General features: G+C 41.9%; 2 protein-coding genes and 1 long non-coding RNA gene across 4 annotated transcripts; 1 reads left to right on the plus strand and 2 right to left on the minus strand.

Moving 5' to 3' along the window:
- Nucleotides 1–29,869: 29,869 nt before the first annotated feature.
- Nucleotides 29,870–72,187, minus strand: LOC122769991. Of its 2 annotated transcripts, none has more exons than XR_006360486.1 (5): nucleotides 72,109–72,187; nucleotides 61,458–61,519; nucleotides 58,270–58,357; nucleotides 41,610–41,814; nucleotides 29,870–30,002 (listed from the first exon to the last, which is right to left on the minus strand). It is a non-coding gene; the product is annotated as an uncharacterized LOC122769991 (long non-coding RNA). The 2 variants fall into 2 exon arrangements; XR_006360485.1 differs by lacking the exon at nucleotides 41,610–41,814 and adding an exon at nucleotides 47,499–47,543 and having other exon boundaries at nucleotides 29,871–30,002.
- A 5,745-nt stretch (nucleotides 72,188–77,932) lies between these two features.
- On the plus strand, nucleotides 77,933–84,700 carry LOC122770082 (hyaluronan and proteoglycan link protein 1-like). The gene is made up of 4 exons (XM_044027050.1): nucleotides 77,933–78,225; nucleotides 82,181–82,525; nucleotides 82,875–83,174; nucleotides 83,550–84,700. The coding sequence occupies exons 1-4, from the start codon at nucleotides 78,132–78,134 to the stop codon at nucleotides 83,837–83,839; spliced, it is 1,029 nt and encodes a 342-aa protein (XP_043882985.1). The 5' UTR covers nucleotides 77,933–78,131; the 3' UTR covers nucleotides 83,840–84,700.
- Nucleotides 84,701–87,058: 2,358 nt separating this feature from the next.
- LOC122768959 (versican core protein-like) lies at nucleotides 87,059–99,279 on the minus strand. The gene is made up of 8 exons (XM_044025187.1): nucleotides 93,601–99,279; nucleotides 93,398–93,505; nucleotides 93,176–93,289; nucleotides 92,094–92,252; nucleotides 91,893–91,975; nucleotides 90,113–90,257; nucleotides 89,833–90,015; nucleotides 87,059–88,566 (listed from the first exon to the last, which is right to left on the minus strand). The coding sequence occupies exons 1-8, from the start codon at nucleotides 99,020–99,022 to the stop codon at nucleotides 88,412–88,414; spliced, it is 6,369 nt and encodes a 2,122-aa protein (XP_043881122.1). The 5' UTR covers nucleotides 99,023–99,279; the 3' UTR covers nucleotides 87,059–88,411.
- Between the last annotated feature and the right edge of the window lie 12,673 nt (nucleotides 99,280–111,952).

Genomic DNA, 111,952 nt, shown 5'->3' on the forward strand with positions numbered 1-111,952 from the left:
AGCTGATGTGTATCGATGCACATTTTTAAGTGGCATGAAAAAACAAAAACAAAGTATATTTTCAAAGATGCTAAAACTTACAAATCCAATAACAAATTTCACGGACACTGTTCCGCTATAAACAAAACAGACACATTTTCTTTCTTCAATCTTATATAATCTTATTTTATATATATACAGCACCACTTCCTTTCAACCTGGCTTTCAAAATAAGAGCCACTGACATTGTCTTTTGTCATAGCGTTCACTGTTTTAGTTCAAAATAAAATAACTGTGGTTTTTGTACATATGCTCAAACTTTTGTACATTTGTTGCGTAAAAGTTTCACATTTTGTAATAAGGCTTTGCACTTCCAGGCCACCGTACTTTTACAGTGGTTATAAGCTGTATACCTGCGTATCACAGTGCGTCTGCACTACCGCGTTGTTGCCTCTCCGTCGCCTCTCATCGTGTGACAATTCTGCGCTGCTGCTCGGAGCAGACGCACTTTTAAAGATGAGCGATAGCGTCGCACTTGAAATGATGCAGGAATTCATATTGCTGGCAAAAATGTAAGACAAAGAAGAAATGAGCGTGTTCCCCTTGGGCCTTGTGATCCCATCACTGACAGAAAGGTTTTGTGCGTTGCAGTCATTTGATCTGAGAGTGAATGCAGATTAAACACATTCTCAGTGGCCAGTGGTGATGAGATATCAGACGGCTGGATTTCTGCTTTCTGTCCTTTGAGTCATACTCCGGCTCGTGTTTTACTGATGCCGAGGAGGCGGCCGCTCAAACCTGATGACACCTGCATTTTTCACATTCTTCAGCAGGTGTGTGTGTGTGTGTGTAGTCTCAAACTGTGTCCACTTTAAAATCATGTAGCAAGCACAGAGCACAACTGTTACTACACCCTGTAAGTAATAATGTGTGTTATTACAGCAAATGTCAGGGCTATATTTAAAAAAATGCTGCTACTGCTGCATGAGAACACACACACACACAGACACACAAACACACACAGAGTGTGTATCAAACTGCGTGTTAATGCATAACAGGTGTATATTCTCGGGCTTGTCGTTGACAATTTCCAGAACCGCAGAGAATCAAGTTTCCGAGCTCGCGGAGCTTTTTTTAACCCTCGCTGTGATCGCGGTACAAAGGGAAATTTCCAGTGCTGCATCGTGTTGAATGAATGGCATTGTCGAGTGTGTGTGTGAGTGTGTGTGTGTAAACTCTGGTCCTGTAGCAGGTACAGCACAGACTGCACGATCACAGAATGACCAGGCACAACTCCTGTTTGACTGTTCATGGAGGGAGGAGGTGGACGTGGTGTTTTCTTTATCTGCTCGTGTATCACTGTTCCTCGTTACCGTGGTAACAGAGTAGATTATTAGTGATATACTCCTGCTTTCCAACACTGAGCGACTTCAAAGTACAAAGTAATATGTGAGAAAATATTCGTCTTCCTCACATATACTTCACACACTGGTAGAGAGATATTAGATTAAGATGAAGCACAAAAGGTGACTAGTTATTATTATTTAATTTTTTTGTTGTTTGTTTCATTTTCGTCACACTGATCAAAAGCTCACTTGGTATATGCAGGAGAACAGTATTTATTTTTCCTCCAAGTACCAGCCAAGAAGCTTGCATACCACTGGTGGTACACAGACCACAGTTTGAGAACCATCAATTCACAGTAATTGGATGACTTCTTGATATTTGCTTTACTTTAAAGTTACTCAGTTGTTTAGTTTCATATTCAAAAAGTAATTCACTTTTTAAAAAAAAAGTTTATTGTGTATACAATTGTGCCACTTTTATTCTGAAAGTAAGTTCTTTAAACTTCAAAAATATACATAATGGGCCAGGATTAGCCATGTAATGATGGGAAAGTAATTATAGTTAAAGGTGCAGTCTTAGTGACACACGTGTCAGAGAACTACGGTGGCCTTCAAGTACCAGAAAAGATGTCATTTTACTAAAAGTTAAAGTTCTGCCTTAAAACACACCCTCTGGCTCTCCCTTTTGTCCATTCTGGCTACTGTACATGAAACATGGCAGAAGATGGCAGCTTCAGTCAAGCAAGACCCTTGCCTTAAGTATGTTTAAAAGGCTTATTCTAAGGCTGGAAACATTTTATTTTTATTTTCAAGTGGTGCCATTCCGTGTCTTTCTACCATCGATTAACTTTAATGTGTAACTAAACCCCTGCACAACTTCTTTTCAGGTGTAAACTATAGTGTATATGTGTTATTTTATTTAATGATCCAGGTGCAAATCTTTACAGTTTTGTGTCAAGCCATGGTTTTCAAATATGTGGTTTATGTACCACCAGTGGTACGCAAGCTTCCTTTTGGTGGTACCTGGAGGAGAATCAGAAATACTGTTCTACTGTATATACCAGGTTATGTGATCGTATGTGAGTGCGTAGGATATGAAATAATAATAACGAATACATTATAATTCTTATTCTTATTATTAATAATTATCTTATTGTGAATAAATCTGCCTCCTGTGAAAAGTCTGTAGCTGACGTTGCTTGGTCTATTTACACCACTGCATTTTAACGTTGTGGTTAAAATAATGGTGTTATTTCAAGAGCTCAGTATTTTCTCAGGTGGTACTTGGTATAAAAAGTTTGAGAACCACTGTGTTAACACATATTTTACCCCATTTGACCTCTTGAGAAACGTTTTGTGGACTTAAAAACACGGGTGTGGCGAAAGTTCTGTCGTACAACTTTTGACTTCTCCTTTGAGAAACATCAGTAAAGTTCAATCAAACATCATATGACTGTATATATTACATATACATGACTTCTCAGATGACGTCAGCGTCAACTGTGGCTGCGGTAAAAGGAGACGCTCCGTGTCTTTGATGAGGCGACGACACGCCCCCGCAAACAAAACAGCTGTAGTTGTCCGTGTGTGGTCCGAAAACCAGCTCCCCGTTTTCCAAATACCGCATTGTGTTTGCCCGCTCTCCTGGGCTCCGGGGAGGGACGGGTGTCTGAGGGATGGAGTGCCTCTTCAGTGCGGCCCCTGTTTGTAAATCCAGACACATTACATCAGAACCGTCAGAGTCGACCACGCTTTTCATTCCACGGATCAGATTAACCTGAGTTTCACTTTTCAACTTGTGACCCAAAACCGCCGTTTGTTTCCACTCCAGGGATGAGTCAGCACAGTCGAAACGCTGAAGCCGATTGGCCGGCGTGGCATACCGCGGCTGCCGCTTGTTTATCAGTTTATAAATTATGCAACCTCAGAAATATGATGTTTGTGATAAAGCAGCTGTTGTTCCAGCACGGGGAGCAGTCAGAACACAGCTGGCTGTTCAGGGGGAACGGATCTGTTTTTAAGACCCAAGTATTCAGCTTCACTCTGATAGTGGCGGCAACGTACGGACGCTTTTCTGGTGAATTTAGCCCATAATGGCTGAACAAACAGTGTTGCATTCGCAGGACTGGCACTATCAGCAATCCAGGAGATAACGCAGGCTGTTTTTACTGGAGGAGACAATGGGAAATGAGGACTTGGGGTGGGGACGGTGGGGGTCGAAGGGTGGGGGGTGCATGGGACCATTGTGAACTTGGAAAAGTCTGGATTTCCTTATGCAAGCATGATTAATCTCACACACACAGGCCTCTGTTTGCATTGTGGAAATTTTTCCCTCCAAACCAATGGGAATCCTCTGTATGATTATATTCTTCTTATAAGTCTCATACCCTCAAGACCCAAGGTGTAAGGTGAAAATAAGAAACCCAGAGATAGTGGCATGAATGCACTTATTTGTTTTCAATGCCTGCAAAGTTTATTTTAGCCCCGACAGTTGCAGTTTCCTTTGACATTCCGGTCTTGTTCTCAGGCTCCCATGCTGGTTTTCCACCCCGGGTGAATCAGCTTAATGTTTCATGTTCCTACAAAAGGCTCTGAGGAGTGACAGCGAGTCAGTAAATAGAAAAGTCTGACGTTACAACAATATTAACTGAAGTGATCTCAACAGATGTGAAGTAAACCGAGCTGAGCAGAATGAATTCACTCATGTGTCACACAGCAAAACCCCCAAAGGCTGCTAAAGCATTCTATTTGTACATCTCCAGTGCAGTGACCCGTTCAGTGTCTTTTATTTGGCCATTTCTTTTGCATTTCTTATCCAAACAACGTCAAAGTTGGCACTGCACACACTGGTGCTCTTAGTAAGACATGTGCCAAGTTTGAAGCCGGTCATGCGAACTGCTGGACACTAAAGCCTGTGCCACACTAGAGAAAAAACATGGGAGACCAGAGACATGACCACCAACTAGCACAGACTAGATAATCCAGTCAACTCGCAGGACCAACCAAACGATTTCAGGGAGGAGATTACAGCTATTTGGGATCTCACAGAAACTCACAGGATTTGACGTAACTTCAGAATATAAACAGACTGTTAGCGGCGTCAGTTAATAGCTGTTGTGTGTGCAAGCAAAAACCGTGGAAGAAGTCGTGGCTGAGAAGACGGAATCAACTTGGCTTGTACAAGTTATGGTTCTAAATAAAAAAAGTATGCAACATCCATTCCCGGTCAACTCACTCACGCCCCCGGTGGCTGTTCAGTTGTAAATATCAAGCATGTTTCATACGTACCATTTGAAATTGAGAAGAGCCGATATGTTAAAATTGCGTCTGTTAATCACACCACAGGATAATTTGACCCTATAATCTGTTCAAATCTGTCTAAAATCCGAAGACACCCACGATTGTCAGAAGGTCCAGATCAGGACAGAAATCTGGCCAATTATCCTCTAGGGTGGGGTGGAATTTATGGGATACATTTTTATCATTACCAAGATTGAGATGGAGACCAGCACATATCAACACTAAATTTATGCTTAACTCCCCACCAGAGGGCAGTTTGTTAAACCCCCCCCCCAATCCGGTGCCCCGTGTTACTCGGAAGAGTGACAGAAAATGTGCCTTGTCTTGGGGGGCGGCACTGGCCTCCACAATTTTTGACATCCATTTTTTTTTCACCAAGAATACATCAGTAATTGGATTGGAAATATGTTTCTGTTATTCCAGTCAACTGTCGCTGTCATTATTTCACACCACATTACATCTCTTCGTCTTCTTTTCTGCTCCAAATGGAGGAAAGTGAACGGCAGCATTACATGTGTTATTATAAGGCGTGAGGCAGTTCATTGCATCCGGCCGTGTGCCGCAGTTCTTTCCCAGGCTCTTCTCTCATGGTAATTGGCGTGATTATACACATTAGACGGGAGAGGGGGGGGGAATTGGGGCACTGTGATGGCACTGAACGGCCGTGTAGCCTGCAGATGCTGTTGTCAGGACAGAGAAGTGACTCTGTCATGCTGTCAGCGCCCAGAGGCAATCAATTTAGGGTTTATTCCCATTAAGTGAAATGAATCTGTTGTTGAATCTGAATTTGTTGTGGTGAACCCTCAGGTCAAAGGTCAGCAGATTTAACGGTAATTAGTGTAAGTAAGTCATCTACAAGTAGTTTTCTGTACCTTTTTGTGATGCTGTATTTATTGGCAACATTTTTACATTGTATTCATTCATCATAATAAACCTGGGCCTCTTCAACATGATAATAATTACATTAATGATAAGAAAAAAGGAGCATGGAAATCAAAGGTAACACTTGTTCAAATTCATAATCATCATTTCCATGTCACATACTTTTCAAAATGTATGAGATGAAAGTCAGAATTCTGAGGAAAAAAGTCAGAATTTAAGATTAAAGTCAGAATTCTAAGATATAATCTTGACTTTTTTCTCAGAATTTATGCTATTTTATTTACTGTTTAATTTCTTGGGACCATATACGTCCATGCAGTAAAAGTGTTTTTTAATATTGATGTGCACGGCAGCCATCTTAGAATTCTATGTCGGCATTCCAGTTGAAACTTTTGACTAGGAACTCGGAAATTCCTACTTCCGACGACAAATGGAACTGAAAAGCTCATTAAGTAGGTCCATACTTTATTCATAAGCTTTGGTGAATGGTGAGACCACAGTAGTTTATATCCATAAAATTCACTGGAGCTGTGGATTTATGAAGAGAAAAATATGGACAGGTGTGTGCACATGGTTTTATAAATCGGAATATTTTCTTCTGGAGTTTGTGTGAACAGCAGGTTTTTAAGAAAGATTCCACTCTGAGTTTTATAGATGAGGCTCGGTTTAAGTTCAGTGTTGATACGGAACAGAACGGTGTATAAATAATGTCATAATAAACCATATTCATTATTTAAAGCACATACGTCACATCAGAAGTTCACAAAGTCCTTGGGTTGCTCATTAGTTTTCAAGCCTATTTATAATAATATGTGACATGCAAATCATTTCTAGCCACATCTGCTGTCATTCATCATTATAAACTTTTTCTTTTTTCCTCTTCCGTGTTCCTTCGTGTATGAAGTGAACTTCATTTAGTGAGCGAGCACAATACTGTTTTCACAGTCGTGGTCATTAGTCGTGCTCGTTATATAAACACAGTTTCTCTCCAACTCAAACTAATTGCTTATTTCTGGGAGCGCAGAACTAAAAAAGCACAAGAAACAACAAGTTGGGGCAGAATATTTATATAAAAGTGATATAGTGTATGTGACACAGTGTTAACGTACAAACTGATAAGAGGAAGATAAAGGATTACCAAATAAATTGGACTATAACAAAACTAATTACGTAGAACACTCAAACTCTAAAATACACACAATAATATAGATATATACAGTACATAGATTATACGGTAAAAACATAATTAAGTATTGATGACAAAGTATTACTAATGACTATATAGTAAAATCATTATACTATTGATGATGAAAATTTAGACAAAAATATTTTAACTTTTTAATTATTTATATTACTATTATACTATTTTCTGGTTACCTTTAAGTCTTTTTTATCAATATTTTTGTATTCAATCCTATTTTTATTCAACTAATTTATTTACTCACTTATTTTTGACACGCTCACCTTTTTTTTTATAAGATTTTAATCTTTTTATTTTAAAATTTACGCGAATGAAACATTTGATGAACTGCTTTCTGTTGAACTGTTCTGCCTGTGTGTTACTCTTTCCTTCTCATTGTTGTTGTACAGCATGTTGAAAAAAAGCGCTGTGTATGTTCAACAGTTTTTTGTTTACCAACATCGACGCTAACATGGACATAAGTGTCATGTCACTGAAGTTGTAGGAAATTGTTTGCTTAATTCTGATGATAATTGCTGTGTGTGTGTGTGTGTGCGTGTGCATGTGTGATAGATCAAACCGCTAAAATGTTCAGTTTAAAAGTTGGAGATGTGGGGGGAAAAAAAAGCTAGAAAGCTGAATCTGTCATTTTATTCACTTTACACTAATGTACTATGAAAAGATGAAGTGGCGTTTAAAGGGTATTTATGTGAAACGCCGGCTCTGAGCAGGAGAAAGCATTATCCTCCTCCTCCTCCTCCTCCTGCTCCGTTTGTTATTTCAGTCTGGAGGAGTTCGCCTGCCAATAACCTGTGTGTGTTATTTTGGAGCGCAGAGATGAGAGAAGTTGGGCTGAGGAAACATTGCTGATGTGTATGACATCCCCATTAATGTCTGCGTCAATTCACACCATCCGTCTCATTTTACAGTGACTAGTCATTTGTCTCGTGTTTGCCCACCTTTTCCCTCGGCCAAGCATGAAGTGGGCATTGACTGAACCTCATCTCTGGTGTGTGTGTGTGGGGGGGGGTCCGATCTGCACGTAGGCAATAAAAGGTCAGTGATGCATTTATCTCATGACCCTCGGCTGACATGAACATACTCATTGTTAACAGGCAGTAAATAACAGAGAAAAGAAAAGACTTAACTGTAGGAAGGTTTATTGGCAGAGCTTGAATAAACTGTCCATAACTATGTTTGTATATGTGTATAATCAGTTATTATAGCCTAAAAAAGCCTTTTATATATACTATGGCTACCCAGTTTGCACCAGAAACACTTTTTGTTCCAGGCCTGTGCAAAAGTGTGGCTACTTCCTGTTATGGAGGCCATTTTGGCAGGAAGTAGCCACACATGGCACATGTGTAGAATAAAACGTCTTTCGAGAACTATATTGTATCTCGCTTTGCTGAGGCTGCAATTTTGGACACCCATGTTTCCCAAAGAGGCTACAGCTTCTTCTTTTAGTTCGGGTTAAAGTTAGAAGTTAGGTTTTTCACCAGGTAATAGCCTCGCTTCGCAAATGAAGGGCTCAGGTAGCGACATGTACGTTAGGCAAGGATCTAATTTTGCTGAGGCTGCCATTTTGTGCCACAACTTAAATATACTACCCATGATTATGTTTGCATGAGTGTATAAGTGCATTAAAATAAAATGAGTTTGGTTATCCTTATATATGTACTGTTGATTTACGCAGAAGTGCGGCTAGCCTACTTCCTGTTACGATGCTGTTTTGGGGATTACGGATCCTCACTTACTGATCAGTTCATGTGAGTTTTAAGCAGGGATCTCGCTTTACGAAAGGCCACCATTTTTGCACAACCATGTTTCTACGGTAGCCCACATGGACAAACAAAGCCAGAGTGTGCATTGTGTAAGTGGAAGTTTTAAACGCAAACAAAGAAGCACAAGTGACTTTCTGTTATCCAAAAACCACTGTAGTTTCCTAACAAGCAGTTTGTTACAATGTTTTTGGGAGCGACAAATATGAAGCATAATAAATACAATATAAAAACTAATAAATGCATAAAAAGACATAAAACATATGCAGAACAACAACTCACACATTTGCAAATGCAGAAAAACAGAAACGTGAAGTGTCTCACCCTGTCGTCCGTCTGTGTTTATTCCGGTTACTGATGTGCTGCAGGTGACACAGGTCAGTGAATAACAATAGTTTAATTGATTTTCTTTTTAAGGGCTCTGCTTCACAATGTGATGGCTGTAGAGGCTAAACCTAAAGCTTAAAGCCACTGAGGGCTGCTAGAACGGGTTAACTTGAGATTGACGCGCTTGCCGGCCACTGAAGGAGACAGACGACTTCCTGGTTTGGTACTTTGCATGCTTCTTTATTTTTCTCACCATAACGATCATACGCAACATCCCTTAACGGTGTGAACAAAGGTCCGTCATGTACCATTTCCCAATACTGACTCTCCTGCCGTAGCGTGGCGGAGCAGAGCGGTCGAAAACTGTTAGCTCTTCCGACTAGCAACACCTGCCCCCGGAAACACTAGTTCCCACCTTTGTAACCCCTTTTGCAGGTGCACTGAGGACACCTACTGGCCCCTCACAGACACACACCCAAACACAGAAATGGCTCATACATACCGGCCCCTATTGTAATGGCTAACAGACATACAATTCTTTCCAAATACACATTAATGAGCCATAAAAATAAATACAATAAGCACAATTTACCCAATATAGTTTCCTGTAACTCATTCAAGCCCATAAACCTATTACTCTTTAACCTCGTGCAGCAAACAAAGTTTTGTCACAGGACGCTCAATAACACTGGACTTTGTCTGCAGACGCACTGAGCGCACCAGTCCCCTCTTGTCACGAAAAGCCTCCAAGACCTTTCCTAGTGGCCATGAACCTCGTGGAGCTGTAGTATCCATTATGACAACAATATCCCCAGGCTTGAGATTCTTCTTTTCCTGGTTCCATTTTTGCCTCTCCTGCAACAAAGGTAAGTACTCCCGTACCCATCGTTTCCAGAAAAGGTCGGATATGTATTGAACCTGTCTCCATCTTCTTTTTACATAGAGATCATGTGGTTCAAACAGTCCAGGGGGTAAAGACGGTTTCCCTTTAAGGAGCAGAATATGATTGGGAGTGAGCGGCTCCAGATCGTTTGGATCGTCCGAGAGTTTGGTGATGGGCCGGTCGTTCAAAATGGCTTCAGCTTCGCACATTACAGTTTGAAGTCCATCGTCGTCCAATCTCTGCTGTTTAAGCACTGAACTCAAAATCCTCCTCATGATGCGGATAACCCGCTCCCAGACTCCACCATGATGTGAAGCTGCTGGTACGTTGAAACACCAATTAACTCCATCTTTCCGCAAAGCTCCTTGAATTTGCCCATGATTCAATGACGCCAGCGCCTCCCTTAACTCTCTCTCTGCTCCGATGAAGTTGGTCCCGTTGTCGGATCGAATGAGAGTGACTTGACCTCTCCTGCAGATGAAACGGCGAAGGGCATTAATACATGCATCTGTATCCAAAGAATTAGCCACTTCCAAGTGGACAGCTCTGCAGGCGAGACAGGTGAAAATCACACCATAACGTTTAGCTGTTCCTCTTCCTTTACTCACAACAATAGGTCCGAAATAGTCGACCCCGACGTTGGTAAATGGTGGATGGTCCGGCAGAATCCTTTCCTTTGGCAAATCTGCCATCTTTTGCTCCATAGCTCTTCCATTGTACCTCCTGCAGAAACCACATTCCGTTATGACCTTTCTCACGGCTGCGTTGGCGCTTGTGACCCAATACTTTCTTCTCATTGTGGACAGTGTATGGTTACGACCACTGTGACCAAGCTGCTTGTGAATGTACTTTATAATGAGAGTGGCAACCTGCTGATCCTTGGGGAGGATAAGTGGATGTTTTGTTTCCTCCGGCAGGGAGCCTCTCGTCAGCCGCCCTCCAACTCTCAAAACCCCCTTGTCCAGATATGGATCCAGCCTGTAGATGACACTCTGCCTGCTCACAGTAGCTCCACCAGATGACAGTGCAGCAATCTCCTCTGCAAATCCTTGTTGCTGGGAATACTGGATGATAGCAAGCTCGGCCTCCCAGAGATCCTTTGCCGACAGAACTTGTCCTGCTGGTGACTGAGGTCTTGATTTGGTGGAATTGGAGGCGTCTGCCTGTCTCCTGCTCTGCCTTCCCAAGAGAACGCCCTTCAGCTTAAGAAACCAGGCGACAGACACTTTCAGTTTCATCCAATCTGAAAAATATGCCATCAGCCGTCCAGTGGCCCCAGGCGAATCTTCCACATGGATGACATTGACCATGGCTTCCTTTTTTACCTCTATGTCGTCTAGAGCTATCGCAGTCTCTACAACGTTTGCTGGCCACTCGTCCTCCGGTCTGCACAAGAAGCTTGGACCCTTCATCCAATTGTTGCTTTGTATGAACTCTCCAACTCTTGCCCCTCTGGATGCAACATCGGCGGGGTTTTGCTTAGTGCTTACATACCGCCACTGTGTAGCTTTAGTGGCTCCTCTGATAGCCGAAATCCTATTGGCCACGAATGTATGGAAGCGCTTGTCCTCATTTCTGATATATTTCAGCACCGAGGTGCTATCCGTCCAGAACGCTGACTCTTGAAGCTGGAGCTTTAACTCTGCTTTCAGCATGAGGTCAACACGAACCGCCAGAACTGCAGCAGTCAACTCCAGCCGAGGAATAGTGATGGTCTTTAAAGGTGTAACTCTCGCCTTTCCCAGTAGGAATGCAACATGGATGTCATTTCTGTTGTTCTGAATCCTGAGGTAAGTGACGGCTCCATACCCTGCTTCGCTGGCATCCGAAAAATGATGTAGCTGGGCATGCGTAGGATGTCCAAAGCCCTTAGGTTTAACGCACCTCTCGACCTTAAACTCAGACAGCGCATCCAGGTCCTCCATCCATCTAGTCCACTGATGCAAAATGTCCTGGGGTATGGTCTCATCCCATCCAACTTTCCTCCTACAAAGCTCCTGCAACATGATTTTGGCGGGCAAAACAACTGGTGCAAGAAATCCGAGAGGATCGTACACTGAACTGGAGACAGATAACATTCCTCTTCTGGTGCAAGTCTTTTGCTGGATCTCCATCCTGAAGTTAAATGCATCTGTCTCAACACACCACTGCAGGCCGAGGGCTCTCTCCACTGGAAGTTTATCCCTATCCAGGTTAAGCTCATTCAGCTCTTTAGCTCTGTGTTCCTCTGGCAGAGTTTGCAGCATGGTGCGATTGTTGCCGGTCCACTTGGTGAGTGTGAAACCTCCCCTTTGACAGAGCGACATCAGATCCTTGACCATGGTACTGGCTTCCTCTTCAGAGCCCATGCTCTTCAGACAATCGTCAACATAAAAGTTTTCCTTGACTGTTTGAGCCACCGCAGCTGGAAAGTCGGACTGATTGTCCTCTGCTGTTTTTCTCAAAGCGAAGCTGGCACAGCTTGGAGAGGACACCGCACCGAACAGATGAACAGTCATCCGAAACTCGGCCACCTGCTTGGTTAAATCTCCGTTTGGCCACCACAAGAAACGCAAAAAATCTCTGTCCTCCTCCACAACCTTGACCTGGTGGAACATTGATTGTATGTCGCCCATAATTGCCACTGGTTCCTGTCTGAACCTTATGAGGACTCCAAGCAATGTACTTGTAAGATTGGGGCCTTGCAAGAGCTGCTTATTCAGTGATGTTCCCTTGAATGCCGCACCACAGTCGAAAACCACCCGCAGAGCCTTCTTCCTTGGATGATATACGCCATGGTGGGGGAGATACCAAATCTTGCCACTGGCCCTTTCAAGCTGCTGTGCAGGTACTTGTTCTGCATAACCTTTGCTGATCATCCCATCCAGGTAGGTTTTATACTCCTCATAAAACTCCTCATTCTTAAGGAACTTCCTCTTCAGACTCAGCAACCTTTGTTTTACCACAGAGAAGTTGTTGGGCAGAGACACGACGTCCTTCTTAAAGGGCAGCCTTAAGCTGTAGTGACCTTTGTTGAGCGATGCAGAATTTTCCGCCATCTCCATGAACTTAACGTCCTCTCTTGAGAGTCCCTTCTCCTCTGTGGCTCTCTCGTTAAAGTCATGGTTGTACTGCTCACTTAACATTTGTTCCAACCGGCTCACCGAAATCCTGTTGACACTTACTGAAGGGTGCTTGACTTCCGAGCTGCTGCTGTTTCCATGCACGGGACCATTAATGACCCAACCCAGCGCTGTTCTTATAGCGTATGGGCCTTCCCCATGGCTATTTACGACCTCCCAGGGCTCCAACATCCTGGGAGCGTTGCTACCAATCAACAAATCGACGTTAGCCATTAAACTGGGGATTTTTACCTCTGACAGGTATGGCCATTTTGCCAGATCCTCTTCCTTCACAATGTTGTCCAGACTTACAGGCATCTTCTTCTGAGTCAGGACTTCAGGCAGTTTATAGAAAAGGTTGTTTTCCAAGCCAGATACCTCCAGGCCAGACAGTGAATAAGCTGGGACGACCCTTTCCTGTCCCATGGTTTGAAGGAGAAACCTGGTTCGTCGACCAGCAATGTTGAGTCTTTGCATGAGGTGCTCCGAACAAAAGGTGGCTGTGCTGCCAGGATCCAAAAAAGCGTATGTGCTGATTACACGATCACCTTTGACAGATTTAACTTGGACTGGAAGGATGGAAAGAAAACAGCGACCATCTCCGGCCCCTGTATGCCCACATGTTTGATGAGATGCTGATGTCACAGGCTCCTTAAACCTTGAATTTGCTCCGTCTTTGTCCCTTTTGTCGACGTGGAGCACACTGGGATGATTCTGGCCACAAACCCTGCAGACCAAACGTTTGTCGCACTGTCGGCTCAAGTGCCCAGCACATAAACAGCCGAAACAAAGCCCCTGTTCCTTTAGGAAGCTTATTCTATCTCTGTGCTTGTTTCTTGTAAACTGTTGACATTTTTCCAATAAATGATTTCCAGAACAAAACACACAGGTTGACTTCATTAAAGAGCCATGTGATGATGTACCTCCCTTTGAATCCCTGGAGCTCTCAGCTGATTGCACAGGTACAATTGTGGTGGCAAAACTATTTCCTCTGATTTTGTTTAGTGGTTGCGATTTCATCCTGCTGCTGGCTTTAATGCTAGATGATCCAGATGCCACATCACGAATGTCGCCGAAAAGAGGGTCAGATATGATTTGAACCTGTTTTTCAATAAATGCAACCAGGTCTTTAAAAATTGCTCTTTGTCCAGATTTTTCCAATATGTCATGTGCGACAATCCTCCACCGCTCCCTCAGTTTGTATGGCAATTTAGACATGACAGCTCTCATGTTAGTTGGAATATCCAATTCTCGAACGTACTTTAGCTTCTCCATGACGTTACAACATGACCGCAGGAACAGAGAATAGTTTTGCAGTGTATTTACATCCTCTGCCTTTACTGTAGGCCAGGCCAAGACCTTTTCAATGTATGCGGTGGCGATCTTAAACTCATTACCGAAGTGTTGTTGAAGTAACAGTTTTGCCTGAGAATAACCATACTCTGGGGCCATATGCTGGCAACTTCGAACCAGTTCCCGTGGCTGTCCTCTTGTAAATTGTTCGAGGTAATACAGACAATCACCTCTGCTGACCTTCTGCTCCACACCTTGCTCAAATGCTCTCTGGAAGGAAATGAACGTAAGAGGGTCTCCGTCAAATACGGGAATGTCTCTTGCTGGCAATAACATTAAACGTTGCTGGTATACGAGGGCTGATGTTATTTCGTTCTGCTTTTCCATTATAGCACAAATGCTTGAAAATTGCCTTTCTTCCAGTGGCTGAGCGTTCAACAGTGTGTGTCCCAAAGGCTGTGTAGATGCATTTAATGGAGTTGTGGAATAAACATCTTGCACGTTTGGATCCATCCACCCGCTGGTGCATTGCTGGCTAGCCTCCCTTGCTAGCATAGCGGCTGGTGCTGGGTTGAATGTTGGCACTGACCAATCCTTTGACGGCTGTTTACTCTGATTTACAGGTCTGTATGCCTTGGCCATTGGGTTGAGCTTGGTAAGTGTCGTTTTGGTTTTCTTGTCCAGGTAGGAATTCATTGCATTTGATGATGACTTAGAAACACTTTGGATGTCAGAGGCCTGCAAGACTGCTAGCTTAGCAGTGGATGCGGCTAGCTTGCTTTCCAACTCGAGCTGTTCCCTTTTCCTTTTGAGCTGTTGTTCTTGTTCCTCCAGAGCATGCATTTTCTGTAATGCTGCAGCTTGAGCGAGCAACGCAGCTCTTTCGGCTTCTGCTTTAACTCTTGTTGAAGAGGCGGTGCTTGACCTTCCACTCCTTGAGCTTTTTCTGCTTGAGTGTTTGCTTGCCACATTTGAAATACTGTCCTCTGGGTTCACATCATCTTTGTCATCATCATTGTAAACCTTTAATGTACGAGCAGCACCTGGTAATGTTTGCTCAACACCTGATAACCATTTGTTCACATTAGAAATAAATTCAACATTGCATATCATTTTTGCTTTGAACCATATGTCATGTTTTTCTTTTTCATCCTCTGGTAAAATACCCATCAAAGAACCATGAATACCCTTGGCTTCATCACACAAATCAACAAGATCATGAAGAACACATTGTACCTTTGATGTATCCTTGTTTTGCATGAGCATTTGCATATCTTCTCTTAATCTACCCGCTTTGTTTAGTTTAGCTTTCCGAGTTTTTTGCAACCTTTCGAGTTTTTCGGCAAAAGCCTTTACAGTTAATGTTACAACACGTTTTTCTTTGTCTTTTAGCACACCAACGCCATCACTGTTAATGTTTATTTCAGCTGGATGCATGATGGCCTCAATGGGCTCTTCCGATGTTTGATCCATGATGCTTTCCCCAAGAAACAAAGTTTTAAGTTCGAGTTAATTACCCTCCCTCTTTGACCCCCAATGCATTGGATTTACGCCCCTGGGGCTATAGTAAACAGCTGTGCGCAAAAACATAAATGGCCATTCATAAATTTGTAGCGTTACTACTTGCGGTGGGCGCCATGGTGATCCCGTTGTGGTTGTGCTGCGCTGCCGGCGTATGGAGCTCTCGGCTCCCGGTGTCCTCGGTGTAGCTGCTCCAACGGCGACAGGTGCTGGATGCTAACAGCGTTAGCATGCGACGGCGTCCTCTGGCCGGTCCCCGGTGTCCTCGCGCTGGCTTGGCGTGACTCCAAACAAAGCAGATGCTGTGGCTAACAGCGTTAGCATGCGACGGCGTCCTCTGGTCGGTCCCCGGTGTCCTCGCCTTGGCGTGGCTCCAAACGAAGCGAGTGCTGGGTGCTAACGGCGTTAGCGGATGTCGACTTCATGCCTGTCATGCAGCGGCGCCCTCTCGCCGCTTCGGATGACAACAGGTAGGCTCACGTAGGTGCAATGTTCGTTGTTTAGATGCTTGTGCCTTCTCTTTCCAGGGCGATGAAGCACGATCATTAGCGAGTTTTCGACTTAAATGTAGAGGCTAAACCTAAAGCTTAAAGCCACTGAGGGCTGCTAGAACGGGTTAACTTGAGATTGACGCGCTTGCCGGCCACTGAAGGAGACAGACGACTTCCTGGTTTGGTACTTTGCATGCTTCTTTATTTTTCTCACCATAACGATCATACGCAACATCCCTTAACGGTGTGAACAAAGGTCCGTCATGTACCATTTCCCAATACTGACTCTCCTGCCGTAGCGTGGCGGAGCAGAGCGGTCGAAAACTGTTAGCTCTTCCGACTAGCAACACCTGCCCCCGGAAACACTAGTTCCCACCTTTGTAACCCCTTTTGCAGGTGCACTGAGGACACCTACTGGCCCCTCACAGACACACACCCAAACACAGAAATGGCTCATACAATCCTATATAAATCTATATCATTACAGCTCTTAGAAGTCCGAGCACACTGAAGCTCATAGACTGAGCAGTTACCGGACATCTCAGCAGTGGTGTTGAATGTTTAAGTTCATGTCAGTGTTGAAATTTCAAAAATGCACCTACACTGTCTCACAGACAATCAGCAGTTACATCCTCAGTTTTCATGTTAACACGACTGGCCCATGCATGTACTATAGACTATATCAGTATATTAGGGACCCATAACAGGGAGTTTGTGATCCATAACTTTGGTAAGACAGTGGTAAAGGAACTGGACCCCTCTTTGAGAGCCACTGGACTATTTTGCCGCTTTTCCACAACATGGTCCCGGCATGACTCGACTGGCCTCGGCACGGCACAGCTTTGCTAAATTTTTTTTGGTACCTGCTCTAGTGAAGTCCCAAGAGAGCTAGAGACGTCCGACACAAGAATCAAACCGAACAATGCCGAACTGCATATCAGTTAAAAAGACTGAGACACATTAGACTGAGGGGCAGACTGGAGAAAGAAGAATGAATCCCATCAAACTGTTCCAAAGGCTGGCTTTTTTCGAGCAGTAGAATTCAATTCTGAAACTTTTCCGTCCGTGTTGACATGAAACAAATCCCTCCCTGTGTGCAACATGAAAATGAGATCTACAGTAATACTGAGAAACCCAGAGAGAGGCGTGTGGAGCTAATAGGCTTAATCAGCATTGTGTGAACTCATTCGACGATGCTTTGGTTGTAACAGACGTTTGTTTGCATTTAAAAGTGACACACTACAGCTTTAATTGAGGATACAGTCATTTCACGTTCTTAGCTGATTTATTTAAAAAGGAGACTGCACTACTAGGATAACATGAGGTTGATGACATAGACTTTTCTCATAAATCTTCCAGAAAAACTTAGTTCTCTGTTCCAGTGTTCCCCGCCGTGGTTGAAATTGTGTCCTTGAAGCCTGGAGAAGATTTTATCTTGACATGGACACGTGCAGTTTTCAAAGTCACTTTCTATTTTCAGCATTTTGTTCCAGTTTCTTCTGAATCATCTTTTAAATATCATTTTTGTTCATTTACTGCGAGCGGCACAGTCACGTTGGGCATTTAGAACTACAGTGGTGAAGGAGGGTGTAATTCCAGTTGGTTACAATCCTGGTTTGACAGACTGTTTATGAAACAATAATTTAACAAAACTGAAGAGCCAGCAGGGGGTGATTCCACTCGTTTGCTGAGGAGTTAATGATGTCAGTTATTAGTTTCAGGTCTTTTTCCATGATATCATGTTTGCAAATTATGTTTGGAGGAAAAGTAGACGATATGAGTGGACACCAGTGTCAGAGCACGCCTGTGAATATCCACTTGCAAAACGTCAACATGCATCGGCATAATCAGGAATATCGAGGCTTTGGAGGGGGGGGTGAGGGTTTGGATGCTCCAGCCTCCTCCCACAGTCCATGACATGCAGACCAGGGTCAGAGTCATTGATAATATGTGTGAATGTGAGTGTAAATGGTTGTTTGTCTCTGTGTGTTGGTCTTGTGATAAGCTGCTGACCTGTCCGGTGTTTATCCCACAGCAGCTGCACTCTTATGACCCTCAAAGAATAAGAGATATAAAGTAATGGATGGATGGATTTTTACTTACTCCTCATTAGAAATCCAAAGGGCAGCTAAATTGTTATTTTTTGTGATAAACAAAATCCCACAACACAATACATCTCTCCTGCTACTGAGTTGTCAAATGGGTAAATTACTGTTCTGTGACACAGCACTGTCAGCAGGGATGCAATATTGCGATGATTCATCATTTCCATTAACTGTCACTTTAGTGCCGCAGAGTATTAACAGTTGCTTTTTTTCTCTTTTTTGGAAAATAAAATAGAATCATGGATTCAAATTGAGATTGACTGAGAAAAATCAGCATGTTTAAGTATTTAAATGTACAATCACCAGCTGTTTTGTTAATGTACGCCTCTTCAACTGCTTTTTATTGCAAAGATCTAAACAACCAACCACATATTAGCAACTCAAAGCATTCTGGGTGAGGATGACCTGCTGAAGATCAAACTGAGCATCAGAAAGGTGATTTAAAAGTGACTTTGAACATGACATGGTTGTTGTTGTTGTTGCCAGATGGGCTGGTCTGAGTATTTCAGCAACTGCTCTATCGAGTTTTTTTATGGACAACTAGCTTTATGTTTTACAGAGAAATGTTCATCCCAGTGGGAGGAGAATGACCAAAACTGTCTGAAAATGATAGAACAGTAACTTAAATCATCGCTTGTTCCAACCACATTAGACAGAGGCCCATCTACAAATGCACAAATCAGATGGAGTACAACAGCCCTCCTCCACCCTGCTGTATCTAATAAAATGGCCAGTGGGTGTAAGTTTTTATTTTACTTCATTATCACAAAGCTTCTTTTTTTCCTCAAAAGAATAAAAGACTAAAATACTGCTGAAAAAGACCTCACTTTAAAGCTTCACTACATTGAGTTCATTGCCACATAATAACCTACATCTGATGAAACCCAGCGCTGCAGCTCCATGAATCTAACACTGGCACCAATTAGTGTTTCTTTACGGGGACGTTAGTTCTGTGTTAATAATAGCAGCAGCAGCAGCAGCAGCAGCAGCAGCAGCAGCATCAGAAGTGCCCGTCACCTCGCGGAGCGCGCAGATTGTTTGGCAGCCTTCCCGCGTCCGTGCGCCGCGCAGCCCGCTGCACTGAAGCGACTCTCCGCGGCTTCATTGAGAAAACAACAGCGGGTGAACCAAAGCGACGCGGTTTTACGGTGCAGCTGCGGAACGGACAGCGTGCAGAGGAGACCGCGTCGGGTCTGAAGGTCTGGAGTCACATTTCCCATAGTGACCTATTAAAAGAAACCGGCGATGCCTTCTGTTCTTTGAACATTTTCCGACACAGTTATTGTTTAACCTACATACGCATCGATCTCCCTTCATCCTCACAGACAAACCACAGATCACAGTGAAGAGGGGGAAGAATCAGCTGCTGATGAAAAGTCTCACTTTTCTACCTGGACGTGACTCCGCGTCCACCTGAAGTTGAGGTGAAGGTTTTACGCGTGTGGAAAAAAAAAGCGCTTTAGCGTGAATTGAATTTCATAAAAAAAAGACTAATTCTTACCTTCCTTCTTTAAGGCATTGATGATGGACTTCATTTTTACTCCTTCGCTTTACAAGGGCGCAGTTTCGCGGTTCGTAAGCATCCCAGGAAATGTTTTTTCTTACCCTATCTCCGTCCCAGACTTTCCCTTTCAGCACCGCGGACAGCGACTCCGCGGAGAGGAGCTGCCGCGCGCGGTGCACATGATCCCCGCTCACACCTCTCGCCGCCTCCCGCCTCACTGGTTAAAGCCAGCGCGACCCCCACCACCGCTGACACTCACGTGAGCTCATCGGCCCCGCCCTCAACTACACCCCATCTCCCATGAGGACACACTGCGCTGTATATAATGGAGTCGCAGCACCAGTCTATAAGCACCTTTAACATGTATGTCCCAGCACAGAGGTGGAACAGTGGCAGGGGCGTTTGGAGGGACTCTGTGGGCCCCCCCTGGCAAAAGGGGACCTGACTTCCAAACATTCAACCAAACCGGCACAGATCTGCTTATAAAGAAATATCTGCAATCCAGCTGTAGATCAGTCAAAAAGACTTCGAAATCCCCAAAACTTTCCTCCTTCTTCTTCATTGGTTTATGCCTCGGTGTGATGTGGGAGGAGCTGTTCTACATTTTTAGTAAATAGGCTAAACACGTGCATTCAAGTGGCTCAGTCTAATGCAACGGAAACCAAACATTTTTTTTATTTTAAAGCAATTAGACATTTATACAAACATACTTGTGGGTAATTTCTGCCAGTGAAATATCCTAAATGTTACATACTGGACCCTAAAATCGAAGTTTTGTTTATGGAATTGTTTGTCGAGTCTGAGACATTAAGGCTTCCTCTTATATGGCTTCCAGCAGGAATTTAACAAAAAGTCATAATCCAGGCCAGTGTAAATCACTATTTCCAGAATACGTTCCTCACTCTAGATTACCTTAGATTATTTATTACATTCCTGCTGAATCCTCAACACCCAAAAAAATAATCATTCAGTTTTAAACATGTTTTTCCTCCAAAAATTATGAAATGAAGTGAGTAACAGCAAACTTTAATGCCGTTGGTTTCAGACGAACCAACGGTCAGGAGGAACTCTCACTATCAGCATCAGAGTGTCTCTCTCTCTCTGTCTCTGTCTGAAAGGTCAAACCTGCTGACCTTTATCAAATGTCAGACACTGGTCATCTCTAGTTTCGTTCATGTTCTCGTGGTTGAAGATTATTGTGCGTCTTTTATGAATTCAACATTGAGGCGGTGATTACACTGACATGACGTTTGTGTCCTCAGCCTCTTCTCGATAGAGTCAAATTTTTTTGAGAACAAAAAACAAACAAAAAATCTGTAAAACTATAAAATAAAAGATTTTAGTACCGGTAACGTAGTATTTATTATAGGGCTGATATCAAAGATCGTCCCGTTGAGTGATGAAAATAACCCGCCTCAATCAAATCTTTATGTTTCGTTGGAAATTTATTGTGACACATACTTATGTATATGTGTCTCTCCTTTAAATAAAATACAGGAAATCAAAACCGAATGCAATCATATTTGTAATTACAGTCTGTTTGACGGATGCAGAAATAGCAGCAGTTGCCTGGATATAGTGAAGGTGCTCATGACGACAGTATGATTAGGGAAAAAAAATAGAGCTTTGCTTTATTGGCTAAAGAATGAAATATATAAAATATTCCTTGTTTCTTAAAGATCAGAGTGAGAGAAGCAGGTTAATACACATAAAAAAGACAGCTCAAAAATGTCTACTTCATATTTGATGCTGTTCTGTTTTTCACATGCTGTTATAATGTTACAGCATTTTAAAATGTCAGTAGAAATTTGATTTACCAAATCTGAGGAGCTTCACTGTTTGGCAATAAAACTCACAACAGAGATTGACATTTGGCATTTAAAATCTAAATTATTCAGGATGTAGGTACTGTATGAGTGTATATATGGGACGTGCACACTGTCAATGACAATGATGTTGAATCTGACTCTGGAAACAAAATCAGTGACAGGAAGCCAATAGTAGAAAAGTAAAGCTCGGGTCAGTAATGACGCTTTTCCACTACGCAGTCCTGGCACGCCATTGCCTCGGTTCGGCACAGCTCGGCACGACTCTACACGGTTTGGTATGGTTTTCCATTCCTAAAGTACCTCCTCAACGTGGGCGGAGTCATCACAGCACAGCTGCGTGAAACTGCCGTGACTTTGTTTTACACGCAACACACACAAAGTATTCAGGATTTTTAAGTCTTTTTAACTGATCGAGAGTTCGACATTGTTCGGTTTGATTCTTGTGTTGGACGTCACGCTCATGACTCGTCCAGTGACGAAATAAACGTGCTGAGTTGTGCCATGCCAGGACTGGGTAGTGGAAAAGCGCCATTAGTGCTACCAATAACAGGCTACACTTTGACAAAATCCAACAGTACATTTACTCTGCAGCTCTTCAAACAGTCCTGGAGCAGTTTAAATTTTTTAACATTTATTCAATATCATCTGTGTCTTTATATGTAAACGTTGCAGGGTGACCTTGAAAAAAGTTTGCTCTCAAAGGCCCTTCTCCCAGTTCCTAAATAAAGAATGATTGATTGATTGCCATTATTTGCCAGAGGAGGTTTTTAAATTAAATGAGAAGGGGTAATTTTAGCCTTTTTGTATGAAACCTGATAATGAGATGGCATCATCAAGTATAAATACAGGATTATACAGTAGATCTGGGTTTAACACAGGAGTGATTTTCTTTTTTTTTGATGATCTGATAAATGAATAAACATGTTTTGTTTGTGAAAACGAATTGGAAACTAACAGATCAGTGTTTTTATTTCAAATTTTACCTTCTGCTTTCATAAACTTCCCATGCACCATGGATGACATGATATCAGTCAGCAGGGGAGCAGGGGACAAAGCTAACGTCAAACTGGTGGGCAGCTTCTAAGAGAAACAACTCCCCTTGTGTTGCTAGGCAACTCAGCTCCATACATCATATAAGCTCCATTCACACACCTGCCCGTGGTACTGTATGTTATAATATAGTGTACGCGGCAAAACTTTACGACTCTTTGTATGTACTCTCTGACGACACACGCGCTGCTGCTGCTGCTGCGCGAAGACGTCCACGTCGCACACTGTCCCGACTCGTTCGCGAGTCCGTCGTGGCACTCGCCGACGCACAGAAAACAAGATGTGACCCAACGAATGAGCAACATGACAGGAGGCAAAACACATGTGATAATAACACAGTGCTGAAAGCAAAAGGAAAACACAGCATCAAATAAACATCTGTTGGGACTGCGATGTTTTACCATTCTTTGATAATCCAATGACTTTTGACCAAAGTCCCAGAAAGTGAAGGCACCTCACTGAAGTGTCTTAAATCGCTATTCTCGTGAAAGGCCATCAGACCACGTATTCATATTCTACTATTGTATTCATCCATCCATTGATCCATCTATCTATCCATCCATTGATCCATCTATCCATCCATCCATCCATCCATCGCAGCACCGGTTTAATATGTTTGGTTATTACTGTGTCATGCTATTATCGTTCCCTCTCTCAAACACACACAGAGAGAGATTCATGATAGCAGGTCATTTTCTGCCACTGCTGAACTGTGTTTAACACATGAGGTCATACAACTGAATGTCAAATGATGTGGATTTATCTGAATGTAGAGAATTCTGTGGATCTCACACATGTTTGTAACTATAGCTGCGATCACTTTTGAAGACATCCAGCACCACTTGTTTATTTATTTGTTCATTTATTTATTTAGTTTATTTGTCAGCGCTCTCACAGGGATCAGCTCATTTGGGGCCAGTTCACAGAAAGTGTCTCCCCTCCAAACTGTACATCCTGCAGTAAACTGGAAATAGATCAGTGTGAAAGTAGAGTGAAAGTGAAGTTGAGAGTGTGTCCCGTGTGTGTGTGTGTGTGTGTGCTCGCTGACAGATTATCACACTCTGACAGCAGGTGGTCTAATACTCCCATCTGTCAATCATTCTTACACAGGATTACTGCTGTATGCAGCTGAAAAACTATAACATATCTCCCACAGACATCCTCTTCCCCCCCCACACACACATCTACAGTGCATGTGTGTGTGGTTTCCTCATTTAGTGCAAAGACACATGAACACATTGTGTTGACTTAGTGGGTTAAACATGTTTTGTTTGTAGTATTGTTGTTTTGTGGCTCAGCTCCAAAGGTTATGTATTATTTTCTCCGGGGGCAGATGTGAACATTTTTTATCTAAATTGGAAATACACATGACAAATTGTGAATTAATGGAGAAGAAAAATTGTGGATTAGCGGGACTGGTATGGTTTTTTGTTTGTTTTTTTTCCCTCGCCTTATCTCCATTTCAGAAAATGGTCTGTCAGTGTGAAAGCAGGACTTATTGATTTCCCAATCAAGCTTTTGTAATGTTTTCACTGAAAACGCCGCGTTCATACACACAGCGGCGGCTCGCTCAGAAATTGCACTCGCACACAGACTTAATGAGTTCTCAATACATTGCAGAATGTTTGTTTTTGACCAAATCCCCAACACTCATTCATGTCACTAACGAGTCCTGTATTTGGGACAACATTCTCATGAGGAGGAGGAGGAAGAGTGGACGATGTGTAACAAAGTGTGACATCTGACAGATGATTATTATTGGGGTTATGAGGAAAGACTGGTGACCATGACCGTGAAGAACCATGACCTCAACACATTCATGAGCTGAAAATAGTTACCATCAACCTCGTTTCCTCATTCACACCAAAGGTGCCACCAACATTTAAAACACACACGTCTGCAGATACATGTAAATAACCAATGACATATTGGTTCAGAAAATACTCCTCGCACTTGAGCGTCTTTTGTGTGCATGTGAAACATCTTTTTTTGTGTGTTAAAAATTACCAGCAGAAAGTTGGAGTGTTGACATCCATTATAGGTGTTAGCTCTGGCATATACTGTACATGTGTGGCTCTCTCTGCACTTTCAGAAGCACATTTCGATGGGGAAGTTGAAACACTTATAGCGTGTAATGTTCTTTAACTTGCCAATTTGTCCAAATTCTCTGCTTATAACAGAACAGCTGCTACTACCAATGCATCCCCTTATAAGCTTGCTCACCTGCAGAATAATATGTAGCCCACTTTATTGAACATGCACTGCCCCTGGTCTGTGTACGTCAACAGCTTTCAGCTACACTTATGTAGGTCACATAACCAGGATGTCACACTACATACACAAATGGCTGTCATTGAAATTTAATGTTCTCCTTCACAGTCACATTGTGTTCTACTACATATGTAAGTGCATATGTCGGCTGAGCTCTGACAAGCAATATAATCCGACCTGAAGGAGGGAGCGTTAGAGTATACAGCAGCAGCGCAGGGGCAAGCCAGAGCATGAAGCGATTATCTCGTCAAACTGGTGAAATGACAGGGAAACAAAAGCGAAAAAAAACCATCTCCTGGGATGTTTACGAACCGCGAAACTGCGCCCTTGTAAAGCGAAAGAGTAAAAATCAAGTCCATCATCAATGCCTTAAAGATGGAAGGTAAGAATTTGTCTTTTTTATAAAATTTTATTCAAGCTGAAGCGCTTTTGTTTTTGTTTCTCTTTTCTGACAAGAAAGTTTGAAAAGCGCTCACTCTCCCCCACCAAAGTCCACAGAGGACTTACTTACTTCTAGCTCTTGTTCGTACCCAAATGTTGAAATGCACTTATTGTAAGTCGCTTAGGATAAAAGCGTCTGCTAAATGACATCTAAGGTCTATTGCAGGGACACATGAGTTGCTGTTCCATTGCTGCCGTGCTTGGTAAGTTTGTATTTAAGCCTCGAAAGGCTTTAGAGTCTATACAGCAAGTGACATCCTCTGTCCTTAGACCCTCACCCACCTCGAGTGAGGAAAAAATGGGGAAAACACGCGAGTTACACGGAAAGACTTTGCTGTAGATTACCGATATGTGAACCTTGTTTTTTGGTGTAAAATCACTGTCATTCCACCGTTTAATGGACACAGAATAAGCATCAACACCGTAATCGGAGATTATTTGTTTTCAGCACTAACTCGTCTTTGAGGAGGTTTGCATGACGTTTGAGTTTTAACGTAAAGTACCGAACAGTACAAAGATGTCCACCGGCACATTATGCGCTGAAACATCATAAAAGATCTAATAGCCTTTGATTTGTTTCCTCAACATCATTGGATTAAATGCACGGAGCGTCACTTCCAACCTCCGCTTAATAGAAGCCTTAACTTCCGACGAGTCGTTGCTTAAGGGAAAACAACTCACTAAACGCTCCCGGTAACGTCTGCTTAGCGGAAATAGACCGTGCACATAGTTGTGTTTACGGATGATTTCATGTCACAGTTTAAAAAGAGGCGCAAAGTGGCGAAACTCATCCCGTCTTTGTGTCTTCTGTGTCTGTGGTCCACTTATTCATTCATTATTTCTAACCTCCGCAGTCTGCGTGTCAATCACTATCTAGAAAATGTACCTACATGTGCTGGTGAGGCCTGAGGAGGAGGAGGAGGAGCAGGAGGAGAAACAGTGTACAGTCTAAAAAAGACAAAAGCTCTTTCAGTTTGACAAATAAAAACATGTGTGAAAAATGACACAGGGGCTTTGTTTTCTGTTCCGAAAGGAAATACACATTGTATGTACTGTTTATATTATATATTGCATAAAATGTCCCTCATCCTCTCTTGTCCCGTCCCGCCCCCACCACTCTTCCATGCCTTCATCACCTCAAACATGCCGTCCCGGAGCCTCTGTGGTCGCCAGTCAGTTCGTTCACATGCACAGTTTAATCCAGCTAAGGCCTTATTCCTGCGACGACAGGTAATCGATCGGACAACTTGCCAAGTCCGAGTATACACGCAGAGGTGAAAATCACGTCTGACTCCGCCTCCTTTGGTATCTCACTGTAAGCTAGTGTGTATTCAATCAGTTTCCTGTTGACCTTTGTGTCACAGAAAAACAAACGGTGAACGACGAGACAGATCATGCTATGGTCCTGTATTTCTCATACCTGCTGTTAATCCTAAGTATGCGTGCAGGAGTAATCAGACTATGCATCACATCTCTGTCAGTCCGATTAAGACAAGCTTGATTTTAGTCAGACTAACACGACATTAAGAAAACCAAATTATTGCCTTAGTCTGACTAAAATTGGACTTTTAACACGACATTAAGAAGACCAAATTATTGCCTTAGTCTGACTAAAATTGGACTTTTAACACGACATTAAGAAAACCAAATTATTGCCTTGGTCTTTTAACACGACCGTAAAAGCACAGACAGAGGAGACTTTCAGTAGCAACAGTTGGTTGTGCACAGAACCAATGTAATATTTGTGTGCTGCATACACTATCAAACCTCACTGAGGGAGCATTTGTGTGTATACAGCGGCAGCATCTATCCTGTCAAATGTACTGTACGTACAACATTTCCTGGCTTCCTTATTTGGTCATACGTAAGGAACTGTTGTTGTGTTTGTGTAACACAGCCGTCACACTGTTTGTGCATCCTCATTTCAACACGTCTTTCAACTGGACTTCTCTCTCTATTGCTTGACCTCTGTATTCTCTCTCCAGTTTCTCTCCTTTTTATATCTTTTCTTGTGTGACGCTTTTGTGATTGCAAGAGCATTGATATTTAGGCGGAGGACCACTGTGACACGTTCTTTGACGACAGGCCTTGAAGAGAGAGACTTTCAGCAAGATAAAGAACAATAAAAGAATAAAAAGTGGCGGTTTCAAAGAAAATTGTGTGTGATTTCTTGGGGTTTTTTTTGCATGAGACACGATTATGCTTTGTTATCCCGGCGGTAAAGAAAGTACACAATTGTGTACCTGGTCTCAGCAGCATCCATTTCAAACATATTCTTATCATTTTAACTTTCAAGCGTCATGCTGCATAAGCCTGACGCATATCATCATTACCACATGTGTTATAATTATGCTCCGAAAGAGCGAGGATAAAAAAATATGTTCCCGGAGAGAGCGACATAATCCAGAATCCCCCCATGACTGGGCCCCGTTTATAGAATGCACAAAAAGCTATTAGGAGAAACATGTCGAGATTAGAGATCTTGTTCCCATCAGGAGCATATCCACCCGCTCTGCTGTAAAACGCTATCGAGTGACCCGGAATGACAGGGGCTTGGATCATATTAAATCATCCTCTGCGCTTCCAATATGTCGCTGACTGACAGGATAGAAGTGTAACCGTAGGAGGCCACTTCCTCCCACAGTGAAGGGAAAAAGCCGAGGTGTAATAATAGTTTGTAAATAGCTCCTGTTTTCAAATGATACACGTGCTGTTTATTTGCTGTTAGGAAAATGTGAGATATATGCAACATGGATGACTCTCAGTATGTGCTTTACCCTTTAACACCACCTTATTTTAACTGTAAAAGGGACAGAAAATGTCCTGTGAGTTAAGTGCTTTTGTCCCAGTTTTCCAGAATAACTTTTACTGCATGTTAAAATAGTGTATTAACAATTTATTCAAGTTTTAATTAGAAAAACACTGTAGACACCACATTTTGCGTTGTTAAATTTGAATTTTGAACAGTATAAAACAACGAGCAAAGTTACCGTAATAACCACACATTGGATTTTGACGTGCAACTTTTCAGCTTTTAGAAACCATAGCACAAACCGTCGCATAATTACAGTAACGCAACATGTCGTCTGCTAAAGGGTTAACGTTTACTTCATATTCTGACCTGATCTGATCTTATTCTGAGCAAGTTAATATAGGAATATTCATAATAATACATAATGTATTATGTATTAAGTGGAGAGATAACCTCAGTATGATAAAGATCTGTGTGGTAATATGATGATGATGATACTTTTATTCATATAGCATGGATCAAATGTAATGACATAAAAGAGAATGAATAGATAAATAAATAAAAATGTGGCAACAAAAGTGCTTCAGACTAAAAACATCAAATAAAGAGCTGATATTTTTATTTTTTAACATCATGCAAATTCCTCTTGTGTCACTGAAATTAATAATCCGAAAAAACAGGGTTTTTTTTTGGACTTCAGGCCAATATTTGTGTTTCCCATGTCGTTATATTTGAATGTGGAGATTGTTAATCCACGCTGCAGTGATTCATGTATTGTCAGGGATGGATAAGCTCAGCTGTGATCAGTGATAGGTGCTGGATAACATGTCGCTGATCCTATAATAGTTTTACTGTCAGTGATTACGGGTTCCAGCTTACTTGGTTAAAGCAGCTATTTTAATCCCAGCCTCACATCACTGACCAACACGTTAGAAAAACAGAAAAAAGGCACTTTACTAAACGAACACAGGGAGCCGCCGTCACTCTGTGTGTCTTTGTTAAACCAATAACTCGCGTGCACGCATCTGAATTCTTCTGATGAATTGATTCGGTAACAGTTCTGACAGGGAACCGCTCCACCGTCCTCCACGGATACGTGGCTCTATATAACGTCATTACAAACAATTAGCTCAGGAACCATTAGTAAATAATTAGTCAGCCATTAATAAAGCCATTAGTCACAGATTATAAATTCTTTACTGTGTGAGAAATGGCACTACAGGGAGTGGCATCACGCAGCGATCGGCCATGCGTTGCGCTGATGGCCGTCCCCCAACAGTGGGACAAGAAGGTCACCGTGATTAAAGAGACGGACATGAACAACACTGTCAAAGTCACATACTTTTGTTTTGCCAGCAGGTTACTCACACAACTGCAGGGACACCACTTCACAGAAAGATATTATCTATGTTGATTCAACATTCACATTAAAGTTTTACTCTTAACCTCATCAACTATGTCTCAAGCCCCTTTTCCACCTACAGAAATGAAGAACCCCAAAGAATAGAAAGCCCAATCAGATACAGAGAAAGAAAGTCCCATAGAAAGGTATACGTTTGAATGATTGAATAATAATTAGAACGTGTGTCTAAGAGGTTACAGTGACTGTATATATTGAGATTTTAGACATTTCCCTGGTAATTGTTGGAGATTCAGCTCGCTTGGAACCTACCTACCAGCCAGAGCAGGTACGTAAGAAAAAGAACCACGTGGAAATAGCCGAGGCGAGGAATCACGCCATCAGTCGGAGGATTCTATGTCCTCAACATTACAGCAACATCCCCCGTTTCTCACTGATCATATGGACTCAATTTGTCCGCACACTGCTGTGTTTGTCATAATGACTATGGAGGGCAAAGTGAGACTCACGTGTCCTGTGATGTCTCTCTCTTGTTATCTTGTTTGTGTGGTCCTCTGGGAGTTTTTGTGGCAGAATTGGGCCGGTCCTTTTGTGCACCGTTCACCCCTGTAATGAGAGTGATGCTTATGTTATTTTGGGTTTCACTTATGCTACCTGCAGAGCATTAAGTGGGACAGAAATTACCAGTAAAAAGCTCATAAAAGCCTCAAAGTAACTCTTGTCATTTGGTATTGAGGTCAGCGTGGATGCTTCCCCCCCCACACACACACACACACACACACACACATTCAGCAGCAGCCTGTGCGAGTCTCAATACAGTGATAAAATAACAACTCTGTATTCTGAGAACAAAAGAACAAAAAAACATGATAATGTTTGAATAAATATCACAAGGTCACTTCAGAGGCACTTTAGATTAGATGGTGAATTTACATATCATTTTATATAATGTGCATATAGTGCAAGTCAATTTAGACGACATTTTCCCCGCGCTATCTTGTGGAGTTGGTTGGTTGTGATTTGTTTTATATTTGGATTTACAGAATATGCATGTGATGCATTTAAAATGAGGTAATATTTAATCAGAAGATAAATAATCTATTATTTATCAAAAAATCGATTTTTTTGCATAAAAACCTTGAATGTCACTCGAACGTAATTGTAAACCAGTAATTTGCAAAGTCTTAATAGTATTTTTTGTTCTTTTTTTGTGAGATAAAATGTTTGACTTCTTAGCCATGACTAGCGGTAAAAAAACATGCAATCTCCGTGATCAGTGAACCCAGTGGAGCTGCACTTACAAAGAAACATCAGCCACTCCACGTATGTCATCATCATAACACCTAATTAACCTGTAAACAAACACAAAGACCTGATAATCGGGAGAAACGTAATTAGCTTGCTGTTCCATTCAGAGGTGGAAAGAATATTCTACTGAAGTAAAATGATCACTATTTTGATAAAATGTGACTTAAAGTAAAAGTTCTGATCTGGAAATGTACTCAAGTTAAAGTAAAAAAAAGTATCTTGTTTAAAATTTACTCAGAGTAAAAGTTACTCAGTTACTAAAGGCAAACCTTTACAAATTAAAGTGCTGACAAAATCAAAATATCAGTCAAAATTAAATGCTTTAACTTTCTCACTCAATCGGGACCCTAATTAACGCCAATTCACCTGTCCTCATCATTCACCTGTCTTCATCATTCATTCACCTCTCCTTATCTTTTACCTGTCTTCATCATTCATTCACCTGTCCTTATCTTTTACCTGTCTTCATCATTCATTCACCTGTCCTCGTCATTCATTCACCTGTCATCATCACCTGTCCTCGTCATTCACCTGTCCTCATCATCCATTCACCTGTCCTCTTCATTCATTCACCTGTCCTCGTCTTTCCACCTCTAGTTTCCGACCAGCTCAGCAACAATCAGCTGCCACACAAAGTTTGCCTTTACAATGTTGAAGAGAAGAACAGAATCCAGAGGTCGGGAAATCTAAGTTTTCAAAAGTTTTGAAGGAGATGACGACTGGCAGAACGAGGGAGGAGAGGGAGGTCTCCTTGCTTTCAAGATGGAATGAGACGGATGAGAACCCTGGAGACGAGGTCCCAGTCCCTCGGAGATAATGCGACTCCATGATGGAGGTGTACAGAACTTTGCTGCAGAGACTATGAAAGATACATGAGCCAAGTTCCTGTGAGGCTGCAGGCCACATCAAGAGGAGCGTGTGGGAGCCGGGGCTCGGAAATGTCACCTCTTTAATGACTCGCACGGAGCTTAAGCAGAAATATGCTCTAACCTATGCAGTGAGTAATGGCCGCAGCGCTGAGATCACAGTGACAGCTTCCAACTCGGGGGCAAAAAGTCCCTCGAGGGTCCAGCGCCACTTTTTTAACATTTCTCACGGCTCCATCAACTTGTAATCGTCAATTTATATTACTTTATTTTGGTCTTTCAGATAAAAGAAATAACCTTTTGACAGTATTAAAGATATACAGTAGAGCTGTGATGTAATGTTTGGTGTGTAAAGCAGGAAAATAAAGATTTTCGTGACCTCTGCCTCTGATTTTCTTTTTTTCTTAACTGTAAAGAGAGGACTGGCAGCTCGGTATTGAGAGATGTGTGGGAAAAAATCTGCCTCATTATTTTCCTCGCATCTTGCCGTCTTCCTGTCACTCTGACGGGGGAAGAAAAACAATACTTTCAAGGCCACACAGGTTGATCCAGTGAGTTTTGAATTGAGGTTTGGAGTTTTTTAATAAAATGTGACAAGTTTTGGTAATATTTTTGTGTGTTATTTAGTTTACATCTTTATCATATATGGCTGCTCTGTGTAGACTCTCTGTGGACCCAATTAGAATCAAGTAACACAAACAAAATCCCTCCAGGTTTTCATAGTGTGTGGTTTGGTGATTTGTATCTGTGGTGATATGGGGATAGGACTGTAGCCTTAAGCTTTTTTTTTTTATTGCATACTGCATATTCTGTAACACTGAAGTGGCCGTGCATCATTTAAACTGAAATAAAATAGGACAAATCTGCTCCTTTATTAACCCACAACTGGTTATATTTTCTTATTAAACATCAATGTTGTTTTCAAACAAAAACATGGCAGAAAATGCAGATTTCATTCAGTACAGTAAACAAATGGTCTGTATTTACAGTATATAGCTGCTTTATGCGACACTTTTGCCATTCATTCACTCACACATTCAAACAGTATAATGCATCTATTTGTAGCACGTTTGTCACACGTCACACATCTTTCATGCCCATTCACACGCTCCTTATAAACAGTATGAACACACTTCTTTATGATGTGTATACATGTGTCTTTATTTTTGTACTGTTAAGTCGACTGGATGTTTTGTTAAATCCCTGAATGTACCCAGATGTAATTTAAATTTGAATGTTGAATTATTAATGTAGTAAATATACATTTTCTCTTTTACTACTATACTGTTTTAGTCGACCTCTGGAATGAGTCCATGTCCACACGTGTGTAGGTTCACACACATTTGTGTGTTTGTGTTGACTTGGCTGCACTCCCGCACTGTGTATTATCAGAGCTTGCCTTCTAACAGCCGGGCAGAATGTGAATGATTCACCGCTGCATTGACAAGATCGATAAACATTCCACTTCTCAGAACCTTTTAGACAGACACAGATCAGATCCTCTGCGTGATGGACACAGTGACTGCCTGGCTGATGACGGAAATGATAAAACTACAGTGATTTTACACTTTGATTTTCTATTTTTTAATGATTTTTCTGTTTTTGCAAAATGAATCTACAACAAAAAAAAATAGTCTGTAACATAACAAGTATGCATGTGATTGATAGATTTGTAGTTAGCTAGCAGTTATAGATAGATAGATAGATAGATAGATAGATAGATAGATAGATAGATAGATAGATAGATAGATAGATAGATAGATAGATAGATAGATAGATGCTATATTTAGCTAGCTTTGTAGTTAGCTAGCTGCTATTAGATAGACAGAGAAATAGATGATATATTTAGCTAGCTTTGTAGTTAGCTAGCTGTTATCAGATAGATAGATAGATAGATAGATAGATAGATAGATAGATAGATAGATAGATAGATAGATAGATAGATAGATAGATAGAGAGAGCAAACTTGTCGACAAATACAAGTGTCAACACAATCTGCATATTCATGTTTTTCCAGATAAATAGATGCTATATTTAGCTACCTTTGTAGTTAGCTAGCTGTTATAGTGAGATAGATAGATAGATAGATAGATAGATAGATCATCAAATACAAAAGTGTGTCAACACAATCTGCATATTCATGTTTTTCCAACAGCTTCATATACAGAGACGCCGTCATCCTCCCATGAGAGTCATATGAGTAAATAAAAAAAAAAAGTTTAGTCTGTACAGACATATGAAGTCTTCCCTATTTGCATAAGCTTCTTGATTTACATTTTGAGTTGGCACAGATCATACTAAGTTGGCATGAAAGCCCAATGAGGCATTCGGGTGCCACGTTACACTTCAGAGAGCCTTTCAAACCAAACCGCTCTCTCATCTCTGCCAGTGAATGCTGCATGTCATTAAAAGTTAATGCCAAAACACAGGAAGTGGCTCCATAGTGTGACTTAAAATCTTCATCAAGATGGTGGGGAAAAAAGACATGATCTCATCTCTGCAGTTGTGACTGTTTTCATTTCACAGAAAATACTGATTGGTGAATCTGACTTAATTCTGATGCAGGGAGAATTTCCGTAGATTCTAAATTTGACATTAAATAGAGAATATAATATGAGAAAAGTACTCAATCGTTGCTATTTAAGCAATGTCAGAGAGCTCCAGTATAATCTGAAAGCACTATTAAGTGGAGATCTTTATTAAGTTGTTATTTTTACGAGTGAACTGAGCAAATTCAGGCTTTCTTCTCAGTTTTTTGTACATTCTAAAAGGATTGGCTGTTTTGGAATTATTTTTTGGTTAAATTTCACTTCAAGTTTTAAGGTCTATACAAAAGCAGCCACAAATAAGGAGCAATCAGATCTGACCCGAACCAAAAACCTAAACCTTAAAGCTAGATGAACTGGGAATGGCAGAGGGGAATATGGGACTAGGATGTGACTGGGAAGAGGAAATAGTTCTGATGCCTGCAATATCAATTTGGTCAATCAGCAAGCAGAGCGCACTGATACACTAATGAGGGGTTTCAACATCAGATTCAGCACCGATGCTGCTGATGCAGATGTGATATGACAGTTAAATAAGCTCTGGGAGGAACATTCGCAGGGTCTGCGCGGCGCTCCGGCAGAGCCAACTGCAGAGTCACTCTGATTTGAAGGGTTATTTTAGAAAAAAGTAAAAATATTACTCCTGCAGGAATGATAGCAGAGCCGAGCAGAGGAACGAGGCAGACGGGGGGGAAAAGAAGGAGCGATAATAAAAGTGCAGAGCCCACGCGGCGCATTCTGATGTGTTTCCTAACAACCTGTTTGTCTTTAATGTAAAACGCTGCCGGGTAACGGAACATGTTGTGACATAACATTCTATTGTTATGTAATCATTATTAATGCAAAGACAGTTTCACAGTCATTACATGATGACATGACGTGATGGTGTGTTATAGAACCAACGTCTGTTTTTCTGTATGTTTTTTTTGGGGGGGGGAAACAGTCTCTGTTGAATAAGCACAAGAAGAGGGAAAGCACTGACAGGAACAACACAACACTTGTCAAAAATAGTGTGGAATAGATAGTGTTTTAATAAAGGAGCCTGTTGGGGTACAGCAAGTATGTGAGTGTGCATTGTTTGAGCATGAAAACAGTATATGGTGGATTCCTGAGCTGTGAATCCCAACTGAGAGGGCTGCCTCGGCAACTCAGCGCAATAACACGGGCGGTTTGAACTCACTATTGCTCTCCAAATGGCGGCATCTGTCCCTGGCAGCTGTCCTCGCTTGTGTTCTTATCTGCTCGGGTCAGACCATTGACCACAAACTCTCCTACGTGACTTAGGGGCTCAAACAACAACCCCAGTTGTTGGGCTACACGAGTACAGGTGAAGTGGCCGTGGCTTTGTCAAGTCATTGCTCAGCCCCTTGTTTACCTCACGAGTCCCATGTGTAGCTGCGCACACTCAGCCACCTCTGCCCTGCAGTCAGCGCTGGTTTTTGGCATGATCAGCTTAGACCTTACCGAGGCCAAACAGAAAGGACATCCGTCACATGACCATTTAAGCATTTCTTATTTTTAGGTTTTATGTTATGATTTGATCGCTTTAGCTCGCGCTTTCTGACTCTTAATCAAACTGTTGTTTTCTTTTTCTATAAGCATCTATTCTCATATTATTTGTCCATCTTATCTATTAATTTAATTTCTCTCCTTTCATTGCTGCAATGTTCTGTATACTATATTACTGATAAGTATTTTTAGTTGCCAGTAATTATTAATTATTTATCAATTACTCATTTCTGTTTCTTCTGCTAGATTTGTCAAACACCTTTGCACTTTTATAAAATATTTATTTATTTACTTTTAAGGACTTTGAGTTACATTACTCTGAATGACAGGTTCTATATAATAACGTATGGAATTAGATTTGTCAACACTTTTTAAGAATTTAATCATTCATGTACAATATTTTATTGTTTGAAAATACACTTGTTCTCTGTACTCCCTTATTTGTTCTTTGTGCCATGGTTTGTGGGCGGGCCTTAAGAAGCTGCCTGCTGAGTTTTGGAGCGACAGCTCAATGGACCGGAAGTCGTCGCACGCTTTACAAAAATAACTGTAAATATCTAATGTTTATAATCTGACAAACGTTAAATATTCACAATTATTTTGTCAGATGTTGACGGGGAAAACTTGGGCAATGGGCTCCACGAACGAAGTGTCTTGCTACGTGAAAAGTGTTGCTTGAAAATATTGACACAAATCTAATTCCATAAATAACGTGACAATAATGTCCTTCAGGAATTTACGTATACAAAGTCTGCAAGTGGGCCACACGGCGGAGTAGTGGCTGGCACTGTTTCCTTACAGCGAAAAGATCCAGGTTCACAAGCCTGTTTGACCAAGGGCCTCTCTGTGTGGAGTTTGCATGTTCTCCTCATGTGACTATGGGTTTTCTCTGGATACTCTCATCATGCTACTACGTGAAAGTGAGGATGAGCGGTCGCTCGTGTCCGAGTGTCGGCGCCTGTGATTGACAAATCACCAATCAATCACAGCGCACACGTACAGTACGCGTCATAAACGACGATATTTCTAGACCGCACGTTCTGTCGTGAACTGGATCCCTGGGAAAGTGAGATAACGGGAGATCTGTTAATGTGCAAATTTATACACAGAAAATGACAGACAGCATTTCCATTTGTGACACTGATAATGAGTATGCCAGTGAACGCGTCTCGAGATAAGACATATTAGTATGTGCATTCCCACATGTTTGTGTGTTCGCCTAGCACACAATCACACCCCGCGACACCCACATGTCTGTGATATGGTGCGAACGGGTTATGAATTATCAAAGCCACCGGTCATGAAACCTAATTTACTTTTTTTTAACGAGATATTTGCACAAGAAAAGTATTTCCACAAGGCAATGGAAGTCGATTGGCTAATTATGTGCTGTGGCCACATACAGTACATCACTGATGTATGAGCGGGCGCAGCGTACGGCGCAGTCCGGTAACATGCCAGTACTGTGTTGTCTGCACTAACAGCTTTCTGCGAGGTCTGATAAGAAAGTCTACACATTAATGACATTTTAATTGCAGAGACATTTAGATTATTTCTCTTGTTTTATAACACGGACAGTAAAGGAACATTTAATGATGCTTACAGTGGTTTCGCCTTATCTTTACTGCCCCGCTGTCCTATAAAACACAACACTGTACAGTCAGGTGCAACAAAGCAGCACAGTGATGTCAATCAAAGGGAAATAGTTTGCCGGTAATAATCGTTTAACACCGAGCGTATCACCAACGAAACTGTTTCTGAAAGCTGAGGAGTTGCACATTAAAGGTCATTATTATTATTATTAGTATTATTATTGTAAATATGTTTTATACTGTTCAAAACACGCACAATCTGTCAATCTTTTCTTTTTCTTCATTTTAAATTGTTAATACACTAGTTGAACATGTGGTAAATTGTAAATAAATGCCAGATAATGGAAGTTATTCTGGAAAAAGAGTCCAGACAGACATTTTGAGGGTTGAGTGTTAAAGGGTTAAGACAGAACAAAGAGAAAAATGAATAAATACATTTTCATTTAGGAAAATTATCCTTGTCAGTCCACTGTAATTATCGTCTCTCATTCCGTTTTCCATCTCACTTGGTTTCACGCGCCACTGTGTGACTTCACGCCGTCGACACATTGCCGCCTTCCCAAATCTCTCATTTGAGCAAAACACGTTTGCAGTTCAGACTTTCCCTCCCTCACTCACACCGCCACGAATGAAATAAGAACAAAAGTATGTTTTTCAGAAACATCCACCGCACGATTGTTGTTTGTGTCCTTACATCTAAGTAAATGGGCGACGTCTTTATGCAGCTACTATAACGTCATATTTTTAAATATTTATTCCATTGCTGACCTCTTTTTTTCGCCATTTACATTAACAATGAATGCGCTCTTTTTAACACTTTTAACAGTTTGTATGGACAAGTTTATACACTTGTTCATACAATAATATGGAGTCCTTGTGGAGTCCTCGCCGAGTATAGCACCAAACAAATGACTCATTTCCTGTAAGTTAATATTTGCAAGAAAGTATTTGTCTAATGACTTTGTTTTTATTGCACGCGCGCAGAGCGAATACATCAGCTGAATTATTAAGAAGGAATCCAATTATGTCGCTGACAGGGTTGACTGCGAGAATCTGTTCTCGTGGCTAACAAATCTATCGCCGTGCCGCGCTGGAGGTGTTGTCAGGCTGTGTAAGCACAGCTGTGTTTAAAATGAAGCAGCAACCTCAGTCGACACAGCAGTGCAGTGGTCAGCCCTGTCGCTTCACAACAAGAAGGTGCTCTCCGGCCGAGGCTGGGGTTAGAATCTAATTGCCTGTGAGTGTGAATGCGATGGTTGTTCCGTGTCTGTATGTCGGCCAAGTAATAGGGTGATGACCCGTCCAGGCTGCACCCTGCCTCCTGCTCACTGTCTGCTGGGATTGGCTTCAACCTCACAAAACTAGAGCAACTTCCTCAAGGTGTTCCTGAAGAATAGCATTCAGGGAAATGACAGAAAATGGAATAATTGCCACAGTGAGTGAGCTTCACATTTACATTTAAGCATTTAAGCAGACTTAGAAGGAGTCTTAGAAAGAACTCTACTAGATAGGAACAGTGGACTGATAGAGGGGTGAGAGTGCTGAGGTGGATAAAAGTGCAGAAGAAGAGCGGGGGTGGGCGGGGGGTTGTAGGGTAAGTGCAAGGACAGAAGATGGTTGGGAACTCAATTCCCATGCTTCTGTGTGCTCAAGTGTCCTTGGACATGACAACAATCCAAAAGTGCTTCCTGCAGCAGCTGCGGCAATGTGTGAATGGTGTTGTGAAATTCACAAAATGTCACTGTCGTTTATTGTTGGGCAGGATTTGGGGTGTGTGTGTGTGTGTGTGTGTGTGTGTGTGTGTGTGTGTGAATTCTTTTCCTGAATTGAATTAACCAGAAGCATTTTATGGTGGCATAGAATTGCTATGTGCTTTTTTTGTCCTTCTTCTTCAATCATTTGTGTATTTGTATTTTCAGACAGAACAAAAACTGTATCTGTGGCCTCTACTCATTGACCTCCGTTGACAAAATGATCAGCAACGGTAACAAACAAGAAACTATATATATATATGAAAAACAAAATAAATAAATAAATAAGAATGAAATAAAATGAATAGATCCACCGTGTGCATGATCAGAAAGCATGTTAAAACAGCACATTATCACAGTAAAAACTAGGTCATTAAGGTATCGGGAGGATTCCTTTGTAGCACAATGACACACTCAAGGAGGTTTTGCCATAATCCTGCTCCCTTTTCCAATCATCTCATGTCTAATCTCTATAAATACATTCTTACAAAACTATGCAAGCCAGGTCTCAAAACAAGGTGATTTCTCTTTGTTCCACACCTTAAGGATGATTGGATCAATGCAGGTTTTACTATGACTGAGTGAATCCAGCTGCTGTGACCGGCTTAGAATGGCCATCTCAGGATTAGTGGCAAGACCAGACCCCTTTACTGTACGGCAGTATCTCTGAATATAAAACCCTCTGTTCAAAATGTATGGAGCTTGGCATACAATCAATTCCCTTATTGTTTTCTTTACATATTATATGTAAAAGGAAACAGCGTTACCTTAAATGTATCCTCCGCTCCATAAATCTCAAACTTAAGCCTAAAGGTATTCAGCCCACATGATAATATCTTATGTCTGCTGTAGAGTACGTGCAACACCGGGACTATAATTCCCAGATTGCTTTGCTTTGCATTGCAATAGCAGGTGCATAGTCACATACAAATGGACATAGTCTTCTGGTTTGAAATGTTAAGCCAAGGAAGTATGGTAGAAGTCGCAGTTAGCCACCAGGGGGCGACTCTGCTGGTTGCGAACTAACTCAGTTTGAATGGAAGTCTATGGGATGATGAGTATACTTCTTTCTTGCTTTATAATGTCAGTAAACAATTTCTAGTCTAATCTAGTTTATGGACTAGTTTCAGTCCTCCATGTCAGGGGGGTTGCTGGTGCCAAACCCAGCTGACATAGGGTGAAAGGTGGGGTGTTATATGATGTCAAGTTTGTAAATTATGGATGCGCTCATTTTGTAAGTGGAAGATTACGTCCATTTTATATATATATAGTCTATGTCAGGGGTCTCAAACTCAAACAACCCAATGAGTGTCTAGTCTGGTCATGGGGGGGCCAGTCGTGTGAAAAAATATTCCATTATGAAAACACAAATATGCTATTAATGATAATATTTCACAGAATTTCAGTTCACAATAATAAAAAAAACACATTTATGATGCAAATTGAAATCAAAAATTAAATAACAACACGTCAACACTGTAATAAAAACACTAAACATGCTTGCTAATACATATATATATATATAATTTTACGTTAAATAACAAAAAAGTGTGATTCATTCAACCATAATTATGAAATTATAAAAAAAAATTCTTACTGTTCATGACAATAGCAAGCAATCATAATTAGTATGATATTCTGTCTATGATCATAGCTACAGGTGAAGGTTTGAGATCTGAGACCTTTGGCCTGTGTTTGTCATGTTGAGTAATGCACCAGCTCTTTGCCGGCAAAGACAAAAGACAAGATTCATATTTCTGTGTGATTCATTTGTCATAAAACTACTGCTCCTCACTAAATATTGACTGAGTTGGGACCCGATTTGAAATGTTGGCCTCCGCTGTGACTGAGTTTGAAACTCCCTGCTCTGCTGAGGTGACGACTCACTCTCTCACGAGTCTAAAGAGACATCACCGGTGTACAACGCGTGTCTCCTCCTGCTCTGAGCCAGCGACGGCAACACCGGCAGCAATACCCGACATTTCATTAGGACATGAAAAAGCAGATGAGGAAAGGACTTAATTTGCATAAAAATAACATTAGTGAGATAACAATCAGATAGTGTAGGGGCATGCTGAAAGTGTTGTCCTCCTGAGACAAGACCAGGGCAATATCTTTAATTGAAAAGAGAAAGGAGGATGAATCCTTTTATCAGTGAAATGCACAAGTGCTTTCATCTTCTTCTTCTTTTTTTCCCACTCGTATTGTCTTCCATTCTTGTGTTTTTCTCTCCACTCACATCGTCATTACTTATTTATCTCTTGTTTTTTGGCAGAGCCTGTTCTGGGATTACACTGTGCTGTGAAGCGAATGTCTATGCGTTGCTATGTAACTATCTCATGAAAGATTTCACCGACGGCCGAGCTTCAGCGCGCCAATATGGGAGTGATTCGGAGTGTGTCTGTAGGTCTGTGTGTGACCTTAAAAGTAACCATTGTGTTCAAAGCAGTTTATAATATTTGGTGATGCAAAAACACTTGTTTCCCCCCCCAGAGGGCGTCATTTTAATTGGAGTAAATGTCTAATGTAATGTCTGATCTCTTTTATTTCCTCGCGAGTGTGCGTGAGAAAACATTCAAGCCCATGTACACTTGAAGATCACAAAAACACTCCATTAAAATTCATATGTGATTAAACAAACCTTTTAAAGGCAGCAAAATCAGTGTCGCTGTTGCCACTGAGGGTGCGTATCGTTCATCAGGCGGAATGAGAACGAGTTAGCCGCGTTCTGCTGTGGCATCGCGCCGGACCACATGGTCCTGAGACGCCGTAATGAGGAGGAATGGCCGAGGCGTGAAGAGAAGCCAAGTGGCGGGGTGAGGGCCACTAATTCCTCTCATCTGGAACTACAGATAACGGGCAGATTAAGATTAACAATGTCCGGCCTGTTGAAAGGCTAATTATGAGGCACTTGGAGGCACTTGCTAACTTCTGTAGCAACTCACAAAAGCCCACTCATTTGTGTGTGTTTGTGTGTGCGTGTTGTCTTTTTTTCATCTGTGCAGAGTCCTCCAAGTACTAGCTAAACCTCTTTCTTCATAGCTTTCACATGTCAGCTATTTCCACTCTGCCAGCGTTCACACAGTAACTCCTCTCAACCTGAACTAGAGACAGTATATTATATATAGACTATATTACATATAGCTGTCAGGCCACTATCCAGTCACTATCTATGGTTGTTTTCTAATATGATTGGGGACTCGGTTCAATTGGGGGGTTTGCAACATTCAGCCGCTCCCAGTTTGCTTCCACACTTTCAAAACATTTGTTTTTTTTTGGAACATTCTACACACATACACTGCAACAATGGGCTCAACCATTTCCAATATTCAAAGCGACTTACAGGGGAATTGAGTACAACCTGCCAGGGGTGGCGCTGTAGTCCACTTCCTGCATTTCCTAGGGTTTGATTAAAAAGGTTAAACCTTAGTTTAAAAACCTGTCAGGAGCGGTTTCATTAACACAACACTGACATGTAGTAGCAACATAAAGTTGATATGGTAACAAGCACTAATACTGACATTCAGGTTGTTTGTTATTGTCTCCAACATCTGATATGACACACAGGTGCATCTCATGAAAGAACACCTATAGACATTGTATGGCTTTAGACAACAGCCATTATTTAAAAGCTGTGTTTCTGCGTCTTTACATCACAGTTGATGGAGGAAAGTGGCAGTGTTTTGGTGACAGAAGTTAAACACTGGAGCTTAAATAAAGGCTTGTTTTAGAGGTGGTATAAAACGGTCGACTAACAGTATGAAAACTGTGGTTTTCAGTGTCACTCCCTTGTATTATGTTCACCCATCCGTCTACCCTGACCTCCAAACTAAAAAATACACATCACATACGTATAAGGTTGTTTTTTTTTTTATATATATATATTTTATAGATTCAAATCTAATTTAAGAGATTGACTTTCGGGTTTATTACAGACTGTAGTGTTTTTGCATGTGGCTTTCTTGTAAACGTGATTCCACACATGGGTTGTCAACTAGAACAGAAAAACAACACATCTGTGAGTTCACTCAGCGTTGTGAAGCGGGTGATCGGTCAAAAAAATGGAAACTCTGCTCCGCTGCTTTTTTGACTTTGCTGCCCTGCTGGTCCAAGTCGATAATGTTAAGGCTTAGCAAAAAGACAAAAACAAATCTGTTATGACAGTTCTCCCTCATAGTGCATGGCCATATCTACGACTGCAGTGACACCTTCCTCTTAGTTCAACTTTGTACTTGACTTTTCTCTTTTAATAGTTTTTTTTTTTTTGAGTGTGAAATCTGCTTTTGTAACGTGATATTCACTCAAGATAAAGATAAATATATGCGTGTAATAAGTTCTTCGGTAGTAAAGCTCGATTTTTTTGACACATTTTCCCACACGACGCCACTCACTTTGAACTCTAAGTAACCAGTTAAGTTCCCGCATATATCTCTCTCTCTCTCGTAGAGCTCCTCACTTCACTTAAACTGAATATTTGCTTTGTGTGTATAGTTACAAGAGGGATTTGAATCAAACCCTCCACATTTGATTAGACCACTAAAATGTGGATCGGACTCACACACAGACACTGTGATATGATCGTTGAAATGCAATCGGAGAGATGGATACTGAGTGAATTGAGCCATTCTGTTACGACCAGACGTCGACTGCAGCAACAGTGTTTGGAAAATGAAATGGCTGCGAGTTTTTGCTCGCTAAACGCCCATCTAATCCTATTTCTTTCCGTATTGCTTTACAATGACCCGAAAATAGCAGTCTGCGTTTCTGTATAAAAGAGCGAGATAATTGAAACGATTTCACTGCCAGAGAGAAGAGGTTTTGATGTGAAAAGGACTCTTACAATGATTTTTGTCACATACAGTATTTGGATAAATGAGCCACTGGCGCAGGGGGAGACAGAAGTGGAACTTGGAAACTTTTTCATTTCTATTGAAATGTGTTCCGGTCATAATAAATAGCTTTAATTAAACCTATACCTAAACCTAAACCGTACCGTACCGTGCCGTGCCGTGATGTGCCGTGCCTAGGCAAGGCGATGCGAGCTGGGACCACAGGTGGAACAGGGACTTAAGTATTTTAAATATAAGTAAATATGAAAATTACAACACTGAGTTATACAGTATGGCCATTCAGTCCTTCTGTGTGGGTCTGCACAAGAGTAAACAGTCAAAGATAAGTCCTGAACAGAACAGGCAGAGAAGTTTGCTGCACTCAAAGTTAAGTAGTCTGATCATTTTTATATCAAACACATCGCGTTACATAAGCAAACAAGTGTCCAAATCACCCCCATTTCCATAAAATTAGCATAATTCCAAGTGGTACATTTATATTCCTAATGGCATTTAATCTGCATCATTAATCTTCCGCGGCTAATTAAAGACATCGCCAACACTCGTGCCAAGTGACGATAACTAACGCTGGGTACCTGCTCGATCAATCACCAAGGAAAAGAGGACAAACGTGAACCTGCGATGAGTTCTCTGTGGGATTCTGGGAAACAGAAGCAGCGGACATACTGCTGCTGACAGATTTTTTTTACTGTAGCAGACGAGGAGACGTGAGACGTTGCTTTTGAAAAGCTGTTCTCTGCCACCGGACATTCTCTCTCTCTTTATCTCTCCCTCTGCCTCTGCCTCTGATGCCTGAGCACAAAGTCAGGTGTGGAGGAGTTAGTTTGAGAGATGACTGTACTGTACACACACACACACAAAAGCTTCTATAAATACCTCTGAATCCTTTATATGCACACGGTATATGTAGTGTGATGTATGCGGCGTATTCTAATGCATTCTTTTATGTTAATGCGTCTCAGGTTTGTGTAATAAAGTTGCATTACAGTGCGGTTCTGTTCAATCGTGTGTGTAACTGTGAATATCTTAGTGTTCTTTTTATATCCTGCCTTCCCTTCCCTTCACCACCCATGCATAATGCATATCTGTCACCTGTGCTCCATATGAGCGACTAATTCTTTCTGTATCAAAGCGTTTTCTGACCTGCAGGAGATTTCTACTTCTAAACCGGTGGCGCAGACACGCGGGTACACAAACAAAGACGCACAGATGCTTACACGGTCGTATTTTTGATGCCCCCCCCCCTCCCCGTGTCCTTCTTTTTAGAGCAATTTCTATTTTTATTTCATGCTTCAGTCGGTATTCACTGTCCCTCTATATGCTTGCTGCAGCTCTTTTTTTTTATTGAGACATTTTCGGTTCAGTTTACTTCACTCTTTAATATGCATTACCACTCCCCGGGCTGTGTAAGCCCGAGTCGTTCTCACATGTGTGCCAAATACTACCTGCTGTACAAAGGTGGAGTACATTTTCTGCTCACTTAATATACAATATACTGATATCATTTGTGTTATGATGATATAAAACATAACTGTTTGTCTTTTTTATTCTAAAAAGAAAAAGGAATCCATATAGTTCTAGGAATCTGAGTGCATAACCTTCACACCTCGGAGGTTGCTCAATATTATTGATTATGGTCAGCATCTTGATATGAGAGAAATATAACAAAATTTCAGCGAGGTAATCTTCAAATTCAGTCGACCAAAACCACCAAAGGGAAAACATGTCTTTGACAGAATCAGTTTTCAAATCATCACTCTGCGTAGGCTGTAATCTACAAGGTAATAGATTGAAAACACCCAACACAAGAAGCTGCAAGGTGAACTTCATTTTCATACACAGATAACGGACACAAAATACTGCGTGAGTGAATAAACGCACCACGCGGCAGATAAATACAGAAAGTGAGCATCACATAACTAAACAGCCGGCAGCACAACTTCATCTCTGAGCATGCACAAGCCATCAATACCAATAATTCATGGAAATCTCAAATTGAATCTGAAACTACAACAACAACATGGCAATGAGTCTAAACAGAGAGCGCGAGCGAGAGAAAGACAAGTAGATGAAACGGTATCTCAGCTTGTACTGAGTGAAAACATGCCATCTCACAATCGGTGAAGGAAAGCACCACAGCACAGTGTCAGATACGGAACTTCAAGCTCGGCTGTAGATCCTCCGCTACTCGGAGGAATTCTGAGTAAACAACAAAAACACTTGACGCTACGTACGTCTATACGTCACCCACTCTGCTACCCACTTGCAATACGCATTTACCCCATATACATGTTGTTTTTATTCAGCAGAAGAATTCCCTCTGAAAGTTATTGGGCAGTGGCTTGAATGTAAAGGACATTTATTTATAATTATAATGTATAGCTTTTTATAATGGTGAGTTGTGGACCCTGGAAAAACTGCAGCTATGATTCAAGTCTTCCTTTCTCAGGAAGGTTCCCTTTCTTCAGGATTTTGAAGTATTATAGTGGCAGCTATGATTATAGTTATTTCAACTTTCTAAATGCTAAGAAAAAGAAGTGTGTGTTTTTGGACTTTTCTTTGTGGACATCTTTGGCTGTGTTGATGCAAATTGCTTAAAATTTTGGCACGGTTGTGAGTTTTGCGATGAATTTTGAAAAAAAATAAAATGAGGCAATCTGTGTCCCTTTGGCATCTGACTGAAGTTAGTCTTCAATCGATCTTTTTGTGTGTGTCTTAGGGACACAGGTGGTGTAACTTATTTACTACCTGAATTTGCAAAAAAAAAAGAATCCAAATCAATGTTGTGGCCCATTTTTCCGTTAATCTCCCCTAGGGATTCTATTAGTATTAGTTATATATTGACACATAAACTTCAGTGCAATGACTGAGCATGATATACATTCACAGAAGACAATATGGTTAGCAGCTGCTAATTATCGCCAACAGTTTTCACTTCTGCCACATTATATATATTCCACATGCTTATTGTGTATTCACTGTATGTTCTGTCATCATGTTTAATGTCGTGATATAGTTGCTAATTATATACAGTAAGTGTGTTGTGAAGTGCCATCGCTTCATGTTTCGCTCTATTATCGAGCTGTTCACAGCAAATGTTGAATACACGTTTAAATATTTGGTTGTCGGTGACAAGCGTCGACTCAAATATCCTCAAGTCAAACGTCTCCATGTAGAAAATGTCTGTGTTGAAATCAAACTGAGCACAGCTGTGCTGTGATCATAGTCATATCAACTCCTAACTGAATAAATGAATAAAACACAAAAGATTGCAAACTAAATTTGGAGATAGTTAAACATGATTGTTTTTGTCTGTTAATGTGTCAATATTGATATTTATCTATCTATCTATCATTGAGTCTCTGTCTCGCGTAAGTTTGCAAATGTTGCATCTTTGGCTGTGGGTTGTTAGAAGATGAAAAAATGAGCTCCACTGATGGTAAATACTCAACCTCTTTTTTTTGAAAGACCTATACTTGATCAAAATATTCATATTACTTATTATATATTATCGTATTTCTTAAAAATCAACTGTGTTCCTGCTAAAGGATCGACCAAGAATCTGAAAAAAAATGGTATTTAAACACCGTTAATATCACAGCGGTTTGTGACGCTGGTGTTGCCATTTATAAGATACACACACACTGCTTCATAGTGTTGGTTCCCTGTTAGTGCTATACCCGCAGCAAAGACCTCATTGTCTGGGCTCCGTTGTTTGGTCGGTGCTGCAGAGGAAAAGAACAGTGTTGATAATTGGTAAATTCTCTTAGCCTCCAGACATGAATACTGTTTGTCAACAAACGAGACTCTGAAGACACTGCCTCATCGCGGCATCTGTGATCCTGAAATCCCGATATTTTGGGTAATCAAGCGCTACTGAGTTCTTCAGACTTAAATCGTTCATTTTATTTTTTTTTTACACCTTTTGCCAACCTCCTAATCTGACAGTTATATACACATAAACAGCATAAAGATGTGGTAGTCATTTGGGGCAGTTTAAGAGCTCCCTTTTCCTCACTTATGGGAGACAGGATATGCAAAAGCAGAAGGTAAAACAGATGTCAGAGTGCGCACATGTGGAAGGGAAGAGATAGAATCTAAACTCTGAGTCCAGCTGGTCATCGAGACACAGTGAACAGCTCAGTCACTGCAGCAACTATCATCACACACACCCACTCACTTATCTCACTCAATAGCTGCACTCTCCAGCTCAGTGTTTCCCAGTGCACCATCCTCCTCAACCCCTCGTCATTTTGTGCAGCTGTGTGTGGCAGTGATGAGATAATGACTCATATATAGATGCATTATACATATATATATCCTCTCCTATACTAAAGAAGTGAGCCCAGCGTTGTCTCAGAGCCAGCATTTCCAGGACAGAACACAATTCAAACCTGTTGTGCCTGCAGTCGTCCAGGTTGTGCAGATGGCACATTTGTCTTCATTCCACAAATGTCACATACACACAAGGACCTGGTGTAATTGGAGGTTTTCATTTGCATCATCCAAATTCTAAATGAAAAATTAAAGTCAAATATATAATATGAAGCTCTCGCATAGATTTGGTCAGGAAGACTGTTCTGTTGCACGCTTTGGATCATAGTTTTATTCACGCACTTCATTTCTCTGGCTGTCACTTACTTGGCTGACACCGCAGTGCACCAAACTCCTCAGTCAATCATCATCATGTGGTAGCCTTTTTATTCATAATGCCATCTTCCTGCTTTCCTTCTTGCACCGTCCACCTCATTATTATCACCACCAAGTCTTCACGGTCTCATCTGACCCATCATTCTTCATCCTTTATCACTCTAATCGTGGTCCTTTTCCTGCTGTTGCTGCTCAATGTCCTCATCTTGAATCGCCCCCTTAAGTCTTTTATAGACTTTCAATGAATTATTCTTTTAAATCAGCACATGATTTTGTTCAGTTTGTAATAAATACATTTTCAGTCGTGTGTCTCTCTAGCCTAGAAATCTAGACGCAACCTAGTGGTAGCAAATTTAATTTGCAGACAGGGTTTCCGTCTAGAAACTCCTCGTTAGCTCGCGAGCTACAAAATCCAAACTCTGGTTTGGCCAATCACATCGTGTATAGAGCCGGTAGGTAGACTTAACATAATACATGTAAATACAACACCTCGGTGATGTGTCCTGGGTATGACACTAAAGGTCATGCGTGGGTCAAGCGCACAGGTCACCGCTACTACTCACTCTGTGACTGGTGAGGGTGGTCGGCGCCACAAAACTGTGCAGGCTTACTAGGGTTTGGAACCTTCAAGTCTTCAACGGCAGTTGTCTTGCAACTGGCGGATGACAGCAGCGCCAGGCGGGCTGGCGTGGTTTAAAGCGGACCTTGAGTCTTCCGGCAACTCGCTGCAAGCACCCCAACCAGAACCAGCAGGTTTCTATCCCCAATGGTGCCGCTGGAGAAGGCGGGTGCCCAAAGACTCGCAACCTGCAATCCACCGTAAACAAATCACACAAAGGCTATCTGTGCCAGAACCAACGGGCCTCAACCTCAGTGATGCTGCGTCGGATATTAGCTCTTCCAGGACTTGCAGAGTTATGGCAGAACTTTTTCAAGGCCGGAGTAGGCTCAAGGTTTCGTTTATCTCAACGACCTGTCGTGGTTTCTACTGTGGAATTCCTCGTTCTTTTCATCCTCCACCCATTTCTCTACCGCCACTCAACAACATTAGCAATAATCTCTCGGCAATACTGTGTGGTTTCTTCTGTTTTTCGAAGATCCTTGCTTACAAGCACGCCCGCAATTCTCATATATCCTCTCAATAGCCTTTGTGCAAAAACACAAAGGCTATTGTGTTTTTGGAACACAAAGGAGTCCAAAAATCTTTGGGCTCCATTACCGCAACATCTGCTGGCTTACACAGGAATCTCTCCATCAAACTTTTCCACAACACACCGCTAGCGCTATCCTATTGCGTCTAATATCTCAGGCCACTTTTTTAGAAGTGAATATATTCTGCCCTTGTTGTCTCCCTGTGACCTAGGGATTCAGCAACCTTAAGGTTCTTTAATTATGGGGCGTCACACACATCACAACTGGAAAGTCATGGTGTGGAAAGATTGAAATCCCTCGCTGGATAAAACAACCAGATGGAAGACAGAGGTGCGAGAGAGATCACACACACACACACACACACACACACATGAGGAAGAGCAACGCGATGACATTGTCTCGCCGAGATATTTGAGATCTCCGCACAATGCAGGATATTGAATTGGTTTGTCTGCTCATGTGTGAAAGATAGCGATGCCTCGGGGGGGCTTTAGAGGGGGAAAATGCTTGATGATCCACATCTTGTAGGGGCCTATGGTTTAGACCTGCAGCAGCACTGATAAAACAGGTGTTTTGTTTCTGGGGCTGAATGTCTCAAAATACAAGACAAAGAGAGATCAACAGAATCATTCATGAGTCATGTTTCTTGTTGGAAAAGGAAAAGTGACGGTTTTGTCCAGACGTCTGATTCAAGCGAGAAACAAAAACAAGTGCACTACATCATTAATCTGTGTGTGTGTTGCAATTTGTTTTCCCATTAACTCTTGTTGATGGGGATTAGGGCCCCCGTGAACCCTTTGACATCAATGGATCCAAAAGGCATTGAGGATCTATTCAAAAACGATTTAAATAAAATGGTAATGTAATGTGTGCTGCATGCTCGTCTCAGAAAAGCCCCGACCCTGTTTTAAATATAGCTTGTCCACTACGACCGTGGTTGTGACCTGGAGTCTTGCCCCGTGGCCGTGCTGCAGCATGTTCAATAATGCAGGGGCCAGAAAGCAGCAGCAGCAGTAGCAGCAGAGGAGGGGGTGATGGTGGAAGAGGAGGAGGAGGAGGAGGAGGGTGCAGGAGTTAAGAGCCTTCCCTCAATATCACTTCACTCCTTCCTCAGCAAACACAGCAAAAGGTGAAGGGATCAGGCAGGAAAAGGGAGCTCTTCAACTCAAGACAAAAGTGTCTTGTGGAAAGTATCGAGAAACTGAAAAGGGAAAAATGATGACGTCAATAACCACAAGTGTGTTTTCTCTCGTGTTTTAGAGAGAGTCTTCAAGATCAAAGCAAGAGGGATATGTGCAAAAAAACATTTCAAACCTGGATTTGTTGCTCATTTTAATCATAAAAGGGCCAGAAAATGTCCTGTGAGTTAGTTGCTTTTGCCCATTTTTCCAGAATAACTTTCAATATCTGGCATTTATTTATAATTTACTGCATGTTAATATAGTGTATTAACAATTTAAAATGATTACATTTTATTTAGAAAAACACAGTAGTACATCAGATTTTGCGCATTAAAATTTAAATGTGAACAGTATAAAACATATTTAAAATAATAATTTGTTTGAGTCTTTGTCTCAATGTCCAAAACAGGCCAAAAAATTTTAACTTATGTACCTTAATAACTACATGTTGGCTTTGACTTGCAATTTCTCTGCTTTTAGAAACCGTTATATGGTAAAGCAAAGTGTACTTGTGTCATCTGTGATGCACTCTGTGTTAAAGGGTTAATCGTACAATAAATGTAGACTTATAGATTTGACCACAAATGTATAAATTAATCTGGTATTGAAGGTTGTTTTCAAATTAACATCACAAAACAATCCAGATTCATATTCTGGGCATTTTTTTTACCAGTGAGTATTAAAATCATTCAAGGTCTTTTATGATATTTCACATGCAAAAAAAAAGGGGGGGGGGTGTTAATAGTTTAATTTCTATTTTTGGTTGTTTCAGTGGTGAGAGTTGCAATTAATTCAGCCTGATTAAAAATAATGATAACAAAAACATTTCAGAAATCCGCCTGGTGCCAAAGTTTGTTCCTAAAAATCGTGGTCAACTTTTACTTTCCTGTAAACTCTCTTAAATGGCTTGGTTTGAAGAAGACGAGGCACCTCAGGACATTTATTGGACACATGAGAGGAAAATTTCCATACTTTAAATGTTTGAATCCACTCCTTTCTCTGTGTCCACAGTTCAATTTGCAAGCTCCACTGGAAGAGGATTTCCACTTTCAAACATAAACGACTGCTATCTGAAGATGCTATTCATGCCCTCTTTCCTATTCATTGATGTCCATTTCAACTTTTTTTTTCTCCCTTTTCAACTAAGCTCATTAATTGTATCTTTTGTTGTGCGTTCACCTGAGAGATGACATAAAAGCAAGGATATAGTCCTTGACAGAACTGTAACACTTTTCAGGACTGCAGAATGAACAAGAGACAATATTTCACTCCCGAGTCTGTGCCCAAAGAATATCTAAAATGATCAATGCAACAATAAAAAAAAAAGTGCCACATTCGGTGGTATTTCACTGAAACATGTGAAAAGACATAACTTTGCCATAAAAAAGTTAAGGTTCCAACCATGAGAGTAATTAAGGTAAAAGTCTTTAATGATTTTAATTAAACACTTAGACACAGAGCGCATCGCGGACGACAGGTTTGTGGGCGCACATTAAATACTAAAAAGCAAAACTCTGTTGAACTCAGTGGGGGGGAGGAGTCTGTTGGCTGTGCATCTTTCATTTTAAACCACCAGCCACACGCTGACATTCTTGCAACATTGTTACAACACACGTGTGTTTATGTAATGAGTCACCGCAGTGTAACACTATGCAATGCAAAGCAAAGGCACAGTGGGTGTTTCCTCAGTCAGATGTCATTCACTGAGCCCACTTTGATTTTTTGACTGTCTTTGAAGTGCTCTAAATTGTATCCCTGTAAGAAAACAGGTATCAAATGGTGTATTATTTAAAAAGATATGTAAATATGAAACAGGAGATTCAATGTTGTAAGTGTAAGAGGTCAGAAAAGAGAGTGATCACATGTATCTACCCTTTTCAACCCGCCTCTCTGCTCAAATCCCATTTGTATGCAGACGAGGGCGAAGCCACACAAGTGATTATGATGAGACCAATGGTGCCATCTGCTGTTCTCTGCCTTACACTGCACCTAATTACATTCTGCAGCTGGGCTTTTAGAAAAGCACAAGGCAGCAGAGACGCGCTGAAAAGAAGTATTTAACCTACAACCTGAGTGACAGAGTTACGGCAAGGATCTATTTTTCTTATATGCAATGTAACATCCTGCAATGGCATTTATACGTTTATTTTTCGAGGGTTGAAATTCTATACACTATTTTTTCCCCCATGGTCTAATTCCTACATATGGATTGTTGCCTTTAAATGTCATTTTTAATTTGATTTCATACTATAAATAAATAAAAACACACACCTAAACAGATAAAATAAGTAATGTAAATAAAATGTTTAAGTTTAGAACGAGGGTGTAATCTATTCAAACATGCACTTGTCACTGCATTTTTAAGAAAAATAGCCCCTGTCGTCAGTCCATTAACTGTACAGACAGCTCCACCTAGTGTTTAGACTTTATTAATTACCCACAGCAGCTGCTGCTGCTGCTGTACGCTTGCATGCTGAACAACAAATGAGGCAGAGGAGATATCTCGTCCTGAATGACTCCACTGCATCTATCTTCCTTTAGGGGTCTTTAAATGCAGTGTCCTTTTCATGGGTCATAAAGGAGCTGGATCCAATAATCTTTAGTGTGGAATGGTGTGTTTCTCATGCAATGAACTCAATCTTACTCTCAGTGCAAGGCAACAGTCCCCAGTGTATAACATGTACTGTTATTCTAAACCTCCTTGTTTTTTTACATCTTACTACTAAAATTGTGGGGTGGCGCCTGCCTCCCTCCCCCCTGCACAGATAAACAATATCCCTATGGTGATATCTATCATGGCATTGGCCCTTCACAGACTAATAAGCAGAGGGGGGAAAAAACTGGGGCACCTGGAATCGGCAGTGATTGATGATGTGCTGTGGTCAATGTGACCAGCCAATCATAGCTCAATAAGGCCCTGTTTCGCTAAGCATGACTCAAGCCACACGTTTCTGTGTGTACAAATACAAATATGTATGGAAGCGAGCACCACATGTAAAAAAAAAAAAGCATGAATTCTGAGATTAAAGTCTGAATTCTGAGAAAAAAAAGTTAGAATTCTGAGATTAAAATCAGAATTCTTATATTAAAGAAAAAGTCAGAATTCTTAGATTAAAGAAAAAGTCAGAATTCTGAGATTAATGTCTGAGATAGAAGTTAGAATTCGGAAATTAAAGTCAGAATTATCCACCTATTGCCCTATGTCAGGTGAGTTTGGCACAGCACTGCCCACGACCCTCCTGTGGAGAATAAAGTGGTACAAAATGGATGGATCAGAATTCTAAGATTAAAGTCAGAATTCTGACTTTAATCTCAGAATTCATGCTGTTTTATTTTATTTTTTACATGTGGCCCTAATACTCCTCCGTATATATATATATAAACACAAGTATGCATGTGTGTATATTTTTTCTAGGAGCGTATATTGACCTTTTTTTTAACAGAACTCTCCCGAATCTTTCCTCTACTCATAAATACTGTTGACGGTGTATACAGGAACATAAAAGGTCCAGGGGACTCTGCAGTTCTTGCATTGTCTTTCTCAGGTCACCAAGTCAGAGGAATGTAAGGAACACGAATAAAGTCAATATTGACCCGAGTCTCCCACTCTTTCGCCTTCACTGAATGATACCGACTGCCTTTGACTTTTGACCTGCCTCGTATTTTGTTTTACTGGGAGCAAACTTTGCTCACAGCAGGCTTTAAACTTTCTTGTGTGTTCCGTCTGACTGTGTGTGTTTGACTGGATTGCACGACAGACGCAATAAAATTATTACAAAAGCAGACGATGGCGAAAGACGGAGCCAGTCTAGGAAAATGCCAGGCAATTTTAGTCTGAGTTTTTTTATTTTCCTCCATAAGCAAAACATGTGATCGTTTGTTTCATGCACTTATTCTGCATATAATATAAACTGAGTTTCACAGTGTAGCGGTGTTAAGATCTCGTGTCACATTCCCACACTGCACACAGGAAGTAATTAATTTCATGTCAGGATGAAGGCAATAGCAATATAGGTCAAGTAAACCAAGACAGCTGCAAACAGGTATGAAACACAAATGGCCCTTTTCCACTATGGTCCCTGCTCAACTCGCCAGAGCACGGCATGGTTTAGGTTGGTTTTCCACTACAAAAATAGTACCTACTCAGTGTGGGTGCAGCTGCACGTCTGACACAGTCACTGGACTGAAATACACCAGACTCCACTGTTAAATATTGATAATTTAGACATTTCCCTGGTAATTGTTGGAGTTTGCATGCCGGTGGAAACAAGCCAAAAGAAGCACCTGTGTAAAGTAAGTAAACAGTTTGATGGGATAAATGTTAAAACACTCCCTCAGTCAGGTCTGATAGTACTGCTTGACAGAACCCACGTTCAAATACATACAAATGAGACATAAATAATTAAATGTAACCTCCTTTACAAACATTTTAAGTCTACATTTTAAGTTAAAACACACAACGTTACTTCAAAGTAGTATTGATAGCACACTATTCTACATGTGACATGTTTATTGAGAGTAAAATGACCGCAATTACCCCTCAGTCATTATGATTATGTCAAACCATGAGTTTGACCTTTGACCCTGGTGAACAGAATGAAGTCATTTACTAAAGCTACTCCACCATCATCTTCTGCTGTGTTGCCTCACATAGTGACAAATATAAATGAGCGTGGGAGCAACACTGTCAAGGTAGCTAAAGATAATTATTGACAAATAAAACAATAGTGTATGATTGGACACAGATGATGCTCATTTCAGATTATTTTGGATTACATGCAATTGTGGGAAATGCCTGCTCCCATGCTTGATTTTCACTGGTTTATAAAACAGCTTTTTCAAAGCTGCTTTATATTCTTGTGATTGCCTCTTGTCCTCATGCTGTGTCTTTGTTTCCCTGTGACAGTAGTTCTTTATATTTCAGCACAGTAGATTATCGCAGCCTCGGATGATAACAGACAAACTATTTTCCCGTTGCTTTGTGGTCTATCTTCGGGTGGAAAACAAGGTAGTGCTGCTCAATTGACCTGTCAAAAAATGGAAGCGCAACTATAGATAATCCATATGAGACTTCAGCTAAAAAAAAAGGCACGGTCTGTGTCGTCCTTATATCAGACTCTTTCTCTTTTTTTTGCCTGTGTGTTTTCTCATCCCTCCCCGCTCTCCTCACATTGTCTGAGTAAAGAGAACAGGAGTAGAAGAGCAACACAAATGGATACAATCAAAAGACAAGTTCTTTTGCGATCCATTTTTAGACTAACACACCAAACGTTTGTCATCTTTTTTACCCAGAGAGGGTTCATTTCACCTTGTGAAGCTTTTTTTTACTCCCAGAAAACTCTCCACTTCTGGAATCCATGAAAACTTTTCAAAAACCGGACCTATCATCGGCTGCACACATGGGAAATCAAATTCTTCCATCCACTCCAGCTGCTTCCTCTCTGTGTTTGAAAAATGTGTGCAGGAGCCTCTCAACAGTGTGAAATTACTCCCCTGGGTGGGCAAAGAAAAGGCAGTCAGCCAAACAATGTCACCTGGATTCCTCTCAGTGTCCCCTCATTTGTCACAACGCCACTGCACGGCACAGGCAAACCTTACAGAAATGTCTTTTCCCCCCTCGACATGCTTTAAACTGTTGTTGCAGATGCTGTTTTTGGTCATGTTGAGAGACAGTCTTGTATCCTTTAGAGAATATTCTTTTTTTTTGGTGGATCCTTGTTGTTGCTTTCACTTCCACCGACACTTTATGTGTCTGTGAATATCATCGGTTTGCAACTTTCAACTTTCTTTACAGTACTTTATCCCTTTTCTTTCCCCTTAGTAGGAAAATATGAAAGAGTGTTAGGGCCACACGTAAAAAATAAATAAAAATAAAACAGCACAAATTCTGGGATTAAAGTCAGAATTCTGAGAAGAAAATTCAGAATTCTGAGATTAAAGGAAAAAATGAGAATTCTGAGAAAAAGTGAGGATTCTGAGAAAAAGTGAGGATTCTGAGATTAAAGTCCGAATTCTGGGATTAAAGTCAGAATTATGAGGAAAAAATTCAGAATTATGAGACTAAAGTGAGAATTCTGTGATTAAAGAAGTCAGAATTTAGAGATTAAAATCACATTTCTGAGATTTAAGAAAAAGTGAGAATCCTGAGATTAAAATCAGAGTTTTGAGATTAAAGGAAAAAGTGAGATTCTAAAATTAAAGAGAGAATTCTGAGATTAAAGTCAGCATTCTGAGATTAAAGAAAGTCAGAATTCTGAGCTTCAAGTCAGAATTCAAAACAAATAAAAAAATTTAAAAAGGATTCTGACTATTTTTTACATGTGGCACTAAAACTCTTCCGTGGGAAAAGACACTGAAGTACTCACTGATTATTTTCCCTTTGTAAGAACAATGTTTTCCTGTTGGTCACAGCAGTGCAATATGACACTGTGTTATTTTGTAACATAGATATTAGAATAAGTATCCAATGGAGCATACAGCAGGAAGAGAAGAGAAAAGAAAAGAAAAGAAAAGAAACACTGCGTTTTCATGTTTCATGTCAGATGGAGTGTGATTGGGATGAAAGTCACATTGCGCCTGAGGAGTGTGAAGGAGTTGTTACATCCACAGAGGAAGCAGGGGAGGTTCTCTTTTTGAACTCTGTGCATTTGTTTTGAAGTTTGCTTCCAATTACCGTGACTGAGTCACTTCCTCGGGGTAACATTTGGTATTTAATGTGAACACGTCTCACCCACTTTCCCCCAAACTGGAGGCTTGTGAATTTGAGTGTGATGTGACCAAAAATGTCACTCTAGACCAACATTTATCTGGCTTATTATTCTGGTGTTCTGGGGATGTCAAATATACCCACTTTTATTTATTTGGACGTTACTTGTGTGCATTTAAATGTTTTTCATGGACAGAGATGACGCTTATTTCAGATTATTTTGGATTACGTCATGACAAATTGGTACCTGGTGTAAATGTTTTTATGTTGTCTAATTCTACTTTTACAGCACTCTGCTAGATTAGATCACATTATACATGATATGCACTGTATTTCTGTTAAAATTAAATTGTTTAAACAAGGTTTGAAGTTGATTATTTAGAGTTTAACGACTCTTTGTACGACTCTGTACAAAGGTAACTGAATGCACATGTTTGACATAGTGCGACTGTAAAGTCAAACTCTCACATCGCTAATAAAACTGCCTCCCGCTCTGAGTCGAGGCCTCAGCTGTGTCCACACAGGCTTGTAAAACACTGTACATGTACTGTACATGCTATGTATGTATGAAACAGTGAGGGAATCACGTTGCAGTCCCTCATGATTTTGCAGGAGCAAAACTCCTCCCTAATCCATGTTAGATGTAAGATTATGAGAGTATTTGCACGTTTTACTCTGGCACTTCCCCCTCTGTGTCTTGTAGAGAGTAGTCGGGGTTGCACGTACCCTCTTATAAAAACCTTTTAAGAAATTTATACTCACATTTAAGATGATGATGAAAGGCCTTTATTGTTGCTGCTGCATGCAGTGAGTACAGTTCGATTCCAGCTTGTGGCCCTTTGCTAGTGTCCTGTAAAATAAAAAAACACAAAAAATATTGAATAGATATTTTATTACTCTTTCTCATTCCCACTCTCTGTGTACCCTGCTATTGCAGTCATGTAGCTGATGTGCTGACCTTATCTGTGGGTGAGTATTTTCCTGCCATCACTCTCCAAATCCATCTTTTCCTCCTCACTCAGTTTGTCGATTAGCCTCGGGTTTCGTGGACACTTTACAAAAGCAATGATGATGTGATTTGATCACAAATTGGACTGATAAAAGTGCCATATTCCATGAGATGATCCTGTATTTGTCAGGGTCACTGAGAGTCTGATTTGCAGTTTACAGTCAATAGTTAAAAAAAGGATAAAAACTTCTTCCCCCCACTGCTGCTGCTGCTGCTGCTGTATACACACAAACACTCCCTCTGTCAGGTGTGATAGTATTGCCTGTCCTGTTTTCAGATTCAGGACATAGAATACAAATAATGCTGCACTGTTTCCATTCACAAACACCAAACAGAGGAGGAAATCACCACAATGACACAATTTGAACAGACGGAAGAAGAAGAGAAGACGAGCTGAGAAAGAAAGATATATAACAATAATTTCCTCTCTCGTTTAACCACAAAAAAAAACATTCTCCAGTGAGTGAAGGGCCAATAGTCTTGCCATATGTTTCACATAACTTCCTTTTTCCTAAACTGCAACTTCACTCTGAGAGAAATATGTCTGAGTCAAGTCCTGCTCCACAGAAACACTAAAAATGCCACCGGGGCAGTTATAAGATAATACAAAGGTAATAAAACGATGTACTTTTCACTATGTGTTTATGAATTCTCTGCTATTCTGGAGGCAATATCAGCCGATATTCTATTTCATTATACGTCCAGAAATGTTTCTAGTGGATAAGGACAACAAGCTACGAGCACACAGAGTTTTGCAAAGTACATTGTTGGCAAAACACACAGGCACAGAACAGAGGAAGACATTGATAAAGAGTACAGCTGCATGCCAAGTATATAATGTATACAGTATGCTCGTATGGTGTTTGCAATGAATCTTAGATGACACCATATACTGTGGGACCATGGGCTGAGAACACATGGTGCTGCACATTTTATATTCCCACATCATTTGTCATAATTTCCCTGATCCCATGTACTTTGTCAATCCCACGGCGGGGATTTGTTTTCACGTATGTTTCCAGACAGCTGAGTTCACAGCGTTCTAATCGATTAACATGACACTGATTGCATTAATGGTGTTAAATTCTACACTTATGTGTCATAATATATAACTTACACCACGTGTCTCAAACTCAAATGACCTGGAGACGGATGAATGTATGGTCTGGTCAAGTGGAACAACAGGAAAAACAACTATTCAGTAGCTGTTGGTGATAGAAGTGTCACTATTTATGATATTTCACGACATTTAAAAGTAATATATTGAATATTCCAGTGGTACTACCAGTCCCTATAGAATTAGATTTGTGTCAACACTTTTCACGGAGCAAGCAACACGTTATGAATTGAATGAACAGAAATGAACCCCAAAATCAAAATACACAAATTGCAAATGATTTGGCTTCTGAGTTTTGGAGCACTGTTGTTGTACGTCTAGAACTTGTTCCCCCAAGTTTTCCCCATCGAAGTTCCAGACAGTAGCCAATCAGCAGGCAGCTGCCTAAGGCCCGCCTGGTGGATTGAAAACCACGGAGTTAGATGATCGGATTGTTGCAATAAAGGACACTGTCCTAAGTAGCATCACTACAAACATTAATGCTAATGACCGTACTAACAAACAAAAAACTTAAGTACCACCAGGGGAAGCTTGCGTACCAACTAAATAACATGGACAAATGTAAAAAAAAAAAAACACTGAACAATTATTCAGGGAAGAGGAGGTGAGTTTTCATTTTAACTCAATAATAAGTTGTGTAAAATCGAGGTGCAGCCTTGACTTTGAGATCTCTGATTTACAGTATCTTCATGTGAGTGTGCATTCATCAGTGTAGTTAATTGTATGGTACTGGCCTTCACTTCACATCATTCACATGCAGTCAGTTATTACTCAGAGCAAGAACGAGTATGAAATCAACGGTTAGTGATACTCAGCTGTGTGAATCATGGTATCATTTTATCATTATAATAATTATCATCCTTGGTCAGACCATGCTCTGTAAGTGAGCGAGTCCTCTAATGATGAACGATGTGTTTCCTGTTCTCGCACTCTTGTTGACTTGACCGCTAGAGACCGAACGGACCACTCGAAGAGCCACACAGTAGTGACACTAAATAAATAATTCTGCACACAATGAGCCATCTGGGGCTCTGCAAAACGTGTAAGGAAACCTCAGAGGAAGGCGGTTTGGAAGAGTTGCACATATTATTATTGCAATTTCAGGGCATATTTAGTGCAAGAAGTGAGGACATGTCCTCAAACTGACTTGTGTGACAATGTGTGCCGAGGTTATTTATTATTCAAGTCAAAGCTTTACATTAAAATGTAACTCGTAAAAAAGGTATCATTTAGAGAGGAAACCCCCTTTCGTATAACGTATTCCCCTCCTCGCGTATGTTTTGGTTGCGTTGTACCCACAATGCCTTGCGCTGTAGTCCGCTTCCTGTGTTTGGTTCCCTTGAAGCGAACCGAGACCTACGTTTCTAGGCGGACCAGATTTCTCTTCTTCACAGTTCAGGTTGCGCATTCACATCACCCCAAACAAACCAGACATTCCAAGAAAATGAACTAGGGCTCGATTAAAAAGGGCTGGTATGAATGCATGATGTTGTGTTCGGGTAAACTGGAAAGTCTAAATTAATATATTTCTGTCTACTCTGTCCAGGTTGTACCTCTTACCTGTGACCCTGTACAGCTAATAACTTTGGTTCTTTCTTCTCTTCTTTTTTTTACTTTTCCATTAAACCACCACCACCCGACAGAACAACAAGAGTAAGTATTGTAATGAGTATTTGTCCTGGTTTCTGCGTCACAATGACTCACATCAACCATCAGACCAGTGCCACTTGTGCAGAGAGTTGAGTTTTTGTTTGTCTGTTTGTGTCATATGCAAAAAAAAGGATGCCCCGGATGACTGGGACTCTTCATGTTTAGAAATCTCACCGTGCCAAGTCTCTTTGTAACGTCCAAGCTCCAGCGTGCGGGTCGTGAGCTTGCATGAGATTCTGAAAAAGAGCGAGAACGCACAGGATGTGAGCGAACCACAACAATAAAAGTGGGCTACAGAAAGAACTGACCAAACTATTTATCTGTCATTGCATTACAAACTAACAGTGTGTAGTTGCCTTGGTGATGGACTGAGGCCATTAGTGGGAAGGGACAGACCTCGAGGACCTGTTGGCGGTTGGTGAATTTTATTTGTTTGCACACATCACAACCGCAGAAGCAGTGGATTTGACTGTACTGGTACAAAAGGTTTGCTTTGAGCTCCTCTGCTCTCAAAGCCGATCACATAAGTGTTCCCACAGAACATTATCAGATGAAGACAAATCTCAGGTGTCCTCCCTTGAAGCCCTAAAACGATTGAGGAAGCATATGGAACCCCTCAAAAATAAGTGGTACCAAATGTCCCCTCCGGTCTTTGTCCAACAATTGGGTCAGTGTTGAGTGGAATCATTTGCAGCAGAGCAACAGAGAAGCGTTTGTTTAGAAAACCGCGGTTTTCGCCAACAAGTCTTAAAAAAATAAAAATCTCCACCCATCATCCATCAGTTGGCATCAAAGGACTTTTAGGACACTTCATAAGAGAAGTAAGAGACAAATTATACAGAAGACAAATGACGCCCCTGTGTGCAGGTTTCGTTTTCTTTTGTTTGCATTGATTGATTCCATATTAAATGTATTATGGATTTGACATCTCATGTTAACATAGACCGTCTGTCTGTTGTTGCCATGACTGAATATCTGTCTGCCATAACATTTTATTTAGTATGTCTAAAGTGAAAGGAGTAGCACCTGGTGACATCTTCTGATGCTGTGGCCCATCTGTGTTATAGTGGTTATTCAGTGATACTGTTGTCTTTCTATCAGTCTGGTCATTCTCTGCTGGCATCAACATTAAAGCCACTTAAATCATTATTCTTCACCATTCTGTCAGTATAGGTTCTATTCACGCTATCTAAATGCACTGCACTTGCTGCTGTGTTTGGATGATTTGTGTGAACCCTCGGTCTCTGGATTTTAACCCTTAAAATGCAAAAAGAAACTCAAAATAATGGAGGTTCAACAGTGACATCAATCAACAGGGACCAGAAGGATGCCACTTTGAGTCATCAGCCTTTCAAGGGTTCAAATCCTCAAAATGACTGAATGTTTGGTAGTTCAGAGCAGGGCTGAAGTTGTTTAAGAGATGTATGCAGAAAAAAAACATTAATCAGAAATGTTTTATAACAGTTTTTTGGAAGTGGACATGTTTGTCCTTAATGACTTAAGATGGTAGTGAATTAAATTGACGCCTGAGGAGAAGTTGAACATGTGTACCTAATAAAGTGGCCGGTAAGTGTAATATGGTCTTACTTTTCCAGTAGCTAACACAAAGAGGGTTCTATATATATATATATATATATATATATATGTATCCTCATATGTTACTTATACAAGTCCAGTCATCACAGCCCAGGCGGTGAACTAAACGGCGGGACTTCTAAGTTATGTAATCTATGTAATGAAAGCAAGTCTCTCTGAGTTAATTCAGAGAAAATGAATCAGAAAAGACTTAAACAGCCGTGACCTGAGTCACTGCTGAGTCAGCCTTATGCTACAGATCGGATACCATGATCCAGCTCCTGCCTCTTGCTGAGCAAGGCTCCCCCTCTCTGTGGGAAATCAATCAAAATGTCCCATGTGGTCAAAGTGTAGGGTTTTACTTTGATTTAACCACAGCTGAGTCACTGTTTCTTTACATTCAAAGGGGAATACTGTATGTGAAGTATAGCATAGTGAAATAATCCAACACCGGAAAGCAGCCAACATTGCGACTGGCTGTTTTCCAGAGTTCACTGCGTTTGGAGAGGAATTGTTAATGTGAGCTCTTGGTGGTGATGTGATGTTTTTTTTTTCTGGCATAAATTTGCAAATACAAACCAGATATATGACTGTACACTTTTGAAAAGTGTAAGGGTTGAACTTAAACTGCCTCAAGGCTTCAAAATAATTAAATCTGACCGTGCAATAACCAGAGCCACTTAGCATATATTTCCCTTAAGACAGAAATGACTTTTCACTGTTTACTAATTTCACACTTCTTACTGTTTGTGACATGTTAACTGCTTTGGTTGTGTCATGCAGTCAAACATCATTCTGCTTAACATTCATTATGTCAAATCAATCCTGCATTACACTTGAATGTGGAAAAAAGTCGGAAAGAATTACGACTTGAGTGGTGATGAAAATTAGAGGAAAACATAATTTCTACAAACAGTAAATGCAGTGAAAACAGTGACTCACAGGTGCACGTTGTTTTGATTGATGCACTGAGATTCCAGTAGTTTAAAGGTACATTTCCACCTCTTCCTCACACACACTTCACATACTGATATGGTGAAATTAGATTAAGATAAGGTGACTTTAATTATTAGTATTGTTCAATGTTACTTTTTTTTTATTATTATTATTTCCTTATACACTCCAGTCAAAATTCCTCAGTCAAGTCATCCATCCATCCATCCATCCATCTATTATCTACCGCTTGATCCTCTACCGGAGGGTCACATTCACACCTATGGTCAATTTAGAGTGTCCACTTTACCCAATCCCCATATTGCATGTTTGTGGACTCTGGGAGGAAGCCAGAGAAAACCTTTGGACACACAGGGAGAACTGCACATAGCAACGTTTGAGAACCATGGGGTCAGATGGTCAGATTAATGTTAATGGCGGTATACTAACAAACAAAAACATGAACATGTCTTGGGCCAAACTATACCAGACTATACCAGAGTCAAAATGTAGGATATAGAAGTCATCAACTACTTTGCATGCATTTATCCAAAACAGGTCTCTAACTACAAACCAATGATATTGATACCTTGACCTTGACCTTGTGATGGATTGTCCGCTTGTAAAGTCTATGTGTTCAGGGTTGTGGTCTTATTTCAAGATTTTAGTCACTTCCAATTAACTTTTCAATTAAGTCATTCTCGTGTAAATACAACTGGACTACTAGGGCACACCGGGAGTAAATGAGTGAAAACAAAACAAGCATTTAAAAGGATTTTTTGGACCTGTGGGTATGGGGTATAATAAATAAAGGCACATGACATCACCAGTCCTCATTGTCTTTGCCTGTCTCCATGTTTCTGTCAAGAGTTGACGTCTTCCTTAAAAAAACATCTGTAATCGACTTTGAGCATGCACAGGCTTTCATGACTAGTGACTCAAGTGTTTTCACAGCACTGCTTGCTCATGGGAAAGGCAAAAGAATAGATTAGAAACAGCTTAAAGTTCAGTAGCCAACGCACTTTATTGCCCAAAGGGGAAATGACATGAACACGGTCCAGTTCGGAGGATTTACGTCCCGTCAAGTATCGACTCTTTATCGTGGAGATGTCAAGGCGATTCATTTAAAAGGGTCATCATTAGCCACAGTAAAATAGAGGCTAAACTTTTTTTGTCAAGAACTCTTTGAGGTCTAGTAACTTTATCCTTTACCAGCCTCTGTTGACAGTTCGGTATAAACTGTTTTGGTTCCAGCATCTGGATCGCCTTCATACAGAACATGAAAGCTGTTTTTTCTCATCATATGAAATGTGCGTGCACCAAGGCAAACTCCACATGTCGTTATATGTTAAAAAAAAAATTACGATTCCCCTGAGATTCTTTGAAGTATAGCCCTGGCATAAATAAATATTCCATCCAGCGGCACATACATACATATAGAGGTTTACACCTGAGCGCCTGCCAGCTTTTTTGTTTGTTCTTTTTTTCCTCCATGCATTAAAATAATGGGTAAGAAGAAAAAGGTGTTGCTGAATCACTGCTGCAAGAAAAACAGGCACACTGGGGTTCCAAGTGAATTCCTTTTATTTATGATGTGATTGTGCCTGTAAATTACACTACACACTGTAACATATTTGACAGTAAGATACTGGCTACTAGTGGCATTACTTTCACAGCAAATTGCTGTGTCTCTATTATTCCCTGTAAATCACTGTGTCCTGGATATTTTACTTTCTTAGCAGGCTTCTTTATCACTGTAAATTGGTAGTTGTTTGTTGTAAATCCAAGTGCCTTAGCAGCATTTTTCCTGTAAAAGTCAGTATTTTACTGTAGCTATGTGTATATTATATTTGGTTTAGCTGTATGTGTAAATATTGCATTTAATTGAATAAAATAATAATAAAACACGAAAATACAGCAGTGTGTCACAAAGTATCATAGTTAAAGCCACTGAAATGATAATGATATATTTAGTTTGTGAACGTTACAGATTGAATGAAACAAATATCGTGTTTCCACCGGCTTGACTAGCCTCGGCACAGCACAATTAAGTTGTGTTTCCACTAGCATAGTACCTGCTCTGGCGAGGTTCCAAGTGAGCAATACTATGCATACTATACTATGAGGCGAGGCGAGATAGTATAGTATCTTTATGATATTTACCGCGTAAATAATTGCCACATATCGCATGAGGTGTGACTACAGTGCACTCAGACAACAGAAGCAGCTGTCTCAGTGCGTGCATATCCAAGGACAGAAAAAAACTGTTAAGCGCTGCCAGTGAAATCGTTAAGTTGGAGACAGTTCATCCTCTGCAGTTACAGTGTCATAAATCCATAGCATTAAAAAGTAAGATTTGGGAACTACTTTTCTTCAAAATGATTTCCCCCCTCCATTGTTCTTCATTGTTCTCCTATGTACGACATGTGGAAGTCATTCTCACGATGCAGCATATATGTTCCTGAACAACAAAGCAGCCAAAGGCATCACTGTAGAAATGGATTCAATGACGGCGCGGTCAGCCGGGCTGATCCAGAACAGGGATACATTAGAGGAAAAGAAAAACTGTAAAATGGTTTCAAGGACAAGAAGAGTGGGTGGAAGAGTGAAGAGTGAACGAAAAACAATCGTATTCAAGATGACCAGATGTACAGTACATCAAATTTTATCCATCTTGCGAGTCCTATAGATGAATTCTGAGGCTTGCTGATATTAAATTACTTAGGAAGATCAGTGTCAGGCTTAGTGGAATAGATTGTGGTAGCATGGCATCACTTGGTCTGGTCTCAGTGCTAGGTTATGAGTGTAAGGGAAACTGTGAGGGTAAAGAAAGGAAATGGGCATGAAGAGAGTATTCTACAGTCCAGCTATATAAAAGAGAGAGCAGTTACTTTGCCCAGAACATGTTGGTGTTGGACGGTGATGGCTGAAATCTGAAAAAGCCACACAGGATCGGATCACAGAACAAATCCCGGATCAGAGCTGCTGTGCTTTATATTCGATTACACACTTCAACAATGCCAGTTTAATGTGTTTCACACAGAGACGAGCATCAACAGCAACAACTGTAGTCATTTCAAATTGAAAGAAGGGAGAAATGGGCACTGCGCAGGCTACATTCATGCGTTTGCGTTTCTACTGGGCAAGCTGATTTTCACTGACGCTGTTTGCTTACTTTAAGTAAGTACTACTGACAAAAAAACAACAATGGTTAACAGTAAGAGGATTTCTGTACGAGACCAACAATGAGGTGAAACTGTATGGAATTAGACTTCTCACAAAGCAAACAACACTTTTTAAGAAGCAAAAGATTTCCCCAACAACATCCGACAAAATACTTCTAAATAGCTAACGTTTGTCAGATTATAAACGATAGATAGCAAAAAAAAAATTTCTGATGTCGATGGGGAACGAGTTCCAGACAGACAGCGACTCCAAGCCCGTGACGATGTACGGTCCATTGAGCTGTCGCTCCAAAATTCAGTAGCCAATAGACAGGCAGCTTCCTAAGGCCCACCCATAAACAAAAAACCACGCCGCAAAGAACAAATCAGGAAGCACAGAGAACAATTCAATTCAATTTTATTTGTATGGCGCCAAATCATAACATACTTTATCTCAGGGCACTGTATATAGAAGAGGGAGCGCAAACAACAAGTGAGGGAGCGCAAACATCAAGTGAGGGAGCACAAAGAATAAGTGAGTGAGCGCAAAGAACAAACGAGGGAGCGCAAACATCAAGCAAGGGAGCGCAAAGAATAAGTGAGGGAGCGCAAAAATCAAGTGAGGGAGTGCGAACAACAAGTGAGGGAGCGGAAAAAAAACTGCATTTTCAAATAATAAAATACGTTATTTTGAATGATTAAAACAATATTTTATTTGCTGTGTTGTAAGTGTTGTTGACACAAATCTAATTCCATAAAACATAAAGTTTTATCATAGTTCTTCTTATTCACAGCTGAGAGGTCAATGACAACCAATCAGGAAGTGGATGCGATTAGCTGTGACATGATTAGCAAAGGTCATCTTTCAAACAATAACAGAGTCAACGGTGTGTTTAAACTTCTCAATTTGTCAGGCTCTAAACAGATGTAACGCAGGGGTAAGAAGGTCGGTGGTCGTATCTGGAGCAGAATTTATCTTTCAACAGTGTGGATGGAGCCATAGAGTGGTACTGTGACTGTTAATAATTAAGCTGTGGACACGTAGCATGATATCCACAAAATAAAATAAAACAATCATTACATAATAATTCCCTGGTCCTGCTGAGTCATTTTGTGGTTTAGGTGTGGTCAAATGAAAAAAAAAGGAATCCTTGTAAAAGTCAAATGACTTTTCTCTGTTAAATGTTAATACTTCACAAGCGTTTATAAACACTTTATAGTCTGTCACGATGTGTAATGTACTTCAGAGTGTATGACTCATTGGCCTTAAACCATCACACTTAACCTTGGAGTGCGATCATAGCCACTCACTCTCTGCTCGCAGTACATCACTGCAGGCCGTGAGCCTCCCAAGCAGCTGGGAAAAGACCCAGCTTTTCTATAAAACCAGCACTGAGACACAGATATTGTGGAGTAAAAAACAAGAAGAGGGAAGAGAGTCAATAACAACGAGTGAAAAGAGTGACTGCTGTAAATCTGGATAATTGCTAATAAGTCTTCAAAATGCCATGTTTTCTTTCCTTCTGAAAAAGAACCCAGGGGTTGTGTTGCATGAGAAGGTAAATCAAAATCTGACTAAGAGGTGGAGGAAGAACAAGAGAGACAAGACATGGACTGTAATGTTGAGGGATTAATAGACGGTTTACAAACGTCGCTCTCCATCCAAGGATTATTTTCTGTTTCGGGAGGATTGACGAGAGAGAGTGAGAGAGGAAAAATGGAACAAACTCATTCCTCTGCTGTTTCTTTCCTCTTTTCACGCTGCTTCCTGTTACACAACGTCGCTCTCCATCCAAGGATTATTTTCTGTTTCGGGAGGATTGACGAGAGAGAGCGAGAGAGGAAAAATGGAACAAACTCATTCCTCTGCTGTTTCTTTCCTCTTTTCACGCTGCTTCCTGTTACACAAAGAATCCTCTGTGAGAAGAGATTGTGTGTGGCAGACGGGGTGAGGGGGTAAGGGGGTGAGGGGGTGAGTGTGGGGGAGGGTGGTCGGAACCCCCCCGTCCCCCTCGAAACACAAGAGAGCGAACTGCAAACATTTATCACCATTAATGTGTTGTTGCAGATGTGTGACGGTTTTCACTGAGGCTTTGACTTGTAAGATTACACAAAATTAGGAGAATAAAATGACAAATTATATTAAATATCCGATGGCAAATGATTATAAAATGTTCATCTTTGAGAGAAGGTATCTTGTAAATTAGCATAGGTCATCGAAATTCAGTGGAAGCTAATTTCAGACCCACATAAATTCTTATTTGTATCCAGTGGCGATTTTAGTCTGGAAATTCTGGTGGGGCCATGCAGGAAAATCTTATAATGCAATCCAGAAATAGCACATATTACTCTCATACCCCCACAACACAAAAACACAGTAGCAAGTGAGAGAGGGGACCACAACACATTTGACACAAAATTACAGCTGAATAATGCCATCACACAAACAATGCCAATCTGATGACGTATAATATCATATCAATAGCACCACCAAATGGCAGTGTTCAAAATCTCACAATATCAAATACTCAAGATCGAAAAAACAATGTGACAACTATAACAACAATGCATGAGCCATGGCATGAAAGGCGCACATCCCATATACAAAGCCACCACACACTATCGCATTACAGAAATTCCACTATAATTCAAACAATATGTAAACTACATTATCAATTACAAGTGGAAATTGCGCTCATCAAATGTCAGTGTTGAATTTATTATTAACTTGTGCTCCACGACATTTTTGACACAGGAAAACATAAAAGCTTTTACTATCCTCCCCTGCACAACAGCACCCTCTGGTGGGGCACGGCCCCACCGGCCCTTAATGAAAAGACACCGCTGTTTGTATCATAAAAAATACCCTGGAAGTGATGATTTTGCTGCATTGATCCAATTAGTGTCTCACTCACCACAGTGGGGAAAAAAACCTATCCTGTGTTGGTCCCATAGAGATCAATTGAAGCTGAATATGCGTCAGACAATCTGCGATAAACGGCTGATACTGAACGAACTAGACATAGAGCTGATTGTGATGAAATGTAAATACAACAGCACTTATTTGACCACTTCTTTTTTTGACATTTTTAGGAGGAAGAATTCTTCGCTTCCGGCTACTTCGACATAAATCGCTGACATTTTCCGATTTCACAGCAACATTCTTTGTAACAAAGAGAAATGAAGTTCATGACACCTTTTTGGCCACAATGTGCACAATAAAGCAAAAGCATATGGAAAGTATATGAGAACAACTAGTGTGACGTACATCAATGTACAGTATTAACGGTGTAAATGTCAGGAGAAACTCCCAATTCAACTTTATATCGACTCCACTGCTAGAGTGATGACAGCCTGTGCAGTAACTCATGAGTATACACCCAGAACAGAGCGTTGCTGTTTCATAAACTTCATTTTCCAGCCTAAGCATGCATTGTCTTAAGGTGTGGAACATTGTTAACATGATCCTCTAGTATCCTTAAGTAATAATAGTTTGTCCAGTTTTATTAACAGATGTGGTTTGTATTGATTATTCCTGGTGCTATGCTGCCTGGTGGCTTTTGTATGTTGGCATTTATTTTTGTTTAATGTGATTTGTGTTTGCTTAAGTGAGAGACTTCTCTAAACATCTGCAGAGGCAGTTTTCATCAGAACACTGGGGCCTCATCAGTCTTTCCACTGTGTTTGGCTTGCTAAATGGGTTTTATGTCTTTTGATTACAAACGAGGAAACTCTGCTCTGTGACTAATTTGTGTTCTCTGTTAAACACAGGCCTTGAAACAAGTCATACACTTCATCTTGAAGCAGTTTCTCATCTTGTACAAAGTGTGTGATTTCTGCACTTTTTGCCACATTTACCATAAACATCTACCAGCTTGCCGATCACCATTATTTCAATTTTTTTTTTTTCAATGATCTTATTTTGTGGATCGTGCAGCCCGAGTTTGGACAACATCTGTTTTCCATTCTGCAATAAATGGTAAGAGCCCACTTTTTTTTAATTGGAAACAGATAACTCCCTGCTGTGCTGGTCGACTCACTTTCACAAAAAGAGCATAATAATAATGCTGCTGGTTAAAAGTGAAATCTAGAGGCTATGCTTTAGAAATCTAAGTTTCTGTTCGTCTTACGAATACGAATTGGTCAGTACACTGCATGGATTAAATGTCATTTTACGGCACCATATATCTATCAGGAACTTTTTACTTAAAAGCAAGTTTACATAGATCTAACCAAACGATATCCCTACCAGCACTCAATATCTCTCTCTTTTGTTCCTCCTTGAAGTTTGTCAACAAACAATAACTATTTTGATATCTTCAAATGTAACATGTTGGATGATTACAATTTCACAGGGATAAGAGGAAACTGCATTCAGAAACTTGAAATTAGTATTTTATAGAACATGATGTAAAAGTTTGTTTTTAATCTACACACTGTATATATATATATATATACATACACATGTGTACATGTAACAACTGTACCTCTCCGCCACTCACAAAGCTTCCACACCAGTCTAATGCCCTTGTTTCAAGTACAGATGTTGAGCAGGAAATGATATTTAACGTACTGTAATGATAAAATAGCTTACAGTATACAGTAGGAAGCCATTTTCTTTGCTATAATGGTCTGTATTTATGTAGCACATAGGCTTTGTGACCACTCAAAGCTGCCTAACACTTATTCACTAACACTTTTATTTACGTGCAATGCATTTTGTATCACACATCTGTCACAGCCATGCACACACACTGCCGGCACAGGCATCAGGAGCAATGTAGCCTAGTCCTTTAAACCCCAACTTCCCCCAACTGGGAGACACAGCTAAGCACTTAGTGAATAATAGTAGAACACTCCACTAAACGTGAAAGAATATGGTGATGTTAAATTTAAACAGTGACACATTAAAATGTGACAAACACGGCTCAAATAACAACTAAATGAATGACTACATATCAAACTCCACAAGGCAACTTCTCTGGATCTAATGCTAGGACACATTATCCAGAACACACAACACAGACCTTGAATGAAAGCAGAGATTCCGCGGTTTCTGAGGATATCTACGTCAAAGCACCACAGAGGTAATAGCCAAAGATAAAGACAACAGGAATCGCTTTGCTGAACAATTACTGCAAAATGTCTCTTACCTTTGACGTTTCTCCGTGAAAAGTTGATATTACAGCGGAAACAACGCTGTGTGTAGTCAGACGAACTTTCTGTGTTACATTCAAATCCTTCCGGGCGTCTACAACGCACATTAGGACCTTGGGGGAAGCAGTACCTGTCCGCCGGCGTTCTGCTGATTCTGATTGGCTGACAGTGCTGTCAATCTCATTCTGGGCAGAACATCGTCATTCTATTGGTTCTAAATCGTCCAACCACTCGCGGAGATTCATGTAACGTTCAAACGCTGGTGTTCATGGTGTTTTATTCTGCTATTCTGATTAAAAAAACACTTTCTGGCGATTTTGTATGGTTAAAATAAGCATATTAAAGTCCAGACAGACATGTTTAAGGCTTTAGTGTTAAAGAGTTAAGAGAAGCAGTGGCTTATAAACACCTTTTTTTTTTTTACCACTGATCAGTTTCTCTTTTGTTTCAAAAAAGTAAGGCACTTGATTTAGTAACAATTAATTCACACTAAAACTATAATTTGAATGTGTTATAATAGCCTAGCTTTGTTTGTTTGTTTGTTTTTTATATAATATATTTCTAATAGAATATATTCATATAAATGGTCTATAGTTATACTGTGCATTCACTCACACATTTATACAGTGTTTTTTAATCACATGTTTTTCTTGCCCATTCACACAAATTGTCTTGCCCAGGCATAATTTGGCCGGGAATCAAATTGTTGAAAGGCGACTTGTTGTACCACTTTATCCATCATCTCTACCACACTAAGAAAAAAAAGCATGTTTATCCAGTAGGAGTAAAGATGATATCATATTCAGGGACGCAGGAAAAGAGTCTATTGCTCACTCCCAATATAATATCTCTGCATAAAGGTACAGTTTTGCTCCGTCTCCATGTGTTGCTCACTTTGTTATGGCTACCGAGACTCCATTAGGTGTCCAGAAACACGGCGTTAACTATATCCTTTTTATACCTTTCCAGATATACATCACTACTATCACAGACGACATGACTCAGATGTACGTCTAATGCATGATGCCGCTCTGAGTCACGGGCAGGGTGTAGTCAGGATATGTTAAAGGAAGGTTTTACTTTTACAATTCATCTGTAATCTTAACAGAAAGAAAACAGAAAGTGATTTTACTGATGAAATATGACTCCATAGTTAGTTATTTCTCTCCAGCTGGGAGACTTCGTCAAGGCTGCTGTTGTATAATCCCCAATATCCAGGCACCCGGTGAGTGGTGGAGCCATAACGACATGATTTATATTGCGAGCTGACGTAACCGGTGTGATTTGTTTATGTTGCGTTACTGTAGCGACACTCCCACACATGTGTGCAGCTGTTGGTAACATGGAGTTACACACACACACACCCACAACGCCCCAAGACAAGAGAAAAGAAAGAGACACAAACGCTTGTGTCCTTGTAACACAGCATTTTACGCAGTAACTCTTGATAATAAAGAACTGGACATACATTCACCTTATACTGTTTTATTTGGACTGTTAATGTGTGTAACATTTCTGTTATCTTATTTATACCATATGTTAGTGTCATTAAATGTCATTAAAAGTTTCTATTCTTATTACATGATTTTTGCCTCTATCACTGGTGACATTAATTTACAAGAAATAAGAATGTTAAATATTTAGTACATGGAGATTAAAGTTTGATTTAGCACCTTAAAGTACATTCATTCTTGATTAAGGCTTCATGGGATGTTTTAGATTTATTACAAATCGAGGCAGAATTGGCTTAAAAGGATGAGGGTGCCCAGTGTCATCATATGCTGCAAAATTAGTTTTCATGATACTCCTGATATTGATTGCTATCCAGAATTAAGCCATAATATACTTTCTTTTTGAATTTTCCTGCTTAGAAGAATGAGATGAGACCAAAAAGAGGTTCGCACACAAGTATAACTGCTGCAGGAGGGGCTCACAATGATATTTCCTTTTATAGATCAGATTTTTACTTCATGAATCATTTGTAAAAGTGTAGAAACAAGGCATTTAAATCCCACTATGTGCCTGTGTGGACATGTGTAAACTCCAGTACCAACATTTGTGTGTTATTATGATACGTGGTCTTCCTGGTCTTCTGTGTGCTGTGACGATGTTTAACAGGATTTATAGACGCATGACACTCAGAAATGGGTAAAAAAAAAAAAAAAGGTACATCAATCATGACTTAGATAAAGTTATATAACATTTCTTGTTTTTCTTTTTTATGTTCGACTCACTTGGCACTTGGTGAAAAAAAAAATCATTTCAACCTCCTGGTGGCATTTTCCTCGCTGCTGTGCTGTGGTTTTGTCTTTCACTGTCATCAGATGGATGAAACGTCTCAACATCCAAACACAGCTCTGCTTTCCCCCCGCGGCCACCGTTCGGTCATTGCACGAAGGTCGACCAAAGAAATTGAGCCGAGGTCCTTATGGGTGGAGTGGAGCCCTGCAAGATCCGTATCTAATAACAGAGAGTATTCATTACAAAATACACAGATATGTTTAATGGTTTAATTTCTCCCCGGGCTGATAATAACATAATGAGTCGATGATGACACTCCGCCCTAGTGGCGTCACAGCTGCTCCGCTAACGCATGTTCACGTTGAGCAGATCTGCTTATTCATCACACCCTGATCCTTCTCAGTTACGTGTGTCATCACCTCATCATTACCGGGAGCCAACAGTTGCATTATGCCCACATCATCGTCTTGCACGTGATGTTCTGGTGCGGTTAATGAGGAGCACGTGTTGCTCAGTGTGAACGAGAAACACTGGGGGTAACCCGTGCTTGTTTAGCTTTGACTCTTTCCTGTCAAACCTCTGCAGGACATCTGGAGAGTCAGTCCATCTCCCCCACCCTGTACCCAAAATCAACAGGAATTCTACCAACCGACCTTGAGCTGGGACATCAACCTACAGAAAGCCAGCTGTCTGCGTGCTCACGGCCCCGAGGCTTCACTCTCAGGCTGCAGAAACTTGAATCTGAGTCTGCGGAGGGGCAGGACTCCAAAAGCTCTCAACCCCGAGACATTAAATATACAGTACATCCAAAACAGAGCCGGTACATTCTGTACTCCAGACTATGCACGTACGCAGATGTATGGGCTTGGACAGAACTAGGAGACGTGCACAACAACACTGGGACACAGATGCTTGCTAATGTGACTATGCATGAAAACAACTGGACAACTCGAATGACAGAAAGTGGTGTTAACGCCGTTGCCAATAAGAATCTGGAGATGTTGCTTCCCTTACAACAGATGTGCAGGGGAAACGTGAAACCGCACTGTGTCATGTAAACAAATGTCCGTTACATTGTCAGCTGAGTTTACACAATGCTGATTAAGCCTATCAGCTCCATGCAACTCGCGCTGTATTTCTCCGCGTTGAGCTCTTGTGTCGCCCAGTCACGTCCCCACCCTGCACACAGGAAGTGACCTATTATGACACAAGGACAACACAAAGAAGTGTATAGAAGAGCTACGATTTAAACAATATCATTGTCATGCAGATATATAAATAAGATTATCCTTTATTATTCAATTATAAACTGAACATGTTGCACTGATTACATTGATATGGTATTGCACTGATTATATATCTCACGGCTGTGTGGAATAAAATGAGGTGTGGTGCCTGTGGTCTACTGGGACAAACAGTGCTGGTGATGCCAAAATCTAGCAATTTAGATCTGTTTTTGATCTCGTACTGGGGTTACAAAGTCAGTGCTTAACGGCCAGATCCCTGTCCGAACAAGTAATGGGAAACAAACGTCTTTCAAACAACAAATAAAGTCGCATGACATGACTCACAGAGAATGTGTCAAAGCCAAGAGTCTCTATCTATCTATCTATCTATCTATCTATCTATCTGTCTATCTATCTATCTATCTATCTATCTATCTATCTACCTACCTACCTATCTATCTATCTATCTATCTGTCTATCTATCCATCCATCTATCTATCTATCTATCCTAACTTCTATCATCTATCTATCTATCTATCTCTCTATCTATCTATCTATCTATCTATCCTATCCTACCTCCTATATCTACCTACCTATCTATCTATCTATCTATCTATCTATCTATCTATCTATCTATCTATCTATCTACCTACCTACCTACCTACCTACCTACCTACCTACCTATCTATCTATCTATCTATCTATCTAGCTATAGAATCATATTCCTAATGCAATTTCCAGCTTGGACATAACAACTGTAGTTAATAATACCATGTTATTTCCAGATGCATATCAAGGCAATCGCATGTTAATGAGAATTACTGTAGGCTATTATTGAGTAATACCCTTAAAAGATGATAATTAACATATTATAATCATCAAAAGAAGATGACCCCACCCTAATATTGCTTTCTTATTACAAATAATTATGTAATCATGTTAGTACCCATAGTTTCTGCCGGTGGATCGTGAGCCCATTTAACCCAAAGACACATCTGCCAGATTATTTCACTCTCGGAAGCGACCGTGGGCAGAAATCTGCACTCGTTTAAGACTCGGCTAAGTTCTGAACTCTCAGGATGTGTCAGGCCTCCCTGTGCCATCGCACTGGGGCCATTGTATGTTTGTGATTTCACCCTGGTCGCGGGGGCCCGTGGCTTGGTCTTACGTAACAGCTCCCCAGATCTTCAGAGGATTGGAGGAGCCGCGGCAGAGGATGTGCCCAGAGCAAGCCGAGACTTTAGAGTATACAACGGCAGGCCCACCATGCTCTCCTCTGTCAACTCTGTGTGTGGGGGGGGGGAACAAAACTGAGGTATTGACAAACAGGGCAGAGGGGACGAAGAGAGAGAGAGAAGAAGACAGTCTAGGTTTTCTCAGCTGTAATAACTCCAGTGATGGAGTGGCGGTGCAGCAGCCTACTTCTCCACTCCAAGGCTCGCAATTTCTCAACGACAGGCCAGGCGGCTGAGGAAACGTTTGGTGTGTGTGTGTGTGTGTGGGGTGGGGTGGGGGGTGGGGGGGACCACACAGGAGCCCTCTACTCCCAACGTCTGCTCACAAATCTCTGTCTTCCCCTGGCAGGAGCTACACTCTGCTGTACTGTGCTCTGAAAAGAGTGAGCGACAATTCAATTCACAGTAACTGTGGAAAAACGGCGCAAGGTGGGGTCCATCGTTGATATGATCCCTTACCCTTTACGCCCCGTTGCAGATGTTTACAACACGCGCATTTGAGAACGGAGAACCAAACAAAGCACTGAGCGTACGTACTGTAGCTCTAACAACAGAGCGAGAACTACGGCGCGAGAGCGTGATGAATAAACAAAGAAGCGGGAAAATGAGTATGACTTGCAGAGCAGAGCAGCTGCGTACGTGGTTTTTATGACCCATTTACATTTAACGGCCCTGAATTAAACGTGCGTACAACTCCACAGAGCCGGGAACGTGCTGTATTATAAGCACACGCCGCTTATGTCCACACACGTGCGTTTGTGAGTGGAATTGTGGCTCCTACAGAGTTCAGAGTTCACCGTGCAAACAACATTCATTCAACATGATAAAGACATCATGAAAGCAGGAATAAGTGAGTGCAGCATAGAACCAGAAGGAACGAGTATTTCTACTGTATAGGACTCTCTCTCTACACGCTGAGTCCATCATATGTCTCAGGATAAATATCACCTCCCCTCCGTTTACGTGAATGAAATGGGGGGAGTCTTTCACAAATAATGGGGGCAAAACGGGAGTCAGGATAGAGGAGATGGGAGCATGGTCATGGGCTTAAGGGAGAGGGGGGAGAGGGGGGAGTGGTCTCCACCAAGCAAGGCTTCAATAAAAGGCTCTTGTCTGGACGTCTGAGGAGCCCAAACTTTCCAGTTGCACCCCAGGCGGCGGCTGCTGCACGAAGACAGACAGAGAGGGTGGCACCGATCGAGGCGTCAGAATTCATTTAGCTCTTTTATTATTCTCCACTTGAGAAAGTTGCTGCAGTATTTGTAACTTTTAAAGTCTTATTTTTTAACTGAAGTGGGTGCGAAAAAAATCGAGAAAATGACCGGTCTGCTGTGCATCACAATCATCTCCGTGGCCCTGGCTGGCGGTGCATACAGTTTTGTGACTCCCCCTCCCTTCACCCTTTTCACAGGTAAGGTTGTCAGTGTATTCATGTTTTTTTTTTTTGTTTTGTTTTTTTGTTTTTTTTTGCATATGCATGCAGAAGAGTGTGAGGATGAGCCGTGTAAAGTGGTGCCACACAGAAGTGGCTTTGTGTGACAACAGGCTCATTGTGAGCCGTAGGTAACTCACTGACTGGTTTCTAGGGTAACACACGCACACACACGCACACACACACACACACACACACACACACACACACACACAGCCCCAGTGTGACTTACTCATTGACTTGCTGCAGACAGACCACCGCAGCACAGAGCGGCTGCTGAATAAATCACTGTGTCATTCACTGAGGCTCTCTGCCGACACTATAGTGAATGAGGAGGACCACACCATTCATTCATTCATTCATTCATTCATTCATTCATACTGCTGATTATACTGTTAAAATAGGTCACAGGTGCCTCAGGGGGGTCCTGGACTGGAAGTAGGCTGTAGGTGCTCGTCCCCGTTTCTTAAAGTGAATTCTAGTCTGCTTTGTTTTGCAGGACGAGCACTTAGCCTAAGACATAAATCATGCCAGAAGGCAGCTGCACTGCATCACGAGGTTCAAACGCGAGTTTAACGACATCATGTGACGACGGACAGTTGTTATTTTGATAGTTTTAGTTTAGTTTTGACGGGGTTTGATTGCGCTGAATAAAAAAAAAAAAAGATGTTCAAATTCACGCGCGTCTATAGGTTGACGCTCTGAGATTTTCCACTGCAAACCCCACCCCCCACCCCCGAACTAGACGCCTTCATATTATATACTGAGCGGTATTTAATGTGCTTTCAGTAGCTGACTCGGTAGATGTCAGATTAGGAGGAAATTTTGCTCGTCCGTGGGGAGAAATGTTTCACTCTGGGAGAAGAGTGAAATTATTCCCATTTACCAGTGATGTCACAGGTGTGTGTTTATACCGAAAATGACCTCACAGCGTACATTTGACTGATTTACCAGTTTTCTCTGTCTGTCTGTCTGTCTGTCTGTCTGTTCACTGGGTGTTGCCCCGTCCTTGAGTCTTTACTGACTCACGCTGGCTCTCTGAGCTTCTGGAGACCGGCCATCGTAACACGAGCACAGTAATAGGTTAATGACCCACAGCCAAACATATAGAGCCCCCCACCACCCCTCTTCCAGAGGAGGTAATAGCCTGTTAAGTCTAAAGCCTACTGTGGTTGCTGGTTACTGAGACTTGGCCCCCGTTGCTAGGGCTGGGTGGGAAAAAAACCAAAAAACGGAGGTTTGGCTAGAGATCGGATGAGGAGCTGTGTTTAGTCTTGAGGATGAGACATGGAGATGTTCACATTTACGCCTGCCGTACAATGTGACATGACGACTCCGCTGGCAGTTGGCCCGCTGCAGATGTGTACCCGCGTAGGCCCCGAATCACCGTGAGAGAACACCGGAAAAGGAGTCGAAATGGAAATACCGTGCAGCAGTTGGCCGGCTGCGTTTGTCCCAGCTGTGCTTGTTAATTGTTTTTCCACACTGAGAAGTCACTCAGCAGCAGAAAGCAGCAGCAGCAGCAGCAGAGGAGAATATTTTCAAGAGGGCGTGGCACGCCGTGCACATGCCGATCGATGTGCGAATGAAGCCACTGCTTTTTGAAGAACATAGCCACGATTATATTACTATATTACTATGTTTTAAAATGCAAAATATAGGTCAGTGAGTAGATTAGGACACGCGTCAGTGTCGCAAAGCAAGCAGATGGTTTCAATCGTTTGCTAATATCGGGGCTTGGCCACAGCTGTTGTCTTTTCTTTCTTTTCTTTTTTTGCAGCAGCACTTTTAATGAAACCCATTACTTTCATTTGTTAAACATGACAACTTGGCCCCACCCTCTGACCTCTCTTATATAAATAGGACGCAGTGTGAGGCGTGACAAAGAAGAAGAAGAAAGACGACTAAGTAAACACACCAGGCTGCGTGCCCTCACACATGGTCTCCGGTGAGACCTGTAACTGCTGGTAAACGCAGGAGCAGGAAGTAGGAGTGGAATTACGTTTTTTAACGTTCTGTCTGCTACTAGTAACATTAGTTTTAAGGGTTAATCTGGTTAATCTGCTTTAAAATCCCCCTCCATCCAAGTACAAGTAAAAACCAACAGTGTTTGGACAGAAACAGTCTCCAGAATCCTGAATCCTGAGCGGGTGTTGATGTCACCGTCGCCTGCACCTTTGCCAGCGGGTTTAGTCATTGTGGATTCTTCAGGTTTCAATCCCGCCTGCTGCGAAATGTTACCCATGCAGAGCGTTTTTATGAGGCACGGCAACGAGCCTGTGAGTCATTCCTCGCTCGCGGACGAGTCTTTGCCAAGATGACTCTCTACTCGCTGACCGGTCGAGTAGAGAGAGCGAGGCGACTGGGTGTGGCCACTGGGAACGTTTCCACGCACGGTTAAGTCACCGCAGCGTTTAATCGGACTCTTCCGATCCTTGTCCAAGTCTACGAGCCCTAAAGTCTTCCTACCGTGCATTTCCCTTTTTTAAAATATGCGATTGTTTGAGCTGACAGAGCAAAAACTCAGTCATTTGACTCTCAAACCGTGTTAAATTCAACTCTGGGAAATTAGATTTCGTACAATTTCAGTCAGAGTTAGTCAGGCTAAACACCGACTATGTAATAATCATGAAAGACAGGCCGCTGCAGATGAACTGGTTCTGCAGGAGAGCTCAATACCAACGATCTAAGCGTTGACTCGATTAGTTGTTCCAGTCCCTCTCATTTTAAAAGGCCTGGATTAGCACAGATGGCAGTGAGCCACTCTAGCTCTTATTAATTCCTGTATTATCCATGTGGGAAACATTTCCCCATGCCGCAGAGCCACTGACACTATTCTATTCTTCCACCCACGGCTCGGATGTAGCCGCTCGCCGCGAGGAGCCTCGGCGCAACCGCTTGGCACCCTCCATCGGAAAGCAGAGACTGATTGGTTTAGACACAGATCTTAGAGACTGAGTGAGCGGTAAGGAAATCCGCAAACCGGTTTTCAGAGAACCGTGGACACGGGAACAATTAGATTTGTAAGATCTGGATTTGTCCAATCCCACTCACTTGGTCTGCAGACTACAGTTTTTTTTTACAGATTTAGGTGTAATTTAATTGACACTGTTAAGTAATTACCACATACAATAATGGAGCGTGTTGACTCCTGTATCGCAGAGGTTAATTGTTTAAGGTTGGCCCCCGCGGGGGACGGCGGTCAGGGATCCTGTATATCTGAGCATCTGTTCCTCGTTAAAGCCCGGTAAAGGTCACCTCCTTGCTGGTCCGGGGGCATCTTAACTAAGCAAACCCTGTGAGGTCCCAAAACGCGGACGTGGAGAACCAGCGGTGAGTCACAAAAGGATAGTTTCACCTCTGACCTCTGGTTTCAAACAGGGAGGACAGAGCGAAGGGGTTCATTTTTCACAAATCGGCGAGAAATGAGCATGGGAAGGGTTAATGTGGAGGGATTACACGAAACCAGGACTGACAAGAGCAGGAAGGAGACTGAAGCTGTCTGCTTGTACAGACTCTGTGGGCTAACACCTGGCTGGGGGCCAAGACTGGGCCGCTCCAGACTCTTAAATCACTCTGTGAGGGAGAACACGTTTGATGGCGAGCATATGTGTATGCATGTAAATACAGTATATGTATCCATGCTTGCCAAAACATGCTGCGGAATAATTGGGGCCAAAAAAAAATGCTTTTTTTGGGGGGAGTTCAATCCTCAGAAGCAACATTTTACAAACGGTACACCCTGACTTGCTTTATCATCTGTTTTCCTCTAAGTGGGACCAAAATTTACAGAACTGACGTCACGCTCGATTGGAAAAGACACGAAACTAGCGATTCAAACCATGAACATGTCCTGGAAATGTTTACTGACGTTCTAAATCCAGTCCAGGACTTCTTTTTTCAAACATGGCACCATGATCTCCTCTTTCTCCAGTGAAGGTGGTCGCCGACCTGGGCGCCAACGTCACCATGCCCTGCATGCTCATGTCCAAAGACCACTCGCTGTCCGACGCCGGCGTCCGCGTCAAGTGGACGAAGGTGGCCGACGACGAGGCGCTGAACGAGGACGTGATCCTCTCGATGGGCGTGCACAAGAAGACGTACGGAAACTTCGAGAACCGCGTCTTCCTGGAGGAGAAGGGCGACCACGAGGACGCCTCCCTGACGATACTCGACGTCTCCATGGCCGACACGGGCAAATACCTGTGTGAGATCACCAACGGGATGACGGACACCGTTCAGGAGGTCACGCTAGAGGTGCTCGGCGATTTCACTGCTGGTAAATATGCTCGTTTTCATGTCTATTATTTTCTATTATAATCCGATTATAATCCGATTATAAAATAACCTTCTATACGACTTCATTTCTGTGCAGCAGAATTTAACACCCAGTTTCCCCTCAGATGATCTTCATCCTTCTGCACAGAGGTTTAGTCGAGCACAAAATGAATGATTAAGCAAAGCCTGGCCTCATTTATTCTGGACCTACATTCCGTAACATAATACTTAACAAAAAAAAACGCGCTGAGTCAGCATTCCCGGAGAAACTGCAGCAGACTCAAAAGGAAGTCATTTACAGAGCAGATTTCTCATCATCACATTAATCCCGTGCCCTCTGTGTCCCTCAGGTGTCGTCTTTCCGTACCACTCAGAAGTGGGCCGCTACAACCTGGACTACGACACTGCCGTGCTGGCCTGCCTGGCCCAGGGCGCCGTGGTCGCCTCCCCCGAGCAGCTGTACGAGGCCTGGGAGGCGGGTCTGGATTGGTGCAACGCTGGCTGGCTGAACGACGGCTCGGTGCAGTATCCCATCACGAACCCCCGAGCACCTTGCGGCGGCTCCAACAACGGGCCGGGCCTCAGAAATTATGGCCAGATGGACAAAAATAAAACCTACGACGTGTACTGCTACACCGCTGCACCCAAGGGTGAGGCTTTTTATGTCATGTTGTGCGCTGTGGTGAAAATGTGTCCAACGAATCCACAACGCTGATTAAACTAAGTATAGCGGTGTTCAAATCCCGCGAGGGACGGAACAACAACATTGCGCTAGTAAATCCAAAGACACGCCGACAAAACTTGTCAGAGGTGAATTCTAATCCTAATCTCGTCATGCCGCAGTTTGACAGACTGTGATAAAATGTTCTCCACTCTACTCGCACACAAACGCGTGTCTGATAGTATTGCTTGACATAGTCTTCAGATGAAGGACGCATCATGTTCAGGAATAAACAAACTAAAACCAAACGTTATCCACGGCACCATTTAGAAAGCTGATGTTCTCCTGTGTTTTCCGCCACCAGGGAGTTTCTACTGGTTGACCCAACCCGAGCACCTGACCTTCGACGAGGCCGTGCAGGCCTGCTTGGACGACGGCGCCGAGATCGCCATGGTGAGCCACATCTTCGCCGCCTGGAAGCTCGAGGGCTACGACCGCTGCGACGCCGGCTGGTTGGCCGACGGCAGCGTCCGCTACCCGATCTCCAGGCCCCGCAAGAACTGCAGCCCCACGGAAGCCGCGGTGCGCACGGTCGGCTACCCGGATAAGACCCAGAAGTCTTACGGGGTCTACTGCTTCAAGTCCCAGCAGTGAGAATAGGTGGATAGGATTAGACAGGCCATAACCACCAAAGAGCAGCAAGAACCACAACAAAAATAAGAATCAACAAAAAAGCAGATAAGCTTTGGATTTTGAAATTAGCCTGAATCTCTTCTGATGCTGTGATAGCTGTTTTCCGATCATAATAATAACAAAAATTGTAGCCCTTCAATCCATATTCCTCTTCTCAACTTTGAGGCTGAAAACGACTGATGAATAAAAAGATCAGGTGCTATTTTATATCATTCAGTATCTCGTCATGGACGCTAACAAAATAGATGAGAAGTTTTTTGGTTCATGTGATCAAAATTGACTTTAGTTTTCTTTTAAATAAAGAAAATAAATCTCAAATCTATTGGACTGTGACCGTTCCATCGGTTCCAGTTTGAAATCCATATTTGTTTTTTTACTAATGTGTCCTTATGAATGTTTTTAACAAAACTGTTTTTGTTAGGAGTTTTTACGTTTGCCTCACACTATTAAAAGTGCAGTTTTTGCATTGATGAAATCACATCTGACTGCTGAGAACGTTTCCAAAATTGATATTTTTCCCCTTTTATTAGATGTAAATAGATAAAAATTCACCCCCCGGTAACCACTTACACATGTCTACTACTATTAGTTATAGCAGTTATTCTTCCACGTGAGTAAAATAGAATCACAGTCGGCCCAAATTCTGTTTCAGTTGCCCTAAAAAAAGAGAGCATATATTGTTGTGATGACAGCTTTGTTTGTGTTTTGCTTTTTGCTACTTTTTTCCTCTCCATTTTCTAACATATATTACTTACTGCAGGTGAAATGTGGTATGGCAATGTTGTTTGTAACAGCTAAAAAATGTACACACACACACACACACATAAGAAAAGAAAAGTGGTGAAGGTATTTTGTATTTTGTACCTTTTTTCAACAAAGCAGTTTGAAATAAAAAGAAATACAACTCCAAAAATCAGCGTCGGCGTCGCCGCTCCTTCCTTCCTTTTTACAGTATCTGGCGTGGAGCCACATCACACGGAAGGACTTAAGATCACATTCATTTGCTCATAGGCTTTCTACCAGCCCACCACTCAGTGAAGACAAAGGGGCAGTAACACGGTCTGTGGGAACTGGGTCAGATTTGGGCTCGTACAGCACTGAGCTGCCAAAAACCCAATGACGCCGTGTGTGTCAGCGACCAGAAGCAAGAGTTTCGCTTTAACAAAGATCCTATAAATAAACATCTGCAGGGAAATGCACAAAACCTACTTTTTGCACACTTAAAGGGCAGTTCCACCCATTTTTTTCCTACTTGTTTAAATGAAGAATAAAACTAAAATCACTCTATTCTAAAATTTGATCCATTTTTGTTATTTATTTGGTTTTTTTTCCCAGATCATTTACTCATAAAACTTGGCAGAAACACAGTTAAGAGCAGGGCTTTTATTTTCTCTTCAATCCCAACTTCCTGTTAGGGTGAAGTGGCCCTTTAAAAACCTCAGCTGTTCCCTTGTCTCTGGATTTTCGTTTCCATAAGCCGACAACTGAATTAAATCACTTCTCGAACAATCGTCTCATTGTTGGCTCGTTCGGCAGTCGCAAAAACGCCGGACGCTCTATTTATTTTTTTCCTGACGTGGTTCCAAAGAAACAACTCCTGTCAACTCCACGGGTAAACCGGATTAAATTACATGTGACAAGAAAATAGCGCGGTAACGAGTGATCGATAGACACTTTGGAAACGGATGGACAGAATCCGAGATGCCTGAAATGGAAAAGGAAGTGGCAGGGTGAATTTCCTTCTCAAAACAGAGCCACTATTGGAGCTGAGGGGTCTATGGGTGTTTTTCTTTTTCCCCCACTAATCACACATGAGACATCTGTATTTCATGAAGCAAAGACTGAGAGACTTCACTCTCTCTCTGTGGGGGAAACCGAGGACCGACCTTTAATCGCAAGTAAAAACCACAGGAACCCCCAAACCTGCACAAATGGACATCACTGAGGTTACGACGGTGGTTTCATGGCAACGTGAACTTCACGTCATTACCGTCTGTGAAGGAGGTTACTTTAGAAGTGGTGAAGGACAAGCGCTTAAATGAATGAGCACCCACATGAAAGCACGAGAGGTGTTTGACATTCAGCGAACAGAAACGAGTCGTGTGGTCTACGCAACTTCTGCAGCATCAGCCATTTCGGCATAATCCAGTACTTTCTACACACGTTACCCAGAAGGTCTGTGGAGCGTGTCCGATAGGGTTTTTTTTTTCTGCAAAAATCAATAATGCAATACTTTGGAATGAGACACTGGCGTGGTGGTGTGTGATTTAGATAATTGAGTTTAAAATCACATTATATTTAGTGTTTTTTCACAAGCTGTGAGCTGAGAGTGCTACAGGGACAGAAATGAAGCAGCTCTGCTCCCTGGGACTGAACTGACAAACACTCGCTGGCTTTGTCAGATAGCACTACCTGCTGGTGAAACCACTGCAGGCTCCGGTTTACTCTTTCTACCTCGAGATGATAAAATTAAAGAAAGAAAATGCTCCTTTTATTTTACCCTACCGGAGAAATTCCAACAGTTTCTATGAAAGCTAAGAAATAGCATTTTAAAGCCAACGATGGTGGTTATTATGGAAGATTTCACTGACAGCATAGAATGTTATCAAATACTTCTTTAGAAAAAGGTTTTATGCTGCTCAAATTTCAAAATTCAAATGCAAAATCTCTTCGTCGTGTACAAGTACATTGTTTTATCTAAAATAAAAGTTGTTTTTCTCGACTTTGAACTGTTAATATGTTCTTTTGACATGCAGTAAATTGTAAAATAACTGCCAGGTTGTTTTTTCCACTTTTCCACCTATGGTCCCTGCTCGCCTCGAGTCACCTCGGCACGGCACGGCACGGTTTAGGTCGGGTTAAAGGGTTAACAAACACAAACAATGATCCCCTCCCAACATGTTCCCAAAGCACATTGCACTGTTCTTAATACAATGTCTATATATATTTATTTTTATTTCTTTGGTGATTTAAAGCAAGGCGGAAGTTGGATTTTCTGTTTTTTTTTCTTCTTTTCTTTCTTAAAAATTCACAAACGTCCCGAAAACATTCACATTTTAAAATAAAAACTGCTATAAATATGATATTATGTGCACATTAAGGCTGGAACAGACACACATTCACAGGCAGACAAAATAACATTGGTCCTCCCCCTCCCTCCCCACACACATTTACACAAAATGGCAGTAGACACACACAACCATCCACATGTACAAACATTTTTTTTTGGTATAACATTATTGCAGCCAATGGGGCCCCCTCCATTTTTCTTTGGTCCACTGATGTTGGCATTAAAAGAAAAAAACAAACATATAAATTGCTCATATTATCTTAAATGTGACTCATTTAGATCGTCGCTGGTCTCCTGTTGAACATAGAATAATAATAATAATAATAATAATAATATATGAAGAAGCACTGCTGGGCTGGACAACAGCTTCATATCTTATTAACAAGTCATCATGAGCAGCTTGAAAATAAATTATATGTCTCTCTCTCTCCCTCTCCCTGTCTCTCTGCTTACACAGCCTTTACCACGTTCAAGTCTATTTGAGTGTTTCACAAAATACATTCTCTCAATGGCTGATTTTGACTAGAAAAGTTTAAAAAACAACAACAGTAGAAATAAGTGTGCAGAAGGGAAAAAAAAACAAAACAAACGACGAGCTACGGCACAGCAGCAACAGTTGAGGGAAAGTGGAGAGCAGAAAATATTGGTTCAATGAATGAATATTGATCCGTGGTTAAAGGATGTTTTGATGGGCACTTAAATGAGAAAAATCGAGTTAAAAAAATCAGTTTTGGAGGTAAAAAAAGAAACATTGATGACAAAGGCGATGAAAGGCGGTCTTTAAATCTGAACTGATCACATGGAATCTGAATAACTACCACTATGACACCATCAGAATATGATTCTTTTCTTATATATATGCACATCTGATGATTAAAGTTGACAGCAGACTTTAAAAGTGATAAAATACTCCACTGATGCCATTTTGATCCGAGAAGTCAAAGGTTAAAAACAGCACACCCATATTATTTGACTTCTTTACATAACATAAGCGCTATAATTTCACAAGAGCATTGTTTTTTTTTGTGTTTTTTTTTTTTTGTTAAGGATCACTTGTGGTAATTTGAAATAGCACAGTCGGTTTTTACACAACAGTCATGAATGTATAGGAAGAAATTGAGAAATGTCCACAGTTTTTAAAAAAGCAAAAAAAAATAATCTGAGATTTTTATTTTATTTTTTTTTCTCTCTCTCTCTTTGCTTTTCCAGTAGCCAGCTGAAAGTGTTTCATCCGCGATGGCAGCGATTATGAAAACGCTGCCCGTTGGTAGGAAAACGTTGTCGGTCAACATCTCTGAAAAAAAAAAACAGGCACTTCACGAGATTCCGTCGTCGTCGTCCCACACGCAAGAAGACTGCAGGTTATCCTCTTGGTGTCTTTGAGTTCTTTGAGAGGAAATGATCTTTCCTCTTTCCACACAAGCATCGGCCATGTTATATATTCATGTATATATATACGCCAATCACTGTCTCCTCTGCCTGTGTTCAGTCCTGTCCCTCCTCCCCCGGTAGCGCTGATGGCGAAAGTTAATGGCCTCCTCCGGCCGTTTGAAGTTGTTCACGCTGTAGAGACTTTTGTGCTGATGTCGTCTGACGAAGGGCCTTTGATAGCTTGATGCTGTCGGTTCCAAAAAAAAAACAAAGTCACATGTGAAAGACGCTCTGAAACAGCGGCGGCTGCCGTCAAATGAGTGCGTTATTGTGGTCGTGTGACGTACGCTGGACTTTTAAAATACATGGAAACATGGACGTCTGACTCAACTGTTACTAACGCCCCCTTTTCCACCTATGGACGCAGCTCGCCTCGAGTCGCCTCGGCGCGATTTAGGTTGGTTTTCCCAATAAAAAATAGCACCCACAAACAAGTCGCACCCAGATAATATGATTCAGAGTTTAATTAATTGGACCCAAGGTATCCTAACAGTGCTCCGCATATGTTCCACAGTTCCCACCCCAGGGCTTTGACTCGAAAATAAGAAGCGAAGAACACAGTAAAAGAAGACAAGAACATGGCAAACGTCCAGACTGGTACTTTATTTACAGAGGAGCCAAGTGGAAAGGGAACTTGACTTGTAACCAGAAGGTCGCCGGTTCAAATCCCCACCCGGCCAAAAAGGGCTGGGGTACCCCTGAGCAAGGTACCCAACCCCCCAATGCTCCCTGGGCGCCACTCAATGTGGCAGCCCACTGCTCCTAATTCTAGGATGGGTCAAAATGCAGAGGAATACTTTCCCTAAGGGGATTAATAAAACTAACTTTAACTTTAAAAGTTTATGCTCTGCTACCTCAAAGAAATGAATATTTAAATGTTCACGAAGGGGACGGTCGCGATGTGCATCTTTTCTATATATACACATTTTGGAATGCAGCAAAGTAAATACAGTTCAATGTGTCTTGGGCCAACGATGGACTTTATCCACTCTGCAATAAGATATGAACCTCCATCATCCAGATTATTATTATTATTTTGTTTCCACACTTTCCCAATTGTTAATTAGACATACATCAGGTTGCATCAGGGACGGGCATAGAAACAAAACCTATGCCAAATCAAATATGCAGAAGCCTAAAGAGGGAGAAGCCGAAAGAGCAAAAACAAACAAACATGCAGTCTATCAAGTAGCAAAGCTGCTGTGAGGGGAAATGTGGTGCTAATTATTCATCGTCTTTGTTTTGATATTTTTTCTAAGTTTAATGTGTTCATTCATTCAGCCCCTAATACTAACTAAGCTGAAATGGAGACACATTGCCACCTCGCGCAGTGAAAGTGCATGAAAGTTGTTCAATAAATTGATTCTCTACTCGCGCTTGAATAGCAGGACAAAGGCGGTCAGCGTGGTCTCGACTTAACTGCGCATCTGTTGAGAGTAGAAGTTATACTTACGGTTCATGCAGGTGATTTTAGGGACGTCCCAATGTCCGTCGCCGCGGCAGCGTATAGTCGGGATGTGTCTCTGGATGAAGCCTGTGCGACACTGGTACCTCACCAGCGTGTTGATCTCGTACCGCTCGCGCTTTTGACCAAAGGTTCGCGCGTTCTCCACCAGAGGGGGCTGGCTGCAGGCCACTGTAGAAACACCAGGAAAACAGTTTGTAATAAATGTAAATGCATTCAGTAAAGTAAATAGATAGATAGATAGATTTATGCTATAACGTCTCGTTACCTGTGCCCTTCTTGCAGGTGAACGTGAGGTGGTAGTTGCAAGGAACGTCGTTCCACTGACCGTCCTCGTGCCAGATCATCACCACACAGTCCTCGCCGGAGGAGAAGAAGCTGTCAGGCTGGTTGGGCCTCCAGTTTTCATATTGCTGAAATAACAGCAGAGAATAAGGTCACGAGTTCTGTCTATTCTTTTTTTGAAATGGCAGTTTATCGTTATGCACATTTGGTTTTCAGTGCAACCCTTTATCTCAGTAAAAATAAAACAGTCCTTGAGCTGTGTCTGCTGTGTCCCTTCACTATCTTTTTTTAAAAAATTATTATTAATGGCCACAAGAGGGGGTAACAGTATCTATCTAAGAGTCAACATAAACTATGACATCACTCCTTTGCAGAGCTGAGGAGACACTTGCAGGTTGTGTATAATAATTCACCAAAATCATACAAACAAGGAAACATATGAAAGAAGTTCTGAAGCCACCTACACCACTCTACTGTACATCTAAGATTTGCACTGATTGTTTATATCACACACTCATGTGACGTCACGATATCGGATACACGGTATCCGTGTTCCGCGTGTTTCGGCATCAGCGGCTCTGTGACAACAGACACTCACGAGTGTGACGTCATGTCTTCACCGTCTGCATACCTGCGGTCCTCAGGCACAACATTCCCGACAACACAGATGCACACATGTGCAAAAATGTATACAGTACACACACACACAGCTGTAGTGGTCAGAATTGGTGCTACCTGTCGTCTCTCAGCGAATTTCAAAGTTCAAACAGTTTCTTCAAAGCTGTGACCCCCCCCACACATTCTTCCAATCATCCCCTGAGGCTCAGCTACCCTGTCATTATGGTCCACAAACACAAACACACACACACACACACAAAGACTTCCTGCTCTGATTACTTCACAACAAATAGCACAGCAGGCCGACATCCTCGTCAAAATAATCAAACAAACTCTCATCGCCCACTAATCAACACTCGTCAACCTGGACGTCTCGCTGCCTTTTCTGTAGTTAATAATCAATTACAACAGACGCTTTAAATACTTAACACCTTTTTAAAATGTAGCCTCAGCGTTTAGTATTGCCGTTAAATCCTCTGGAGGCGATCACCCACCAAGACCCCCTGGGCTGCTGCCTCTGACCAGTTTGTTTCTCTTACTGAGGCCGAGCACAGGTGCTGTCCATCTGTGTCTTCCTGTCAGACGGCCCTGTCCCTGGGTGGCTGGGCCTCCTAATGTGAGCGGGGGTCCATACCTGTCTACGCCTGCCAAACACAGCAGCGCGCATACCCCGATCACCCCTCAATCTCTCAGCTGAGCAAGGACCTTCATAGGCGGTCTGTGCTTATCTTTGAACCCCCCACCCCGAGGCTGTCTTCCATGCTTCCCCTATCTCTGGTCCTAGAGGATTAACTTTGAAGTGAGGACATCAGTCTGTACAACACCAATGCACATAGTAATTAGCCACTTTCCTGTCTTTAGGGGGAGGTCATGTTGAGCGCTGCTTGTTTTCTTGTGCTGGTTCCACGGTGGATGAAAACATTTAATGGTGCCTCACAGCGTGTTCTATATCAGCGGTCAGCCACCAGTGTGTGTGTGTGTGAGGCAGCACAGGAGAGTACGTCATGAGAAAGTGACCACAGCCCTCGCGGAGAACGACTCCCTAGATGACCGAGCCTGTTCACGGCATCCCTTCCAAATATTTACACGGTTCCTGTGCCATGTTTGCGGAGGCGAAACTAAGTGAGGAAGGAACCCCGTCTTACCACGGTGCTGCCATCAGTCCAGCGGAAGTCGCTGTCAAACATCTTATCATTCAGGCCGATCCACTGGTAATCCTGTCCAAGACCTGCAAGAGTGACACATAGCAGATTACATTTCTCTGCTCAGTTACAGAAAGTGACGTTCAGTTTATGCTCCCATGCTTACTACAATTATCTACTGTACAACTGTGACCTTTGACTTACGGTTGACAAACAGTTGCTCCTCATGAGAGATGATGCTGGTGAGATGAGCCCCATGCATGCGACACTCTCTCTCTGCGGTGTCCCAGTTTCTCCTGTGGGGGAAGTACTTGTAGCAGTGGCCCTGGAACTTATGCCAGCCATATTCACACACCTCTGTGTCTGTAGGAAGAAAGGGCAAAAGAGAGATTGTAGCATGTAACAATATTCAAAAAGGAGGATCAACTTTCAACTTTTTCATCTATCTAATTTACTGCCTCGGTTATCATGACATCTTCTAACCTGAGAATACCAGCCCCACAGGTCTGATGCTATCTCAAGTCAATTGTCTCTAATTAAGATAAAAGATAAGCATGATGATGGATTAGTTTCTGTGGTTTCTAACACCAGCACTGACGGGCAAGGAAGTGGAAAAAAGCAATAAAAAAATCAAAGGTGTCATCATAAGTTAGACAATTATTTTGACAGAACCGCATAAATATTGATATAAATTCAAGCATGGTCATTTTAATGTGCTTCCCACCTCAATCTAAGGTCACAGACAAGTGAGATAAAAACAGAGGAAGACATTTTTCTCTGGCTTATTCATCTTCAAGTTACATTTTCCCCTTTCCTCTGGCAAAGCGTTGCAAGACAGCAGCTGTGCCTGTGTACACAGACTGGGTGTGATTCACTTGTGAGTGATACTGACAAAAAATGTAGGGTGTAGACACTGGGAAATCAGGCCAAGGCAGATGATGCCCCGAGTTCAACACACTGGGGATGAAAGCGGGGCGCAACTGGGAAAACCAAGTATGGATGTAAATATCAAGAAGTGACTAAGAGCCGCATACCTGAGGCATAGAGTATCGCTGCACATTACTTTGCAACAAGATCCAAATGCATGCAATGGGGTAGAGTAGGGAATGTTTCAACTGTAGGTAGAAAAATGGGAGGAGAACCAGGAGTACAGAAAGGCCCTCAGGTGGACATAACCTGGGACTTTTTGCTGTAAAGCAACAGTGCTAGCCACTACTCCTCCATGTGGACCACACATTTTACCCAATGAATTAAAACAGAGGAGTCATCAATAATCCCAAACCTACCCTCTTCACAAAACAGCCCGGAGTAGCTTGGGAGGCAGACACATGTGAAGGAAGCCAGCCCGTCAACACATGTGCCTCCATTGCGGCAGGGATTTGACTGGCACTCATCAACATCTGCACAAGAGATGGACATAATTAATAAAGGGAGATGGCCCAAAGACACTTAAATCAGCTAATGCAGAGAGATATTGTGAGTGCAACTCCTGATGCATATTTTCCTACCTGTCTCACAGCGAGCGCCGCTGTATCCAGGAGCACAGCTACAAGTAGGGAGAGAACCAACTTTGTGGCAAGTCCCTCCATTCAGGCAAATGTCTTCAGTACATGTTCCTGTTCGGAGATTAAGAGTTGTGGAGTTAAGCAGAATTTCTTCTAGAATTACAAATTAACTTTTATGTTCGAGAAAGGCTATTTGAAAAACATACCTGCAATTTCAACAGCCTCACCGACAACAGTGGGTCCCAAATCGAGTCTTCCACCTGGCATTATGGTGACTTCCTCCCTTATTATCGGTGGTTTAACCTCAACAAATGATGGACGTGCAGTTGAGTCAATGTCCAGGTCTTCGTCATAAAAGGATGATGTGGAGGTGGCCTCAGATGGAACTAATGGTGACTGGCTTTGTGCCTGAGTCACTAACACTGTTGTGGACTCATGGGTTCTTGTGGGCATTTCAGTGTAAGGCGAGACATCTCCTTCAAGGTCTTGTTTCCCATTGGTGTTCCCAAAAGTAGTTGACTCCACCTTTGGAGCTGAGGTAGCATCAGCCTTGAATACAGTCTTGATTTTGTCAGGAGACAGAGACTCTGTACTGTCAATCTGTGGATTATTTGTCATCATCTCAGCTGTCACACTGTCAGGCTTGACAGAGATACTTTCAGTCCCAGTGACATGTGGTGATTTAGATGGGGCTGATGGAAGCTCAGCAGTGATGTTCTCAAACTCATTACTAGTGCTTTCTGCGGCCACACTTTCTTCTGAGCTGCTCTCAGAACTAGAGGAAGATGATGGACTAATGGGAGTTGATGACGAAGGCATGACAGCAATATCTCCAGCTAATATAGGTTGCTGAGTTGGCTCTTCTTCTGAACTACTTTCAGTACTGCTAACTGTGGCAAGGGGTGAATTTGAACCATTTGAAACATGGCCCAGAGTCGGTTTAACTGTCCCATCTTCAAGTGAGGAGGATACAGCTTCAGCCACCAAAGACACAACAGGGAGAGTTGTAGTCTGGATTGTTTCCCGACTTTCAAAAATGGGTTGAGTTGTGGTCAGTGACACTGAGGAAAGATCGGTGTGGGGACGGTGAGTTAGTGTGATCTCTGACTTCACTTGTTCAAATGATTCCTGGGGGGTTGTTAGGCGTTGTACAGGGGAAACTGTTGTAGCAAATTGGACAGTAACATCAGGCTGTGATGGTGCTAATGTGGAAAGGACAGCTGGACTAGGCTCAAAGGAAATGTGGTCAACTGGGCTTGTGGCAACTGCTACTTTACTCTCTGAGCTTGTAGAAATCTGTGTAACAGCAGTGGGTAGATCCATACTAGTTTGGTCTGAACTTTGGGTGTCTTCATGTTCAGAGCTCATTGATCCTGACTCAAAAGAAGTTGGCATCACTGTTGACTTGGCACTGGTCTCAGCAGGGTGTTGTGTTGTATATGGTTCACTGAATAAGGTCTTAGCTGACTTCACATCTGTGGTTTGACCATATGTAGATGGGGCTAGCCGATCAGTTCGGGTGATGCTATCAATCTTAACTGTACCAGACTGTGATGAAATCGATGGAGTGACAGAGTCGGAATCAAAGATACTTGATGTCTCATCACTTGAACCATCCTCTGGAATAATACTTGCTTCTGGTGATACAGAGATTTCCTCATTCTCAGATGATGAAGTGTTTTTATCGGTGGAAACTAATATGGAGGCCACCAATGGAGTCTCAGGGCTGAACAGTGACGAGACAGTAGAGGACATAGTATGTTGTGTTTGCTTGGTAACTGCTGATTCCTGAGCTTGTTCACTTGAACTTTCTGATGGATATGCTGAGCTTGACTCAACAACTGCTGTTTCTTCTTCAGGTTCTGTGGACTTTTCAGCTCTAGGTTCTGGAGTTATAGATGTAGCATCAAAAGCCCCCCTAGAAACTTCTATTTCATCAGAAGTTATTACAGCAAGAGTTGAGGTTCCCTGGACTTCACTGTCTTCATTTGAGCTCCCCTGATTATCAGTTGAAACTTCTTTAGTTAAAGGTGCTTGGCTTGGTAATTGAGTTCTATCTTCCAGTGATGTGGCTGTTACACCAGACCGGAGTGTTGCGTCCATATCTATCGTGTCAGGTGCAACAGTGGGTTTCTCAGTGCTGAACAGTGAGGACGCTGTAGATGTCACTAGTTTTTCAGTTACTGCTGATTCACTCACAGTAACAGCTAAATTAGTCCATGATGTAGCCATCCCAGAGCCTTCCTTGGAGTGATCAGTACCAGTGTAATTATCATCAGATTCTCCACTGGATGTTTCAACTGTTCCAGGTTCAATTGACACAGGTGTAACAGGGACTGAAGCGGAAAAGGAGGAACTTAAGGTTTTATCTGTAATGTCAGTATTTGTGGTTGTATGAGTCTCGCTAGGGAAAACTGTATGTGGTGTAGTTAAATCATTTGCTTCCTCAAAGCCTGACTTTGTGGACAGAGTGGTAACTGAAATAGAATGTAGTGATGATGTGACCATCTCTTCACTTGATGTCTCAGTAGTAGAAACGGGTTCCACAGCTGATGTATTCGAAGTGGGCTGTGAATATTCAGAGGATGTTGAAACAAATGATATAGGTGAAGTGGTGAAAAAGGTGGCACTATCACTTCCTGAACCCTCTGGTTCTACTGTTCTCTCCAGTGTTTGTGTCATTGTAATTGCTGTGACGCCTCCAGCTTCTTCTGTCTGGATGGTTGGGTGATCTTGAGAGGGTACAATGGAGATAGTATCTGCATCAATGATAATTTCGTCTTTGGTGATGAGCCTAGGAATGGTGATGCCTTCACTCATACCATCTGTAACTGCAGAGAACAGCTCCTCTTCATCTGTGGCATCCTCTGTGAATATGACGGCTGTGCTGGTCGATGGTTTAGACATATGCAAGACCATGGTAGGGGTTTGTTCAGTTAGGTCAGTCTTGGGTTTGCTGCTACTGGGAGTGATTATCACGACCTGTTGGTCTGTAATGCTCTGATATATAATGGAGGGAATTGGAGTGGACATTGGTGTGAGTTCATCTGGCTTTTCACTGCGAGAGCTAAGCGTGGTGAAGTCAGATGTAGAGTGATCACTAGCTGAGTCTTCAGTTGTATGAGAGGACAAAGATGTTAAGGTCTGCGTTATATGTTCACCTACAGACCCTTCAACCTTCCCAGGACTTAATGCAGGTGGCTGAGTTGTTTCAGACATGATGAAGGTACCAGAAGTGATTTCAGACACCTGTGAGGAAACCTGTTCATGAAAGTCTGGTGTGACTGAAATAAGGGTTTCAGTTTCACCTGTTGCTTCACCAAATGTAACACTCTTAATCACTGATGGGTTTGAAGTAAATATCACAGTGGTTTGGTCACCAGAAGCCTCCTCGTCTGTCAAAGTAGTTGATTTATCAGTTGTAAGTAATGTGCCTGTTGGCTGGGCAGGTATGACAGTTAATGTTGTGAAATTTGGCTTCACTGTGACAGACGTTATTGGTGTTAAAGGTGTCTCGACACTGAACGATGGAGATGCTGTACTCCTTTCAGTATCTGGAATCCCTGTGTTGTCAACAGCTGATGGTAACACTGAAGATGTCTCAGAGAATATATCAGCTGAACTGCTTAGAGCTGTTGATGTGTGGATTTCTAGAAACATTGCTGTAGTCTTTTCTGTGCTATATAGAGAAGAAGCTGGAGTACCAGTGAGTGCTTGTGCATTGGCATTGTCAACTGATGCATTTTTCATTTGCTCCTCTGGGGCAGCAACATCACTGACAGGCACTGCGGTTTGCATGGTAGTTTCTACAGTAATGGACATCAGAGGTGGACTTGTTACTGGTACAAATGTAGTAGAAACATCAAATAAGCCATCACTTGAAGTCTTATCCTCCATAAAAGTCTCCTTACTGATGTAAATGTCAGTGCCTGTCATGTGTGGATTTTGGGTTGATGACAATCCTTCAATAGTACCTGTGCTTGAGTAATTTGAGGATGCAGTACTTAAGATATCAGATGGACTCTCGGGCTCATCTTTTTCAGTCTCATCTGTTACAAATCTAAATCCACCCTGGGGTTGTGCGGTACTTTCAGCTGGTAACTCTTCACCGGAACCATCTGTACTTGACTCCAAATCTTCTGCACCAGAGCCAGAGGCCTCCATGTCAATGAAAGTAGGTGTATCCACTAAGGTGACACTGGGGATTGCCAAGGGTTGTAAAGTTCCAAATGTAGAGGGAATACTTGTGACAGTAGCAGTGCACTTTGTACTTTGTGTGGAAACAGGGAAAGTGGCAACACCAGACAATCCTGTAGTCTTCTCCGTGCTGAGTGATGAAGCAGCCGGAGCTGCAGTTGCAGTCATTGTTATCTGGCTCCTCAATGACTCATCAAAGACTGTAGAATCCAGTGGTTCTCCTGAAGGTGATGATATTGTTGTCTGATCTGTTGCAAGATGTTCTATTGATCCAGGTGATGGTGCTGTTGGGGTCAGAGTGCTAAATGAAGATGATGGATCAGGGACAAAAGAGGATGAAGTGAACATTTCTGGTGTTTGGTCACCAGATCCTTCTCCCTGTGTTGCAGTGGTGGAGGAAAAATCATCAGTCTGATATGAAGGCTTTGTAGTCTGATCAGTGACAGCACTGCCTTGGTCCCTAACTGGCAGTGCTGTTGGCTTCTCTGTGCTGAACAGCGATGAAACAGAAGGAGATGCAGTGTCTTTGACTGATGCATTAGTTGTCTGTTCACTTGAACTTTCTCCATCAGTTGTTGGGGAGGCAGAACTCTTTTCAGGCGTCACTGAATCACCCTCTGTCTGACTCATGGTAACGGTCGCTTGTGTTTTAGATGATAATGATGTTGGTTTGTCAGTACTGTAAAGTGATGAAGCAATTGTAACAGTGGCTGATGAAGAAGCACCTGTTTTGGATTCCTGTGATGCAGTAACTGATGTAGACCCTGAACTCAGGTTTGAAGGGGAAACAGTTGTAGTGAAGACTGAGTCTTCAGTAAAGTCAGTTGTGCCATCTCCAGAACTATCTGTATCAGTTGTGATGAGGAAGGATGATGTTTCAGATTTAATTGTTGATGCTATGATGGGCGGACTAGACTCAACCATTGTAACTTCACTGACAATATCGTCATCATCAATACCCTGAATGGTTGATGATATGAAAGAAGGCAAACTTGGTGCCACTGTTCTTGAGCTTATTACCTCATCAGGGACTGTAGAAACTGGCGGTTCTGCTGAAAGTGATGGTAATTTTGTCTGATCTGTTCCAAGACTTTCTTTTGTTTGAGGAGATTGTGCTGTTGGGGACACAGTGCTGAATAAAGACGATGTATCAGGGACAAAGGAGGATGAAGTGAACATGTCTGGAGTTTGGTCACCTGATCCTTCTCCCTGTGTTGCAGTGGTGGAAGAAAAACCATCATCCTGATCCGAGGGCTTTGCAGTCTGATCAGTGACAGCACTGTCTTGGTCCCTAACTGGCAGTCCTGTTGGCGTCTCTGTGCTGAACAGCGATGAAACAGAAGGAGATGCAGTGTCTTTGATTGATGCATCAGTTGTTGGGGAGGCAGAACTCTTTTCAGGATTCACTGAATCTTCCTCTGTCTGACTCATGGTAACAGTCTCTTGTGTTTTAGATGACAATGAAGTTGGATTGTCAGTACTGTAAAGTGATGAAGCAATTGTAACAGTGGCCGAGGAAGAAGCACCTGTTTTGGATTCCTGTGATGCAGTAACTGATGGTGACTCTGAACTCAACTTTGAAGGGAAAACAGTTGTAGTGAAGACTGAGTCTTCAGTTAAGTCAGTTGTGCCATCTCCAGAACCATCTGTATCAGTTGTGATGAGGAAGGATGCACTTTCAGATTTAATTGTTGATGCTATGATGGACGGACTGGACTCAACCATTGTAACTTCACTGACAATATCGTCATCATCAATACCCTGAATGGTTGATGATATGAAAGAAGGCAAACTTGGTGCCACTGTTCTTGAGCTTAGTACCTCATCAGGGACTGTAGAAACTGGCGGTTCTGCTGAAAGTGATGGTAATTTTGTCTGATCTGTTCCAAGACTTTCTTTTGTTTGAGGAGATTGTGCTGTTGGGGACACAGTGCTGAATAAAGACGATGTATCAGGGACAAAGGAGGATGAAGTGAACATGTCTGGAGTTGGGTCACCTGATCCTTCTCCCTGTGTTGCAGTGGTGGAAGAAAAACCATCATCCTGATCCAAGGGCTTTGCAGTCTGATCAGTGACAGCACTGTCTTGGTCCCTAACTGGCAGTCCTGTTGGCGTCTCTGTGCTAAACAGCGATGAAACAGAAGGAGATGCAGCATCTTTGATTGATGCATCAGTTGTTGGGGAGGCAGAACTCTTTTCAGGTGTCACTGACTCTTCCTCTGTCTGACTCATGGTAACAGTCTCTTGTGTTTTAGATGACAATGAAGTTGGTTCGTCTGTACTGTAAAGTGATGAAGCAATTGTAACAGTGGCTGAGGAAGAATCACTTGGTTTGGATTCATCTAATAAAGTAACAGATGGAGACTCTGGACTCAACTTTGAAGGGAAAACAGTTGTAGTGAACACTGAGTCTTCAGTAAAGTCAGTTGTGCCATCTCCAGAACTATCTGTATCAGTTGTGATGAGGAAGGATGCTGTTTCAGATTTAATTGTTGACTCTATGATGGATGGACTAAACTCAACCATTGTAACGTCACTAACAATATCGTCATCATCAATACCCTGAATGGTTGATGATATGAAAGAAGGTGGACTTTGAGTCAACGTTATTGAGCTTCTTAGCACCTCATCAGAGACTGCAGACATTGGTGGTTCTCCTAAGGGGGGTGATATTGTTGTCTGATCTGTTGCAATACTTTCTTTTGCTTCAGGTGTTTGTGCTGTTGGGGACACAGTGCTGTATAAGGATGAAGATGTATCAAGGACAAAAGAGGATGAAGTGAACATGTCTGGTGTTTGGACACCTGATCCCTCTTCATGTACTGAAGTGGGGGAAGAAGTATCAACAGTCTGATATGAGGGCTTTGCAGTCTGATCAGTGACAGCACTGTCTTGGTCCCTAACTGGCAGTGCTGTTGGCTTCTCTGTGCTGAACAGCGATGAAACAGAAGGGGATGCAGTGTCTTTGATTGATGCATCAGTTGTTGGGGAGGCAGAACTCTTTTCAGGTGTCACTGAATCTTCCTCTGTCTGACTCATGGTAACAGTCTCTTGTGTTTTAGATGACAATGAAGTTGGTTCGTCTGTACTGTAAAGTGATGAAGCAATTGTAACAGTGGCTGAGGAAGAATCACTTGGTTTGGATTCATCTAATAAAGTAACAGATGGAGACTCTGGACTCAACTTTGAAGGGAAAACAGTTGTAGTGAACACTGAGTCTTCAGTAAAGTCAGTTGTGCCATCTCCAGAACTATCTGTATCAGTTGTGATGAGGAAGGATGATGTTTCAGATTTAATTGTTGATGCAATGATGGATGGACTAGACTCAACCATTGTAACGTCACTAACAATATCGTCATCATCAATACCCTGAATGGTTGATGATATGAAAGAAGGTGGACTTTGAGTCAAAGTTATTGAGCTTCTTAGCACCTCATTAGAGACTGCAGACATTGGTGGTTCTCCTGAGGGGGGTGATATTGCTGTCTGATCTGTTCCAAGACTTTCTTTTGCTTGAGGAGATTGTGCTGTTGGGGCCACAGTGCTGAATAAAGACGATGTATCAGGGACAAAGGAGGATGAAGTGAACATGTCTGGAGTTTGGTCACCTGATCCTTCTCCCTGTGTTGCAGTGGTGGAAGAAAAACCATCATCATGATACGAGGGCTTTGCAGTATGATCAGTGACAGCACTGTCTTGGTCCCTAACTGGCAGTCCTGTTGGCGTCTCTGTGCTGAACAGCGATGAAACAGAAGGAGATGCAGTGTCTTTGATTGATGCATCAGTTGTTGGGGAGGCAGAACTCTTTTCAGGATTCACTGAATCTTCCTCTGTCTGACTCATGGTAACAGTCTCTTGTGTTTTAGATGACAATGAAGTTGGATTGTCAGTACTGTAAAGTGATGAAGCAATTGTAACAGTGGCTGAGGAAGAATCACTTGGTTTGGATTCATCTAATAAAGTAACAGATGGAGACTCTGGACTCAACTTTGAAGGGAAAACAGTTGTAGTGAAGACTGAGTCTTTAGTAAAGTCAGTTGTGCCATCTCCAGAACCATCTGTATCAGTTGTGATGAGGAAGGATGATGTTTCAGATTTAATTGTTGATGCTATGATGGATGGACTAGACTCAACCATTGTAACGTCACTAACAATATCGTCATCATCAATACCCTGAATGGTTGATGATATGAAAGAAGGTGGACTTTGAGTCAACGTTATTGAGCTTCTTAGCACCTCATCAGAGACTGCAGACATTGGTGGTTTTCCTGAGGGGGGTGATATTGTTGTCTGATCTGTTGCAATACTTTCTTTTGCTTGAGGTGTTTGTGCTGTTGGGGACACAGTGCTGTATAAGGATGAAGATGTATCAAGGACAAAAGAGGATGAAGTGAACATGTCTGGTGTTTGGACACCTGATCCCTCTTCATGTACTGAAGTGGGGGAAGAAGTATCAACAGTCTGATATGAGGGCTTTGCAGTCTGATCTGTGACAGCACTGCCCTGTTCCCTAACTGGCAGTGCTGTTGGCTTCTCTGTGCTGAACAGCGATGAAACAGAAGGGGATGCAGTGTCTTTGATTGATGCATCAGTTGTCTGTTCACTTGAGCTTTCTCCATCAGTTGTTGGGGAGGCAAAACTCTTTTCAGGTGTCACTGAATCTTTGTCTGTCTGACTCATGGTAACAGTCTCTTGTGTTTTAGATGACAATGAAGTTGGTTTGTCAGTACTGTAAAGTGATGAAGCAATTGTAACAGTGGCTGATAAAGAAGCACCTGTTTTGGATTCCTGTGATGCAGTAACTGATGGTGACTCTGAACTCAACTTTGAAGGGAAAACAGTTGTAGTGAAGACTGAATCTTCAGTTAAGTCAGTTGTGCCATCTCCAGAACTATCTGTATCAGTTGTGATGAGGAAGGACGCCGTTCCAGATTTTATGGTTGATGCTAGGATGGATGGACTGGACTCAACCATTGTAACTTCACTGACAATATCGTCATCATCATCAATACCCTGAATGGTTGATGATATGAAAGAAGGTAAACTTGGAGTCACTGTTCTTGAGCTTAGTACCTCATCAGGGACTGTAGAAACTGGTGGTTCTGCTGAAAGTGATGGTAATTTTGTCTGATCTGTTCCAAGACTTTCTTCTGTTTGAGGAGATTGTGCTGTTGGGGCCACGGTGCTGAATAAAGACAATGTATCAGGGACAAAGGAGGATGAAGTGAACATGTCTGGAGTTTGGTCACCTGATCCTTCTCCCTGTGTTGCAGTGGTGGAAGAAAAACCATCATCCTGATCCGAGGGCTTTGCAGTCTGATCAGTGACAGCACTGTCTTGGTCCCTAACTGGCAGTCCTGTTGGCATCTCTGTGCTGAACAGCGATGAAACAGAAGGAGATACAGTGTCTTTGATTGATGCATCAGTTGTTGGGGAGGCAGAACTCTTTTCAGGTGTCACTGAATCTTCCTCTGTCTGACTCATGGTAACAGTCTCTTGTGTTTTAGATGACAATGAAGTTGGTTCGTCTGTACTGTAAAGTGATGAAGCAATTGTAACAGTGGCTGAGGAAGAATCACTTGGTTTGGATTCATCTAATAAAGTAACAGATGGAGACTCTGGACTCAACTTTGAAGGGAAAACAGTTGTAGTGAAGACTGAGTCTTCAGTAAAGTCAGTTGTGCCATCTCCAGAACCATCTGTATCAGTTGTGATGAGGAAGGATGATGTTTCAGATTTAATTGTTGATGCTATGATGGATGGACTAGACTCAACCATTGTAACTTCACTAACAATATCGTCATCATCAATACCCTGAATGGTTGATGATATGAAAGAAGGTGGACTTTGAGTCAAAGTTATTGAGCTTCTTAGCACCTCATTAGAGACTGCAGACATTGGTGGTTCTCCTGAGGGGGGTGATATTGCTGTCTGATCTGTTCCAAGACTTTCTTTTGCTTGAGGTGTTTGTGCTGGTGGGGACACAGTGCTGTATAAGGATGAAGATGTATCAGGGACAAAATAGGATGAAGTGAACATGTCTGGTGTTTGGACACCTGATCCCTCTTCATGTACTGAAGTGGGGGAAGAAGTATCAGTAGTCTGATATGAGGGCTTTGCAGTCTGATCTGTGGCAGCACTGTCTTGGTTGCTAACGGGCCGTGCTGTTGGCTTCTCTGTGCTGAACAGCGATGAAACAGAAGGAGATGCAGTGTCTTTGATTGATGCATCAGTTGTTGGGGAGGCAAAACTCTTTTCAGGTGTCACTGAATCTTCCTCTGTCTGACTCATGGTAACAGTCTCTTGTGTTTTAGATGACAATGAAGTTGGTTTGTCAGTACTGTAAAGTGATGAAGCAATTGTAACAGTGGCTGATGAAGAAGCACCTGTTTTGGATTCCTGTGATGCAGTAGCTGATGTAGACCCTGAACTCAGGTTTGAAGGGGAAACAGTTGTAGTGAAGACTGAGTCTTCAGTAAAGTCAGTTGTGCCATCTCCAGAACTGTCTGTATCAGTTGTGATGAGGAAGGATGCTCTTTCAGATTTAATGGTTGATGATATGATGGGCGGACTGGACTCAACCCTTGTAACTTCACTGACAATATCATCATCCTCATCATCATCATCAATACCCCGAATGGTTGATGATATGAAAGAAGGCAAACTTGGAGTCACTGTTCTTGAGCTTAGTACCTCATCAGAGACTGTAGAAACTGGAGGTTCTGCTGAAAGCGATGGTAATTTTGTCTGATCTGTTCCAAGACTTTCTTTTGTTTGAGGAGATTGTGCTGTTGGGGCCACAGTGCTGAATAAAGATGATGTATCAGGGACAAAGGAGGATGAAGTGAACATGTCTGGAGTTTGGTCACCTGATCCTTCTCCCTGTGTTGCAGTGGTGGAAGAAAAACCATCATCATGATACGAGGGCTTTGCAGTATGATCAGTGACAGCACTGTCTTGGTCCCTAACTGGCAGTCCTGTTGGCGTCTCTGTGCTGAACAGCGATGAAACAGAAGGAGATGCAGTGTCTTTGATTGATGCATCAGTTGTTGGGGAGGCAGAACTCTTTTCAGGATTCACTGAATCTTCCTCTGTCTGACTCATGGTAACAGTCTCTTGTGTTTTAGATGACAATAATGTTGGATTGTCAGTACTGTAAAGTGATGAAGCAATTGTAACAGTGGCCGAGGAAGAAGCACCTGTTTTGGATTCCTGTGATGCAGTAACTGATGGTGACTCTGAACTCAACTTTGAAGGGAAAACAGTTGTAGTGAAGACTGAGTCTTCAGTAAAGTTAGTTGTGCCATCTCCAGAACCATCTGTATCAGTTGTGATGAGGAAGGATGCTCTTTCAGATTTAATGGTTGATGCTATGATGGGCGGACTGGACTCAACCATTGTAACTTCACTGACAATATCATCATCATCAATACCCTGAATGGTTGATGATATGAAAGAAGGCAAACTTGGTGCCACTGTTCTTGAGCTTAGTACCTCATCAGGGACTGTAGAAACTGGTGGTTCTGCTGAAAGTGATGGTAATTTTGTCTGATCCGTTCCAAGACTTTCTTTTGTTTGAGGAGATTGTGCTGTTGGGGCCACAGTGCTGAATAAAGACGATGTATCAGGGACAAAGGAGGATGAAGTGAACATGTCTGGAGTTTGGTCACCTGATCCTTCTCCCTGTGTTGCAGTGGTAAAAGAAAAACCATCATCCTGATCCGAGGGCTTTGCAGTCTGATCAGTGACAGCACTGTCTTGGTCCCTAACTGGCAGTCCTGTTGGCGTCTCTGTGCTGAACAGCGATGAAACAGAAGGAGATGCAGTGTCTTTGACTGATGCATCCGTTGTTGGGGAGGCAGAACTCTTTACAGGTGTCACTGAATCTTCCTCTGTCTGACTCATGGTAACAGTCTCTTGTGTTTCAGATGACAATGAAGTTGGTTCGTCTGTACTGTAAAGTGATGAAGCAATTGTAACAGTGGCTGAGGAAGAATCACTTGGTTTGGATTCATCTAATAAAGTAACAGATGGAGACTCTGAACTCAACTTTGAAGGGAAAACAGTTGTAGTGAAGACTGAGTCTTCAGTAAAGTCAGTTGTGCCTTCTCCAGAACTATCTGTATCAGTTGTGATGAGGAAGGATGATGTTTCAGATTTAATTGTTGATGCTACGATGGATGGACTAGACTCAACCATTGTAACGTCACTAACAATATTGTCATCATCAATACCCTGAATGGTTGATGATATGAAAGAAGGTGGACTTTGAGTCAACGTTATTGAGCTTCTTAGCACCTCATCAGAGACTGCAGACATTGGTGGTTCTCCTGAGGGGGGTGATATTGTTGTCTGATCTGTTGCAATACTTTCTTTTGCTTCAGGTGTTTGTGCTGTTGGGGACACAGTGCTGTATAAGGATGAAGATGTATCAAGGACAAAAGAGGATGAAGTGAACATGTCTGGTGTTTGGACACCTGAGCCCTCTTCATGTACTGAAGTGGGGGAAGAAGTGTCAACAGTCTGATATGAAGGCTTTGCAGTCTGATCTGTGACAGCACTGCCCTGTTCCCTAACTGGCAGTGCTGTTGGCTTCTCTGTGCTGAACAGCGATGAAACAGAAGGGGATGCAGTGTCTTTGATTGATGCATCAGTTGTCTGTTCACTTGAGCTTTCTCCAACAGTTGTTGGGGAGGCAGAACTCTTTTCAGGCGTCACTGAATCACCCTCTGTCTGACTCATGGTAACGGTCGCTTGTGTTTTAGATGGCAATGATGTTGGTTTGTCAGTACTGTAAAGTGATGAAGCAATTGTAACAGTGGCTGATGAAGAAGCACCTGTTTTGGATTCCTGTGATGCAGTAACTGATGTAGACCCTGAACTCAGGTTTGAAGGGGAAACAGTTGTAGTGAACACTGAGTCTTCAGTAAAGTCAGTTGTGCCATCTCCAGAACTATCTGTATCAGTTGTGATGAGGAAGGATGCTCTTTCAGATTTAATTGTTGATGCTATGATGGGCGTACTAGACTCAACCATTGTAACTTCACTGACAATATCGTCATCATCAATACCCTGAATGGTTGATGATATGAAAGAAGGCAAACTTGGTGCCACTGTTCTTGAGCTTAGTACCTCATCAGGGACTGTAGAAACTGGCAGTTCTGCTGAAAGTGATGGTAATTTTGTCTGATCCGTTCCAAGACTTTCTTTTGTTTGAGGAGATTGTGCTGTTGGGGACACAGTGCTGAATAAAGACGATGTATCAGGGACAAAGGAGGATGAAGTGAACATGTCTGGAGTTTGGTCACCTGATCCTTCTCCCTGTGTTGCAGTGGTTAAAGAAAAACCATCATCCTGATCCGAGGGCTTTGCAGTCTGATCAGTGACAGCACTGTCTTGGTCCCTAACTGGCAGTCCTGTTGGCGTCTCTGTGCTGAACAGCGATGAAACAGAAGGAGATGCAGCATCTTTGATTGATGCATCAGTTGTTGGGGAGGCAGAACTCTTTACAGGTGTCACTGAATCTTCCTCTGTCTGACTCATGGTAACAGTCTCTTGTGTTTTAGATGACAATGAAGTTGGTTTGTCAGTAATGTAAAGTGATGAAGCAATTGTAACAGTGGCCGAGGAAGAAGCACCTGTTTTGGATTCCTGTGATGCAGTAACTGATGGTGACTCTGAACTCAACTTTGAAGGGAAAACAGTTGTAGTGAAGACTGAGTCTTCAGCAAAGTCAGTTGTGCCATCTCCAGAACTATCTGTACCGATTGTGATGAGGAAGGATGATGTTTCAGATTTAATTGTTGATGCTATGATGGGCGGACTGGACTCAACCATTGTAACTTCACTGACAATATCATCATCATCAATACCCTGAATGGTTGATGATATGAAAGAAGGTGGACTTTGAGTCACTGTTCTTGAGCTTAGTACCTCATCAGAGACTGTAGAAACTGGCGGTTCTGCTGAAAGTGATGGTAATTTTGTCTGATCCGTTCCAAGACTTTCTTTTGTTTGAGGAGATTGTGCTGTTGGGGACACAGTGCTGAATAAAGACGATGTATCAGGGACAAAGGAGGATGAAGTGAACATGTCTGGGGTTTGGTCGCCAGATCCTTCTCCCTGTGTTGCAGTGGTGGAAGAAAATTCATCAGTCTGATACGAGGGCTTTGCAGTCTGATCAGTGACAGCACTGCCCTGTTCCCTAACTGGCAGTGCTGTTGGCTTCTCTGTGCTGAACAGCGATGAAACAGAAGGAGATGCAGTGTCTTTCATTGATGCATCAGTTTTTGGGGAGGCAGAACCCTTTTCAGGTGTCACTGAATCTTCCTCTGTCTGACTCATGGTAACAGTCTCTTGTGTTTTAGATGACAATGAAGTTGGTTTGTCTGTACTGTAAAGTGATGAAGCAATTGTAACAGTGGTTGATGAAGAAGCACCTGTTTTGGATTCCTGTGATGCAGTAACTGATGGTGACTCTGAACTCAACTTTGAAGGGAAAACAGTTGTAGTGAAGACGGAGTCTTCAGTAAAGTCAGTTGTGCCATCTCCAGAACTATCTGTACCGATTGTGATGAGGAAGGATGATGTTTCAGATTTAATTGTTGATGCTATGATGGGCGGACTGGACTCAACCATTGTAACTTCACTGACAATATCATCATCATCAATACCCTGAATGGTTGATGATATGAAAGAAGGTGGACTTTGAGTCACTGTTCTTGAGCTTAGTACCTCATCAGAGACTGTAGAAACTGGCGGTTCTGCTGAAAGTGATGGTAATTTTGTCTGATCCGTTCCAAGACTTTCTTTTGTTTGAGGAGATTGTGCTGTTGGGGACACAGTGCTGAATAAAGACGATGTATCAGGGACAAAGGAGGATGAAGTGAACATGTCTGGAGTTTGGTCACCTGATCCTTCTCCCTGTGTTGCAGTGGTGGAAGAAAAACCATTATCCTGATACGAGGGCTTTGCAGTCTGATCTGTGACGGCACTGTCTTGGTCCCTAACTGGCAGTGCTGTTGGCGTCTCTGTGCTGAACAGCGATGAAACAGAAGGAGATGCAGTGTCTTTCATTGATGCATCAGTTTTTGGGGAGGCAGAACCCTTTTCAGGTGTCACTGAATCTTCCTCTGTCTGACTCATGGTAACAGTCTCTTGTGTTTTAGATGACAATGAAGTTGGTTTGTCTGTACTGTAAAGTGATGAAGCAATTGTAACAGTGGTTGATGAAGAAGCACCTGTTTTGGATTCCTGTGATGCAGTAACTGATGGTGACTCTGAACTCAACTTTGAAGGGAAAACAGTTGTAGTGAAGACGGAGTCTTCAGTAAAGTCAGTTGTGCCATCTCCAGAACCATCTGTATCAGTTGTGATGAGATAGGATGCTCTTTCAGATTTAATGGTTGATGCTATGATGGGCGGACTGGACTCAACCATTGTAACTTCACTGACGATATCATCATCATCAATACCCTGAATGGTTGATGATATGAAAGAAGGTGGACTTTGAGTCACTGTTCTTGAGCTTAGTACCTCATCAGAGACTGTAGAAACTGGCGGTTCTGCTGAAAGTGATGGTAATTTTGTCTGATCTGTTCCAAGACTTTCTTTTGTTCGAGGAGATTGTGCTGTTGGGGACACAGTGCTGAATAAAGACAATGTATCAGGGACAAAGGAGGATGAAGTGAACATGTCTGGAGTTTGGTCACCTGATCCTTCTCCCTGTGTTGCAGTGGTGGAAGAAAAACCATTATCCTGATACGAGGGCTTTGCAGTCTGATCTGTGACGGCACTGTCTTGGTCCCTAACTGGCAGTGCTGTTGGCGTCTCTGTGCTGAACAGCGATGAAACAGAAGGAGATGCAGTGTCTTTCATTGATGCATCAGTTGTTGGGGAGGCAGAACCCTTTTCAGGTGTCACTGAATCTTCCTCTGTCTGACTCATGGTAACAGTCTCTTGTGTTTTAGATGACAATGAAGTTGGTTCGTCTGTACTGTAAAGTGATGAAGCAATTGTAACAGTGGCTGATGAAGAAACACCTGTTTTGGATTCCTGTGATGCAGTAACTGATGTAGACCCTGAACTCAGGTTTGAAGGGAAAACAGTTGTAGTGAAGACTGAGTCTTCAGTAAAGTCAGTTGTGCCATCTCCAGAACTATCTGTACCGATTGTGATGAGGAAGGATGATGTTTCAGATTTAATTGTTGATGCTATGATGGGCGGACTAGACTCAACCATTGTAACTTCACTAACAATATGGTCATCATCAATACCCTGAATGGTTGATGAGATGAAAGAAGGTGGACTTTGAGTTGATGTGATTAAGCTTCTTAGCACTTCCGCAGAGACTGAAGAAATCAGTGGTTCTCCTGAGGGTGATGATATTGTCGTCTGATCTGTTCCAAGACTTTCTTTTGTTTGAGGAGATTGTGCTGTTGGGGACACAGTGCTGAATAAAGACGATGTATCAGGGACAAAGGAGGATGAAGTGAACATGTCTGGAGTTTGGTCGCCTGATCCTTCTCCTTGTGTTGCAGTGGTGGAAGAAAAACCAGAATCCTGATACGAGGGCTTTGCAGTCTGATCTGTGACAGCACTGTCTTGGTCCCTAACTGGCAGTCCTGTTGGCGTCTCTGTGCTGAACAGTGATGAAACAGAAGGAGATGCAGCATCTTTGATTGATGCATCAGTTGTTGGGGAGGAAGATTTCTTTTCAAGCGCCACTGACTCTTCCTCTGTCTGACTCATGGTAACAGTCTCTTGTGTTTTAGATGACAATGAAGTTGGTTCGTCTGTACTGTAAAGTGATGAAGCAATTGTAACAGTGGCTGAGGAAGAATCACTTGGTTTGGATTCATCTAATAAAGTAACAGATGGAGACTCTGGACTCAACTTTGAAGGGAAAACAGTTGTAGTGAACACTGAGTCTTCAGTAAAGTCATTTGTGCCATCTCCAGAACTATCTGTACCGGTTGTGATGAGGAAGGATGATGTTTCAGGTTTAATTGTTGATGCTATGATGGATGGACTAGACTCAACCATTGTAACTTCACTGACAATATTGTCATCATCAATACCCTGAATGGTTGATGATATGAAAGAAGGTGGACTTTGAGTCACTGTTCTTGAGCTTAGTACCTCATCAGGGACTGTAGAAACTGGTGGTTCTGCTGAAGGTGATGGTAATTTTGTCTGATCTGTTCCAAGACTTTCTTTTGTTTGAGGAGATTGTGCTGTTGGGGACACAGTGCTGAATAAAGACGATGTATCAAGGACAAAGGAGGATGAAGTGAACATGTCTGGGGTATGGTCGCCTGATCCTTCTCCCTGTGTTGCAGTGGTGGAAGAAAAATCATCAGTCTGATACAAGGGCTTTGCAGTCTGATCAGTGACAGCACTGTCTTGGTCCCTAACTGGCAGTGCTGTTGGCGTCTCTGTGCTGAACAACGATGAAACAGAAGGAGATGCAGTGTCTTTCATTGATGCATCAGTTTTTGGGGAGGCAGAACCCTTTTCAGGTGTCACTGAATCTTCCTCTGTCTGACTCATCGTAATAGTCTCTTGTGTTTTAGATGACAATGAAGTTGGTTTGTCAGTACTGTAAAGTGACGAAGCAATTGTAACAGTGGCTGATGAAGAAGCACCTGTTTTGGATTCCTGTGATGCAGTAACTGATGGTGACTCTGAACTCAACTTTGAAGGGAAAACAGTTGTAGTGAAGACTGAGTCTTCAGTAAAGTCAGTTGTGCCATCTCCAGAACCATCTGTATCAGTTGTGATGAGGAAGGATGCTCTTTCAGATTTAATGGTTGATGCTATGATGGGCGGACTGGACTCAACCATTGTAACTTCACTGACAATATTGTCATCATCAATACCCTGAATGGTTGATGATATGAAAGAAGGTGGACTTTGAGTCACTGTTCTTGAGCTTAGTACCTCATCAGAGACTGTAGAAACTGGTGGTTCTGCTGAAAGTGATGGTAATTTTGTCTGATCTGTTCCAAGACTTTCTTTTGTTTGAGGAGATTGTGCTGTTGGGGCCACAGTGCTGAATAAAGACGATGTATCAGGGACAAAGGAGGATGAAGTGAAAATGTCTGGAGTTTGGTCACCTGATCCTTCTCCTTGTGTTGCAGTGGTGGAAGAAAAACCAGAATCCTGATACGAGGGCTTTGCAGTCTGATCTGTGACAGCACTGTCTTGGTCCCTAACTAGCAGTCCTGTTGGCGTCTCTGTGCTGAACAGTGATGAAACAGAAGGAGATGCAGTGTCTTTGATTGATGCATCAGTTGTTGGGGAGGCAGAACTCTTTTCAGGTGTCACTGCATCTTCCTCTGTCTGACTCATGGTAACAGT

This window comes from Solea senegalensis, linkage group LG5 (genome assembly GCF_019176455.1).
Source record: "Solea senegalensis isolate Sse05_10M linkage group LG5, IFAPA_SoseM_1, whole genome shotgun sequence".
Classification (NCBI taxonomy): Eukaryota; Metazoa; Chordata; class Actinopteri; order Pleuronectiformes; family Soleidae; genus Solea; species Solea senegalensis.

Bases quoted from the DNA above. Each gene is read 5' to 3' on its own strand.
- LOC122770082 (XM_044027050.1), top strand. From the start codon at position 78,132: ATGACCGGTCTGCTGTGCATCACAATCATCTCCGTGGCCCTGGCTGGC. The intron at 78,226-82,180 runs GTAAGGTTGTCA...CTCTTTCTCCAG, and splicing joins TCCCTTCACCCTTTTCACAG to TGAAGGTGGTCGCCGACCTG. The intron at 82,526-82,874 runs GTAAATATGCTC...TGTGTCCCTCAG, and splicing joins GCTCGGCGATTTCACTGCTG to GTGTCGTCTTTCCGTACCAC.
- LOC122768959 (XM_044025187.1), bottom strand. From the start codon at position 99,022: ATGAGTCAGACAGAGGAAGATTCAGTGAATCCTGAAAAGAGTTCTGCC. The intron at 93,290-93,397 runs GTAGGAAAATAT...TCTCTTGTGCAG, and splicing joins CGGCGCTCGCTGTGAGACAG to ATGTTGATGAGTGCCAGTCA. The intron at 90,258-91,892 runs GTAAGACGGGGT...CTGTTATTTCAG, and splicing joins GGACTGATGGCAGCACCGTG to CAATATGAAAACTGGAGGCC.